This window comes from Equus caballus, chromosome 26, assembly GCF_041296265.1.
Source record: "Equus caballus isolate H_3958 breed thoroughbred chromosome 26, TB-T2T, whole genome shotgun sequence".
NCBI lineage: Eukaryota > Metazoa > Chordata > Mammalia > Perissodactyla > Equidae > Equus > Equus caballus.
In genome coordinates, this window is record NC_091709.1 from 33335333 (window position 1) to 33479511 (window position 144179).

Sequence of the window (144179 nt, forward strand, 5' to 3'; positions counted from 1 at the left end):
ATTAAAACGGTAATGGTTTATTTACTCTCCCCAAGTGTGGTTGGGAAATATGCTAGATTAAAACTCAGGCAGCTGAGTTTCTGTTTCTGATCTGCCAACTGTTAGGGTAAGCTGGTCTCTCCATGTGCTCATCCTGGCAAGCAGCTCCTCAGGCTTTTTACTGGAGAAACAGGAAGCAATGATGACAGAGCCGGGCAAGCCCAGACCCCACATGAGCCTTCTCTGTAATTGTGGATAGTTCTGGAAACTGGACCATCAGCCTTAATTACCTATGTCGGGAATCCTGTGCACACTAGGCCACATTTCTCAACAGCTTGCCCGAGCCATGCCCCTAAAAACAGCTCAGACCTGCTCCACAGGGGCATTAATTCTGGCAGCGGAAGGGGGTGAACTCATTTTAGGCATACGTTTCGGTAAACAACTGAAACATCCACTGTTATAAGCATAGACCTGACGCAACTATGTTGTGGCTGCGAATTGTCTCACTTTTGCAACTCCAGAGCAGTTACACACTCTCACCTTAGAGCAGATCTCGGTCAGATAAATTTCAGTGAACTTCTAGTGCTCTGCCCCATCTCTACAAACTCAACCACCGAAACCACAACCACCTCCACTACTATCACAACAAAATGAACTTCATTCATTTGATGTCATTCCTAAGCTGTTTCTCAGAGCCATCAAGCTAACTGGAACAAAGGAACCAAGCTTCTTGTGCCATCAGCACCCATATTTGAGGTGTTAAGCGGGGGTTGTATGTATTTTTTCCACTCTCCACATACCAAACTGTGAGGACCATTATAAAAGGATGGCCATTTTACAGATAAGAAACCCAAGGTTAAAACTAATTGCGCAAAGTGGCTGGCCCCGTGGCCAAATGGCTAAGTTTGCGCACTCTGCTGCAGGCGGCCCAGTGTTTCGTTGGTTCGAATCCTGGGCGTGGACATGGCACTGCTCATCAAACCACGCTGAGGCAGCGTCCCACATGCCACAACTATGAAGGACCCACAACGAAGAATATACAGCTATGTACCAGGGAGCTTTGGGGAGAAAAAGGAAAGAATAAAATCTTTAAAAATAAAACTAATTTCCCAAAGTTACAGCTTACAGGGACAGAGCTGGCCCATGAATCCTTTAGTCTTTCAGTCCACACAGTATCCATCAAACGTTAACAACAGGCACAAAAATATATTTCTACAAATGTTTTATTTTCAACCTAGGATTTTGAGCTTTTTTTGTAGATATTAACTTACTTAAGTTTTATGGTAAGACTATAATGAAATGTTGTATTATATTACTACCTCTGAGTAATTGTGTGCTATAAAGATATAAGGATGTTGTGACTTGTAAATCATTTTGAGAAATGCTCCATGAATATGCCTAAAATTTGTTATTTTTACTTCATTCAAGTGTTATATTCATGATAAATGGTTTAGGAAAGAGAAAATGTACCGCACGTTTTTATTTGACACTTTTCAATAATTATGAAGAAAAAAACCAGTCATCATGTTATACATTACATCCTGGTACCTGTCTTCACTTGAACCTGGATTTGTTAGAATAAGTATTTATGGAACGACGTCCAGTGGGAATCATGGGATGTGATGGCCATCTGGGATCTGTCAGTTTTACAAAGGAAGCAACTGAGGCCAAGTGAAGTTGTGTCTTGCTCAAAGCTTCTGAGAGTGAGCAGAGTCTGAAATCCAAGTTTTCTGATTTCAAGCCATTTGCTCTTCTAAAGGAAAAGATTCCCTCACTTGGCAGCTTCGCAGAATTTATGCAGGGATATTAATTTGAGGCTGACCACTCTCAAGGCTATGCTTCTGCAGAAAAGGACTTGAATGTACTTCTGCAGAATATTTGTCCTATCGAGAAGTGACACTGGACGCCTCAGCAAAGAAGATATACAGATGGCAAATAAGCACATGAAAAGATGTTCAAGATCATATGTCATGAGGGAAATGCAAATTAAAACAACAATGAGATATTACTACACATCTATTAGAATGGTGAAAATCCAGAACACTGACAACAGCAAATGCTAGCAAGGATGTGGAACAAAAGGAACTCTCATTCATGGCTGGTGGGAATGCAAAATGCTACAGCCATTTTGGAAGAGAATTTGATGGTTTCTTATAAAACTAAACATACTCTTACAATATAATCCAGCCATTGCGCTCTTTCATATTCACCCAAAGGAGCTGAAAACGTATGTCCACACAAAAACCTGCACATGGACGTTTACAGCAGCTTGATTCATTACCGTCAAAACCTGGAAGCAACCAAGATGTCCTTCAGTAGGTGAATGGATAAATAAACTGTGGTCCATCCAGACAATGGAATATTATACAGCACTAAAAAGAAATGAGCTATCAATCCATGAAAAGACATAGAGGAACCTTAAATGTATATTACTGAGTGGAAAAAACCAATCTGAAAATGCTGCATGCTGTATGACTCCAACTATTTGATATTCTGGAAAAGGCAAAATGATGGAGACAGTAAAAGAATCGGTGGTTGCCAGGACCTGGGGGGGGGGAGGCAGGGATGAATAGGGAAACACAGAGGATTTTTAAGGCAGTGAAACTATTCTATATGATACTACCATGGTAGATACATGTTATTGTACATTTGCTAGACCCATAGAACATGCAACACGAGAGTGAGCCCTAATGTAAACTAACGACTCTTGGTGATGATGTGTTAATGTAGGTTCATCAGTTGTGATACAGGTATATTCTTGGGAGGGATCTTGATAATGGGGGGAGGGTACACATAAGTGGGGGCAGGGGATACATGGAAAATCTCTACACCTTCCGACCAATTTTGGTGTAAGCCTAAAACTGCCCTAAAAATAAAATCTACTAAAAAGACTTTTAAAAAAGCAATATCCCTGGAAATTAGAGTCATGTTCACATTTAACATTTAAAATTCACATTTTAAATTGATTGTACAAGGTGAAAAGTGGGACACATTTCTTCATCTGTTTTAAGAATGTACACATGAAGATTTCTCATACTTCAAAATCCTTATGAAAAAGAAAGTGAGGAAATGCAGGTAATGAGCTTTGCTTTGGCCTCTGGTAAGAATGTGGGTTTACCATTTCCCAATGGAAAAACTTTGGTTTATGCCTCACATCTCAATTCCATATAATTCTACACTTGATTTAATTAAAAATAAAAATTGTCAATGTTATTTCATGCAGCCCCCAATTAGCTATTTCCCCTTTACTGTATAATGCTTCTTGTTCACATAAAGAAAACAATCAACAAAAAGTAGAATACTTATTATTGAATGACTCCTTTTTTCCAATAGAATTTTTGTCTTCTGATCATGTGAACTTCTAATAGGGGTAGTCAGCAAATTTTATGTAACTTATCTTTCTTCTTATATTTCTTATACTAACAGTCATTAAACTCACTATTAAATATTTTCTATTTTCAGTTTATTCTCTATCAGGTACAGTAACACTGAATCTTTATCCACAAGAGGAAGGGCTTAGTTCCCCATTTTTATCATAGTTTCCAAGGTGGTTTTTTTGGATGATTTCATTTCTTCCAAGGAGAAAATTGGCTAACATTCCCTTAAAAGTTGTATCGTACAGCAAGTGTTCAATGTTTTGTTTAGTCACAAATGAGATAGAACTTTTACAACATGGCTTTCTTTCTGTGTGGAGAGCTGTGTGGGTGGGAGTCAGCGTCACTAAAGAAAAAGACAAATACTCCTTTGTCCTTCTCCTGTTGCAGATTCTAAAAATCTGGGGTTCCAGCCAAGCTCTTGAAATCATATAATTTGTATTCATCTCTCCACTCCTGATAAGAAGGCTACAGGTAGAGATTTTTAGAACTAAACTCCCTATGCAGCTTTAGCTAGGACTAAAATTTCTATTTATTTTTAGGTTTAAAGTTAACATTTCTAGCTTTCAAATTTTTCCTATAATTTGATTCTTTGTTCGATGAAGAAAAAACTCGGAAATCAGAACTTGTTCTAAAAAGAGTACTAATAATGTGTATACATATATTTTTAAATGTTCAGTCACGACTGATAACAATATCCACTTTTCTGTAGTTCTAATGTAATGAGATTGAAGACATTCTAATATCTTATTATATTTAGTGTTCCCAACTATTTTTAACTTTAAACATTCAAAATCCATGCAGAAAATATTTAAATGTCTTCTTTATGATTGGAGTTCTGCATAAGAATTTATTTGAAAATAATTTCCACTTCTTTAAAAATGTAAAACCACCACTTTAGAATACTTCCTTTTTCCATTATAAAAGTACCATATTCTCATTAAAAATACTTAGGGAATGCAAAAGAGTTAAAACATCAATAATCCCAGCTACACACAGCCACTGTTAATGTCTGGTGTTTTCTTTTTTTAAAGTTTTCCCCCATATATATTTTCGAATACATTTTTATAATCACATTGTATATGCAATTGTGCCATGTCTTAATATTATATCATATGTATTTTTCAAAGTTGTATTATTTCTCTGGTTAAGAATATTAAAAACAGTTTTTGCTAAAGTAACCTTTTAAGTTACTTTTGTTTTGTTATTATGAGAATATAAAATGAAAATAGGAAGTATCCTATAGTCTGTTCCTCCCAACAAGCTCTCCTCCTGTCACTCCCTGGTGAAAACCACTTTTAAGAGTCTCAGGTATCCTTCCAGAAATTTCCAGGCATATAAAAGTGTATTCTTATATAATGTAACATTTCCTACATTATATTTTATCTACATATGTGTATATATATATACAGTGAGAGAATCATTCATACTTTAACTTAATAAAATGTTTTAGGGGTTTCCCTTTCACACTAGTCCACATACATTTTCTTTATTTGTTTTAAAAAAAGCTCAATAGTCTTCTGTTGTATCATGTACATTAATTCAGTGTGTGGTCCTCTACTGACGGACATTTACATTATTTCTGTTTTCTTGCAATTATAAAGTGTGGACACTAAGGTAGCTGCCAACTCCATGATGCCTTTGTATGGATTAGAAAATGATGCTCTTCTATGAAGGATGTCTTCCATGGGCCTGTCTAGTTCCACGCTCCACCATTCTCCACCTTGCTCTGTTCCCTGCAATGCTGATCTCCATACAGACAGCATCGATGTACTTCCTCTGGTTTAGCTTTTGGTTGGGTTCAGCCAATGGGGAGCAGCTGCAGGAAACTGGAAGGAGGAAGTAAGGAGAGGTTGGGGTATTTATTCCCAGCTCTCTTCCTGCGCTTGCTGAAGGCTGGCTTCCTCTCTCAAACTTTCTCTCTCTGTCACTACCTCCCTCCTCTAGTATCTGCTCCCTTTCTTGCCCTTCTAGTCCTAGGATATTTCACTTTCCTTTCTAGTTTCTCTGCACTGTGCTTGACCTTTGTAAAAAGCCTATTTATTAAACTCTGCTCAAATTATCCAATTTGCGTGCACCATCGATTTTCTGCTAGGACGCTAACTAATATACTTTTATCTTGACAAATACAGCCCCACACTGGAATGTTTGGTTTGTTGATTGGAGCGGGTGATTACTACCACCCTCACACTCTCCCTGCAACCTTGTCAGGGTGTCCAGTGCAGGCTACAACTTAGACAACACATGACAGCCTTGGTTGCAACCAAAATGGTATGTGTGTGAGTGTGTGTGCATGACATTTCTGTGTGCTTTTATGAATTCCATAGGACAAGTGATTAGCAGTGGAGTTGTTGGGTGAAAGGTTATACACACTTAAATTTTGAAAGAATTTGCCAAATGGCTATCCAAAAAGACTGAATTTACATTCTCTCTGCACTTTTTGCCAACTGTAGGTTGTAAAACTTTAAATTTTTTTTTGCCATTTTTAGAGGTAAAAGTGGTATCTCATTTTTCTCTTTGTCATTATGTTTCTTTAATTATGAGTTCAGTTGGGCATCTTTTCATATATATCTTGGATATTTACATATTCTTGGTCAATTTTTCTATTGGGTTTTTTCCTTAATTATTTAAAAGTACTATTTTTTTTTAAAGATTTTTATGTTTTCCTTTTTCTCCCCAAAGCCCCCCCGGTACATAGTTGTATATTTTTTGTGGTGGGTCCTTCTAGTTGTGGTATGTGGGATGCTGCCTCAGCGTGGTTTGATGAGCAGTGCCATGTCCGCGCCCAGGATTTGAACCGACGAAACACTGGGCCGCCTGCAGCGGAGCGCACGAACTTAACCATTCGGCCACGGGGCCAGCTCCCCCCCCCCCCCCAAAGTACTATTTTTATATTAAGGAAACCAGCTCTTTGTCATATGTGTAGCAAATATTTTCCAATTTTTCATTTCATATGGATGTTTAAAAGTTTTTATATAGGCAAATGATAGCAAATATTTTTTCATGGCTTTTGGACTTTGCATCAGGTTAAGAAATGCTTTTCTTACTCCAAGATAATAATTGTTAAAAATCCTATATCTACCTCTAGTATCTGTTATTCTTTTTACGTGTACAATTTCGATCCATCAGAAACTAATTTTTGTATGGAAGACGTAGGTGTCCAGATGGCTAGCTGCTTATTTGGAGATATGATTTGGAGATGGTTTGATTTGGTAATGATGTGATCATCAATAGAGCTTTTCATCATTAATATGGGATGCCATTCTTACTATATACTAAGTTCTCAAAGGAATTGGGGTGTACTTTTATACTCTTTATGTTCATCCATTGGTTTATCTCTCTAGCTGTGGTAGGAGGATTTGTGAGATGGCCCCCATTGATCCTGGATTCACACCCTTGTGTAATCCCCTCCCCTTGAGTGTGGGCTGGGCCTATGACTTGCTTCTAATGAATAGAATACTGCAGAAGTGAGGGGATGTCACATCAGCAATTAGATTACAAAAACGATGTCTACATCTTACTAGTACCCATTCTCTCTCTCTCATTTGCTTGCTTTGATGAAGCCACCTGCCATGTTGTGAGTTGTCCTATGGAGAGGCCACGTGAACAAGGAATGAGGGAGATCTCCAGCTAACAGTCTGTGAGGAGCTGAATCCTTTCAACAACCAAACGAGTGAGCCTGGAAATTGGTCCTTCTCTAGTTGAGCCTTGAGATGACTGTAGCCATAGTCAATACTTTGATTGTAGCCTTGTGAGACACCCAGAGTCAGAAAACCCAGCTAAACCACGCCCAGCTTCCTGACTCACAAAAACAATGAGATACAAAGCCTGTACTGTGTAAGTTGATACATTTGGGGGAAATTTATTATGCAACAATAGGTAACTAATACACTAGTCCTGCCACAAAGTTTTGTAGTTCCTGCAGTTTTATGTTTTAATATTTGATAAAACAAGTCCTTTCTCATTTTATTTTCTTCAATTTTTTTTCTCTGGCTATTCTGATATATTTAATCTTTTGGATGAATTTAACATAGCTTTGTCAAATACCTGCCAAAGACTTGTTCCTTTTCAATTGATTTTTTTGAAGGTTGAATTGATAATTTTACCGTTTTGAGTCTTTCTATATAGGAACATTTACTCAGCTCTCCTTGGATGTCTCCTCAGTAAAGTTGTAATATTTTCTTCATGTTTGTCCTGCACATTCACTGTTAAGATGATTCCTAATTATTTGCTTTTGTTTTGCTATTATGAGATATTGTTTCATTTTTTCTCTCATTATGCTTTGTATGTAGGAAAACTACTCATTTTTATAAATGACATTTTTTACGCAATTTATTTAATCTTTTTGTGCAATCATATAATCTGCAAATAATGACACTTATGCATCTTCCTTTTCAATATGTAGACTCCTTTATTTTTCTTATTTGATTGCACTGAATTTTGCTTCCAGAACAATGAATTCCAGTAGTGTGATAGCACCTTTGTTTTGTTTGTAAAATTTAAGTGGAAAATTGAACGTTTTACCATTAAATTTGATGCTGGCTTTTGATGTGATTAAATATAGGAATTGACCTATTTTGCTTTGTATCAGGAATAGATGTTGAATTTTACATCATTTCTTTTCTGCATTTACTGAGATGTTGACCTGATTTTTCTCATGTGAACTGTTAATACTACAAGTTATACTAATAGATTCTCTCACATTCAACAATGCAGTTAATGAGTACATACTATTCCATCAAGTGAAAGCATTGCAGCTTCCACTTCTATGCAAGCCAGTTTTCACTTTTTTAAACTCCTCTTTAACAAACATCCTTACATATACAACTTTGTTCTTTGTTAACAATAATAATGGCGAACATATAGAAATTTCTGTCTCTCAGGCATTCTAACATCTTCATATTTATTAACTCATTTTCTAACAATTACAACAATCCTGTGAAATGGGTATTATTATGATGCCCATTTTACAGGTAAGGGATGTGAGGCACTGAAAACGTAAATAACTTCCCTAAGTAAGTGACAGACCAAGATACAAACCAGGCAGACTGGGCTTAGTCACAAACTAGACAATGGTCACCACCACAGTCAAGATATGGAACAGTTCCATCACACCAAAAAGTGTTTTCCTGCCTCTGTGCAATCAATCCCCTATCTGCATGGCCCCAGGCAACCACTTATAGTCTCTGATCACTGCAGATTAGTTTTCCTGTCCTAGAATTTCATATACATAGAATCATATAGTACATATTTTTTTATGTCCAGCTTCTTTTGCTCAGCATAGTGTTTTTCAGATTCATTCATGCTGTCACTATATCTCTAGTTTGTTTCATTATTAAATAGTATCCTATTGTATGGAGTTACCACAATTTGTTTATCCATTCACCTCTTTATGGAAATTTGGGTGGCTTCCTATTTTTGGCTCGTATGAATAAAGCTGCTATGAACATTAGTATACATGTATTTTGTGGATATGTTTTAATTTTTCTTGAGTAAATAAGAAAACATAAAATATGCCTTTCCCTACATCAATATGTCTTTCCTTACATATTTCCTCAAAATATGTCTTTCCTTACAAGACTACACTGTCTTGATTAAGTTACAGTAGAAGCTTGATGTTATTGAGATGTATATCTAAAGTGATTTATTAATTTCTACATTCATCAAAACACTATTCTATTGTTTGTCTTATAAAAACACATAAGGTATTACTGAAATTTTTAAGTAACTCCTTTAGACTCTGTCACCTTAGTGTTCTCACCTATTGCTTTCATTAGAAATTTCATATAAATTGAATCACATACTATGTAGTCATTTGTGTTTAACTTCTTTCACTTAGTATATTTTTGAGGTTTGTTCATTTTTTTAATGTATCAGTAGTTCATTTCTTTTATTGCCAAGTAGTAGTCCATTGTGTGAATGTACCAAATTTTGTTTATCCATTTACCACTTGAAGGACACTTAGGTTCCTTCCAGTTTTTGGCTATTATGAGTAATTCTGCTATGAACATTCACATAGAAGAATTCATTTCTCTTGGGTATGTACTTAGAGTAGAATCATTGGTCCGATGGTTAATTGTAGGTTTAACATTTTAAGAACTGCAAAACTGTTTTCCAAAGTGACTGAATCATTTTACATTCCCACCAGCATGTGTGAGGTTCCATTTTGCCCACATCCTCCAGAAGTCTTTTAAGTTATGGGTGGTGGTGTCCCATGAGCAATGATTTCTCTTCCTCCTCCTTTCTGCCACCCTGGCTCCATCCCACTGTGTGCACACAACACACTGGGTATAGTTTCAGTTGTCCACTTTATCCCTCACTGGGGTTTTGATGTTTGAGGGGAATTCATGTCTCCTTGCATATGCGTTACAGTTCTTCCCACACACTTGGCTGAAATTAGTGTGGCCTATTATCCCTTTGATTCAGTGTTTTCTCATGTTCCTAATTCCCTCCTTTCTTGTAGCACACAGTTTTCTGCTACCACCATACTTGAAAATCTTATGATCTCATTTGCAATGTCTGCCCATCTGAAAGAAAGCTTCACTGTTTGCTTTCTAGATAGTAGACAGTTATGAAAACTGCTGTGATTTTTGACATTTGGCTTGGCTACCGTTTTCCAATATGTGTAAACTCCTTTAAGGAAAGTCCAAAAAGAGTCGGCTTTCTTTAAATACAAATATAACATGCTATCATGACTTGGCTATCACGTGGATAATCTGCTGGTCCTTGAATTAGCAGCTGTGACTTATTTAAGATGGTGACTACTACTCACCTGTGGTCGAAAGGAAAGAGGTGTTTTGCTGCCAAGAAGCCTGTCTGCTCAGAGTGTCTGTAGACTGTTTTCAAAGCAGGAGCTGGTATGATTCACAGTCATTATCTCTCTAGGAAAAAGAGTGCAGCAGATTGGAGTAGCAGCTGTAGGGAAGGGCATGCAATCACTTACTTCCCCTGTCTATTCTATTTGTGAAGGGCTGTTCCAAATGATTTTTAACAAGATACATTATTTCAGGAAGTATCCATTGCTCTCAAAGAAGCATCTGCCTTAGGAGCCTTGTGCCATCTGCTAAAATAGGAGGCTCGCATACGTTCATTTTGTGATCTTGAGTGAGATACTTATTTTCCTAAATCTTACCTTTTAAAATGCACGAAATGGGGTAAATTATGCTCATGCATCACAGTATATTTGTCAGGAATGTGTACCAAGATTTATAATGAGATTCATAAATGAAAATTCTTACTAGTTATATATTCCTTCCATTTTAACTTCAAAAAGATACCCAATTCAGAACTATGTTAAGTGAAATAAGCCAGATAGAGAAAGACAATCTCTGTATGACTACATTCATATGTGGAAGTTAAACACGTAGACAAAGAGAACAGATTAGTGGTTACCAGGGGAAAGGGGGGGTGGGGGGTGGGCACAAAGGGTGAAGTGGTGTGCCTACAACATGACTGACAATAATGTACAACTGAAATTTCACAAGGTTGTAAACTATCATAATCTCAATAAAAAGTTAAAAAAAAAGATACTCAATTCAAAGCAGTCTTACCCATTAAATGTTTCAACAGAAACCGAGTCTTAAGCAGAGAGGCAAGCATGTGGCAACAGGCCATTTTTAAATTATAGATTTCTTGGTTTTGGTTTTCACATAAGTGTACAGACTCTGTTTTTTTCTTGCATATGGTAAATTGTTGTATGGTTTATTAAGGATTCTCAATGTGATATGGCATAAACATAAAATTGTTACAATAACTTCTTTGTCCCCAGCTGCACTATATTAACTATCTCGTTTCCTGCTGGGTATCTTGTCTCTTCCCAACATATTGGCGAGATTCTCTAACTTCCTGTCTCTCTAAGTATTAGGTCAGACCTATTTAGGTATTTCCAAATTCTCTGAGACTCTCCTACCATTGAGAGGTCTAGTTTTCGTTTCCTCTACTCGCATCTGGGTGAACTTGGAACTGCTTTGATCATCAGAGAATCACAGAATTGCTATGTGTCTTCTGAGGTGAGGTCATAAAATACAGGTGAAATTTGTCCTTGGAGTCCTGGACTATGTCATCAGTTTGACTAGCTGGGAGCTGCTGTGCTGTGAGGAAGCTCAGGTAACAGGGAGAGGCCATATTGAAGGACTCTGGTCAAAAGCTGAGCCATTAAATTGTCCCTGGCTAGGTATCAGATATGTCAGTGAAAATAGTCTCCAGAGGCTTCCAGTCTCCACCATTCCAGTCTTTCCAACTGAGGCCCCAGACATTGTGGAGCAGAGAATCACCTCTTGACTCCTAGAGGCTAGCATAATAAAATGGTGGTTATTTTATGCCACTAAATTTTGGAATTATGTGTTAGTAGTAGATAATCAGAGTTGTATATAAAACTGAAGTCTTCACTTTAAAATTTCAAATTCTACAAGAAGCTTATCCTTTCTCTTTTGCTCTGGCTGAAACTGTCTGTTTCTCTATGGCTTGGAGGAAGAAATGGACACAGATTCTTCTCTCCACGTATGTCCCCATTCCTGCTACCCTGTTCTTCCCTCTGGTGTGGGCAGGTGAAGAGGAAGAGTGCCGGCGGGTCTCCCTGCAGGAGGCAGGGGTAGGCTGAACATCTCTCTGGCTGATTTCCACAGCACCTCTGGCCAACACTGACCAATCAGCGATGCCCCCATGTGACAAGTATCCACTGCTGCCTTCCCTGTGATGTGCCAAAGCTGTTAGGAGGGCTGGGCAGAGCCTTCACTCTTCCCCGCTCCCTTTACCATTTATCACCACTAGCATTTGAGCTCAGAGGGCCTCTGCTTTGCAGATGAGGATCACGTGGGGAGCTTTTCAAGCTTGCAGGGCTCAGGACTCACGTAAGACCAATTAAATCCAAATTTCTTAGGGGTACACCCAGGTGTCGGTATCTTTTAAAACCACAGGCCCGGACTACCACTTTTTAAACTTGGCTGTCCATTTGAATCATCCACAGTTTGAAAAATAATGATTCAACTTATGCCTGTAATTTAAGAACACCTATAATATGCTGGGCACTATGCTGACCTTTTTACCTTTATTATTTAATCTTTACAACAAACATATAAAGAAATTCTATTACCTATATCTTTCTTAGCAGGACACTGATGGTCTGGGAGGTTAACTTGCCCAAAGCTATGTGGTTCATAATTTGCAAAGTTAGGATTGAGGATTCTTTTCTGACTGTGGTTTCTCTATACCACTGCCTCTGTTCAAGAATATCAACATTCTTGCATATGGATTATATATTTTTTAACACCTTAATGAACCCTTAATGAAATAATTTTTTTAGAAAAACAGCTTGTTACTTAAATTACAACGTGGACAAAAATCAGAGTTTCTTGGATTTTCCAAAGGAAGTGACCTTCATAAAGTATTTCCTATTCTGCCATTTTTCTTGGAGTTAATTTCTTTTTAAATTTCTCTTTAATCCTCATGATGTCCTGTAAAGTATGAAGAAAGAAAATACCATTTTTCCTCCCAAGGACTTTAGAATGTGATGCGGTAGAAAGAGTGTAGACTTTGGAATCAGATTGAGGCTCTAAACCTGTCTTTGATGCTAAAGATCTTAGTACTTTTGGGAAAGTTCCTAAACAGTGCCCTGAACTATAAAATGGAGATAACCCCACCTCCTTCATTGGATAGGACAATTAAAACAATAAGATAACATATGAGAAGTGTCTGTCTTGGAGTCTAGTGTGCAGGAGGTACTCACTAAATGGAAGTCCTTTCACTTCTCTTCCTTTTGGATCCATAATTATTTCACTAACACCAAGACATTCAATTGAGACTGTGTATGGACCACATAGAAAAGATGCTAGGAGCTAGTCCTGTTTTGGGTAATCTTACTGTTTAGACTTAAAGAGACACTGTACAGCGGTATTGACAAACATAGGACACCCCAAACCAATGGGATTTAGTTGGTATTTAAAATACAATTCCAGAAGTTGAGGAGAGAAGGGGGCATGAAGAGACATGGATGACAGAGGATGGGATGCTAGGACTCGTGCAGGAATCCTGTTTTCTGCTCCAGTGAGCCAAGGGAAGGTGGAAGAAAATTCATGTAACAGGAGACGCTGGAATTTGGGAGCAGCCTCCTGGCATGCCTTTGTCCTGTACTTCCAATTTCTGGAGGCTACGTGATTTTGTCTGTTGCATATCTTGAATCCGTCATCCCTCTTTTTTTAATTGCAGCAAATTGTGCAATCTTTTCTTGTTTGTTTTTGTTAGGATTTCCTTCATTTTATCACTGGCAGGAAAAACTTATCCCTTGAGATTTCCTCTGGGACACGATTATTTACTGTAACTACAATTTAATGAATTCTTGAGTATTTCTTCCTGATTTATCCTCTATGTTTTTCATTCTTAAATATAGTTCCTTTGTTTCTGGCTGTTTTTCTCTTGAATGCTTTTGAATAATTTTTAAAAAAATATCTGCAGCATTTTTATATGTGTGTGTGTTATATGTACTGTTCACCACACACATTGTATATGTGCTTCATTATTTTTGTGCATCCTAGCTTTATATCATAAGATGATAATCTGCCACTTCTTGCTACCTCTGCCACTGTCAGCTTGGGTCAAACTGTTAAAATCTCTTGCTCCAATGACCAGATCAGCTTCCTGTCTAGTCCCCTTGGCCCTCATTTTCCACTCTTCTAACACACTGAAGACACAGCAATCTTTTTCTGAAGAGAAAATCTGATCCTATCTGCTTAGTGTCTTTCAAGGGCATCCTCAGAGTCGGGCAGCATGATCTGGCCCCTGCCTGTCCCTCCAGCCCCTCTCATAAACTCTTAGCCTACTCTATCTTCCCATCACAATGCCAACTTAAGTCCCTTTTTCTCTTCCCCTCTCCTCCTGCCCTCTGCACCTGTTATTCTCTTCGCCTTGGGAAGCTCATGCTCACCGCACAGCTTCTTTTGCCTACTTAATCCCCACTAGTTGTTTAGGTTCCAACTTAGACATCACTTCTCACTGGGGGCCTTCTCTAACACCCTTCAGACTGGGTGAGGTATTCTTTTATAGCTTCTATTTGTTGTCCTATCATGATACCAAACTCTCGTCAAATTATTTGACTGCTCCATCAGGGCACGGGCCCTGCCTTACGAGGTAAGCATTCAGTAAATATTCGTGAAATGAATGAGTGAATGAATGAAGGCACTGTCCTGAGGCAGTGTGGCCCAGTGGGTCAGGAATCTTGAGTCAGATGGCCTGGGTCTGGATCCTGGCTTTACCCCTAACTAGATGTGTGTGAATTCTGGCAAGTTACTTCACCTCAGTTTCTTAATTGGTAAAATGGAGATAGCAATAGTAAACATCTGGTCAGGTTATTGTGACAATTAAAGGTTAACAGGTATAAAGTTAGATAACTACACTTGACACAGTTTCACTTCATGTTAGCTTTTATTATTATTACTATTGCTTAAACTTTCATCTGACAACTTAGTAGCCAAGGTAGAAGGCACAGCATCTGGCATGGTCTATTAGGAATTGTCTACTCAGCTCTATAAGTGAATTCACAAGAATTGGCTTATAAAATGCTGGATTTCTACAATAACGCTGAAAATGATTTTGTCTGTAACATATGGTATAGGTATCCTAAATTATAATTTAATATTATAATTATGGAGAAAATATCTCATATCTTTGCTTAAGTTTTAACATGTACTGGTTAAATATGTTCTAAGGAGTTAGGATCTATTGTAGACTGAATTTTCAGTAACAGTCTTGATGACAGAAAGGAATCTATGTTAGAGGTCTTTCTTTAAAAACTATATTTGAGATACTGATCAGAAATTGGCTACAGGAAGGTATGAAAATTTTTAAATAAAAAACACTCATGAAGACAGAAGAAAGCTGGCAGGGAGCTCATAAATTGAAGAAAGATCATGTTTCGCTCAAGTCAACAGTGATGGTGTGAGTAAGATTTCTCATTTTACAGGGTCCAGAAATTAGAGATGAATCAGAGAGAGAGGGAGAAAGAGAGAGGGAGGGAGAGAGAAAAAGAGAGGGAGAGAGACAGAGAAACTTGGATGGAATATTTTCCATCACTCATTGTAAAGTCTAGCTATAAATCACATTTTTTAAGGAGATCAAAGGTTGGTTGAAAGTGCTTGCAGGGTCTTTGGACACAAAGATGCTGAGAAGCCAGATAAGCTCTGGAAATCTAAATCTCCGAATTAAGAGATTCAACACAAATTTGAGTTACCTAAACCAGAGGAAAACCCAGGATTAGATCAAGCAGTGATTTAAAAATGTTAGAGGTTAGTAACTGAGATAACTATACTTAGGTAATAATATAGATAATATTGGATTTGAGTGTAATCTTCTTTAAAATTTATATTTTTGTTATTTTGGGGAAAACTAAATGAAAATCCTACTCTAGTATATATACTCTGGGATTTAGTTACTTCCATCTATAGGAAACAGTATTTTGGATGGGAAGGCACAGCAGTTACATGAACGAACAAATAAGAGATCATACCCTTGCCTCAAGGTAGTGTGGTAGAGTGGCTAAGACTGGAGTCAGACGACCTGGGTCTGTGTCCTACCGCAAGCCAATAATTTAAAGGACACTTCTAACTTCCCTCATGCTATATTTATAAAGCTAAGCCCATAAACATACTCAATTTCATACATATCATAATTTGTGACACATCTCTTCACATTTAATGGAAGTTTAAAGCACATGTAGCTATGTAGGCATGGGGCTTAATTTAAAATTGTGTGATATGTTACACAATCACACAATACAAATTGTTAAACTTAGACAATATAAGTGTTGTGGAGTTTCACACCAGGCAGGAAGGTGGACCCCTGACCTTGCCATGTCAAGGAGCCTGAAATAAGCTTTACTTCACTTTATAATCCCGTTCTTCTTCCCCTCTCCTCCTAAGGGACTAAGTCCTACAAGAGGGACTAAGACGTACAAAGAGCACATAGCCCAGAGCTTGGCACACAGAAAATGATGACTGGACATCATTTGCTCTTACTGTTGTCATTAGTGGTTGTGGTATTTGTTTTTGCAATAGATTGGATGCTTTGCTAGGTTATTTATAAATATTATCACATCTACACCTCAAAAGAGCCGTGAGAAATAGGGGGCATCATATCTAGATGAAGAAATTAGCTGAGAAAAGTTCAGGAATTTCTACTAGAGAGTAGAGGGCAGAGCCAGCATTTAAGCCAGGTTAGTCCAATGTGGAGCCTTTTCCTCCACACCTCCACGGCCACTCTCCTGCTGATGTCCATACTCCCAAAGGAGGCCAAGCCGAGTTTAATATGAAGCGGTCATAGAAAAACACCCCTCTGTTCATCTTCCAGTTTCCAGGTTTTGTATTTGAGTAAGCTGATTAATAAGCTGGCATTCACATCGTATATATTTATATAAATGCATATATTTATGTATTTATTTATTTATATCTTTTTCCCAACTAAAGGCAAGTATATATTATTAAAGCAAATTCCCATCTATCAAATTATACATTTCTGGGAATTTCATTATAAAATTGGAAATCTATTCATTAGATATTCTGACCACGAGATTTAACAAACATCACATTCAAAGAACAAAACTGCAAACAACTATTTAACAGGGAAATTTAACAAATTTTGACTAACGTGTTAAGAGCTCCTTAATGTAAATCTTAGACGTTCTGATTTGAAACAAAGCTTAAAGGTCTAAAGCAGTTTTCAAACCTGAGTGCACGTTAGAATTGCCTGGGGCAGCTTTGAGACAACAACAACAGTAACTAACACCACCCCAGGCCTGGGACTCCCCTCCAAAGACTGTGTCTCAACTGGTCGGAGAACTCGTGTTGTTGGAAAGCTCCCCAGGTGATTCTAATGGGCTGTCAGGGCTGGAGTCACTGGTCTAAAGGAAAGGCAAGAGGGTCTAATTGAAGAGGACAATAAACTCCTGCTGAAACAAATTAAGTCCACAGGGCTAAAAAAAAATCCATGCCTGCATCTGTCCAGCATCCGTGAAAGAATCTTCCGTTGATCCTCAACCCTCCTCAGAGGCTCTCTCCTTCCCTCAGAGCTACTTATCTCCGAAGAGTTGAGGCTGCCCATCTTTCCAGTTCTTCACTTCTCAACCCACGTCAAGTCAGCAGTCCCAATCCCCACCCCCTTGAAAAGGACCTTACTAAGCCTCGACCAGTAATTCATTTTATATTAATATATAACATATAATCAACACATTATATATAATGTAATCTAATCATAACATAACAATATATGATAATATTAATATATCTTGAAGACCTATCTGAAGACTGCTGTGGGTCATAAGCAGTGCTATTTAATGCCTTATTTTTTGAAAGTTGATAAGATTATAGAGCTGCATAAAGGTGGGGAGATTATCTTGTCCTGTGGTTCTCAAATTAGCTTTTTTAAAAAAGCAATACATTCCTTGATTTGGGGAGCTTATCTGAAATGTCAGTATGTGATAAAAAAGAAAAAGGAGCTACTTTGCTTGAGTGATGGTGGTGATGGGGGGCAGAATCCTGATTGCTGGGTTCTGTCCATCTTCCCCTCAGAGATAGCCCTTGCAGATTTACATAGATCCCCCGCCTCTGAGAAGCACAGTTTGAAAACCACTCATCTAGTCTTGATCCCTGCCAGGTAGAACACAGGATATGCCTGCTGCTTTCAGGAAGCTTCTAGGTTTTCTAAATAAAAATACCTAAATAGTGGTAAATAAATAGTGGTAAAGCATTATAGCTCATGAGCTTGTATCTGCATTACGTTTATTATGCACCAGGCACCTTTCTAAGTATGTCACATGTAGTGACTTATTTAGTCCCCCGGACAGTCCTGTAAGTATGGATATTATTACTCTCATTTCATGGATAAGGACATAGAAGCAGGAGACATTACATCATGTGCTGGTGTCACACAGCTAGAGAGTGTACTAACAAGCTATGCTCTTAACCACCCATACCCTGCTAATATATCGTGGTGTGTATCCAGTAACCAACACCACATACGTACTGTCTTTGTGCAAATACACTATTTAACCAATAGATCTTTAGAAATAATCACTCATCATGTTGTAGACGGTGGAGGTACAGGAGTGAATAAGACAGAAAAGATGGCTGCCCTCATGGACCCTGGTAGAGAGACAGACAACATATCTGTAAACAAATAAGGAAATAAGACAATTCAGACAGGAAATGATGTTATTAAGAACGTTTACAGGGTAGGGCCATCGGAGTGATGGGGAAGGGTGCCTTCTTCATATAAGACTTAGTAGAACTCGTTGCTCAACAGGCGGTCAGCAGCCTGGGAGCATCAGTGTCACTTGAGAGTTTGTTACAAAGGCAGAATCTCGGGGACCACTCCACACCTACCCAAAAATCAGAACCTGCACTTTCACAAGCTCCCCAGGTGATTCATGTGCACATAAAATTTTAAGGGCACTGAACAACAGAGAGCAAGTTCCTGTTGCTAGTGGCCAGGATTCATTTTTTCTCTGCCCCTCCCATTCTCACACACACACATAGACACACACACAGACACATACACACACACACACATGCTAAGTACATTTATATAAGTGGAAAATAAAGACTTCGCATTTTGAAATACCATATTATAATATAAGAACATTCCTACTTCTATTTGCAGTGTATTCTAAGAAACTTCATCATTTGGAAACAGTACTTTGTCATAGGACTAATGATATAATTGTGGGTTATCTTGCTGATTCAACGCGAAATGATTCATAGCTCTGACTAAAAACATCATAAAAGAAAAGCTGTAACTAAAATTTCTATATCCTCTTTTAAAATATGAAATTTAATGCTTCAACTCCAATAAAATGAATAAAAATATATTGTGAAGTTTATTATACAAAGAACAATTTGCTACAAAAATATAGTGTATAAAAATATGACTTCAACATAAATTTGCTCTGAATTAGTATGCCAATTATACGCATTATTCAAACATTTAAATAAATGCTTATATTTGTATTTTGAAGAGAAGATTCATGATTGTCTAGATCACTTTTAAAAACCATTTAATTTTATTTAAGCTTATATAATCTTTTTCTCTGAGGAAAGTTCCCTATAACAAGAAACACTCAGAATCATCCCAATTACCTTAGGGTTTTAAGAAATTACTACTCAGAATACTGAGGTATTATTTCAGGAAAGGTTTGTGGCATGTTTCTTACTAAAATCAATTATAAAAGTAAAAACTACCTAACATTCCTCTACTTTGCTCTGTCCATCTTCTTCAGTTTCCTCAGAGCTCAGAAAAGGTCAAACAGAAGCCACTGGCAAAAAGAAGAACCGAAGGACTCCAGTCCTTTGAAAGCCAGCTGAACGGTCATCGGTAAGTGCGACACCTCACTCCCGTTGGCCCAGGACTTTCCCTGGTTTAGCACTGAAAGTCCCAAATGCCAAGAACCCTCTTAGTCTCTGGAAAACTGGAATGGCTGGTCTCTCAGGGACACTCAAGATTAATTAAAAAAAAAAAAATAAGTTTCAACATAACTATTGCAGGATTGTGAGCACAGTATTGCACTTTATTTTGCTACTTTCAGTGAAAACCCCCAAAGATAGTTAAAATTTAACAATATAAAAAAGTATCAAATGTTATTTCAATTGTATCAAATGAACAGATGAGGTATTTGGTGAAAAGAAAAATAGAAATTGCCATACCCTTCTTCCCTTTCTCAATATTGTGAGAATACCTTTTTGGAGAGAAAGAGAAGGAAAAAAAGCAGAAAAATAGACTTTACCTTCATTATTAACTGGACTCCATTGAGCTCCAAAATGGAGGTAAATGAAGAAAATATTAGATGTATTTTTATTTATTTAATCTTCCTAAAACTGAAAAATACATACTAATGTGTAATACACAGATTAACACTAAGGTCTTCAATGGGTCAGTAAGTCAGAGAATGTATGCTCTCCAGAAGAAAGAGGGGTTGACAGTGGTTCCTTCAGCCATTGGTTTATTTTTTGAGAATTTTGGGACACAATATCAGTTACATGCTACAGGAAGTCATCTTTATGCTAATTTATAAAATAAGAACTTTGAATATAGAATGTATAATACTTTGCTCTTGAGATGGAGTGTATTAATCAGCTTTTCTTGTGTAACAAACCACTTCAAAACTTAGCGGCTTGAGGTTGGCCTGGTGGCGTGGTGGTTGAGTTCGCGAGCTCTGCTTCGGCAGCCCAGGGTTCACAGGTTCGGATTCCAGGCATGGACCTGTGCACCACTCATCAGGCCATGCTGTGGTGGTGTCCCAAATGCGAAGTGGAGGAAGACTGGCACAGATGTTAGTTCAGGAACAATCTTCCTCACCAAAAAAAAAAAAGAAAGAAAGAAAACAGAAAAAAGCAAACAAACCCCAAACAACTTAGTGGCTTAAAACAGTGACCTTTATTCTTTCTCATGACTCGGTGGGTAGGCTGAGTGGTTCTTCTGATATGAGCTGAGTCGTTTGGGGTTGGATGGTCTAGGATGCCTCCACTCATAAGCTGGCAGGCTGGGGGGTGAAGGAGCTCAGCTGGGATAACCCATCTCAGCTCCACAGGGTGTCTCATCCTCTAACCAGCAAGTCTAGGTTTCTACACTTGGTGATTAGTGAAGAGCAAAGAGCAGAATGAGAAAGGAAGCTCAATGCCACAAGCTTTCTCCAAGTCTTTGCTTGCATCATCTTTGCTAATGTCCCACTGGCCAAAGCAAGTCACGTGGCCAAGCCCAGACTCAAAGCTTAGAGAAAAATACTTCATTTCTTCATGAGAAGGTCTGTAAAATCACATTGCAGGAATGGGCAGAATTTATGGCTACTTTGCAAGCAATCACAGAGGTGGAACTATTAAACTATTAAAATATTTTGTAACACAGAAGTTCCTGCCTTAATTTCCACCAGAGTAAAAAAATGGTATGCATGACAGAAACGATACAAATCTGCCGACTTTTTCTGTAAAGACAAATGGCAGTTAGAATTATGTAGCATGTAGTTTTGACAAATAAACACACTTAATCTGTCCCTTCAAAGTAAATATGACATTTCAACAATAAGAAAGTATTTGTTTTTCAAAAGAAACTTGTGGTATGTAAAATGCCTTTTGAAAAAGTTGTTTGAAAATATTTCCAATGTGAGATTACTTTATTCCGAAAATGGATATTGAGATTGTATAAGAAAATCCAAGACATCCCCATCACTTATAACTGGGCTTCTTCAGTTGAGGTATATGTACTTGTGAATATGCGAGGAAGAAGGGATTAACACCACATAAATATGTCACACAACTTTGGGTTATCAATTGTACTCAAAGATTAGTGATAAAAATATTATTTTGCATTGAAACAAAATGGTTGTATTTTGGAGTAATGGGCAATTTTTTAAAAATTTAAAATGAGATGTGAAACTTCAAATGAATTTTGAAGTTTGTACCATGTCCCCAGCCTTGATGAGGAGGGGTGAAAAGGAGGCATGAGGGTGACAGACTACGTGTTTATGTTCCTGTAGCATCACAGGAACATTCACAGAAAAGTTTGTTTGATGTTTACTTTCACGCTATTGGGAACTATCATAATACTTACATAGTATCTTGGAATTGCTGCCTACTTCTTTCAGATATGATGGTTCTTCTCATTTACATTGTAGTCTCCTCCTAGACAGGGTTATAGTTTTTATTCACTTTTTTGGGGTACCACTAAAATTAAAATAGTCTTCAACTTAAAGAGAAAAAAGGAGAAGTCTTGAAAATCTGTTGAATGTTTTTTGTGTTGCTAATGGGAGGGTAAATAGGTGCAATCACTGTGGAAAACAGATTGGCATTATCTCTTAAAGCTGAATATTCATCTACCGGGTGACCCGGCAGTTCTACTCTTAGGAATACATCCAAGAGAAACTCTTCCCATGTATGATGGGCAATGTAAGAATGCCAGTGTAAAAAGTTCACAGCAGTACTGTTCACAATAGCAAACACCTAGAAAGAACCTGGACGTCCATCAGTGGGAGTGGGGATTAAAGAACTGTTGTGCAATCACACAATGGAATATTACACAGCATTCTTAACTAATAAAGTACGACAACACTCACAACTGGATAAATCTTACAAATACAGTAGCAAGCAAAAAGTATCAAGTGCCAAGAGATTAGCTACAGCATGCTACCTTTTTTTTATTATAAAGATAAAAACAAACAAATAAAAGTATATGTTTTAGAAATACATACAGGTAAAAATTAAAAAAAATGCTTGTTGAGCTGAATTTAACATGATTTTCTAAACTGACAATTTCCTTATGTAGTACTTTATAAGCATTAGATTTCAAGTAAGGTTCATGGTAGCCTGCCTCCAAGATGGACCCTAATGATCCTCAACTCCTCGTATTCATGCTCTTTTGTAGTCCCCTCCAACTTTTATTAGGATGGAGTTGTGTAACCCACAGGATATTGTGAAACAACCATGTGTGACTTCTGAGGCTAAATCATAAAAACAATGTGGCTTCCTGCTTGCTCTCTTCGATGCCTGACTTTTAGGGAAAGCATGCCACTACGCCATGAGAATACTCAAGCAGCCCATGGAGAAGCCTAGAGGGGATCATGTGAAGCCTTTTGTCAACAAATAGCAGTAGGTGAGTGAGTCATCTTGGAAAAGATCCTAAGCCCCATGCAAGCCTTTAGGTGACTGTGGCCCTGGACGACCTCTGGACTATAACCTCATGAGAGACCCTGAGACAGAATCACCCAGCTAACTGCTCCCAAGTTCCTGGCCTATGGAGACTGGGAAGTCATACATGTTTATCGTTACTTTGACCTGCTATGATTACAGTAATTTGTTGTACAGCAATAGATACCTAAGACAAAGTCAACCGGTTATTGTTCTTTCAAAGCCATGCTTCCAGTGGTTATTTTTTTCATACTAAGCACTTTGATGTTCACATATTAATAAGTTGTTTCAAAATAACTTGCTCTGTCATGGTCCTCTGTTTACACGATATAAACATTGTTGAAACATCTCACTATGACAATGAGTTTGCAGTTTCAGTATGCCAGATAACGGAAATGAAAGTGTTTAGGTTAAATATCTAACTGTAACACAAGTAGCTTTCCTTTAGGCATATTAAAACTTTTATTAAAAAGATACAAAAGATTTAAACATTGTTGAGTTAGAATGACTACAGCAAATTATTGAAGTTATATTTTTAGTAAATACTCCTAAAGATTTTTCTAATTCTCATTTTTTCAAATTGATTAAGCTAAAACCTTTAAATTATCCATGGCTCTGCCTTACCAGAAGCCTTGATTTCTATAAATTATTTGTATAATGAACAATAGTTGCCATTTTTCGAGCACATACCAGGGGTGAAGATTGTTCTAAGCTCTTTATATACACTCTCTCATTCAATTAGAATTAGAAGAGCTAGACCTACAAAACGAAGGCAATCACCAGTAAGAGGTGTTATCCAGAGACTAGAACTGAAAAAAGGAGAAATATAAAATGACATTATTTATATTTTCCTTATTTTTGATGGTTCTTTGAGAGCATTCATACTGCTTCATAGATATCTTTTAAAAATTTTATATTTCATTTTTCTTAATTGTTACACTTGAAAACATTTTGTTATTTAGCTGTAAGTCCATTAAATTTAAGACACATTTCACTTTAATAAGTAATTTGTCATTACAATTTAAAAAATTATCTTTACAATGTTAATAAGTTTCAATATACAGTGAAAGCTTAAGTTTTGTTTTTTTTTAGCATAGTAGATAGTATATCTGGAGTTTGGTAATTAATGCTAGGCTAGTGAGTGAAAAACTTCATTATGAAAATAAAAGAATCATAAAAGATGAATCTACCTCCTAAAATTTAAAGTACTATTTTATCTCTCCTATCTATTTATATTTTTCTCAATTGAATGCTTCTATTTTTTAAAGATATAACTCTATGTTGAATGTTATAATTTGGTAACAGTTTTTAAGTAACTTCTAAAGCCTGAGATTGTTAACATAACTTCAATAAAAATCAGGAATGAAAATTCAAATTTAAAAAACAGTTTCCAGCTATCTCTTACTCCTTTAACACTTTCCTTTGGGTCGTGTTAAATTTTCACTATTCTCTTCAATTCTTCCTTAATGCGTTTAAAGTGTGGACAAATAACAAATTTTAAATGTGACAACTATAAGCATATATTAAGTTTTCCCTACTGACTGTCCCGCAACTTTTTCAAAATTTTATTTTTCATGTTGGACATTCCCAGAAGCATGTAGCACAGAGCCATTCATTTTTCCCGGGAAGGTGGGGAAAGTTCCAACTAGGAGATGATTTTTGAGCTGAGTCTTGATAGTAAGCAATCAGCAAAGAAGAGGTAAAAGATGGCTTTGGGTGTGATGCCACTGAGGGTGAGAGAATAGCAGGTGAAAAAGCACGGAGGTAATTTCTCTATACTAGCAAGAGACAATAGGAAAGTAAAATTTAAAAACAATACCATTTATAAAACCATCAATTATCACATTATACTAAGAATAAATTTAACAAAATGTGTACAAGACAATTGATTTTTGTCTATTAACCTTGTGTTCTGTGACCTCACTAAATTCATTTATTAATTCCAGTAAGTTTAAAATTTTTTTCTTACAATTTTCTGCATAAAAAACAGATCAACTGTTGATATAAAATTTTACTTTTATCCATCTTTTATCCCTTTTATTTATTTTTCTTGGCTTATTGAACTGGTTATTACTTCCAGTACATTGTAAACTATAAAAGCATTGCAGAGAAAAAGTGAAATACATCTAAATAAATATGAAATATATCATGTTCATGCATTGGAAGATTCAAGACTGTTAGCATATTAATTCTCCCCCCAAATGATTTATAGACTTAACACTATTCAGAATAAAATCTCAACAAGCTTTTTAAAAAAATTGTAGATTCTAAAATTTTTATGAACTGCAAAGGACCCAGAATAGCCCAAACATTCTGAAAAAGAAGAAAAATATTGGAAAATTTACACACCTGATTTCAAGATATACTTTAAAGCTACTGTAATTGAGACAGTATATCAGTGTAAGGATAGAACAATAGGTCCAAAGAAAAGAATAACCCAGAAATTGTTCCATAGTTTCATGATAATCAATTTTTTGAGAAAACAGCAAACTAAATCAATGAGGAAAAAACAATTTCAACAAATGGTGTGAAACATCTGAATATCTATATGGAGGAGAAGTTAATCTTGACCTCTACCTCATGCCATCACAAGAAAGTAGGATTCTTTGGAAAAGACAATAATGCTGGGGAAAGCAGAAGGCAGCAGGAAAAGAGAAAGACCAAACATGAGATGGATTGAATCCGTAAAGGAAGCCACAGGCATGAGTCTCTACAAGCTGAGTAAGGCTGCTGAGGACAGGACATCGTGGACATCACTCATTTATAGGACTGCCAGCAGTCAGAGTCAACTTGACAGCACTTAACAACCAAAAGAACTCAACAACCATTTTGGAAAATTGTTGGGCAGTATCTACTCATGCTGAGCATCTGCATACCCTTTGAGCTGGCAATCTCACTTCTAGTTTTATATCCAATACAAATGTGTACATAAGTTCACCAGAAAACATTTACAAGTATGTTCATGGTAACCTCATTCATAGTAGCCCCAAACTGGAAATAACCCACATGTCTACTAACAGTAAAATGGATATATACATTGTGGTACATTCATATACAGCAATGAAATGTGCATATGACTGCTACTCCTAAAAAGAGGGATGAATTTTACAAAAATAATGTAGAGCTAAAGAAGCCAGACACAAGACTGTATACTGGATAATTCCACTACATGAAGTTCAAAAAACAGGCAAAACTAATTTATAGCGTTAGGTTTCAGAATAGTGGGTATCTTTTGGGGAAGCAAGTAATTATTGGGAGGCGATACCAGGGAGTCATCTGGGGTAATGGAAAAATTCTATATATTGATTTAAATGATGATTAAACAGATATATTCACTTTGTTAAAATTTTTAAGTCGTACACTTACAATTTGTGCATTTTTCCGTATGAATGCTTTCTTTCAATAAAAGGTTTATAGTAAATTAAAATAAATGATGAAGGCCTGAAGCGGTGGGAATAGGGAAAAAGGGAGAAAAGTACTTGATATTAAGGATATTTCAGAGGTAAAATCCACAAGATTTGGTAATTGGTTTTGAGGAAGCCAAAGGAATCATAGCTGAGAACAGGATAGCCTGGGAGAAGGCAGTTGATACCATTAATGGAGACTGAAAAACAAACAATGAAGGAGTTTGAGGTGAGGAGGGAGATGGGGTGATGTGGGTAGTAAGATAATAAGACGGAAGTACTGAGAAGAAACAGGCCAGGGATAGAGATATTGTTATCATTATCATATGAGGTAGTTTTGCCATCACCATCATATGAGGTATTTAGGTCATCCTTCTTAGTGGATTTCAGCTTGACTTTATTCTACACTTTGGTATGATGTGTAAACTTTATCTCTTTGACTCTTCCAGTTGCTCCTTCCTTATCTATAACCTTATCTGTTTTTGAATCGATTGGATGGAGGTTTCCTACTTTACCCAACTTCCTGTGTAAAAGCTCTTCATTGCTTGCTCTCAATACGGTTTTAAGTATTCTCTCCTTATCTTGGCAACTTTTATGGTTGGGCAATCAGTCCATTCTAAATTTGTTTGCGTTGCGTAGTAAGATGCCTCTTCTGTGCTTGAGATTTGTTGAGTTTCTTGGAAGTATATGTTTATGGTTTTCATCAAATTTGGAAAAATTTTCAGCCATTATATCTTTAAATATTTTTTCTGTCCCTTTCCTTCTTTCTGGAACTCCAATTACATGTGTGTTAGGCTGCTGAGGTTATCCCACAGATAACTGACATTCTGTTCATTTTTTTTCCTGAGTTGTTTATTCTATCTCATTTTGGACAGTTTCTATTGCTATGTCTTCAAATTAACTAATCCTTTCTTCTGCAGAGTCCAATCTGATGTTAATCCCAACCAATTGACAGAATTTTCCTTTAAGACATTGTATTTTTTCCCCTAGAAGTTGGATTTGGGTCTTTATAATATATCCTATATCTCTACTTCCAATATTTAATCTTTCCTCTACCTTCTTAGACATATGGAATATAGTTACAATAACAGTTTTAATGTCCTTGTCTACTAATTCCATCACTTGTATACCTATCATTTCTTGATTTGTCTCTGTTGATTGGTTTTCTCTTTATTATGGATTGTCACATTTTCCTGCTTCTTTGTATACCTGGTAATATTTGATTGGATGCCATTCATTGTGAATTTTGCCATGTTGGGGTGCCAGATATTTTTGTATTCTCATAAATATTCTTGAATTTTATTGGGATGCACTTATGAAAACAATCTGATTCTTTCAAGGCTTGCTTTTAAGCTTTGTTAAGTGAGACTGGAGCAGGCTTCATTTAAGACTAATTTTGCCCTACTACTGAGGCAATAACTTTATGAGTATTCTACCCAATGCTCCATGAATTAAAAAGGTTTTCCACTCTGTCTTGGAGAAACCTGAATTATTCTCAGTCTTGCATGAGCTCCAGTATTTGCTCCTTCTGCTCCTCATGGTTGGTACTTTCCCCACCTGCCAGCATTTTCCTCATAGCCAGGCACTGAACTGAGAACTGAGAACTTAAGAATGAGGGGGACTCTCTGCAGATTGCTGGAGTTCTCTCTCCGTGTGGCTCCCTTTCTCCAGCATTTTGCTCCATGAATTCCAGCTGCCTTGGTTTCTCTAGACTACCAGCTCCAGCTCCAACTTCTCAACTCAGGTTGGCCACCAGGCTCCACCTAGGTTCCCCCTCTCCAGGCAGTAGTCTGGGGCACTCATAGGACTAATCTTGTGTTTCCCCTCCCTCAGGGAGCACAGTCCTATGTTGTCAGAAACCAATGTCTGAAAGCTATTCTTTCATATTGTTTTCTGATTCTTTTGTTTGTTTCTGGTGAGAGGATAAATCTTGTCCCTGTTACTCCACCATGGTCATAAGTGGAAGTCCAGATGTCTTCCTCCACAAGACTTTTTTTCCTGCTTTCTTTTAAAAGAGTGTAGTGAGTAACTTATGTCATCCTTTTCCAATTGGCAGTATCATAAATCTTACATACTTCCATTTATGAATAAGCAGTAAACAGGCCACACCTGTATGACTGTCTTCCCTGGGGAGCCAAAGGAAGCATACCTTATGTTTCTAGTATCTCCTATCACTGAATTTTATCTGTGTGACTGACACTATTTCTTGAAAGAACGTTTAGTTCTAGCCCTCTTTTTTCTTTTTCAATGTCTTTTCAGCTGCCCCCAATCCTATCTGATTGAAATACTGAGTTAACACGGATGGCTGTTCAGCATCGTGGCCAAGAGTCCAGATATTGGCATCAATCAGAGCTGAATCTGAGTCCTGGCTCAACGACCAAATAACAAGAATGTTCCTTGAGCTCTTACTCCCTAGCTAGGCACTGCATTTAGGGCTTTTACATGGACTAGTTCACTTAATTCTCACAATGACCCTATCTAATACCAAAGTTGGTATTACTGTTATAAGTTACAATATGGCGATCAGCGTCAGGAGTTGCAATGCCTGAGTTGAATCCTGGCATTCTCTCTCACTAACTTTGTATTATTGGAGTAGTTCTTTAGCCTCTCCAAGCCTTGGATTCTTCATCTGTGAAGTAGGAATAATACTATCTCCTTCACAGGTCTGCTGTGAGGACTATAAGAGAAAAAATATATGAGGTGTTTAGCATGTAATTGCTGTCCAAGTGCTCAATAAAAGGTGACTAGTTGCATTCTTTTTCTGGGAAATACTGAGAATATAAAGGGATGTTACTTTATAACATTCAGAGAGTTTTGAGGAACTTGACAAAGTGGCTATAAGGATGCACCTCCCAGACCTTTGATTACAGGGTATAACTGTAATTGACAGAGGGCCACAGCTGCTACACTTTGAGACCCAACAGTACCTTCATTCAATGCCATGCCTCCCATGGGCTTCTCCCTGCCAGTGATGGAGCGTAGTCGGGGATATTAAGGCAGACTGGTTCATGGAGCAACAGGATTCCTACCAGCATTGGCTTAGTCTCAAGGACTTCCTCATGGCTTTGCTGAACCTTCATTAGACTGCACTCCATTTCTAGGACACTTCTACGCAAGCTTCTCACCCTCTCTTCTTTGCTTGAGGTCAGACTTGCATTGTAGTCTTATGGTTCTGCCAGTCTTTCCTGGCTCCTTCCCTACTTCCTTTCACATAGGCGTTCCTCCTAATCAAATGTTTAATCCTGTCTTGGTGTCTGCTTTTTGGAGGACCTGGACTAATACACATGAGTTTTTGTTTGGTTTACCCTGGTAATTACGCTAATCATAACTTGCAGAGAGTTCTTCTGCCCCAATCTCAGGAAAATGATGATTCTCTAACTGTTCTCCTTAAAAGTCTCTCTCCATTCCTCCAGTGGTTTCTTCTGACTTCATTCATTTTCCCACCATATTTTCACATTGAGAGTCTCTCCACCCGTCCCTAATTTTCCTTTCTACCACTTATATCTAGTACCATTCTTCATCTGCCCCCTTTTCTCTCTCTCCTGTTGGAAACCTTGAGTTGCCATCCCTCAGCAGCATGTTCAGTGGGGTCTGCTTCATCTATCTTTGCACTTTCTCAGCTTTCGACTGCAGTCTGCTGTTGAAATTTGGATGCGGATGTCCTTTATACAAGTAAGTTATGCATAATGGAGTTTTCCCTTTTTTGTGATTCCTTCTTACAATTCTAGATTCTGTATCAGCTTCCTTGAATTTAAATACTCATTCAGTGTAATATTGGACAAATAACTTCTCTGGCTTCAAATTCCTCATCATGAAACAGGGATACGCATACAGGCCCTTTTCGGTTGTTGTGAAGATTAAATGTAGTGACATGTCAACAGAATCAAGCCCTGTGCCCAGCATTCATCAAATGTTGGTTTGTTCCTCTACCAAGGCAAATCAAATCTAAGATCATTCTTGGTTGTATTAAGAAGAAATGATATACTCCTTAAACTGAAAACATTCACAGATGGGAAGGAGGCACATAGAAGCTGGCACAGCTAAGTGGCAAGACAAGATTTGAACTCTGATCTTTGGCCCCAGAGCTTGCCCTATTTACCAAGCATTTATTATAAAATAAGGCAAAACATATCTTCACCTCTGTCTTAGGTCAGGTTCCCCAGAAGCAGACCTTGAGACAAGGATTCCTAAGCAAACGATTTTTAAATTTTTATTATTTCCTCTCAGGGGAAATCAGAGGGACATGAAGGAAGAAGGATAGAGAAGGGGAGATAGCCAAATAAGGTACACTACCAGGCAAAAGTCCTGTAAAAGGTGGGCTCAGCTTGATCCCACAGGGCAACCTGAGAATAAGTTAGACTGTGGAGTTGTACCGACCTCAGGCAAGGGAGCTTGGCCTCCATACTTCTGTGCCCAGCAGCTAACCACCACCCAGGGAAGCTAAATTGACAGGCATTTCTGGATCGGCATATGTGGTGGAGATGTGGGAAGTAGCTTTCATAGACTGAGGGAAGTCTTCTAAAGAAGGGCCACAGGTGCTGGCCACTGGGAAGAAAAGCATGTTGGGGGCGGGCCCAGTGGCGCAGTGGTTAAGTGCGCACCTTCCGCTTAGGTGGCCTGGGGTTCACCGGTTCAGATCCCGGGTGCGGACATGGCACTGCTTGGCAAGCCATGCTGTGGTAGGCATCCCATATATAAAAAAGTAGAGGAAGATGGGCACGGCTGTTAGCTCAGGGCCAGGATTCCTCAGCAAAAAGAGGAAGATTGGCAGCAGTTAGCTCAGGGGTAATCTTCCTCAAAAATAAAATAAAATAAAATAAAAAGTATGTGGAAGCAGAGAGGTGCACGAAAATGGTAAAAGGGGTCCTAAGGGCCTGGGCAGATCACTGACATTGTCCACTATAACCCCAACCTACAACCTGTGAAGTTTCCATGGTTCTGTTTTCACTTTAGAAGACGCATATCTTACAGCATACATACATTCTCTATTCTGAAAACTAGCATCAAACTAGTTAATAACTGAGATATAAATTTAAATTAAGGTAAAGAGCTCTTGGACAGTTTCACACTGATAAATGATTAGTATTCCCATTACATTAACTGCAAAACTGCAAAATCCTCAGGGCCATTATCTCCTTACTTCTTCAGATTATCTATTCCCTTCACAGAATCAGTAAATTGGGGTTGGGCAAGACCTGATTTCTGCTTTTTCCACTGCTTTTAATTTGGCTACATGTCTAAAATATTCTTGGCTTCCCTAAGAATAAAGCTAATACTTACATAATTAGTACTATGTGCTATGCTAAGTGTTCTCTGTATATTAACTCATGTAATATTCACAACAACTATGTCAACAATGAGAACTAGCAGAACCACCATCGATGGTTGAAGAAATGAGCACAAATGGTTAAGTAATAAAACTGGGATTCAAACAATCTGGCTCTAGAGTCAGTCCATGCTTGTCACTATGCTCCAGTGCCTCTCTGTGAGGACAAAATTCCCTCCCAAAGGAGCCTACATTGATTTGAGTTCCATCCACTTTCTCATCAATGACATCCTGTCAACTTGAATTGGACTAATAATTACTCAAGACCAATAAATACTTAGTTCCTGAACTTGGTGATTCAGACAGCAGAAAGCCCAACTGAGCACTCTCCCCGTTTCTATCCTAGGCCATCCCTGGCTTGCTCCATACTCCTTCCCAGCAGGACTCCACAGAGGCCAAGATTTTGCCATTTTTGACCATTATAGGTAAAACTGATTTAAAAAAAGAATCCCCCACAAATCATATTGTAATAGCGAGTTGATAGACAATTTTAATAGAAACTTGTGATTAAGTATCACAAATTATACTTAATAGAAAATAAAGGATATAAGTGCATATTGTACAATATAAAGCTTTGCAACACACGTATAATTCAATGTAAGAGAACAATATTGAAATCTATGGATTCAGGTTTACTTTTATGGGATCCCCAGGGAAATGGTTTCAGGAGAGGAAAGGGCTCTTGGGCAAGAGCCTTTCTTGGCTTCTGTCCTGAAAACTCAGCTTCCTCATTTTTAAAACCTCTGTTTTATCTAGCTTAAGAGAGTAGTGTATCAAATGAAACAAATCTATGAAAATGGCTTGTAAATTATCAAATATTAAATACGCATGCACATTTAATATATTGACTGATGGATAAATGTATCTGAATCTTTTCTGCTTCTTACACTTTTATGACATTTGCTGTCCTTTATTTTTCTACTACTCCAGATGAGTTTATAATTTCTTAGGATCTTATTTTCAATATCATACTTAGAGATGGATTTTTAATAAAAATATTACTGAATAGATAACACTTGTTTCCAAAAGCTGTGCCAGCTCTTGGCAATAATTCTGAATTTGTCTCTGTCAGTATCTTACTATTTAGGATTCATTCAATGCCCTTCTACTACCCTTCCTAGCCACATCATAATTCTCTAAGTGGCATGGCTTGCAGGTATAGCTTCCTATTCTAGAGACTTCCTTCTGTTTTCCTATCAAAATGCATTTGATCCCCATTCGCCATGAGTATTTTTATAAGCTTATTCTCACTAGAGTGATTGTGATTGTCCTTGAATGTGGCTTAATGTATTTGCCCTTTGAAACAATTTTAAACCAGAGATCTTCTGAACATGCAAAACTTTCATCCTCAAAAATAAATCTTCAAGGGACTTCAGGCACCAAGTAGAGATGTAAGAAAGGCAAAGCCTGATCTGAATCTGATAACAGAAATATGGATTTTTGTCTATTAAAAAATGATAGAAATGTCTATGAGTATTTTTTCTTCTTTCCTATGGCACATCATCCGGTGCTTGCAAATGATTTTATGCTTGACTTCTTACTGCTAAGGATAAAGAGCCAAATTACGTTAGAGCTTGTTTTTGGAAACCCAAGGGCACATGTAGTTAACTAGAGAAATGCCCTTGGTTTCCTTTCCTTGTTTATCCCAAGGGATATAAAAAATCTTCCCAATAGTATTTCTTCTGGAAATCTTATTTGGCCAGGAAGCAATTTTCCAGTGTCCTAATCAATTTAATTTTATGTTTTTAGAACTCTAAGCTTAATATTAATTCTAAAGCCTCCTTTTACTTAGGTAAAATTCTCAAATTATTAGTATAAAAGGATATTTCCTTTTACTAAATGGAATGCAACATCTCCTCATTCCTATAGCTTTATCGCATAGATGTGGATTTCTTTATTTTGGCTGCCTTAAGTGGACCTGCCTCTTTCAATTCACGTCCTCTATTAATTATGATGCAGACTTTTGATTAGTTATCCAGTTATAAAATGCATAGTAAAAGAGGAAAAGTTTAAATTATCAGAATAATTCTATACCATTTCTTAGCTCTCTCTGTTTTTGCAGAGCTTGAATCCATGAAATTGTTTTGAAAGACTTCAGTTTCCTTTCTCCCCCCCCTTTGGCAGCTGTTCCACATTTCAAAAGAGCCATTTCCTGGAATTTTACCATAGTAATTTTACTAGCTTATCTGCCTCTCTGTTTTCTTATTTGTGATCTAGTTATATCTAGGAGGAGATGGCAATCCTCAAGTCAATAATAATATTCTTCATAATTTCCTACTAAGATCTATTTATTGCCCTTTTACCACTCAACACCATTATACTGCTATTCACTGCTATTCATTTGCCATCTTCCAGGGTCATATGTGTAGGTTGCGTATGTTTATACAACCCATTTACTTCCACGTAATCTAGGATGCATGTCTTCAGGGTTCTCAGCACGCGCATCCTCAAAGCCTTGAGATTAAGAAGAGGTATCAGTCAAGACTGTATCTGGCTTCATGTAATAAAAACTCAACTCTAGAAATTGAACTGAATAGCGTTTTCTTTCTCTATTGTATGATAAGAAGAGGGACCCCTGCAACCAGCGCTGGTCAGCTGCTCAAGGAAGCCATCCAGGATCTGAGGTTCTTTCCAGCTTCCTGCTCTGCTATCCTTGGAGTGTGGTTTTCATCCTTATGGTTGAAAGAAAAGAGCTCTACCTCCAGTCACTCCAGGCAGGGAGGGCAGAGGGCAAGGGTGCATACCCGCTGACTTGGTCTTTTGTTATCGGGAAAGTAAGAGCTTTCCTGGAAGTTCCATCAAGTGCATATTTGCTTATATCTGGTTGACCAGAACTAGGTCACATGGCTAAGGGAGGTGGGGAAGTGTCTTTAAGCACATTCAATCGGGATTATGTTAGAGAGGCAGAAGGAGGAATGGATATTGGGTAGGCAGCTGCAGTGTCTGCCAACAAGGGATTTAAGAGAAGTGAATGAGGAATAAAGTGTCCCTGATTTAAAGGTCAGTCCTAAGGCTACTAATGATGAATACAAGGAGTGTTTGTGTGAAGTAGGTACCTCCTGGACCAAGGCGGTCCTCAGGCCTTACCTTGTCAAAATCACCATAATTCTGAACTTGCAGATGCAGAAATCTGAACTGGGGACACATTAGCGGTGATCTGTGTTTCACATACACATTCACCCAAGGCTGCAGAGGCAGGAGGAAAACTGGAAAGACAATTTATTAGCTTACAATGAGAATATTGCCAGCAAATATACCCAATGTTGATGCTGCTAACCAAATAATCTCTCCCTGCAGGCAAATGTACATGCGAAGCCAAAGCATTAGAAAGAAATCAAAGAGGGATGTGAAGGGGGTGACTGTGATCGCTAATCTAATGGAAATAAGCCATAGCAGCCTGTGGCTTCCATCCTCCCCACGTCCTGCAGGTAACAGTACCCAGGAATAAAACACTGTGTCCTTGGCCAATGCACCCTCACCCCTAGGCTGTGCAAAGGATGTGTTGCCTGCATTTGCACCTCTGGCTCTTCTTTCCTTGGCTTTAGATTTTGATGAACTCGTCTTTCGGACAATCATATTCTTTCTTATATATTTCAATATAGTCATTCTGGTTATCCTCAAGTCTTGACCTGATGAATCAGTCAGGGAACTGGTAAAATCATATGGGACCACTTACAAGGGTGAAGGCAGTTAACCCACCAAGAGACAGTGACGCACCCTGTGGCTAACCAAGATGGGGAAGTATCAGCTCCCCTAGAATGACACTGGTTTGTCTGTAGCTCTAGGTGAATGTTGCATGGCAGGTGCTGGGGCCTTTGATAGATGAATATAGTCACAGCCAACCCTTGGCCTGGCAGAGAGACAGCTATGTTGATGCTGATGCCTCCCATTATCAAATACAATCAGAAGTGAGGGGGCAGGGGGACCCATGGATGTTGTGCCTAGAGGCCTGCCTCCTGCAGCAGAGTAGGGTGGAGAAGGCAGGAGAGGGAATCTGGAGTGGCCAATGGTGAAAATCCAGCACCCCCAAGTGATGGCTCTATCTCTTTACGGTAATGAGTCTCTCTCCTCTGACCCAGTAGGTCTTATTTTACAACTTTTAAATCTCAGAGCTCAATCATTCTACTCCATTTCCAAAGCACTTCCTACATAAGGCACCCTAGTCCAGGGAATGGGCTGTTGTGATGGGAGTGACAGCCTGTGTCCATTTTCTCTTCTCTAAGAGGTTAGTACTTCTTCCTCTTGCTGTGGTTGCTCCAGCTCAACCTCCAGTTAGCTCATCATTGACTTACCAGGTTTCCCTTTTTTACCTGGCTGCTAGGAAGCTACAGATAACTCTGTAGCTATCTTTGTCAAGGATATATGTTTTGTGATATGTATTTTTAACTTTTTTCCTTGAGTCCATTGTATTTTCTTTCCACTTATTTCCTTTATTCCTTCTTTTAATTTATATACACATTTTTCATATTGGAGCATGAGTATATCTAGGTCAAGATTTCTCAAGCTTGGCATGTTTGCACTTTGGGCCGGAGAATTCTTTGTTGTGAATGGGGAATAAGGTGTCTTTTTTCACAAAGTATTTTATCCATGGGGACTGCCCTGTGCATTGTAGGATGTTTAGCAGCATCTCTGGCCTCTACCCACTAGTCATCAGTAGCTCCCCAACCCCGTATTGATTCATATCAATATGAATATCTCCTGGGGGCCAAATTCGCCTCTGTTGAGAACCACTGTTCAGGTGAATGAAGTGTTATATGCCAGAGGTGAAGGAAAACTGAGAGTTAAAATATGGCACCACTACTGGTTCTGTCAGTTTTACTACAAAACAAAAATTATTTTGAGAAGACTTTCATTAAAACAAATATATTATGGAGCAGAATTTAATAGCTGCATGAATTTTAAAGATAAGAGATCAGGTGCTGCAGGCTATAATCCTTGGTGTAAACGTCAACAAATACGTGTAACAAAGCTATCAGGCTGGATTTTTCTCTGTCTTTGCAGGCATGTGACTGGTGGAAGGCTCTGTACGTGCTGCTTGTGACCAGCACCAAGCACAAACATCACTGGTTCCACAGGTAGGCACGTGCACCAAGCATCAGTAACTCACCACGGGCGTGAGGGATGGGTTACACCAAGCTTTGGGCAGTCTTCTGTCATCTTTCTGGCTCCAACTCTACTCTCTTCTCCTCTCTCACCTCCACAAGTGGGTGCAGAGCAGTCAGGCCACACTCAGTATTCTGAGGGTCTCACTTTCTAGCCGCAAGCACTTATACATATGTATATGTGTATATACGTCTATACACACTCACACATATATATATATATATACACACACATATGTATATACATATATATTATATATTTATGGATACATATATTTTAAGTTCAATATCCAGCATTAGCTTCTGAGAGGATAACCATTTCGTATATAACTACTTCGTTATATAAATATATACAGCAGAGTGAGGGAAATTTGGGGTACCAATAATCTGCAATTGAGGAAAATCTCAAGTGTCATCTCAGATCAAGGAGCTTGACACAGCTTTAAAATTAAACAGTCTCTTCTACATATTTTCTGTTTTATTTATCTGAACTTTCCTCTAAGCCCTGATCACTGGGGCTGTGGTTCTGCTTACAAATTTAACTACATTTTCATGCTCTATTCCATCATTGGATATTTTCTTTTACAAACCATTCCAAAACTGAAGGGCTTAAAACAACAATCATTGTGTTCTAATTCTACGAGTTAACTGGGCTCAGCTGGGAGGTTCTTTTTTTTAGGAAGATTGGTCCTGAGCTAACATCTGTGCCAGTCTTCCTCTATTTTACGTGGGATGCTGCCACAGCATGGCTTGATGAGTGGTGCTAGGTCCACCCCTGGGATCTGAACCCGCAAAGCCCAGGCTGCTGAAGCAGAACATTCAGACTTAAACACTATGCCACCGGGCTGGCCCCTGGGAGGTTCTTTTGGTTGGGGCTGGAGACATGTATAAACTTGACTAGATCAGAACATCTAAGATGGTTCACTCACACGACACACTTGATGTTGACTATTGGCTGGTTGCTCTGTGGGGCTGTTGACTGGAGAGGCTACACATGTCCCATGCTGGGCTTCCCACAGCATGGTGTCATGTTTCCGAAAGGGAGTGTCCCAAGAGATATGTTTCAAGAAAGAGGAAGTAGAAGATGCTAATCTTCTTAAAGACTAGACCCATAACTGACACAGCGTCACTTCTGTGGTGTTCTCTTGGCTATGCAGTTACAGGGCCAGTCCAGATTCAAGGGGATGGAAAATAAACTCCCCTTCTCGAGGGGAGAGTAACAAAAATTTTGTGGTCATTTTTAGTCCACCACAGCCTGCAATTCGTTTCTGGAGGCCCAAGAATTTTTCCCTACTTGGACCCTACATTGAGCCACTTTGGTTGTTGTTAAATCTGGTCTCTGAGCAGCACCTTTTTCACCAAGCCAGAGGCTACACTCCCTTCACCTTACCTTTCCTTTCCAATATCAGGTAAACACTAGGGTGTGTTTGCCCATCCTGCTCCAGGAAGTCCTCCATGTCTTCTAATAAAATATGTTCATTTTCCACAAAAATCTTCCAACCTTGGAGTAAGGGTGCTACGGTTTCAACCCATAGTCACTTCTGAGGGAAGAAGGGTCAATGGGCAGTTTTTCAAGTTGGTGAGAACCTATGCTTACTTTATCTTGGTAATCCCCCACAGTTTAAAGCCTATTTTTTTGACCCCCAAATTTTGTTGATTGAATTAGTGAATGAATATTTAAAGACAAAAGCAGCTAAGGCAAGGGAATTGGAGTGAATGAAGTTCTCTAGAACTAGCATCTAAAAACAACCACATGACATAACAATCTCTACCCACTCCCTTCAGCCCACAGGGTAAAGTCCAAACTCCAGGGGCAGTGCAGGAGGCCCTTTGCAGACTGACTTGTCCTGATTTCATTCCCTATTTTCACTTTTCGCTCTGCCCATACTGCACACCGTAAGCTCTAACTCAGGACTTCTCAAGTGTGGTTTGACGACCACCTGAATCACTGTTAAAAATGCAGATCCCCGGGTCCCACTCAGACCTATAAAATCAGAGTCTTGGAGAGCAGGGCCCGGGAATCGGCATTTGAACCAATGCCCCTGAGAGTCCTCGGCAGGCTAAAGTTCGAGAGTTACTCTGAACTGCCTTGACATTCTCAATACCTCGATATACCTTTGTAAGACTTTTCAAATGATGAAACATCTTAGAGCATATGCTGTAATTTTCAGGCTAGAAAATATCACCACCGTTATCTAAAGAAGGAAGAGTTCCTCCCAAAGAGGAGGGTCTGTTCTTCCTCTAGAAGAAACAGCAAAGGTGTGGGAGGAAGGAAGAATATAACCTCAGTGGCTTAGGGTGAAAAGGGAGTGAAGCCTCCCAAAGTCTCACATGTGTATAAGAACCCCAGTCCTTTCATGGTCTATGCCCAACTGCCCTTTCCTCCTCTCTCACTGAATATTTGTACCCCACCACGAGCTCAAAAAGCCTGGAATGTCATCTGCCTCTTACCTCTGTATTTTTGCATACGCTTGTCCCTCCCTGGACTGCTGGGCCCCACTCTTCCCAGTTAAGACCCAGTGCAAATACTAACTCCTGCCTTGATTCTAGGTCATAGTGGATCACTTCACCCCTTGCACTCCCATCCAATTTCACTTAGGTCATTTTCTCACTTTTTTTGGACGTAACTCAAATGTCCCTAAGTGTCCCTGTGAGTACAAATGCAGTCATGTTAGTGATCATACCTGACTCTATTATTTTGGTAGCCTTTTTTGCCCTGATACCTCCCGGGATGTCCTCCTGTGTTCACGAAAGCGTCCACACACCCAGGTGCTGCTGCTCCCATCAGGCTGGCTGGCAGGTCCCAGCGTGTTTGCGTTTCCCTCCAGATTGATAGGCAGAGGCTTTGCCACGTGTGTATTTCTCTTCGCAGACAGTGCTTTGACCTCCAGAGGTGCTAAATGGCTTGGAAACATAATTTGAAAACTGACAATTGGATAAACACCAGAATAAACACCAGAGGACTGAAGCCCGACCAGGGCTTGAGATCAGCCGGCTGACACCACTGGGCGCTGAACCTCACTCCAAGTTTCCTGGCAGCCACAGCGTAAAGGGAACACCTGTCAGCCGGCGCTGCTGTTTTCTTTGTCAGACAGAAGTAGGGCTGCCAGATGCTTTCTACAAAATCCTGGATGCACTTCATACTTTCCTACCAGCTAGCTCAAATACCTTGCGATCCTGGGCGCCCGGCCACCTACAAAGGAAGGCAGACGAAGAGCTCTGCCGAGGGGCTTCCAGAAGCGACCCCTGAGGGGGGCTGGGGAGGGACGTGGGTCAGCGCTCGCCCTCCCTCCCGTCTCTGCTCGATTCCGGTGTCCTGCTAACACCTGGGGTGAGGAGGCCTGCAGCCTTTTCCTTTCTGCTCTCAGAGGGAAGGAGGAGGTGGTCCTCGGGGGTCTTTTCCGGTCAGGCAGCAGGCTGGGTTCCCAAAGGAGCGCCGTGCACCGACCCTGCTTCCACCTCCCCGAGGGCTGCCCCTCCCCAGGCCCGCGCGGCCCCTCCCCACCACCGCCCGCGTGGGCTTCCGGCCGCGCGGAGACCGCCACCGGGATCCAGCGCGGCTACCGCTCGGGGACTGAGGCCTCGCGGGCGGCGAGGCGGGGCGGGGCTTCTAGTGAGGGCGGGGTTTAAGTGCGAGGGGCGGGCCTACTGGGCGGGGCCTCGAGAGGCGGGCCTATGGGGCGGGGCTTCCAGTAGGTGGGGCGGGGTTTCGGCGTCGGGAGGCTGTGGCTGCGGCCGCTGCAGAGGGGAGGGAGGGGGCGGAGGGGAGGGGAGGGGAGGGGGCGGCCGGCCGCGGGCAGAGCGTGAGTCACCTGACCGCTGCCCGCGCCGCCCGCCAGGCTCGCTCGCTGCCGTCAGTCGGGCCGCGCCGCGCCTCGGCTCTGGTGAGTGGCTTGGCAGTCCCGCCCGCCCTTCCCTGGGAGGGTCGGCGTGGCTGCGCGCGGTCGGGGCCGCGGGCCTGTGAGGGGCGGCCCGCGGGCAGGTCCGGGGAGGGCAGCTAGGGGGCCCGGGCGGCCGCTTCCCGGGCGGGGGGCGCTTCGTGGGCCCCGCGGGGGGCGGCTGCGGCCCCCGTTCCTGGAAGTGGCCGCGTCCGCCGGAAGGGCGCCGGGTGGCCCTGTGCGCGGCCAGCGCCGTTGCTGACGGGCCCACGCTGTACTTTACCCCCGGGCGGCTGGCAGGGCGGAGGGCGGGGGCCGCGGGGCCAGGCGCCCGCTCCCATCCCCGTCTCTCCGCCTCCCGGGTCCGAGCCCGGCCCTCCCAGGCGATCCCTGCCCGGGCTGTGACACATCAGCACCGCCCGCGCGCCGGGGCCTGGCTCCGTATTGTCCTCCCGCCCCTCCCACCGGCCTCCGCAGCCGACGCGGCCAGCGGGTGTGTGCCGCCCGTCTTCCTAGCCTGGGTGTGCGTCGCGCGTGTAATCACGTAGGAAAGGCCGAGTGTGTGGCTGGATCAGTAAATGCCACCTTGCGGGGCTGGGTTCAGCGAAGATCGGTCTAGGGACCCGGAGATCCCAGGGCTTCCTTTGTTGGAGTTTTGTCCACGCGTTGTAATGCAGACTCCCACAGTCCGGTGCGAGTGGGTGTTGACTAGAGACACTCCAGCTTTGTGTTCGTCTGGTGTCACACGAGTGCCATTGCTTTCTTCTTGCACGGCAGTTTCACGTTGAGTAGCATTGTGCTTGGAATGCTGCTGTGAGCCTTCTGCGTTAAACTTGGGCCCATTCAAGGTCTAGTGTAGTAGTAATCGTGAAAGAACGTGTGTGGGGAAAACGAGCCATACTGTGCTTGACGGAACAAAGACTGTTTTGTAGGGATGCTTATCTTTTTGGAGAATTGTATCAGGGTTGGGACTGTTCCCATGGGGAATGCCGCTCCTAGGTCTTTGCTTGTATCTTTTAATACTCCTTATTACGTCCCGGAGGGTTTGTGTTTAAGGCGGTTCAGAAGGATAATGGGTGGAAACACTGGACTAGTTAGTGACAGCATTTGAGCGCTTCACATGGTCACGCAGAGAAATGGGAAGAGGTTGGCTTGCGTCTTCCTGGTCTTGGGTAGTGGTGCAAGGGCTGGACTGGGCTTGAAGGCACTTGCCACTTCTGCCTTTGGATTAGAGGAGCCTCGGGAAAGGAAGACTCTTGGTGAGTCAGCTTGGGGTAGGATGGCCTTGGTTTAATAATTGCATCGTATCGTCTGTTATTGTTGTTTAACCGATAACTGTGTCAAGTGGTTTACCGTTGTTCATTCAGTGCTGCCTTGGTTGGATAACAAGGTAGGATGACTCCTTAAAAGAGTTGGGTTGCTGAGTCATTCACCCCAGCCTGAGAGGTAATTAGGAACAGCTGGTGCAGATACTCCCATCACATGCCTCCACTATAAAAGGCCAAGGAGCGCTCAAGAGGGGTTGCTTCAGAAGGCTGAAGGGGGCACAGCTGGGGTTGTCTGTTTTGAGACAGGTAATCAGTGGGTGAAGTGGAAGAGCGTTCTTAGGAAGTGGCCAAGTGGAGCTGAGGTAGTATTTAAACACAGAGCAGCCACGTGACCTCCTGCCTGAGAATAAATTTGTGCTGGAGAGAGCTAAAACTGGGGAAGAAATTTGCAGCCAGAAGTAGCCTAATAACAGTACCGGAACAATATTTACCGCTCTGACAGTACCTAGTGTTTTGTTTGCTTTTTGTGGTTTTGTTGTGTAGTTTACACATTTGAAAAAGTGAACTGAATTTCTTCTTCATAAGATTTCTTTATGAGAAGACAGAAGGAGACTTCCTCTGGGTTTTCATGGTCCATGGCTTTTCATGCGTACACTAGTAGTTTCTGGTGGCAGAGGCGAGGGTAAGGAGAATATGGGTGGAGTTAACAGGTCTCATTGGGTCAGGTCTAGAAAGAGCTGTCTAGTGAAAGCCAAATGATGTGTATCTGTCTCATTCTCCTAATTATGGTGCTGGTGTCTTTACATCTTGGATCATTACTTCTTGCTTTAAAGATGAGCGCACAACCCAAGCAGATTAGTACCTAATGCCAGCGAAGTTTGGGAATGGGAAATGTGGAGTGGGCGAATCTGCCCTTACCTGTGGTCAAAAGGACTAACTCTTATTGTTGGTAGTTCATTTAAAACATTTGTAATGGAAAAAAGTAGTTAATTTTGTTGCTTTAAGTTTGGGACTAGAGGAGGTTAGAAATCATTAATTTTTTAGGGATTAGGGTTTCTAACGTGGGGTGCAAGATGATTCATTTGGAAGAAAATATTAAAACTTCACTTTTACATAAAATAAGAAACATTAAGCAGCAAAGTACAGATTAACAATAGTATATGCATATTATATAATGTGGATGACCCTCTTTTGCTGTTGGGGGACATAAAGGGTTTGTTAATCCCTGCCAGTAACATTCTTTCAACAACTGGAGTACTTTTTTTTTAAACTTCTGATTTCCTCTTCAGAGCTAACATTTTTTTCAAAATGTTCTTAATATTCATTTAATTTTTATTTCGTATCTAGTGCTATTCTTTTTCCACTGTGCTTTAAAGAGTAGAGCCTTGAGTGTAAATTTCTTATTACATTGTTGATGTCAGGAATGGAAATAGAAAAAATGTGGAGTTTCCCCATTACATGGTACCATGTATTTTTAATTAGGTGACAATCCAGGAGGTTGGTTTGTTTAATGTATATGCTCTGAAGTGTAGTAATATGTAGAAGGATGCAATGAGAGCACCTGAAGATAATCTACATGTTGGAGTATGATTTGTATATAACACATTCTTTTAAAAATTGCTCTGTACTGTTACTCCTTGAAGTCTGCATTTTTGGGGACCAAGTTTACACCCCCTTTAGCAAGATTAGTAAGACTGCATATTCAGCAAATCACTTAGGAAGTGGCATTTCCCTCCTTAGGAAAATGTGATTTATTCAGAAACTTTCTGGGCATGCTGGGGAATGGTTAGTGTTTACCCTTCAATTAAATCTCTTAGGCCATATGCCTTTTACACTCCTGTACTGTGAGAAATGATGCTCAGAATAAGGATTGCAAAGCCCTTTAAAATGACCAATTGTCAGAGATTCTCTTCACAATGCTGATCTGTCCAAGACTTACGTTTTAGGAGTCATTACCTCCTTCCAATTTTCTGACTAATGTTCTGTTAGTAAGAGAATTGCTTTCATCCTAAAACTCACATTTCCTGACGGTTCTACGAAATGGAAGCTGTATTTTGTGTGGTGGAATGGTTGATTTATGAAACTATTTTGATTTGAAAAAAGATGCCAAATAAAGTGATCTAAGGAAGCCCAAGGTATGGGTAATTTGAGAGCTATTTGCCAGAATCCAGGCCCCTCAGAGAGAGTAAAGATTTCAGGAGCACAGATAAAATATGGACTTACACCACAATGAAACCTGGGCTTCTGGCTGACTCAGCGCACAGCATTAACAGAACTGAAGTTGTGGGTTTGATCACTGTACAGTTGACCAAGAAGCAGTAAGCAAAGTGGTTCAGAGTGGGAGATCTGGAGCCAGACTGCTGCAGGTCAAGTTCTGACTCTGTTATTTACCTGCTTTGAAGCCTTGGGCAGGTTACTTCACTTAGTTGTGCCTCCCTTTTTCATCTGTAAAATGATGATAATAGAATCTGTATCCTAGAGATTGTTTGCAATTAAATGCATTAATATGTCTTAAGCGGTTAGAACAGTGCCGGTTCTGTATTAAACATCAATCCACGTTAGGTGTTTTTGTCTGTTGAAAATCTGGGAAGCGCTTGGTTACACAGCCTCATTTTGCAGCCTCCTTGAGCTGAATTGCAGCCATTGATCACAAGGGCGATTGAGGAGAGAGCCTGTGGGTGTGCAGTTGGTCGCTGCTACTGGAAAAACAGCTCAAGTGAACGTTCTGATGATAAATCAGTAGCAGCATCTCAGACACACACACAACTTCTGAGGGCAAGGAGCACAGGACACAGCTTTTTACTAAAGGAATCTAGCAGTCTTAGCAAAGTGCTCTGGAGGCAGTCATTAGCAGTTGATTGGAATTGGCTTTTGAAGAAATAAAACACTTGCTATTCTGCATCTAGTCTATTTTCCGTATTACAGTTGAGGACTTGTGGTCCAGCAGATTTAGTAACTTGTCCGCTCCCTCCCTGCTTAGTAACATCATAACAGCGCTCATTTTTCCATTCTCATTCCTGGACAGTTTGTTGGGAATATTTGGAATGTAAATTTACCTGCCAATTACTTTTAAGTATTGTGTTTTCTTTAAATGACATGCATATGCTAATATAGAAGAAAGATCCGTGGTAAACAGTAGATGTTTATCATGTGTGTTCTTGCGCCTGTTAGTAATTCAGAAAGGTGGTGTCAAACATTTTGACCATCCTTTCCACTAGAGTGTAAGTTTCTTCATCATGATAATTGTCTTCTGTTTTATCTCCCGTGTAACATTGAGTGTGCCTTGGCTATGTTTGTTCAGTAAACTTTCGGTTGAAGCACTGGTGGTATAATATGGATTCATTTTAGTTCTGTGGTTTTGAAACTTGGGAATTTTTAAGAGAGTGAACCAAAGAACACTGTGTGTTCTTAAGTACCCTCTTAAGTTATGTTAAATGTGTCCTGAGTTGAAACTCTTGATCTTTTAGAATTCTGCTTTCTGTTTTCATCATTGGTCTGAGTATTGAGGAAGCAGCTGGATTTAAATCGTTCTTTTAGTTCATCTCTTTTGGAGCTAGAAAGAAAATTTGTCTTGTGACTTCTTTTTACCTGTAATTGACTTAGAATTGAATTGAGCAAAACATAATTTGGGTTGTCTAGATGTTAAACCTCTTATACAGCTAATACTTATCCTTTAATATCATCATTCCGTTAGAACAGATCCTTTGTTTTGTTTAGGATCAGGGATAGTTTAGAGAATATTAATAGGATAATAAAAATTGCCCCAAAGCAAACGTAAGGAACAAAGAAATAGTGCTTGCCAGGATCTTGGTTGTTAATGACTGTTGTAGGAACACAGTGGGCACGTGGTGAATTTGGTGGGTAGCTGGTTCCTTTCTCAGTACTGGCACAGTTTAGAAAAGGTTACCTTAATGCAGCTGAAGCTGTGTGCAAATCGTTGTTTGAAAAATAAGTTTAGGGCCTGCCCGGTTAAGTGTGCCTGTTCTGCGGTTCAGATCCCGGGTGTGGACATGGTACCACTTGGAAAGCCATGTTGTGGCAGGCGGCCCACGTATAAAGTAGAGGAAGATGGGCACGGATGTTAGCTCAGGGCCAGTCTTCCTCAGCAAAAAAAAAGAGGATGATTGGCAGCACATTTTAGCTCAGGACTAATCTTCCTCAAAAAAAAAAAGTTTAAATCACTTTCTTAATACCTTAGGAAACTCATTATTCAAAAGAATATTTTTGTAGTAAAATAATTACTCCCAGCTTCTATCTGGTGAAGTTATTTTCACTTTTTATTTGTCTTTTCTTAGATTGGATCAGTCATAGTGGACAGTTGCACTCCACTTCCCCATCTCCCATTAAAGTTAGACTAAAAAGTGTTTTATATAGCAGGGTTGTGTTTAACTCCTTCTTAACCTGGACAGTGGCAATATCCCACCTCCAAGGTTATAGGTTAAATAGTATAGGAAGGGAACTGTCTTGTCTCCCTTCCCTGCCTTTTCTGCATTGATCTCTTCTTTTTACTGACTTGTCTGCCTTTAGGATTCCCGGGGGAGATGATTCCCTAGGCCTCTGTTGAAGAAGTGGGGAGCCCCATGCACTCAGCATCCTGTTTCCTGGTATCTTCATGTCCTTCATGCCTTATTCCTCCTCTAAAGTGTGCCAGCATCTTTTGGAAGTGAGCTCCATCAGTGAAGAGAGTTATTCATCAGAGAGTTTGCTGTAAAATATGTGACTATAAAACATTTATTAGTCTTTTAGTAAATGTATTAGGTTGTAATTATTAGGTTGTCATTTTGGAGTAAGCGATTTTTGGTAAGGTCAGTAATTTCAGTAATGTGTGTTTTGCACTTAAATATTATTTTAAAAAAGTGGTTATCAAATGTTGGCCGAAAACACTTTTCATTTTCAAAGTACATAACGTGTCTTTATTTGCTCCTTTTTCCTGAGGACTATTCCCAGCATGACTCAGGGTTCTCCTCTAGGTAGGATTTATCACTTAAATTAGATGGAGAAGTAAGAAAAAAAGCCACTGTCCCTTTTAATCCTTTTTTCCACGTTAGTAAAAGACTTTTGAAGTAGAAAAGCATTTTGCCCAGCTGAACAGGGTTCTTTGCTTACATGCTTTTATTCCCAGCTGTTATCCAGAGAAATCAAAGGCAATGGCAGTTAGGGATGAGTCTGTCTGCTGTCAACTTTGCCTGCTTAATTGTCTCTTTCTGGTAAAGGACTGTCACAAGTACTATTCAAGCTCTAGATGTATTTCTTTGTGTTTTTAAAAAATGTGTTTTGGGGGCTGGCCCGGTGGCACAGCAGTTAAGTTCACATGTTCCGCTTCTCATCAGCCTGGAGTTCGCTAGTTCACATCCCAGGTGCAGACATGGCACTGCTTGGCAAAAGCCATGCTGTGGTAGGCGTCCCACGTATAAAGTAGAGGAAGATGGGCATAGATGTTAGCTCAGGGCCAGTCTTCCTCAGCAAAAAAGAGGAGGATTGGCAGTAGTTAGCTCAGGGCTAATCTTCCTCAGAAAAAAAGAAAAGTGTTTTGCCTTTGAGGGAATGCCTCTTGTCATTGGCCTGGTTTATTGTGTGTTCCTGACCCCAGGAGGGACACCTTTTCCTGTCTGGGGCAGAGGAGCTCAGATACCGGCATGCCTTCCTGCCCTTGTTTCTCAGACCCCAGTGTGGAAGTGCCCTCCCCTCTTCTATCCAGTTAACTTTGAGCAGCTCTCTAATCCCTGGAGAGTAAAGAATAATTGTGTTTTTACATTTAAAGGCAGTTTGGTCTCTTACCTTCCTGTGAATTCCAGCCCTCTCCCTAAACTTATGAACACACACATTCAGCTTTTGGTAAGTGTAGATAGTAGGGTTGCTACATTAATTTCAACATTCGTGGTATGCTTATGTGTTAGCTACTGGTTTTGCATTTGACTTAGGAAACAAATATGTATGCCTTTATATGCAAGGAACTTTTTAGAAGTTACAGTCTGTAAGGCAAGCCAACCATTACAGTAGCATGTGTTAATTGCTAGAATAGCAACATGTAAAGTGTGCCTTAGAACCATAGACTATGAGAAAGCTAAGTTTTGGGAAATCAGGAAAGTCTTAGGAATATCAATGATGAATGCATAGTTTAGTGGAGGAAACAGCTTGTTTTGATAACTTCTTGAGAAGCTTAGCAGTAAAGAGTAGAGAGATTTCAGTAGGGGTAGGTAGGGTTAGGAAGGTTGTATATTTGTATGTGTGTATTTAAGAATAAGGTCAGTGGGAAAAGGTTGAAGATGCAGGCTCGTCTTTATTTTATCCTTGGTTAGTTCCTATTATGGTTGCAAGATGGCTGCCACAAGTTCAAGTGTCACAAGTAGATATGACTGTGTTTCTTGGAAGAAGAGAGACTTATTTTTTCCTGGGATGTCTCTTTATCAGTGAGAAAAACCTTTCCCAAAAGACTCAGTAGATGCCACGCCGTCCCTCTCCTTTCTTTTCATGGGCCAACATTGAACACAAGCCCATGCCTAAATCAGTCAATGTCAAGGGAACTGGACCCCTGTGATTGGCTTAAGTGGACTGTAATTCATCTTGGGTTGGGACTGGGGTGTGCTTCCCCAGAGACACGTGGCCTTACACAGAGAATAGATTTGTGAGCACAGTCTGGGTTTGATTAGAAAATGAGGGGATGAATGATACTGGGGAGTCAGCAGTGTCATTCTTGCCTACTACTTTTACCACCGCTACGCAAAAACACATACTTGTGAGTAGAAAAAGAAAATGTAGTCGTCTCTGGATTTGGAATTTTAGGTGACATGTTTTCCTTTTGTTTCATCTTAGTTCCTACTATGATCAAGTATTACTTTTACAAACAGATCAAATAAATGTTTTGTTTAAAAATTATTTAAAAATTGAAAATGCCCATTCTACCAAAAAATTACATGTCAAAGGAATATATTTCTTTTAGTACTCAAAAGTTCTAAAGTTCTCTGTCATTCTATTAATACTTGCAGGGAAAGAAGAATATATAGTTATATCTTGTGGCTTTTGATCGTATCTGTACCAGGAGGACCTCTCCCTCTTAATCTGCACACCTGTGATATCTGGGGCTCTCACTGAGTGGTGAGCCCACCCTGGCTTGAGTAAGAATGGTTGATTCATTGACTGGGTGGGCCAGGATTCTTTGGAACCAAACTCTTCAATCAGGGATACAAACAGGAATGTTGCTCCCTCTGTCTCCACTCATTCCCCTCCTAGGAGGGAAAGCTGTCTTGTGGTTAGCTTATTTGCCATTCTGTTCAGACTTTAAGTTTGTACAGCATTCTTGTAGCACTCAAACTTTTTAGAGCACTTTGATGTGGTCAAAGGACTTTTATATTTTATTCTTGTTCCTTTTCAATCCCAGGTTTTGGTACTTTGTATATTATGTGAAAGGCAAACAAATAATGTAAATACATAAACACTGAGTGTTGTAAATTCACAAAACAGAAATTAATTGCTAATAGTTTTTTCTATTTGAGGATAACTAGTAGGCTGTGATAAATGGTTAGGGTAGGCTTCTGAAATGATACTACTTTTTTGGGTAGAATTTAGAAAGACTTATAATACTGCCAAAATAATTTTTGTCCCAGATGAAAAGCAATAGTATTTACCTACTCAGGTATTCTTCAAATAATATTTGAACTGAGAAATATTTTGGTTTTTTTACAGGCCTGAAATGATTACTTATTTGACTAAATCTCGTGATTAGAATGTGTTAGAGAAAGTATCTATTGAGGGCTCAGGTGAAACATCTACAGGTTGGAAATCCCCATTTTAGAGAGAGTAATTTTGACTCCCAAGATAACATAAATAACAAGAAATGGATTTAAACATCTAGTTTTCGCTGTGTATATTGAGATACCACGGCACTGTGGTGGCTGTCAGGGATTAGTGGATTAGTTTATTTTGAAATAAAGCATTTCAATGTACTACCTCTACTTAAATTAAAAAGTTTCAAATCTGATTCATACAGTTTCTCCACTGCAACTCCTGCCTTATTTAATTAAAATTGTTACTTAACTTTTTTTTTACTCTTAATCTTTTTTTTTGACTCATTTATTATGAATTGGAGTGAAATGGTGTTTAAGGAATGCTTGGGAATTTGAAGAGTACTTTTGTTCATGTTCTGTCTTGTTTTTTCAATTACTTTGGGTACTATGTGTCAACTCTTAGACCTACAAAAAGTCATTCTGACCTTGGTCTAGTTTTAGGGTTTCTCCTTTCTCTAGGCAATCTGAAATAAATAATTTGGATTACGGTTATAATCTTTACAGTTTGAAAACAAAATGACATTTGGGGACTCTTTATTTCATTATGAATGTACGTTGTGGACACTTAATACTCTGTATTGAAAGTAACTTTTAGTGAAATATCTCCAGCATTCTGTCCTTGAGTTTTCCATATGTAGTTGGATATAGCTATAGACTTTAATTTAAGTTCATCATAGTTTAGTGTCACATTCCTTTTAATATGAGATTGGTACTCAATCCAAGAAGTGTTAATCAGAAATTAGTTAACCAAATATTGAGTAATAAGGAAAAATGTGTTGTTCCTTAAGTGCCCTGTAAATCTGTTTGTCTAACATTATTCTCATCACACACACAGAATCCTAAGACATTTCCCTCTATTCCTGGTTCTTCCATCCGTCTTCTCACACACACACACACACACACACACACACACACACACACACGCTACACTTAGGTCATGTAACATGAATTTAAATGTAATATTTGGAGCTGGGAGTAGAAGACCTTTTCAACCCTTAAGTTACTGACGCTCTCCGGGCTTCAGTTATTCATCTGTAACAGAAGTGGGGAAATGGGTCATACTGGATGAATGTGCTCTTTTAATTAGAAATGCTTTAGTTCTGTGAAGTTAGCAATTACCTTGAACAGACTTGTAAAGTTTTAATATTTTCTTTTTACCTTGTTGAGGTCTTTATTAGGCTTATTGAATTTTTATCCTTAAAGGTTTGGGTATCTGCATTTTGTAGCTTAATTCTTGAGTTTGTAGAATCTTTTAGAATGCAGTTTTCTTTTGGTCACTTGCATAATAATGGCAGATATAATAATAATAATGATAAAACATTAATGATCTTGTGCCAAGCCCTGTGCTATTAAATGCACCAAACCATTCAATCCTTGGAGGAAGTTCCTTATGGGGAAGCTGAAGCATGAAGTCACGTATCTTATAGAAGATCACATAGTTGGTAATATCAGCAAAGCCTTAAGTATATTCTAGTACTCCTGTTCTTTCCAGTATTATTCTGATGGTAGTGTAAAAATAACCTAAAATTGATTCCTTTTGCATTTCTTAATTCTGTGTATTTGCTCAGCACTTTATCCTTTTCAAACAGCTTTGTGAGAACAGTAGGGCAGGAACGACCTACTTAAGTCTTAATGGATGCACTTTTGCCTTTGTTTGACTGGCTAGACCTGCCTGGATGGGTCTTTCCCCCTTGTTTTCCTGTAACAAGGTTTTCTTTTTCCACATCAGATCATCATTTTATTTTAGGTTTCTATTCGATTTAATTTATCTTTTCATTTTGCTGTGAAATATCAGTGGAGGCTATGTTTTAGAGTTGCCTATGAATTTTCCACATAGTGACAAACCAATACCTGCTGATGACTGGAGGAAGTATTCCTTATGGAGGGGGGGGAGTAATTGACATTCCTTGCAAGGCTTCAAGACAATCAAAATAAACATGAACTGCTTTTTTAATGAAGGCACGCTTTTTTGTTTATAGTTGTCTGTTTTAACATTTTTCTGATTATAAAGTAATATGTGTTTATGGTTAAGACTTTGAATGCAGAAACAAAAATTACCTAGATATAACCATTGTTAATATTTTGATTTATATCCTAACTAGAGGTAGGGGAACCAAGCTTTCTGGACATGTTAAATGTGAGGCGGCTGTTAGACATACAAGTAGTAATTTGAGTGTGCAGTTGGATACATGAGTATAAAGTTCAGGAGAGTAGTTGAGATTAGACCAAATACAACGATGAGCGTACAGCAAGTCCATGAGTGATCCTGCTCTCACTATGAGTCTTGATGAGTTCACCTCCAGAATGTGTGCAAAGAAGAGAGATCTGAGGACTAAGCCCCGGGCTCTCCAGCATTTAGATATTTGGAAGAGGGGATCCACCGAAGAAAATTCGCAAGTGGCTGCCAGTAAGGTGGAAAATCAGAGGATTGTGGTATCCTGGAAGCCAAGTGAAGAAAGGGTTTCAGGGAACGAGTGATCAGCCTGTTGAAAGTTGCTGAGATGCTGTGTAAACAGACTGAAATTTTGACATTTGGCAATATGGAGGCCATTGATCCTCAAGAAGTGATTTCCATGGAGTGGAGGGGAAAAGGCCTGATTTTAGAGGGCTCAAAATGAAATTGAGAGGAGAGGAAAGTGGAGGTGGTGTCAATTTAAATGGCTCTTTTTGGGAGTTATACTGTAAAAGGGAGCAGAGAATTTTACTGTAGACAGAAGAGCATGAGGAGGATCAAGAAATTTTAAGAGAAGAGCCATTATAATATGTTTTGTATGATAAAAGGAATACTGTATATTCATTTTTTTCTCATTTTTCTTGGAGAGACTTTACAGAAGTTTATCAGTTTTACTGGTCTTCTCAAAGAATTAGCTCGTGGTTTAGTTCATCACTTCTGCTAAAAGTGAGTGCAAAATTTTATTTGGTGAGTGGTTTTCTTGGTGAAAGTACAATAGATTTCCTCAGATTTTGTAAGTCAGAGAACCAGTACTCTAGTGGTTTGACGGTTCAGCGGTTCGTTTCTCTAGAAGATACCCCTAACTTTTTAAAGAATCTGTTTGAATTGGTATCACTGTCAATATAAAATATTAAACAGTATATAGAGCGTTGTTCTGAAACAGTAGAAATTTTACTATACTTATTCTACCCTCTTCATCTCCAAGTTTTGTCAAAATCCCCATGTCCAAGTTTTGTCAGAATAATTGAAGAGTTTAGTTAATGGTTGATCTTTCTCTTCATCAAGTTCGTTTTCTATTTGAAGAATCTTTAGAAAGTTGTCTTAAGACTCACAACCAAGTCATCAACAATTTAGACTTAACTGAATTTTGCTATATTTTCGTTTGCTATCTGTTTAAACTTCTTTTAAGTTTACATTTTTAGTCGAAGTAATACATGTTGGTTTTAAAGAAAGCAGAGATTTATCATAGAGCAACCTCATCTGTTGCGCCCCACCCACCCCCTAATTCTGCTTCATAGATAATGAATATTATCTTTACCTATTTCTACTATTTAATTTCATTGGTGGTTACCTCTGTGTCTCTAAGATGTTTATCCCTCAGTTTAACCTAGGATGTTATCTGTTGACTTCCTGTTACCATGGATGTTGATTTTGTTTGCTTCTACAATCCCCTCACGTATATTTATAATTATATTCTTCCATTTCTGTTCTTGATCACCTCTAAAACTGCAAATTTTTTTTTTTTTTTAACATTTGGTCTCATTAAGGCAGTATATTTAGACTCTGCACATTGTAAGTCATATGGAAATCCTTTTTCTTTCACTTCTGATTTCATCTCCTAGCCTGGCAGTTTTACTTCTGTTTTGTCAAGGTTAATAATATTTACGTTCTGTTCTAAAACCATAATTAAATCTCCTATTATTTGTCTATTCTGAAAGTTGAAAACCAATTAACAGTGCTCATGTTATACCTCTGTCAATATTGGGCCTGGAAAGCTAAGTGTGTACTATTGCACCTCTTTTGCTAGTTTCAGTGTCACCCTGTGCCCCTCAAAAAACATGTCTAGCATCAAATTCAAATAATGGCTAACCATTTTTGGTCCTTATTAGGTACCAGGCACTGTCCTAAGAACATTATGTATATTATTTCATTTGATCCACACAAAGTACTACTTTTGTCTCTACTTTACAAAAAAAAAAGGGGGGGAAATTGTTAAAAAATTGTTCAACTGGCGGGGTTGTCATCAAGCTATAAAACACGATTCTGTACTCTCCACCCCTAGTGCTCTCTAGAGCAGCCAGCTGCTATGTTTGTGAGGTTCTGAGAGTCTTTTAGTCGTAGGTGTGCTCCCTGATCACCACTCTCTCTGTCCTTCTCATCTCCACCCCTGACTGTGGGATCTTAGGGATGTCTGGGGTGAATACTTAGAAAGTGGTGTAGGAATGAGAGTACCCTTGAAGAAGGCTGAGTGAGTTTGAGAATTTCACTCTGAGGGAATTTTCACTCTGCATTTTTTTTTCCCTCTGAGTTTCTTATGGGAGCCCTAAGTTAACTGGGATAATAACTACTGCACTTCCCTTTCTGCCCATCGGTTGCTCATCTTAGAAAACCTACACTTAACATCATATTTAAAGGTGAAATATTGACCATTTTCCTTATAAGGGAAAAAGATAAGGATGCTCTCTCTCACCACTCTCACTATTCAGTTGTTGCAATAAGGGAAGAAAGAAATAAGCATAAAGGTGGGAAAGAGTAAAACTGTCTCTATTTGCAGATGACATGATTGTGTACATAGAAAATCCTAAGGAATCTAAAAAGCAACCATCAGAACTAGTAAGTGAATTAAGTAAGATTGTAGAATTCAAGGTAGCTATTAACAAAATCAATTTTGTGTTTACAGGGTAGCAGCAGAAAACCAGAAAATGAAGTTTAACAAGCCCATTTGTAGCAACTACAAAAAAATACTTAGACATAAATTTAAAAAAAGATATTTAAGACCTCTTTACTAAAAACTTGAGAATAATGCAGAGAGAAATTAAAGAAGACCTAAGTAAACAGGGAGATATGCCATGTTCATGCATCAGAACACTCAATTTGTTAGATGTTGATTCTCCCCAAATTGGTATATTCATTGTAATCCTAATCAAAATTCTACTGGCTCTTAGACGTCAATAATAAGAAAGCAGTCCAGTTAAAAATGGGCAGAAGAATTGAACAGACATGTATAAAAGAAGATATACAAGTGGCCAATAAGCACATATAAAGATGTTCAACATCATTAGCCATCAGGAAATGCAAATTAAAACCACAGTGAGATCCCACTGTACATTTATTAGGGTAGCTCAGATTAAAAAGACTGACAGTAATCCCAAGGGTTGGTGAGAGTGGAGCACCTGGAATTGTCATACCCTGCTGGTAGCAGTGTAAAATGATACAATTGCTTTGGAAAACTGTAGCAATTTCTAAGAAGTTGCACATAAACCTATCGGATCACTCAGCTCTTCCACTCGTAGGTATTTGTTTACCCAAGAGAAATGAAGTATATATCCACACAGATGTTCACTGAAACTTTATTACAATAATCCCAAACTGGAAACAATGCATTGCCCATCTTTCTTAACAATAGTCCATCAACAATTAAATGGATAGACAGATGGTGATTCCATATAATGGAATATTATTCAGCAACTAAAAAACCAAACATCTGATGTACGCACTATGATTGTCATTAAGCTGAGTGAAAGAAACCTGAAGCTAGATAGAGTACATAATGTGTCATTCCACTTATATGAAAATTAAAGAAAATGCACGCTAATCTACGTTAACATAAAGCAAATCTTTGGTTACCTGGAGCCAGGGGAACAGGGAAGGAAGGAGAGACCTCAAAGGGGCATGTGGAATTTTGAGCAGTGATGGAAATTTCCTTATGTTGATTGTGGTAGGGGGTTCATGCTCATTTACAAGTGTCAAAACTCATTGAATTGTGCACTTGACATAGTGCAGTTTGTTCTACGTAAATCATACCTCACAGTTGATAAATAAAATAGTGACCGACAAGTGCATGATCAAAAATGCATGTAGTAAATTATTTTTATTGGCATGGGTCAATCCTAGTTGCTGGTTCATATTTTCATAATGTAGTCAGATATTCCATTGAGATAAAACGATCCTATTAAGGATCAAGTAGCTGCCAAATATGTTAAGCAAATAAAAGACTTCATTGTGTCTTAAATTCTTTGTAGTAAGAAGGTGTAACAGTTGAATCTGTTATTCTTATTTTGGTTCTGGAGCTTGGTTTTCCTATGTTCCTTCTCTTCTTTCTTCTTCTATTCCCTTCCAAGCTATTTTAAGCTTATTGCCCAGAATTGTCAAGTTGAATTTGTTGACTTGGGAAGTAAAAGACCTCTTGTTTCTGATCTCTTAGTAGGTGAATCTTGTAAACAAATTCTTCAAACTTCTCTCACCATTCCGACTTCTCCCCCTAAGTGTAACTTTAGCTTCATAATTTCAGGTATGTGATTAGACCAAGTAAATATAACAAAAGATCCATGATTTAAATATATAATTTTTAATATTAGGAGAAATAAATGGAAAAAAATCCAACTTTCCTTGTATGGAACCTTGCATAATGTTGTAATAATCATGAGCTGCAAAAATTGTAGTGATCACTTGCCCTCCTCCCCATTTTAAAAAAGCTATGGCATCTTTAGTTACGTAGTTTTAACATAAATTGCCGGGTCATTTTCCCGTATTTCATTATAAAAGTCCTTAAAAAACAGTGTCATCATTTTGGGTGGTGCTGTAAGCCCTTCTGCTCCTTACTTTAATTCAAACTTTTATTTTGTTTTCCATTTTCATTCACCTTTTTTTGGATATATTCATCCGTGTACCTTAACCAATCATACTTAAGGTTTTTACGTAAGACTGAGAGAAATGGATTTAGAAAATGTGATTATCAGATACAATGTTAAACAAGCATGTTTAGCACTTGCAAAATGTTAAAGAAAATAGCAAATCTTGGTCACTGAGCTGTTTGTCCTGGCAGGTGAGTCAGGTCTTAGAACATTGGGAAGAATGCTGACTTAAATTGTCATCTTTGATTTCAATTCCCACAGACTTGACATTAAGGTTCTTTCAAAATTGGGAATAGTAATAAGAAAAGCCATGTTTTTAAAAAGATTCTTTCCTGTGGGCATCTCTATTTTAAATTAAAAAAAATTTTTGTTTTTATGTGTGCTGTTAAAAGAAAGACAAACAACTAAAGGTATACAGACGTGATACTGTTGGGTCTTTGTCATACAGTTGAAAAATAGAAAATAAGGTTCATCTAAATTTACAACACTCAAACTCTGGGTATCTTGGGTATATTGTAATAGGAACTGGCTTAGGGGATTTTTATTTTTTTTTTAATTGAAATAGCATTGGTTTATAACATTATATAAATTTAAGGTGTACATCATTATATTTCAATTTCTGTGTAGACTACATCATGTTCACCACCCAAAGACTAATTACTATCCATCACCATACATGTGACCTGTCACCATTTTTGCCCGGCCCCCCACCCCCAACTGGTAACCACCCTTCTAATCTCTGTCTCTATGTGTTTGTTTGGTGGTCACATTTTTATCTTTTACTTATGAGTGAAATCATATGGTATTTGACTTTCTCTGTCTGACTCATATTGCTTAGCGTAATGCCCTCAAGGTCCATCCATGTTGTTACAAATGGCAAGATTTCATCTTTTTTTTTTTTTATAGCTGAGTAGTTTTCCAGTGTGTATATATACCATATCTTCTTTATCCATTTGTTCGCTGATGGGCACTTAGGTTGTTTCCAAGTCTTGGCTATTGTGAATAATACTGCAGTGAACATAGGGGTGCATGTATCTTTACACATTTGTGTGTTCATATTCTTTGGACAAATACCCAGCAGTGGAATAGCTGGATCATATGGTAGATCTATTCTTAAGTTTTTGAGGAATCTCCATATTGTTTTCCATAGTGCCTGCACCAGTTTACATTCCCACCAGCAGTGTATGAGAGTTCCCTTTTCTCCGCATTGTCTTCAACACTTATTTCTTCTCTTGTTTTTTTTCTTTTAAGATTGGCACCTGAGCTAACAACTGTTGCCAATCTTTTATTTTTTCTGATTTTCTCCCCAAACCCTCCCAGTACATAGTTGTATATTTTAGTTGTGGGTCCCTCTAGTTGTGGCATGTGGGACACCACCTCAGCGTGGCCTGACGAGCAGTGCCATGTCTGCCCCCAGGATCCAAACCAGCGAAACCCTGGGCCGCTGAAACGGAGTATGCGAACTTAACCACTCGGCCACGGGGCCGGCCCCTCTTTTCTTATTAATTATAGCCGTTCTGAATGGCTTGAGGTGATATCTCATTGCAGTTTTGATTTACATTTTCCTAATAATTAATGAAGTTGAACAGCTTTTCATGTGCCTGTTGGCCATCTGTATATCTTCTTTGGAAAAATGTCTGTTCAGATCTTTTGCCCATTTTTTAAGCTGAGGGGGGAGCCACGAAGGATGGCGTGGTAAGAGGAATTTGCCTGTCTTCTGAGCCGTTGAAGACCCTGCCCTGAAATTGAGTGAGGCAAAAGTAATTGGCAGGGCAATGGAGGGGTGGTAGGCAGAAGCAGTAAGGAGGAAAAGGTGAAAATTCCAAATGACCACTAGAAAGAAGGGGAAGGCAGGTTCTAAGGAATTCGACCGGCTTGCACATCAAGGGCACTGCTTTTATATAAAGGCCAAGACAGTTGCCTCTTGCACCATTTCTGATGCCCAAGGTCACTAATCACTTATGCCCAGCTACACACAAACCCTTGGCCAGCAGGACTATTTTGGAAATAAATGTTCTCACTAATTGCATATTATGGTTAGATGAGAATTGACCAGAAAGTAGTTGTTTGAAGACTTACTGCAAATAAATAGCTTTAGAAATGTCCACAGTCTTGTGTAAATTGGTTATAATGATCATTGTCATCTCTTTGACCCTAAGGCATCATTGTCATTTTGAACATATCTAGGTTATGTTCTTCTTGAATGTAGGGACTGTCTTTTGTGTTTTCATGACACCTAGTCTATTGTATGGCACAGTTGAGCACTTGTAGAAAGAATATACATCATTGCTCCATGAAGAAAAAGAATGTTTGAATGATAGTCTTTTTCTTTTATATGAATCGTTGATGTTAGATTATTTTGTATGCCCTTCTACATTGAGAATTAAAAAACAACAAAGTCCTATGAGATTTGAGGTAAATAAAATTCCAGCTCTTTTTCACACGTGGAACTTCATCCTCGTACACAGTTATCTTCTGAATTTCTGTCAGGAAGCATTGTAGCCCTGGCTCCATGATCAGATATTCACCTTAGGTTTTTAAAAGTGAATTATCCTTAAAGTTATTAAAATGTCATAAAGCCACAGCATCTTGTTTTATTTTATCATGTTGAAAGCAAAAAACATCAAGTGGTAACTTTATTAAATCTTAAATTGTGTATATTGAGCAGAGAGCAGAAGTTATTTCCAAATTGAGGTGGGTGCAGGAAGCTTCAAAAATGCCTGTTCATCCTTTATCAGCATTACTGAATGAATCAGCAATTTGCTAAGGTCAGCAGACTTTATTTTGAATTATAACAATAGTATATATTTCCAAGAATATAGAGAAATTCAGGTATAACATAGGAATCTATCTTTGGTGTTAATAAATTAACAGAATTTTAGGTCTGAAAAGTTCCTTGAGGGTGTTATATCTTACTTTTTAGGTTTGAGAAGTGTTAGAAGGTGACTGACATATTAGAATGATGTGTGCTATTCTTAATCTGGTAGTTATTACTTAGTTACCTTATTGGGTAAAAATGGATTACTGACCGTTTAGATGGTTTTCAGAATTAGGAAAATTGATTTTCAGGATAACCTTCTGTACTGCTCCATGCTAATGAGGCCACGGTTGAGGTGTCCTCATTCGTACAAGTCCATTGTGTTGGCTGTGTTTATGGTTGCCAGTTGTCTTGCAGATATGTTTCTAGTTCTCAGAGCTGGGGCTCCCTTTCGTTCCTCCTGACTCTGGAAAAGCTATCCAAGGACTTTTTTGTAAGTGCTTGGCTCAGTGGCATTGTTCCCGTATATACATAGTTGAATAGCTGACCGTGCTGTGTTTGGAAAAAGATGTAGATAATCTGGGTTTTGGATTTGGTTTTTATTAAAAATGCCAAGTCATTCATTCAGAAGCAAGTGCCTTCATTGGGCTGGGTACTCTGTTATATGCTTGAGTTATGGCAGGAAACAAGTCAGACAAGGTTTGACATTTAAGCTGAGACCTAAAAGGTGAGGAGTTAGTCAGCTAAAGCGTAGGAGCAGTCCAGGGAGTGGGCACAGCTTGTGCAAGGACCCTAAGGTCAGAAGGAGCTTGGTGCCTGTGGGGCGGGAGAGAAGGATGGTGAGGCTGGAGAATAGCAAGGGAGGGAGACAAAGGCTTGAGATAGGTTGAATTAATAGATAGAAAACTCCCAACCACACAGGTCTGGATGACGTGTTTAGGATTTAGAAGTGATCATTAGAAATTTGGAAGACATCGTAGGGTTTTCAGCAGGGGAGAAAGACATCACTGATGTGGGAGAATAAACTGGAGGAGATCAAGGGACTGGAAAGGGATGAGGCTTTTGTTATTAAAGTCATTAATAGCAACTAGTATTTATTATTTGTTTGCTGTGGGCCAGACACTATGCTAAACCCTTTACCCGAGTCTCATGTAAACCTCAGGACAACCCAGTGAGGGGCTATTGTTATCCCTCTTTTACAGGTGAGGAAACCAAGACCCAGTGAAGTTAGGCAGCTTGCCCAAGGTCATGTAGCTAATAAGTGGCAGAGCTGGGGTTTGAACCCAGACAGTGTATGGTTCTAGACTCTGTACTGTTAGCCACTGGGCTTGTGTTTTCCGTGTGTAACATAATGATCCATTAGTGGTTTTTGAAATTGAGTGGATCACAACTGGATTTTTTTTTAATAGAACAGAGCAGAAATTAGAGTACTTTGCACTAATAAGGATAAAATGTTGATATGTGAAACTTTGTTGCATTTTTATTTTATATAACTGTATTTGTATGGTAGTCTAGTGGTTCAGATTTGGTGCTCTCACTGCCACAGCCTGGGTTTGCTTCCTGGTGAGGGAACCACAGCACCGTCTGTCAGTTGTCATACTGTGGTGGCTGCACGTTGCTGTGATGCTGAAAGCTGTGCCACTGGTATTTCAAATACCAGCAGGGTCACCGATGGTGGACAGGTTCAGCAGAGCTTCCAGGCTAAGACAGACTAGGAAGAAGGACCTGGCCGCGCACTGCTGAAAAATTGGCCATGAAAACCGTAGGAGTAGCAGTGCAGCATTATCTGATACAGTGCTGGAAAGTGAAAGGATGGTGCAAAAAGACAAGGCAGGGTCCTGCTCTGCTGTCCATAGGGTTGCTGGGAGTCAGAATCAACTCAACGCTAACAACGAAAATATTTCTACTTGTGTGAGCTTGTAAGCCATTGCAAAAGGCTGAACAGCATTTGTCTAGACAAGAGCCAGTGGTGGCCCAGACTAGAATTGTGTGCAGATGGCAAGAAGTGGGCTCAGTGTTAAGAGGCAGAGGTACCAGGTTTCGGTAAGAGATTGGATACAGGGGCTGAATGTGGGAGATGTCAAGGATGAGTCCCAAGTTTCTAGTGGGAGCAAGATCAGTCATGGTGCGTGTGTGCTCAGTCCACTATAAGGGAGACTGACCCTTCTAGAGGGGTCCTCGGGTGCCTGTTTGATTTGCTTCCTGATTCTCTAGCTTCTCTCAGTTGTAGCTGATGGGACTCGGGGTTGACATATCACCCAAATCTGTGTCTTATATTTTATAGCAAATCTGTAAGCTGACTGTGAACCTATGAGGTGATCTGTCATTCAAAACTAGTTAAACAGAGAGGTTGTGCCAAGAACAAACCTCTCTCTGGAATCTGAGGTGAGTAGTGAGCCAGCTGGTGGCAGCAGGCCACATGGGCGAGTATGTGGGCTAACGGCAGCTCTAGAGTGAAGGTTTCAGAATTGTTTTTTTGTTTTTGTTTTTTTAAAGATTTTATTTTTTCTTTTTCTCCCGAAGCCCCCTACATAGTTGTGTATTTTGTGTATTTTTAGTTGTGGGTCCTTCTAGTTGTGGCACGTGGGATGCTGCCTCAGCGTGGCTCAATGTGCGGTGCCATGTCCATGCCCAGGATTGGAACCAGCGAAACCCGGGCTGCCGAAGCAGAGCGTGCGAACTTAACCACTCGGCCACGGAGCGGCCCCTGGGAATTGTTTTTCCTGTAGGCCCCTTGGGATCCGCAGAGCCTTTAGGTTCGAGTGTTGAAGAGTCCAGAGTCCTCTTTCTGATGTTGAGGTTCAGTTCATTTGTTCTTGGCCTTCTGTGAGGCCCATTTCCTTATTCTTGTGCGTAACCTTTTAGTAATACCTGGTCCCACGTTACTGCAGTGAGTCTCCATTCTGTGCATTCACCAAATACAGACTGGGGACAGAATAAGGGGTAGATAAATGCTTGGTATGCATCCCCCTTCTCTGTCTTATTGGTCTTTTGAACTTGGCTGAGGTATTTCTTACTGTGCCTCAGTTCCCTCATCTGTAGAGTTGGAATGATCTAAGAGCATTCATGTCATAGGATCACTGTGAGGAGTAAGTGAGATGAGCTGTGTGTGTACTCAGCTCAATGCCTGGGGCAGAGTTAGAGCTTAGTGAGGGTTTGCTGTTAATAGTTAGTATCTTTAGGACAGTTTCTGGAGAGACTTAAACATTTATGAGCAAAGCCTATGGGAAGAAGCCAGCATATAGAGAACGATTGGACAGAAGTGAGAGGGTGTTAAGAGAAGGTGCTACATTGCAGAGATGCAAGGATGGGATAAGATCAGGAGCAGATATTAATGGATTGGTTTCAACAGGAGAGGGAACCTTTGGAGGTGGTGGGAGGGGCATACTTTCTGCGATTGGATCCCAGTTATGGTGGTCTACTGGGAGAGACGCTGACTGAGGAGAAAAGTGGTGACTTGGAAGGCTGTTGTGGAGGACGAGATACAAGGCCATACAACATAATTGATAAATGGTGCTGAGACCCTGAGACTGCACACCATTAATTTATAGTCATGCCAGTCTGCATGCTTTTACAGTTTGTCCTCGCTGTGCTGTGTTTAGCAGAATGAGGAGATGTAAAAGTAAGATGAGTATCGTTTTAAGGGTTTACAGGGCAGAGGGCCAGGAAAGAATAAGGAGGCTGGGGTCTTGGGTGCAGGGACATAGTAAGGCAGGTGGTCAGCTGTTTAGTCCAGTGTGACTTGGGAGGGTGTACAGTGTTAGAGAAAGTGGAGGGCAGTGGTCTGTGTGGTACCACACGTGCAAGGTACATACTGTTGTCCCTCAGTATGTGTGGGGGATTGGTTCCAGGATCCCCGTGGATACCAAAATCCTCGGATGCTCAAGTTCCCTATATAAAATGGTGTAGTATTTGCATATAACCTAGCACATCCTATTGTATGCTTTAAATCATTTCTAGATTACTTATAATACCTAGTACAATGTAAATGCTGCGTAAATAGTTGTTACACTGTATTGTTTAGAGAACAATGACCAAAAAAAGTCTGTGTTGTTCAGTACGGTAGTAGGCCTGACTACATAGTATGTGTCAGCAACAACAGTTAGTGATTGTTTTCCTTTATTGACCTGAAAGATAAATACAGAGAATAAAACACAGAATGTTTAAAATAAAAGTACATATAGAAAATATAATTCTAAATAGTATAAATTCTCTCTCTCTCTCACTCTCTCTCACACTCACACTCACACACACACACTCTCACACTCTCACACTGTGTTGACACTCACCAAAACCTTGGTTCTTTCTCTTGAAAACCCTCGTATGGTGATGATGATTGCTGTCCGGTTCTTACAGTGCAAACGTGATGGGGCAACGAGATGTGGCACTGTAGGTAAGTGGTGAGATGTCAGGCTAACTTGAACCTTCTGTCAGGATGTCAGACAGACCATCTACGTCGGAAGAGCCAGGTTCTGATTGCAGACATTGACGCTTTGGAGGAGGCGCAATAATACTAACATCAGGATCTGTGGAGGTTGAGGTCAGAGGGTCTTCAACCATTGAAGGTCAAGGCTTCACAACTGCAGATGCTTTAGTTAGAGACATTGTCATGGGAAGCTGTTTCTTTTTCTTTGCATCATCAAACAAATCTTGCAGTGGTTGTAGGTGTGTTGTTATCCCTCGGTGACAGGGAGGCTTCATGCCGTCAAAGGATCATGCTCGAGGATTGTATCCTTTAACACTTGAGCCAACTGAAAAACTGCTCCAAACTTTTCAAGTCTCCATATTGATGGCTCTGCTTCCTCTAAATCTTCCGCATCGTCGTCATCATCTGTAGAGGATTTCAGCAGATCTTTGAGTTCCTTGTTGGTAAGAGTTTCTCTGTGCTCTTCTGGCGTTCCTCAGTGTCATCCTTGATTATGTCAGAGAGGCCTTCCCGACCAGCTTCCCTTGCGACATTCAAGATGTTCTCAACTTCTGCATCAATAGTGGGGAAGCCCCTGAAGTCATTGACTACCTCACTCCTTAACGGCTTCCGACATGCATTGGCTGTCTGAGGCTTTAGGGCATCTGCAGCCTGTGTAATAAGCACAATTGCATCTGCAGCCGTGGAGCTCTTCCATAAATCCATGATGCTGCAGTCAGAGCTGGCATCAAGCGCAGCATGAATCCTCCTGAAGGTGAGGCGAGTGTAAGTCGTCTTAATGCCCTTGATGGTGCCTTGATCAAGTGGCTGCAGCAGTGACGTAGTGTTAGGAGGCAGGAACATCACTTCCTTGTTCTCCTCGGACGAGCAGAGAGATAGGGGATGGCCGAGAGTGTTGTCAGTTCAGAGGAGAACCTTGAATGGCAGCCTGTTCGCTTCATGTATTCCTTCCCTTCAGGGATGAAACACTGGTGGGACCATTACGAGAACAGGATGGCCATTACCCAAGCCCTCATGTCGTGTTGCTGGAACACGGGCAGGCAATTTTTGTTCCCGAGGGCCCGGAGACTGTTCAGTAAACGAGGCCTTTCTCTTCTATGAGTTTCTCGAGCTCTTCTGGGAACGCTGATGCTGCTTCTCCCGTGGTCTTTAAGTTCTTGAGGCGGTGGCGCCTTACACCGCTGGACAGCCGTCCCTGACTAGCCTTACACTCCTTTCTCCTGCTCTGTGCAGCCCCCTCACAGTAGTGCTCATGGAGGCTAAGTGCTTTTCACTCATAATTTTGCCATCAGCAGGGGCATGCTTCTGTGACGTGGCCTCTAGCCGCACACTGAATGCTTTCTCAGTCTTTTCAAGCCCTCCGTCACAAAGCAGAGAGACCATTTTCGCTATTGTAGCAGCAGCACTAAGCTTCCACAAATTTCAGCCTCTTTCTGCTTTATTATGTGAATGCTTGATTCGTTCTTCCCGACATTATGGCCCGCTTTGGCAAGCGAGATGCCTTTTTTCAAAAGGTTTAAGATTTTTATTTCTTAGTCAAGAGATAGCGTTTTATGCCTCCTCTTAGCCTTTGAGGGATTGCTTTGACCACCTCATTGCTTTTTAGGAGCCAATTTTTCACAGAAACAAAGAGCGTACACAACACATGTAGTGAATGAACGAGACGAGGTGAACAGTGCTCAAATAGTGAGTGCTGGAGAGAGACAGGGTCAGCGAAATGGCAGGAGGCTGCGGCAGGGTGTGCCTGCGCGTCACTTCATTCGCGTGGGGTCAGCGTAGTGCTCAACACGTGGCAAATTCAAGTTTTGCTTTTTGGAACTTTCTGGAATTTTTTTTTCCTGAATATTTTCATTCCGAGATTGGTTGAATTTGTGGGTGTGGAACCACAGATAATGGAGGGCTGACTTTAATTTCTTTGAATGATGGTTCCTTCCTACTATTCCTAATACTAATTTCCTGTGTTGATAACTGAAATATGAAGACCTCTTGCTAAAGGGCATTTACTCCTGTCTCATATGGGCACAACCCAAAGGTCGAGTTGGTTCCAGTGCATAGTTGGAAGTTGCTGGGATTTCATGTGGTGGGCTGAGTCAGTAAATGAGAGCTCGGGAGCTTTAACCTTGGGTAGAGTTGAACCACGTAATGGGAGATTTCCTTTCCATTGACTCCTCCGGAGGAACTTAACATTTCGGCTATATTGAGGACTTTAAAAATAAACACCTAAGTAGAATTGAGTTTGTAGGTGCATTTCAGGTGTTTGTGACTGAAACAGTCTCTCTTTAAGGTGGAATTCACCCATGGGCTGGGCCTGGGCTGTCTGAACTTTAGTAGTCCTCATTCTTTCATTTTTGTTTGAAGGATAGTGAATCTGAAAACATAACACTCATTCAGTCAGTGAACATTTGGAACCTTCGTGTTTCAGGCAGTGAGTACGGTGTCAGAAGAACAAACGTGAAAGACACAGGGATGACACCTCGGGGAGCACCTCGGCCTCTGTCAGCGTGATGGCCACGCTATAGTTGGGTATGCCACTCAGCTTGGGGGTGCTTGCCATGGGCTCCTGGGCTCCAGAGAAAATATTAGAGCTTCTCTTTTAACCTTTTACTTTCAGCCTGTGTGTTTTATAACATGTAGTATATGAGAATAGTAGTACCTGTCTGAGATAAATGGACAAACACAGATGTATGTGATCAAAAAATGTTTGGAGGCTACTCTGCGTTACTATGTCTTTTTAAAAATATGCGTTTTTAAATCTTTCTCTTATGTTTTAACCTTTTGAGAAAACCAAGAATTTCTATGTGTGGTAAACCATGTTGTTAATGATGAAATGGGTGCACTTGTTGCCTACATTTTGTAGTGTAAAGTAAGACTTGTTATATAAAAAGACTCATTGCTAAGATCTGGCCTGACAAATTCGAGTCTTTGTCTCAAAGAAGTCATTTCCATCTTTACGTTGGAGGAACTTTACAATTTGTAGAATGTGTCTCTTGTTAGGAAGCACCAAACCCTCCTGCCAGGTCTCAGATGTTGGGGAATGGGGCATGGAGAATGGTGGGAAGCCGTATGCCTGTTCTACTCTTCACTCCCCTCCCAAAGTGTGACCTCTAGTGAGCTACACACACACAAACACAGACACGCGCATGCGCACACACACTACACGCACGCCCTTTAAGGTCTTAGAGCAACAGGATTGGGATGCCACCCAGAAATTTCCTGGCCCCCTCTATTTGCTCATTGTAAGTGTATTTTTCTCAGTATGAAATGTCTCACTTTCAGAGAGCCATGAAGTCCTTGGTTCAAAAAATTCTTCCCTCCTTCCCCTCGAGAACCTTGTTCCTAAAATTAGTTAGAAAAACTGCTATCAAGAACCTGTTTTAAATGAGGTAAATTGAATAAATGTTCTAGGTTCTCTAGAAGCTTTTGTTTTCATTTTTGTGTTAGTGATGAGTATTTAATTTACATTTGACACTGTCGTTTTTCAAACATTTTTAACAAGACTTTATGTAAGTAAGATCTTGCCTGTGTCCTTGCAGGTTTGACAACGATTAGAAGCATGCTTTCACTGAACATCCCCACACCATCTGTTATGCAGGATGTCTCTGAGTGAGAACGCGGGTTTTGCCTATGAATCTTCAGTGCACAGCACCAACGTCTTGCTCAGCCTCAACGATCAGCGGAAGAAGGACGTGCTGTGTGATGTCACTGTCCTCGTGGAGGGCCAGCGGTTCCGAGCCCACCGATCTGTGCTGGCGGCATGCAGCAGTTACTTCCACTCGAGAATCGTGGGCCAGGCAGATGCAGAGCTTAACATTACTCTACCAGAAGAGGTGAGAGAGAGGTCCATGTGTCTGGAAGCCACCCTGATTTTAATCTAATTTAACTTAATTAAATAACTTAATTAACAATGTTTATTGAGCACTTGAATAATTTGACCCACTGTTATGTTATTTTTCATAAAATGACCAAAGCAGGGCATAGCCAGCGGATTATAGACATTTGGAGAGGTCATGCTGGGAGAGGCTACACTATGTGCCATTCTCTCCCTTTAGACCTTTTCCTGGGGTGGGAAACCGACTGGGTGTAGGGTTCTGTAAAGCATCCATTTTCCTAAGACATGCCCTCATGTTCCATAAATGTTCTTTCTCTCCCTTTTCTTCTCTCTTGAGATTTTGTCTATGCATTGGTAGGAAAAAGATGATTTTCTGTCACATTTATAGAGCTGGTTTTTACACATCTTTTTCCTACCAGCCTGTTGTGAAACTCAAGCACCTAATGTTTGGGTTCTTGTTAACATCCTGCCTCCAAGAGACCTCTGTCTGGGCCTGGGAGTGCTGGTTACTCTGACTCTTATTAGAACAGCTTGCTTTATTCAGTTAGTAATTACAGGTAGAAGAGCCGTTGAGCCTTGTGGCATTGGGGCACAAATTAGAAGTTAAGAGGAATTTGGAGAAAGTGTGTAGAACTTTTTGTGTCTGATAGGTCTGTGTGAGCTGCTCTGTAATGGGTACAAAGTCTACAGTTTAGCTTATTGCTGGCCATGCATTCTTCCATGAAATTGTGTCCACAGTTTGAAGAATCAACAGGTTGTCATTTCTATGGCAGAGGCTAGAGCAAATAATGCAATAGCAAGAAAATGACAAGAAAGGCCCACTATATGCTAGTCATTGTTTTTAAAAAGTAGCAATGCCTATCATAATGGAGACATACTTAGTAAGGTTCGTATTTTCAAATTACTTAGTAAGACTTTCCAAGTAGAGTGGAGTTGGATTCATGGGTGTGGGAGGAAAGGTGTATGAATGCATGCGTGCATATGTGTGTATTCATTCATTCATGCTAATTTGAGTGTAAATCATACGTTTTCAAATATTTTGAAGTGTTTCATAATAGTGATAGATTGAAAATATCTTTTATATAAGTCACTGTCTTAAAAACCTTTTGTGGTTATTTTAAAAAATCTTTAAGGGAATTTTTATTGAGATAATTGTAAATTCACATGGATTTGTAAGAAGTAGTGCAGAGAAGTCTGTTGTACACTTTGCCCAGTTTCCTCCAGTGGTAACGTTTTGCAAAAGTATAGGATAATATCACAACCAGGATGTTGACATTGATACACTCCACTCATTTTACTCAGATTTCCCTGGTTTTACTTGTAGTGACTTGTGTGTATGAAGTACTGTGCAGTTTCATCCCCTGTGTAGGTCCATGTATCCCCCACCACAGCCAAGATACTGAGCAGTTCCAACACCCAAGGATCCCTTGTGTTGCCCCTTTATAATTACACCCACTTCCTTCCCACCCTCTCTCCTCTCTCCCTTACCCCCTCCTTCCATCCCTAACGCCTGGCAACCACTAATGTGTCTTCATTTTCTAAAGTTTACCATTTCAAAAATGTTATATAAATGGAATCACACAGTATGTGACCTTTTGGGACTGGCTTTTTTCCGCTTACCATAATTCCCTTGAGGTTCATCAAAGTTCTGTGTATTGATAGTTTGTTCCTTTTTATTGCTGAGTAGTATTCCATAGTACGGATGTACCAGTTTTTATTCAACTATTCACCTACTGAAGGAAGTCAGGCTAATTCCAGTTTTTGGCTGTTACAAATAAAGTTGCTGTGAACATTTGTGTATAGGTTTTTGTATGAATGTAGGTTTTCATTTCTCTGGGATAAAAGAACAGGAGTGCAGTTGCTGGGACATATGGTAGCTGCCTGTTTAGTTTTATAAGAAACTACCAGCTGTTTCATTTTTCATTCCCACCAGCAGTGTATGAGTGATTCAGTTTCTCCGCATCCTCACCATTATTTGGTGGTGGTGCTGTTTTTTATTTTAGCCATTCAAAAGTTAACTACTCATAGGTTAGCAGGTTTTTAAGAAGATCACTAAAAATTATGGTATCTTGATCACTGTTTTAGAAATTTAGTGTTTTAAAATTAATTTGGTGCTTTTAATCCAGAATGGGGCCCTCTCTGCACTTAGTAGGTTCCATTTGCCCCTCACTTTGCAGAGGCAGGTTCAATGTAAAAGCACAAGTTTCTGCTTAAGGGTTTTATTACCCAGAGTCGGTGGGTCTTTGCTGAAACGGTTCTAGGCATGATTTTTAGAACTTCGCTTAGATCACTTTTTAAATCTGAATCTGTAAAATTTTGTTAGAAATTTTTGGCATGAGCTAAAGATAAGTTACCATTTACTGTGCATTTAGCATGGATCAGGACTACCTTAAGTGCTTTAGATATATTGTTTTTTATCCTTCAAAATTTTGCTTTGTAGTTTATAGCAGTTGCAGTCGTTTGGAATATAATGACTGCATGGAGCTGGGCTGGCAATAGACACCTGGCACTTGACTATATATGTGTTCCCAGTTGTGTCCATCCTGCTTTATTTTGTAGATGATTTATTTCAGCTAATGTAGAAAAATTGGGGTAATGCTTGTGTCTTTACCTCATGTGAGTAAACCATAATTCATGTGTCGTTAAGAGCGGAATCTATAAAGTAGAAGGTGTGGTCCCAATAAATGGGGTATGATAAATAAGCATGCTTTTCCAGACTCCCTTAGCTTCACGTTTCCTAGAAGAATAGTGTTTCTTACCAAATTAAAATACCTATTTTATAATTATCACAAATTCATCTCTCTATTCCCCTTCTACTTTCTTGTATTTGTCTACTAGGCAGCTTTTAAGAAATGCGTTTGTTTTTATTTTGTTTTTTATTTTGTATATTAACAGGTGACAGTTAAAGGATTTGAACCTTTAATTCAGTTTGCCTACACTGCTAAACTGATTCTAAGTAAGGACAATGTGGATGAAGTGTGCAAGTGTGTGGAATTTTTAGGTGTCCATGATATTGAGGAATCCTGCTTTCAGTTTCTCAAATTTAAGTTTTCGGACTCCACTGCAGACCAGCAAGAATGCCCAAGAAAAAAATGCTTCCCGTCACACTGTCAGAAAACAGACCTTAAATTTTCTCTTTTGGACCAGAGGGATTTAGAAATTGATGAAGTGGAGGAATTGGAAAATAAAAATGTTCACACTCCTCAATTTAAACTCTGTAGGTATCAAGGAAATGCAAAAGTATCACCTCCTCTACAAGACAGTGCCAGTCAAACATGGGAATCCATGTGCTTAGAAAAAGATGCTGCTCTGGCCTTGCCATCGTTATGCCCCAAATACAGGAAGTTCCAAAAAGCATTTGGAACTGACAGAGTCCGTACTGTGGAAACCAGCATCAAAGACGTTCACACTTCTTCTGTGCAGCCAAATGAGACGTCTGAAAATGAATGTTTAGGGGGAATCCAGGACTGTGCAGATTTGCAGGTCATTTTAAAATGTGAAGAAAGTAAATTAGCAGTGGAACATGAAGAACCCAAGAAGAAAGATCCGGCTTCTCAGTGTCCATCAGACAAAACAGAGGTGACTCCTTTCCCCCACACTGCTTCGACAGACCCTCCTGGGCTCTATTCTCTGTCTCTTTTACAAACATATGACCAATATGGTGACTTGAATTTTGCTGGTGTGCAAAACACAACAGTGTTAACAGAAAAGCCCTTGTCAGGTACAGATGTTCAAGAAGAGAAAACGTTTGGGGAAAGTCAAGATTTACAATTGAAATCTGACTCTGGCCCCAGGGAAGATAGTAGCCTTGCCTCTAGCGATCGGAGTAGTGTGGAACGGGAAGTGGCAGAACACCTAGCCAAAGGCTTCTGGAGTGACGTTTGCAGCACGGACTCTCCTTGCCAAATGCAGTTATCCCCTGCCATGGCCAAAGATGGTTCAGAACAGATCTACTCGCAGAAGAGGTCTGAGTGTCCCTGGTTGGGTATCAGGATTAGCGAGAGCCCGGAACCGGGTCAGAGGACTTTCACAACGTTAAGTTCTGTCAACTGCCCTTTCATAAGTACTCTGAGTACCGAAGGCTGTTCAAGCAATTTGGAAATTGGAAACGATGATTATGTTTCAGAACCCCCGCAGGAACCTTGTCCGTATGCTTGTGTGATTAGCTTGGGAGACGACTCTGAGACAGATACTGAAGGAGACAGTGAACCCTGTTCAGCCAGAGAACAAGAATGTGAGGTGAGGGGAAAATGGATGTGTGGTGAAGTTACTGTTTTACCCCCGTTAATTGGGATTTACTCTGTGTCAGCTCCTGTTGCCCCGCTAGGGATATGAGCAGACTCAGGGAGGGAGAAGGAAACCCATACACAGTTAGTTATAAGACATGACCAATACCAAGAGTGTGATGAATTTTGAAGGGCTTCTGTGTTCATATATTTCAAGCCAGGTGTATTTATGTTAACTCTGGAGTGCAGTCACACATTGCTCTTTAACTGTTTAAGTCAAATGCTGTGTCCCAAAAGGAAAAAGAATAATGATTCTGTGATTATTACATGGGAACTCCTGGAAAAACACAACATACATTCACTCTTAGTCATTGCCACAAGGATTTCTAGATCTGGGACTGATCACTTAGCGATGACTTAGCAGTGACTAGTTGGAGGAATGTGGCTTCTGATGCAGTTTTCTTTACGTTAGTTGTTCATAGCCATTAATTTTCTCATTATTTTCCAGTAGCTATTAATTTAATGAATGTCTTAATTTAGTATGAGTTACATGTAGCTGGTATAGTATTAATTATACAAAGCTTAATCTGTGTACAGACATTTATAGCTGCTTTTAAAAAAATATTACTATAATTCCAGGGCTTATTAGTTCTTTATCATGTTCTTTGGTTCTATAGCTCTTGGATAACATAGGTTTGAAAGAGTGAAAGAGGGCTTTTTTTCCCTTTGGCTTTGGAAGGAGGTGCTTGGTGATCTAATTTAAGAAGTAATATATATGCATGAGTTATATATATATAGATTTTTGTATGACATTATAAATCCAGTGTTTGGAACTATGAAAAGAATGTTAAAAATAAAACATTTAAGAAGTTTTAAAACATTTTGTATAACTAATTTCTGTAAGCTTGAAAAACAAACTAGGTAGATTGCCAGAGAAACTGACCAGTGTTTCATTTACATTTTTGAAAGTTTATATAATTAAACTGTCTCACAATTTTATTTTTAAAAAAGTTATCTTCTTTTTCTAAATTTAGTATGTCAAAAATGACTTTAAAATATTCATAAGATTTTTCTAACCATTTCTACACTGGCAAGTGAAATTTGTAGCTTTTAAAATGAGTTACACAAAACTACCTTTTTCCTCATAGAAAAATAAATTTTCTGAAATGCTTTAGAAATTACTAGTGTAATTATACCAGTATTGAATCAGTGCTACACAATATTATAAATCAAAGAATAAAATAGATTTTTTTTTTTTTGGTTTGGTAAAATCACATTAAAAATACTTTGGAAAGAGGCTTAAGGATATCTGTGGGGTATTAACATACCCTAGTAAAATCACAAATTCTTTTTTCATTTAAAATACATTAATATTTGAGTTAATATGTTTGATTTGCTGAGAAAAATCTGCTTTTCAATTTATTTGTCTTCTGAACCCTCTGTGAAATAGACTAGGAATAGCAATTAAATTATCAGTCTTTATTATAAGGGATTATATAGAAATTGGGAATGGAGGTCTTTTTTTAAGTCTAAATGAAGTTCTCTGGAAAACATAGATGTATATCATCCTTTTCCTAGATTTAAGTATAACTACAAAATACGGCAACAATTTGTAATGTTTATTTCACATTCTAGGTAAAGCTGCCATTTAATGCACAACGAATAATTTCACTCTCTCGAAACGATTTTCAATCCTTGTTGAAAATGCACAAGCTGACTCCAGAACAACTGGATTGTATCCACGATATTCGAAGAAGAAGTAAAAACAGAATTGCTGCACAGCGCTGTCGCAAGAGGAAACTGGACTGCATACAGAATCTTGAGTCAGAAATTGAGAAGCTGGTGAGGACACAAGTTTCTTGTTATTTAGATTCCACCATCTTTATTCATTCTTTTTTGTAGAGGAAATAGCTATTTCAATTCCTAAGTCAGACATTAATGCTCAGTTAAACGTTAATTTTAAAATTTACCAATTATCATTTTAAGAATAAATTATATGACATTTTCAGAAAGCTTAAGCGATAAAAAAATTAGGGTTTTTATATAGACTATTTTACTTATATAAATATTCTACATATTAGTATGATATGCAATAATATGTAAGTTGAGAACTATTTCTGAGTCCTTTTTTTTTTAATGATTTACAAATTAAAGGTAATTTTACTATCTACCTAATTCTTAGTGGTTGAGTAAAGATTAAAGAAGTTATAAAGCACCTAATCTGTTTGTGCTGTGTTTGGTGTCTATAAACGCTAATGTTCCAGTTGTTAGTTTAATTTAGCTGTAGACCTGAATAACTTGTTTTGGTTGATACCAAAACACACCAACTTGGATCTTTCATCTAAGAAAAAAATTCATATGATGATATGAACAGGAATTTTAAGGTCTAATGAGACCCTAAGCTAGAATAATGCTTACTTTACTGAATCTTATTTTCTATTCCAGCATCAAAACACAAATTGACTGAAAAATGGATTAATTTGCACCCCTGTGTCTCTGTTCCCCTAGTGGTTGGTGGAAGGAAACATTGTATGAAAAAAGACAGCTGGGATAGTGCAGGCCAGCTACAGCTAAAAATATAGTTAGAGACAGCAGAGAAACAGTGCCTAGAAGCAGTAAAAGCATTCCTTGAATGTTCGGTTTGTGTCTTTGTTAATTATTGGCCAAAGTTTAATATTGTGATTGTAGCAAGTCTTCAGGCATAACCGTTCTAGCTTTGAATGCCAATTAAACAGCAGTAATTTAGAAGAAAAAACTGTACCTTTATATGCCTTCAAAAAAGTAGAAAAATAAAAATTCATTGTATATTGTGCATATACCTTAATTATGCAAAAAAGATAAAGTATAACTCTGAAAAGATGAAAGAGAAATCAGATGTTTTATAAATGGAGGCATGAGAGATATTAAAAACCTATGTGATACTGCTGAATGATTAAAGTTGTCAAGACGAAAGAAGAAAAATGACAAATTCAGTAATATTTACGCAGTGCTTTTGGGATATGTATTAATCCATACTTATAAGCACTAGTATTCTTTCCTATTGTCCAACTTTGAATTGAACACAGCTGCCTTTAGACAGGGTATATAGCGTTTTAACTTTAGTTATTATTCTCTACTGTAATACAGAGATGCTTTGTGGACTGTTGGGTTGTATAGAGCTATTTGAAATCTACATAAACTTATACTATGAGAGTTCTTAGATCTGCTTCTCATTGTTCTGTCTTCCCCCTCAGCTAGTGATAATTTATAACTGTCAATAGAATTTGTCTACTTTTTTCCTCTCCCAAAAACAAACAAAAGTGAAAACAAAACAAAACAAACCTTTTAGATTGATGAAGTTTGTTTCATCGGTAACTTTATTTTGTACGTGAATTCTAAGCAAATGTTTTGGAAACTGTCTATTACTCTTTAGAACTATTCTGTTTCCTGGCTCATGGTCTTATTTATATTTTTTGGTTGAAATCAGACATTAGATTGCTGAACAATTGATGTTTTCACTAGATTTCAGATGCCTAGGATGAAGAGGGCTGCTACATTCTTTGCGCTTTCTGCCACCTCTGCCTTTGCTTCAGCAGAGAGAGGTGGGAAGCACACTGGTAAAAGTACGGAATTCTGAATCAGACTCCCATCTGTGGCACTTTGCATAATTTCTTTGTCCCTCAGGTTTCTCGTCTGTAAAATGGGATGTTACTAGTGTTTACTTTATAGTGTAGGTACTCATTTATGAAGTTTAAAAGAGTTAATAAATCTAAAGAACTTAGGAAAGTGCCTGTTGCATAGTAAGCACTCAATAAATATTACCTTTTTCTTCTTATGATTATTGCTATACTATTACTTGTCGATTTTCAGTTTTCTCTCCCTTAATTGCTTCCTTCCTAATGTCTCTGCCTAAACTGTAAACTCTGGGTTTGGACCTCACCCTTCTATTGCCTCTCTCCTTATATTAAGGTTCTTTTCATATGGTCAGTGGATTACTATTGGTTAATTTCCAATACAAAGGAATATTTGGTTGCCCAGCAGTTTTTATGAAATAAAAAATGAGAGTGGTCACTACCCTGTTTACCTATTGTATTAAGTTGGATGCTTGGGTGCAAGAAACAGAAACCATCTGAAGCATGAATGAGTGAATTTATTGTGAGGATATAGGCATGTCTCATTTAGAAGCCAAAGAATGGAGCCAGACCTCATAAATAGCATGGAACAAAGAAGTGGAAAACTGCCAAGAACTCAGAGAATCTTCTCTCTCAGCTCATCTCTGTGCATCTGTGCCCCCTCCATACTGCAGGATGGCTTTGTGTGCTAAGTGCGTCTGGGAAGAGTGGCTGCGGCACAGCTCCTGAAGAGTAGCACTCTCCTCCAGGGACTGGTCAGACAGAGACTACAGTTTTAGTCAGTTCTAACTTCCCAAGGAGGAGAGCATCTAATTGGCCTACTTCGATCAGGTTTCCTCTTCTGTGACTAGAGAGTAGGGACAAACAGCAGAAACATGGCTGCCAAGAGCCCACCTCTCTGAGCAGGCAGAGCAGACAGCCCAACGGGTCTGCTCACCCAGATTGCGCCAGTGAGCTCAGCACAGTCTCTTTCCTCTTCCAAAATATCCCCAGAGAAGACATGTTAGAGTTTTTGTATCAGAGCCACTCACCTTGTGTTTCAGCTTCCTTGAACTCTCTCCTCAGTTCTTCACACTACTCTCAGTTGTAGTGATTTATACAGACAAACTCTAGTTGCAGAGTACAAGGGGCACATTATAAATTTCAGCTCTACCACAGATGTCTCTGTCTCATGAAAAAAAGCAGAAAGTGTGCTACTTGTTAGCTTATAAGAATAAGAAAGCTGGTCCTTTTCCTAGAAGTAAAAGAATTTGATGCTTAAGATATTTATTACATTAAGAAGTTTACTTAGAACTTAGACCCTGGTTATTGGGTGATGTTTTGGATCTTGTCTTTGTCAAGAGAGAAAAACCGACAGTAATTACAGCCACTTCTATCCCAGGTTTGTATTTAGTGGTATGGAGAGTTGAGAATACAAAAGAGTGTGCCAGATGTTCTTTTTTTTAATTGAGATGTCGCTTTTGGAAGCATGGCCGGTAGACAAGCGGTGTTTCCCAGTCTTTATAGTCTGGGATTTTAGCAAACCTATTTAGGGGAAATTATTTGTTTCATAATTTAACACCCATTTTTATATAGCCAATGACTGATTGGATTAACATGTAAATAAATTCACAATATATATTGTCCTGGTCTGGTAATATTCAGGCAGTGGACCCCATATTTTAGTAAGCTTTGGTCTTTGGCTATTGGCTGTAAACTTTTGTAATTGGTCCTAAGAATGATAGCATAAGAGACTGTGGATGGATCAGCACATGAAAAAAAGTGTTTTGATTATAAGAATAATTACTCTAAAATGTCTTCCAGGTGGGTGGGTAGGATAATTATTGTGTGTAAAGGGCACTTTTATAGTTGTACTGTGCTGGGAAAGCCAAAGGAAGATGTTAGTTTGAATTAAAAAAATTAATGAATTGTACTTCTCAACAAGATGTTCTGTTAAAGTCTAAATAGAACCTTTGAAGAAAAGGAATGGTATGTATTTATTTGGTGGATAAATTGATGGTAATGACTTTTAACATTTATTTCGAATTTGGTAGTATGTCAGAGGGTAGGCACTAATTCAGCATTGCTGTTACTGTAAGGATTGAATATGCGTAATCTATAAACGAATAACAGGACTTTTTTACCAATAAATCTACAGTCTTGAACAAAGTTCAAGAATCGTTGAGCTTCTGTTATGTGTTTGGCTTACAAAAGCTCTTGTCTTTATAGGATTCTTTACAAGGTCTGTGTTTATTCTTTTCTGGAAGATTAATTCAGAAGTTAGAAAATATATATGTCTCTAATACCATTTTGGCCTCAAACCAAGGTAACCCTGAAATGAAGGGAACTTTGCTTTTAAAAAAAAAAAATTAAATTACCAAAATGTATTTTTCTTAGAAGGTATCAGATATTAATTGATATCAACTTGTACCTGATTAGAAATCAGAATATTCACAAAGCACTTGAACCTCAAGGTCAAGGTGTCCAGACATCATTTTGTTTCATTGCTCTAATCTATTGTGATGGTATAGGAGTAAAACTACCTCATCTGTCCTTAGTGTTTTGCATTTCCTGGTGAAAGGTGTATTATTTTATTAACGATAAATCTGTTCTAGTCACATTCTACTGGGTGCTGTACCCACGTGCACACTACCTTCTCCAAACACACCTTGATGGGCCCTTATGGAATCTTCCCTCTGCCACTCTGTGATGCCCTTGAACAGCACATCTTGAAGTGTGGTCTGTGGGCCATTGGCATCTGAGTTATCTGGGAGTGCCCCTTCAAAATGAATATTCCTTAGTCCCATCCCAGACCTGTGGGAGGGGCCCAGGAACATGCATTTTATAAAAGTTTCCAGGGTAAATTCTTGATTCTACGCATTGAACTTGAGAACCTGCTTCAGTAGAACATGGAGGTCGGATGGAGGCTTTGGAGTCAAATGCCTGGAAGTCTTGCCTGGCCCCTTGTTAGCTTTGTGGCCTGGGGGAATTATTTCACCTCCAATGCCCACATTCTCTCGTGGATAATATGGGGAGAGAAGAACAGTATCCCTTCAGGATTGGTGCAAGCATCAGATGCCATCAGGGAGGGAAAGTTCTTTGTACTGCTCAGCACATGTTCATGCTCAATGAGTATTAGTGGTTCTGTTTGAAATAAAAGTGGTTCTCTGTTCCTTCAGTAAGCATCTGCTAGTCACTACGTAGTAAATTTCTACTGGGTACCAGGAAATCAAGGATGAAAGAGACATAGTCCTTGCCAATAAAATGCTTATGGTCTCATGGGGAGCCAGGTTTATGTGTTTTCATTTTTTCTTGCAATTCATCTTCCTCCTCCCTTTCTAAAAATTACAAGCTTTCAGGAAAGTTAAATGAATAATACAGTAAACTACCCATGTAGTACATTTACTCCCCATGTAGGTTCAACAGTTCTGGGCATTTTGCCACATTTGCTTTGTCTCTCGTTCTGTCCGTCTTTGTGTCTGTCTCTGTCTGGCCTGCTCTGGAAGGTTGGTCTGTCAGTCTTGTCTCTCTCTGTCCCTGTCGGTCAGTCTTGGTCTCTTTCTAACCATTTGATTGATCTTGGTCTCTCTGTCTTTTCTCTGTTTCTGTTGCTCTCCTTTTATATTCTAAATCATTTGAAAGCTGCCACATTATGACATTTTACCCCTAAATGCTTAAACATGCGTCTCCTAAAAACATTCTTAGATATCTTTATCACATATCTTTACCAATATGTTTATCATACCTGAGAAAATTAATAAATCTTTCATATTATATATAGTCTCTCTTCAAATTACCCTAATTGTTCCCAAAATATATTTCACATGTATGCTTTCTTGTTTTCAGACTCAGATCCAATCATCACATAATGCATTTGGTTATGACTTTCTAATCTTTCAATCTAGAACAAGTCCTCCCTCTTTTATTTTTTCAGTGACAACTTTTTGAAGAGTCCAGGTCAGATTTCTCATAAAATGTCCCACTTTTAGTATTTGTCTTTTTCCCCTTGGTTTTATTTAACTCATTGATCCATTCCTTGTATTTCATGTAAACTGCAAAAGTTCGAGTTGTCTAGATTGAGATTAAGTATTCATTGGTGGTGTGTCCTTCCTATTGCATCACTTGGGGAGGCACAAAGTGTCAGAATGTCCCACTTGAGTAGAAGAGAACTGCCAGATCATTTTCAATTTTTTTTTTGCCTTTGTAGTTGTTCAGTAATCTGTGGAGTGTTACTTAGGCACTTTGTGAATGTCCTGTTCCCCATGACTGCCTCCTTTGGTTTTTAGCATATCTTGATGGCCTTTACAATGGGGATTGCAAAATAGGGATTTTGCAATGCCAACACTTATTGACATTACTCTTTAAAAAGAACTTTCCTTCCCTCCTCTTTTCCCTCTTTCGCACCACACTCCTTTAGTATCACTATGGACTCATGGATTAATTTTTTCCTAACTTAATTTCTTAGAATCTGTAATAGACATTATCTTTTTGATGTTGACACTTTTTCAGGCTTGGCTAGGGGAGCCCCATCAAGCCAGCTGCTGTGTTCTTTTGACATGACCCATTAGGGCTTCTGTGCCATCTAGAGCAACATGTTGGAGGCTCACCTTGTACTTCTCTTGTCCCAAGATTTAGAATCACCCCCTTCTCTAAAAATCCCTGGTTTCCTTTTGCAGGTATTAGATTTTAGAGAGCATGCTTGCATCTGAAGTATTGCTCCTTCTGGGCCCTTTCAGTGGACAGAGCTGGGAAGTGTGTGTGTGTGTGTGTGTGTGTATGTATGTAAAATCATGAGTGCATTCAGTATGCATGTCATGCTTCAATAAATAAAAGTAAAAAGTATATTAGAAATCATGAGTTCATGTAGATATTTCCAATCAAAATTTGGCAGTGTGGAGCTTTTGTCTCTGCTTCTTTTGTATATTTATATTTTGTCTCTTGTCATTATAGAGAAAATCTTGGCTCCCTATTACATTAATATATTTACTATTTGAGATATACATCACAAAATTACAATATCAATGTTACTATTAACAATAAACAGATTGAGTGAAATTTCTTTGCCTTTGTCTCTAAATATATACCGTAGTACTGAAGTTTAAAATTTAAAAGTTATTTGAAGTAATGTTTTGTCTGTTAGCAATTTGATATACATTAAATTAATTTGTTTATATTTATTACTAGAATTTACTCTTCATATTTTTTATATAAGTTTGTTTTGAATATGTAAAACATTTATATGGTTCAAAAGTTAAAACTGTGTTTTAAGAAAGCTATACTCCAAAAGTCTTGATGCCATCCTCTCCCTATACCCTATTCATTATACCCTCTTCATGGCTGTTTCCTATAGGTAACCGTTTTCAAAACCATTCATTTTTTTTCCCTTATTTTTTCCCTAAAAACAGGGTTTTTTAAATGTGTATTCTTATTATCTTCACTACACAGAAGTATTCTGTATATACTCTTCTATATTTTACTCTTTTCACTTAAGAAGTGATTTCCAGGAACTATTTTTCCTTGTTCACAGAGGTTGCCGTTCTTTTTACAGCTCTGTAGTGACTGTAAAATCTCTATCATGGCTGTAGCACAGTTTCTCTAAACGGTTTTCTTATTGGTGGACATTTGGGATGCTGCAGTGGATAACTCTGTACATTGTTTTTCTAATGTTAAAGAAATGTATCTTTAGGATAGAGTCCCAGAAGTAGGATTTTTGTGACTATCTGCCCACAACCTCAGCAAAGAGTTTGTTGTCAGCGTTTGGATTTTTTCCTGTCTGATAGTGAGCGTTTGTATCTCATGGTAGCGTTTATTTTTCTCTCTCTTATGAGTGAAATTGAGCATTTTCATTCATACTTTCAAGGGCTGTTTGTATATTTCTATGAGCTGTCTATTCATGGGTTTTGCATCATAAGGAACTATCCGTCACCACCTTCCATCAGAGAGGACTTGTTAACCTCAAATAAATTGTCGTTGGATCTGGTGCTTTTGGTGCCAAATTCTCCCGTGCCTTATCTTTATTGGGTTAGTCATATTTAGAATCTTTCTTTTAAACTTGTTATGCTTGAATGAAGATTGTACTGTAACTGTTGAAAATGTGGACATGGATATAAATTTTTTTGTCATAAAATGCAGAATAGTATCAGAACACAAATTTCATTCGATTTTTTTTTCAGATCTATGATTAAAGCCTCAGCACTTCCAACTTAGGACTTACACAGTTGCATTATAAGAAAATTAAAATAGATTGTAGGAATAGGAAGCAGGCCACTAGTAGTGAGTATGTTTGGCGGATGTCTTTAATAATAATCATGAAGTGATTAAGTTGAGTTACTTTTATTTGCTTAATTATTTGTTGTTAACTTGAATGCTAGCGAAGTAAATTTGTGTTTTAGAATTAGAGCGGAATGGAAAAAACAGCTAACTACCTGGACACTTAGCCGCGCAGGAGTTAGCTCAAAGTACAGAGGAACAGACGGGAGCGTTTAATGTGTAGAAATACCCGTGGTGGAGTTCCAAGGTTGTCCCTGTTGGTTTTAGTTGATGTAAAGAAGCAAGCCATCTTGCAGGGGTCTCTCTTAGAGTGTAGTGATGGCTTCCTTTATTTAGTGGGGTAGGAGTAGTGAGAATATGTAAGATCATACTGATCTTTATCTAAAGATATAGAAGTTATAAAATATTTGTAATCTTCATAGTATCTGTAAGTTGAATAGTAGTTCTAATTTCTGGAAGGAAGCTCAAATATTCATTATTTTGCTTAACCATATTTAATTTAAAAGATCAATTAGCACTTGACATTTTGTCTCTTGCTGTTTAGAACAGAGATTCACCCCAACTTTGTTGAGTCCATGGCTGACTATTGTTGTGACTGAGGAAAAATCTTTCTAATTTTTTTCTGGAAGTTTTGTTTCCATCCTCATTTGGATTGGCTTCTGAGAGACCGTAAAAAGAAGTGGTTGCTGAGTGCGTTAAAAGTGTTCCTTGTCGGGGCAGGTGGGAGTAGGCACTGTTATTGCCCTCTAGGCCCCTGCAGACTCGTTGTATCAGAAGACTGCAACTGGTACACTTTCCGTAAGAAAAAGTGTACTTGCTGAACATTGGTCTTGATTTGATTCATTTATATAATAGTAAATATATTCATATATTCTTGACCTCTACCTATTTTTTCAAAACAGAACAATTGTATAAAAATCCAAACAAATTGGAGAGTACTTTGCAACATAAAAATTCAGTATTTTATATTCATTATACATTTTCTCAAAATATTAGATGACCTTGAAATATTTAAAACTATCAGTAATTGTATTCACGTGCAGTTTTGTAGAAAACTTTTTATATGAAACAGTAACAGTACTTTTTTATAAAGCAAATTTATTTTTACTATTTTTGTTCCAGAAAAGAATCTATAAAGGATGGCCATTATAGATTATCACTATGAAATAATCCATGTAAATGTTAACTGGCAACTGCAGCCCCCCAGAACCTGCCAACAAGCAGAAAGCCAAGAGTTGTCATAAATTTCACAAGAGAAATCTTTGACCTTCTATCAACATTTATTTACTCTTACCTTAATAAATAACTTGATTAATAGTGTCCTTGCTTGCAATAGATTAGCAGCAGTGCAGTGGTAGAATAAGATGGATGGCATGGGACAGTGATGGAGAGAGAGATTCTGTCAGCAGCAACGAGTGATGGTGGACAGAAAGGCAGGAACCAGGAAAGCTTTGGAAAGAATTCTGTGGTTGACTTTCCTGGAGGGATAAAAATTTAATAATAATAATAACAGCAACAAAAATAAATATTAACAAACACAAAATTCCCCCCCCACCCCAAATTCTTCACGCTTTAGTAACTCACCCACTAGCTTTCTGACTCGACATATTAAACTCCAAGTCCCATCTATAAAATGGGTTTCACAGTACCTAAATCAGCAGTCATTGTGTGGATACGTAGCTGAGATTTAGCACAAAGTCTGGCACAGAGTAAATGCTCCACAAATGTTAGTCATCATTAGAGTCTTGCAGTGATTGGAGTTGCAGCAGTTATGATCACTGTACTTGTACCTTTTTTGGTTTATTCCATCCAAAATGTCAAGTCCACACTTAGCTGCATTTCGCAAAATCAAAAAATTCTGAAAAGTGCATCACAACTGTTTTGGCCAGAAAACTGACACAAACTGATATCAGGCTGTGTAGAGTCTTTATCCTACTTTGTGCATTTATTTGATATTTTCATGTGTTTTATTTAGAAACGTAAAGATGTTTCATAGTGGGGGGCTGCCCCAGACCCTGCTAGAGGAAATATGTGTGCATCCATATTATCTTTCTAAAATCTGAAAAATTCTGAATCTCAAGATACATCTTGGCCTAAGAGTTTTAGATAAGGGATTAAGAGGGAGGATGGGTTTTGAATTGAAAGCCGTTGCTCAGTGATGGTGGATTTTGAATTGAATTGAAAGGAAAAATTCCATGCGATCTTATTTAATGAGAAGACACTGTAGATATGCATTTGATCACCTTAGAACTGTGGGTTGAACTAATAAACACAAGTCGTTGTATTCTCTTTCCCGCCTTCACAGCAAAATGAAAAGGAGAGCTTGTTGAAGGAAAGAGATCACATTTTGTCAACTCTGGGTGAGACAAAGCAGAACCTAACTGGACTCTGCCAGCAAGTCTGTAAAGAAGCAGCTCTCAGTCAAGAACAAATACAGATACTCGCCAAGTACTCAGCCTCAGATTGCCCACTGTCATTTTTAATTTCTGAAAAAGGAAAAAGTACTCCTGATGGTGAACCTCCGTTACCATCCATTTTGAGTCTACCTGAGGGGCCTGCAGCTGGGCCGCCTGCGGGAGAGCAAAGCCCTTGCTATCCCAGCACGAAGAGCAGCGAGGCGGGCCGTGCGCGGGGCCAGGAGTCCCGGCCGACTTCCAGCGCCGCCTCTGAGCAAGCTGGGCTCCTGGAACGGTGTCGGCAGAGCGGCGGCATCTCGGATTTCTGTCAGCAGATGACTGATAAGTGTACTACTGATGAGTAAACTTGCATTCACTTCCTTCGAACCATCTGATCTTCTACTGAAGATCTGACGTTGTCTTGCAAGCCTAATACAGCCATCTGTCTTTTAACAATATTGTTTTTCCCCCTCGTAGTTTGCTGTTAAGGCAGTTCCTCCAAAGACAGCCCTGACTTTTCCTTCATTTCCACAGGAGATGCAGAAATGATTTGCTTCCTGGATACTGAAAAATCACATGTGAAAATGTAGTAGGGCTTTAAAAGCTTGTGTTTTAGAGAATAATAACTATTAGTAATAACTCTTCCCAGTATTCAAAATAAATATGAAAATGAAAACTGCAGCATATCAAACAACAGTTTAACATCTTGTTAAACGTCTGCAGACAGTTCCTACTAAAGAAGTAGCCTGCAGGGGTTTAGGAATCTGACCTTTTTGTAATAGACTGGTTTAAAAGAACATTTCTCCCCAAGTAATGCTGATAGAGTTCAATCTACTCAGAAGCAGGGTGTCAGCTACTTGGGCGTCTTTGTGTAGAACTGCGGTGTGAGAAATAGTGGAACGGTCTTGCCCGAATCCTGGAGCTTTGCTCTTCAGCTCCTGCTGAAACCAAGGATGGACTGGCTGCACTGTGCCTCCTGAGCAGCGCTGGGAGTAGTTAGGAAACAAGGGCAGGCAGCTGGCCTAAGGCGGAGCTTCTGCTCCTCCTCCTTGAGCAATTCTGGCTGCATGAACAGTAGGTAAGTGTCATTTTCCCTCTCTTCTTTTTTCTCTTCAGTCTCTAACACATCTGGGTCCATCCTGATCTTTCTGTCTCTTGACATTCTTGTCCCTTTGGAAGAAGAAATAGGACTCAGGATACAGTGGCATGAGTGAACGCATTGGCAGCATAGGCTTAGCCACCCAGAATCCTGGCAAGCTTATCAAGACACAGGGCTGTTTGCCTTCCCACCATAGCTCACCCATGCCAGAAAAACAGATGTCACAGGCAAAGAAAATGCCCCACAGTTATCAGGAGTGCAGTTCATTTTTCATCCTATTTTTGAAGTCCCTTGGTTTAATTGTAAAAAGCATTATTGTAGATAAAAATGTATCTACAGCAACTGTGCAGGTTTGTGAAATAGGGTGAAACTTGATCTTGTTCCATTGTGGGTTTGAATTTGGAAACCAGACTTAATCTTACTTTCTTCTCCTGGTCTGGTGTATAAGGGTACACAAATCATTTTGATTTGGCTATTTTAAAATCAGTCTTCGTGTTTATTCAGTCCTGTTTTAAAGTAATAGTTTTTATAATCTGAGCACCTACCCCAGAACATTTTGCAGCCGTTCTGGTGTTACAGGCTTATTTGGGAGTCAGATGAAGGCTGTAGACTGTGGGTCTTCACGACAGGTGAAAAACTCCATATATTCACATTCACAGAAACATCTGCAGAACCTAGTTTTAAAGGGTACAAAGGAGTAATTTATAGTGTTAGGATTAGAAAGTGCTTCCTTTCACTAAGATCAGATACCTGAGAGAGAGACTTATATAGATTGCAGCCTGAGTCCAGTGAAGGCTCTGGGTGACTAACGTAGGAGACAACCATCCACCGTGTAGGAGTGAATCTGATGCAAGTAGACCTTTGCTGTAAGAGTATATGGGGACCAGACTTAATGTCGCAGAGTAATTTGTCAAATGTTACCCTTTTTGATGGGTGGGGTAGATATTGCTAGTATATTTTCAGTGGTTTGTATGTTGTTTCTCTTATTGACTTAGTTGTTGTAAGAGAAAATAATTGGACTTGTTTATTTCCTAGAAGCTTTTTATAAGAATTTGTCAGGGAGAATGATGATTCTGTGATAATGCATCCCAATACAAAAGAATTGTGTGTGTGTGTGTGTATGTATATATAATATATATCCCCATGTAGCTGTTTCTTTGATACTTGTAATTTTAAATGTTAACATCAAAATATAAAATAATATAAAAACTTTTCTGGTTTACAATATGTAAAATCTTACACAAGCCAATGGAATCCTTGATTTCCTACCTCACTGTACACTCAGCTGTTCATCATATCAGTTTGTGTATGTGCAAATGTCAAATAATCTTTTACTTTAATTGCTACTGTAAATAACTGCTTTGAAAGGTTGTGTACTATTTTATGATAAAACCTAGTTGTTTCCAGAGTTTAAATATGATTTTTATGGCACTTGGTCTAAATTTCTCTCTACATATAAATAGTTAGAGCATTAAGGGTTTATTTTAATGATATTCTGGTTATTTGCCAAGTGTAATATTTCCTGAACTATAGCATTACTTTTAATAGCCAGCATGTAATACAAGTAACTACACTACCTCATACCTACATGATTTTCAAGTTGTAATACAGAGCGACAGAGATAAAAAAATTTTATCTTTGTTTTTTGGCCATAAGGTGGGGAAATTTTCTATATACTGCATAGCATTGTACATTTATTTTAACATTAACTTCTAAAGAAGTTTTTTCTAAGAAAATTTCTTTTCAGTTGATTTTTTTTTTTTGAGACTGCCGAAGACAAATGACAGGATTATGTGTATACAGTGTATATCTTTTCCTTCATGCAGAATTTTGGAAAGGTTGTTTTCAGTTTGTATATTGCGTATTTACATGATCATTGTTCCTTATTTTGTGAATTGGCCTTCTCAATGCTTGATGATTTTTAAAAAGCTGTTGTGTCTATCTCAGTAAATAATATTACCTTAAAATTCTTTTAATTATTTGAATTCCACAGCTATAGCAAATAACTTGTTAAATTGTTATATTCAAAATAAATATGGATATAAATGTTGGTTCTTCATCTGTAAATTTTATAACATAATTTACTATAGCTTAATGTTTAACCAGTTTTAAATAAGGAATTAAATATATTTGATGCAGAAGACGATACAGGTTGCATGTGGACACTGAGCCACATCAACAACTTGGAAAAAAAATCAAACAAATGGCAATTTTATAATGAATTCTCAGGTGAACTTTTTTCAGTTATAAAACATCTATTTTGAATTTGTAAATATTTTAAGTGTTTTATTAAGGCATGTAATAAACTATTCTTTGAAACCTGTTGGGAAAAATGAAAATTTAAAGCCATAATAATAAAAGATGGCATACTGATTGTAAATAAACAGAAATAATAACATCTATTGATTTTTTTTGTATCTTTCATAATATAATTTTCTAACAATGCAATAAAACCACTAAATTTTTTATCCATATCCTATTAAGATCATGTTTCATTAAAAGTAAACTTTTGTAATATTTAATTTACATTTTCTTCCTTATGTGCTTATCCAACTGTAGCAAGCTATAAATGTTAGATGTTGGTGATAAATTGACAGTTGAATAAAATTCTCTAAAATTACTTCTAATTGATTTGAGTTGTACATTTCATTTCCGTTTTCTCACCTCTTATGTGAATTTACTAATTTTAGTCTTTTGATTGAGTAATCAGTATGACTCTAGCATTTGTAAGAGGGAATCTTTCATTATTTGGTTATTGTGCCTAAAAAAATTTCTGGCACTCAGGTGTTTAAGGAAGCACAGATTTTAGCATTGCTTCTGGTTTACTTAATTTCAGTCTTTGGATAGAGATATAGGGCTTTTGAAGGGGATACTATCTCTATCAGTACTTAAGTACTTAATTTTTTTTTTTTTCCGCTGAGGAAGATTTACTCTGAGCTAAAATTCATTGCCGACCTTCCTCTTTTTGCTTGAGGAAGATTCGCCCTGAGCTAACATCTGTGCCAGGCTTCTTCTATTTTGTATGTGGGTCGCTGCCACAGCATGGCGGCCAATGAGTGGTATAGGTCCGCACCTGGGAACCAGACCTGGGCCAGTGAAGCAGACTATGCCAAACTTAACCACTAGGCCAGGGGGCTGGCCTCACAGTCCTTAATTTTTAAAGACTTGTCTGCTGAGTCAATTCTACCATGTTACATTCAACTTCTAACCAGACCCTTGTCATCAAGCTTTGAGCAGCTGCTCAGAGCTATTGGTGATCCAAAGCATGGTCTTCTGGTCTAGTAACAGCAATTCTCAGCTAGGGGTGATATTGCATCCTAGGTATTTGGCAGTTCCCAGAGACACAAATAGTGGGGGCAGGATAAAGGATATAGTATCTAGTGGGCAGAGGCCAGGGATGCTACCAAACATCCTGCAATGCACAGGGCAGCCCTCACAACAGATTATCCACCCAAGATGTCAACTGTGCTGAGGTTGAGAAACCTTGACTAGGCCAACAGTGGAGTCAAGATGACATGTAAGAAAGTGCTCAGTCATGTGAGGCAGTTCAAGAGTTCAAAGCTACAGGAATTCAAAGGAGAGAAAGTAAGAAATATGTAATTTCACCAGGCTTTGAAAGATTTCAATCTAAGTCAGTATAAAGTTAGTCTCTGGGAAGAGAAGGCAACATGGCACCAGTAAGGCTGGTACGTCAATAGAATAAAGGGAGAAGGTGTCACAGTGGGGGTGGGGGCCCAACTTAGTCTGTAAGTTCCATAAAGGGGGATGCGGTGTCCCCAGCATTTTACATAGTGCCCTGCAATGTTTTGACCCTACCATTGAAGGCCTGAGATCAGACTTTATGAGCTTTAAGAACAACAGAAGTGTAAACAGTAAACGTAGAGGTTTCTGAGAGGGTCAATAAATGGCACCCTCTTCCCAGCCTCAGCTTTGGGGCATTTGAGAAGCAAAAAGGTGGTGGGTGACATCCACCTTGCTGATGGAGGCCAGGTCTGAGGACATGGCTTTATATCTGTTTAGCTGAGTGCATTTGCTAAAAGTGAACTCTGAAATTAGGCAGGCTTACCCAACCCGTCCCACCCAGTCATCCCAGCCCACCCCCAAAGGGGCAGAGTCCTTGGAAGAGCTGGAAAATGCTCTCTACAGGTGGGCAAATCCCAAATCACAAGGGGGTGGCTGAGCCAAGTGGGCTTAGGTTACTCTTTTACAATTTACTGATCAGAATCAACACCTCCCCAGGGCCAGTGAGAGAAAAGTGATGCAGAGGCCAGGAGGGTGTTTAGGGAAAATCCTTCCCCTGGAAACCAGGATTAGGGGAAGATGTTCTTCTTTTATATTCCTCAGCTTTAAGTTCTCTTGAAACATTGGGCTTAACCATTGCACCACTGCTCAACCAGGACTGTGGCTCATCTCTTGGAGGAGGAGAGCAGACCTGTTGTCATCGTTATGAGGCCACTCACCTTTATGAAGCCACCTCCCCAATACCAACCTATGCTTTTTGGGGTAACTTCCTGGGACTGTCAGTGGATGATAGCTCTTGGTCCTCCAGAAGGCTCTGAAATGGATCTAACAGTTTACTAAGAAGTAAATCGACTCAGAGCCTACTTGGTACCAAAGACTGAAAATTAACTTCCTATCCTGTTTCCTATCCTTAATTCCCTTCTTCCTCGTTGTCCAATATAGCATATCAGAGTTTCTGCAGTGAGATTAAATTCCAAGTAAAAAAGATTCCCATAAGAAAGTGCATGGAAGGTAGTCCAATCATAAAACACTAGCAACATATTAGCCCAAATTTGAATATAAATCCTCTCCCATTAGTAAACTTTTATGGGAAAGACAGTTCAAAGATTAAATCCCTTTGGAAATTAAAGTCTAAAGGATTTAACTAAATCAAATTATCTTGCCCTCAAGAGTTCGGAATATAAAAATGTTCAGAAAACTAAATCCAAAACCATCCTCCCAAGTTTTTCATTCAGATCAGTCTTCGGCAGAGGAGTTCTTGGTTCCTGGGTGGAGTTGTGGTTCTTACAGAAGCTGTAAGAATTGTCTGTCATGGGGTGATAGTTCCTGCAGGGCCCCAGAAGGACCTAGGTTCATGGCAGAGTCTGTGGCATGGTCACTTTTTAGAACCTAAAGAGTTTTCACAAAGTTATCACAGCCTGGGCCTCACACCCACGCTTGTTTTGAAATAAGCCAATTAGCAGGCACTAAAGCACTAGACCAGACTATGTTCCCAGAACTCGCTACCTAGTGCTGCCAAGGACTGTGGTAGAAACTTAGTGATATCTGAAAATAAGATGGAGAATGTCTTGGTTTCAGCTTCCCCAAGATGCCAGTGTTCTAGAACTCACAGCCTGTGATCTTAATCTCAATTGGAAGGACTTGCAGAAAGGGCTTAATTGTGGCCTTATGCATAGATTGTTTCTAGGGGAGAGGCTTCACCATTGCATAACACCTTCCTTTCCAGTATTTCTGGCACCCTGGACCGAAGAAGTGAGGCCTCCCTCCAGGGGCTTCGAGGCCACACTCTTGTGTACAGACATTTTCAGGCCTGAGCCAGTGGTGTTTAGGCCGCCCCTTGCAATGCAACGTTTAGGCCTAAGAAAGCTGCCTCCTAGGGATGGCATGGACTTACTTACATGGACTTAAGCAAGCCAGAGCCAACTTCAGACAAGCCACGTGGATCCAAGGTTAGTCCCTCCACCGTTCCCTCCTTGGACCTGAACACAGAATGGAATTGGGGGCTGTGGGTGTAGTGTTGGCGACACCGGCCTGGCACTATCGGTTAAAAGCTAGAACCTTACTAGCACTCTGTAGTGCATCGGAACCCAGCTGCCTTGCAGACGGTTGGAAAGCAGCACATATTATTCTTCCCAGTTCTGCCTAAAAGGCCTGTGAAGTCTCCTCTTCCCCTGGAGGCTGCAGCAGCGGTGCCTTGAGGCCCAGGCTGAGGGCCTGCTGCTGGTGTTGGAGAGGACACCCACAGGCCTGCCGCCTGAGATGCAATTTATGCCACATTGCACCCACCTTCAGGGCCTCTTGCAGTCCACAAGGAGGGTCTTTTGGGGATATTTCTGCCAATTGAGTTTAGAAAGTGGGCATTGACTGACAGGCATCAGGGAGAAACCGATAAAAGGATTCTCTCCATCTACTTTCCTTGCCTTGATACCACTGTGTACCACAGCCTTTTGGCACACTAGGTCGTATGTTTTGGGAATACAACTTTTCCTGGCGTAACTCTAATGGCTTCTTTTCAAAACGGGTGGCACAAATGCTGTGATAGTCTTGTGTGTCTCATTATTCACTCTGAGTCCCTTTAGACTCTTGGCATTGAGCCAACTCAACTTCCAAGTCCCTGAAGGAATGACAGCCACTGTTCCTGTGGAGCTGACCCACACCTCTGCTGAGGTCCTAGTGCCTTTTGCTTAAAGATGCATACTCAATCTTTCCAAAGGCCCTATGAACGCAGTTGGGACTCCACAGAAAGTCACATTCTGTGAGTAAAATACCACAAACTGCAAAGACCCTCCAGATTCACAAGCCTCACAGGCTGCTCTAAACCCTCTCACTGGGCCAACTGCACCACCGTGAGAACCCACTGGGCCTAATACAAGCCTCCGTGCACCACCAAAGTGAAATTCTTTGGCCCCCACTACACACGATGGCTCCAAAAGATTCCAGATCACATGCATATTTTAGTACACAAATTCTATTCTGACTTTGATTTCTCAGGGTCTCTCCAACACTGTCCGCCACAAAGGTTGGGTTTCCAGAGGAGCGCTTCATATCCCCTTCTTGAGTTAGGAACATTTAGAGAAATAAAATGAAGGAGTGGGGGCGTGGAAAACCAAGATAAAACCTCACTTGCTGAGAAAGAGTAGTTGAAGTATTAGCTTAGAGCAAGAGCCTGGTGTGAACTCCAGAATGAAGCAAGTTTACCTCACGAGTTTCTTAGAGGGAAGTAACTCCCTTGCTCCTGGTTTCCACGAAGAGAGATCGTCCTCTAAGCAGCACCTCACCCCCTATACTGCCTGTCCTTTCCTCAGCATCGGGTGGGGAGGGCAGAGCGCAACTGGTGCTATCTGGAGATAGACATATCCCAAGAGGAAGAATGGCTGTGCTGAACAGAGAACAACCAGCTATTCTTTCCAGCTTTATTGATCAGCTAGGTCACTCCGCCTCTCCAGGGATGGAGTGAGTAAAGAGGTCAAGGGAAGATCTTCCAGAAGCTGGAGCACAGAAGGTGAAGAGAAGAGTGTAAAGAAGAGTCATGGAGCCGGTGAGTCTGTGGGCTTTGAAAAGTTTGCAAGTAGACAAAGAGCAAGATATCCAAAAGAGAAGCAGGCCCCATGAAAATCAGGAACTCACCGCCCAGCTTCCCTCCCTCCCACTCCGCCCCGTGGGAACATAGGTTCAGGTTTAAAATCAAAGAGTTAGCTTGTGCTTAACCCCAAACACGTCTTTTCCTCTCCCCCACCTCTATTACCTACACTGTTCCTAAAGTATAAATGAAAAGATAATGGAAAAGATTCTAAAAACTGAGTACAGCACGTTCCTTTTTCATTTAAACATAGCCGTCTTTTCTACAGACACTGCTTTTCGTCTCCTCTCTTAGTTTACATTTAATCACTGTCCAGAAAGCCAGCTGTTTCCTAAACAGTTAATTCCCTTCTGTCAGGAGACCAGACCTAAATAATCTTCTAAATATCATCTTGATATGCAGGTTTCTGATGTGATATTAATCTCTTGCAAGGAGATCCTGTTAATAATACCCTGAGCACTATTAAATATGGAAATCTCCACTGTAATTTAATCTTTGTAAAGTAATACCTTTTTGGTCCACCTCAGAAACTTAGAGTCTTTTTGCTTTGGACTATTAATCTCAAAAATTTTTCCTTCACGAAATAGCTATACATATGTTTTGCTTGCTTTGATTTAAATGATAACCTTTAATGAACAGGACCACTGCTAGACTTCTAAAATAAATTTTCCTGAAGAAAGACTTTGCTTTTTTAAATGCCATATTGGCCTTGTCTGAGCTTTCTATCTGGTTTTTGGGAGACATCAACCACGATTCCCAGCATCTGACATTTGAGGGGTCTGCTGCAGCGAATTATGGAAAATTGAGTCTACCAAGAAGTCTTCCATACCGTTCCTGGAACTTTGGATATGTGCAAAGACAGCTGTTTTGGTTAAACAGCTAAATGAGGAGCGATTGCGAGGGAATCTTAATGTGGAATCCAGGATGGGGCTTGAAACCTACGAGAATGAGGAGTGGAGCGTATATAAATTAAGGAGCTCAAGCTGCTAAGATAAGGTAGGAGAATTGGCTGGTACAAGCACTTAATAGACTGGCCTTGTGTTCACTAGGGTCTGGGTGAGCAGATAGCTGGAAACATACTTTAAATAGGGTAACGACGAAGTATGCAATTACGGACTAAAGGAATTGCACAAATTCAGGCAATGACTCAGGCACAAATCCAGGCCCTTTCAGAAAGAGGACTGTGGGGATGAATAGAAAAAGCATGGACCGGCAGTTCAGACAGACCTAGTTTTGAAGCCTGATTTTGATGCTTAATAACTATATAACCTAGGAAATTACTTGTTTTCTCCCAGACATAGTTTCCTTATCTAGAGGTCTTCCATTTTGGGTCTTCTGGCCCTTGAGGTCAAAGTAAGATTGACTCAAACTTCCATTCACACTCTGTGACAATTCAAATCAACAATGCAACACATATTTATTGTATGCCCTCCTTAAACTGGGGAGGGGCTGGATTTCTGGAGTGTGAGTGTGGGTGTCAGTGGTAGGATGGGCTTAGAGTCTCATGGTCACCCGTCTTAGGCATTGGTTTTCATCAAATTTGTTTGGCTTATCCATTGTCTTGGGCTGTGTTTTACACAATTGTTGATGGAGCCATTAAACCCAACCACTTCCTTTAGTTCCACCAACATGAATAAATAAGTAAATAATTACTACACCTCCGGCTCTAGACTTTTATGAGTAGAGTTGACTTTATTGAAAATTTGGCAATTGTATTTATATCACAGCAATACAGACAGCTTCAAAGAGAGCACTATTAGCTCTGTCTTAAGAGCTTCCCCCACATTGGAGAATTTTCACAGGCTGCCCATCCTCATGTCACGTCTCAGCCTCACGCCATCCCCCTGGCTCCTCTCTCTCCCTTCTACTCCCTGACTGCCCTAGGGGCCCAGCATTCTTCTCTCTGGAGTACGTGGAGCAGTTCAGCTCGCCTCAGTCTTAGCCTCTGAGGATGACTTTAAACCATCTTCACCTACAAACCCACGAAAAGGGCTCAGCAGAACAGAGGGCATTCGTGGAGCAGAATCTGGCCTGTCTAGAAGGCAGCTCATTCATTCATTCAACAAAGATCTAGTCAGCCCCAGGAGGAACCACACGCTGTTCTGGGTTCCAGGGATCCATTAGAGAAAGAGAGAGACAAAAACCTCTGCCCTCACTAAGTTCGTGTTCTAGTCAGAGTAAATGGACAATAAACAGAATTATATTACATGGTGAAAAGGAGCATAACAAAAATAAGCATGGAAGAAGGATGGGGTGGCAGTTTTAAATAGGGTGGCAAGGGAAATTCATCTGAGATGACATTTGAATAAAAAACTGAAGAGGCGAAGCGAGTTTTAGTTGGTTACAAATTGCACATTATTTTTGACTTAAGTTTTAAGTAAAAATGTAGAAAATACCAATCGTGTGTGGTCGTAGTAAGGAATAAATGAAACAATCTATAGAAAAATTCCTATGAGAAGGCCCAGTTAGTACATAGCTAGCATGCAATAAGCTTCAGTCTTCTTATTATACAGAACGGTGCCATCCAATACAGTGCCTCTGAGCCATGAGAGGCTATTTTAACTTACATTAATTAACATTAAATATTAAGAATTCAACTTCTCATTCTCACAAGCCACATTTCAAATGCTCAATAGCCACATGTGGTTAGTGACTGCCGTTTTGTACATGCGGACATAGAACATTTCCATCATTGTAGAAAGTTCTATTGGATAGTGCTAAATAGAATATCTAACATTGGTAAATCAAGGAAAATATAGTTTTATATATAAGAGGAGCATAGTGGGACTTGGTTGTCTTGGAATTTCAGCTCAAGCTTCAAAGCTGAGGACAATGGGAGACAGGTGCTCCCACATATTAAAGAGAGATGTCAGCATTGACACCACCATGCCGAATCAGTCTTTTGACCAGACTATCTCTGGTCTTCAGCCTAGATAAGAGAAGGCTCAGGGTTCATTGAGAGACTAAATTCTTTCAAGTGAATTCATGAGTAGAGAGTGCTGTGGAGAGTGGAGGGGGAGCTTCTGTTCCTAAAGTCAAGGCAAGGGGCTGCCAGCAGAACCTCACGTAGAGATGGGGTTGTCTGGTAGAAGGGGAGGCTGACAGGGCCGGCCCGGTGACACAGCAGTTAAGTGTGCACATTCCACTTTGGTGGCCCGGGGTTCGCCAGTTCGGATCCCAGGTGCGGACATGGCACTGCTCAGAAGGCCATGCTGTGGTAGGCATCCCACATATAAAGTGGAGGAAGATGGGCACGGATGTTAGCTCAGGGCCAGTCTTCCTCAGCAAAAAGAGGAGGATTGGCAGCAGTTAGCTCAGGGCTAATCTTCCTCGGAAAAAAAAAAAAAAAAAAAGAAGGGGAGACTGACATCTCACTCCTGGCTGGACGCATCTGAGCTGAAGAAACTTGTATGTTCCCCCTCTGCTGCTCTCAGAGGAAAGTAAGAAAATGTTCTTCGGTGAACCTGATGTGTGTTCTTAAGAATCTGAGAAGGGGTCTGTGTGAAGGGAGAGGTGTCTGCTCCTTAAGAGAGAAGTGTAATGGTGGGGAGCTCCCTGTGAGAACAGGCTGAGGAGAGAGAGAGAACAGCAGGAAAACAGCCTTCCCTGTTCCTTGTGGCCTCCACAGAGGGGCCCACAGTGGTGGCAAGTGCATGCCATAGCAGGTAGGTAGGCCAAAGCCATGCATATATAAGGACCTGCCTTCATGACAAGGGGCAAAGTCTATGTTTGTACAGCTAAGGGCAAGTGTCTGGGTGGAGCAGTAGTTGTCAGATGGCAGTTGGAAGATGCCTCATCCATGTTCCTGTGGAGCAACTCTGAGGAGCTCAGAAATAGGCCTCCCAAGGGAGAGCTGACATTTGGTTGCCTGCCTTGACAAAAGGGATCAGCAGCAGAGAGAGAACTATAAACAGGGGTCCGTGAGAAGGAGGAGCCAGGGAGTGAATGAAAAGACCACATATCCATTCCCTGGCGCTAGTTCCAGAGCCAAGAGACCAAGCAGGTGGAGTTAATGCAATGCACAAAGCAGGACAATCAGGGCTTTGGGCCAGAGGCACTCCCTTGTCCTAAAGGGGCAGGGGCTCCTTGGCTCCTGCCATTTGTTGCAGGGCAGGTCTAGTGTTACCAGATCTTTGAGTTTTCAAAAGAAGCCAGACTCATGGATTTTTTTGTGTGAAACTATCCAATTTTCAAAAATAGTATATAGTTCAAACAGATTCTCTTCTGGGTTTTGAATACCTGAAAATAAAACTATTCTTATAGTCAAAAGAATGGTAAAGCTTTGAGATTTGCTCAAGCTACCACCAGAGGGTGGGGAAGAGACATCGACAGAGTATTAGAAATGGCTGAAAAAAACACAAACCATCTCTGGATTGGATCTTCAGGTGTGTATACAACTAAAAGGTTTAGTCTTTATTTCAAGCTCCAGCATATACTGTTGCACTGAGGCATTTGCTAGTAAAATATGTACATTTTCTTCTCTATTTCCCATTTATGATCTTATAATCTGACTTTTCTCTCCATCTCTTTCTCATGAAAATGGTTTCTAAAATTCACTTTACAATGACCTGCCCTTCCAGTCTCCACCACTGAGCAGGGAATCTGAGGATATCCTAGATATGGCTACAGATTCTTTGACTCTCCTCCCATTGAAAGGTGGGACCTGTGTCCCCTCTCCTTGAATCTGGGTGGACTTATGACTGCTTTGACCAACAGGATACAATACTCTAGAAGTGATTCTATGTGACTTCGGAGCCTAGGTCACAAAAGGCCAGTGCAGCTTCCAGTTTTTTCCCCAGAATACTTGTTCTTGGAACTCTGGGTCACCATGAACAAGCTCAACTGCTCTGACACCATCAGGCAATGAGAAAGCCCAAGTCACCGGGAAAGGGATGCATAGGCACTCCCATTGACAGTACCAGCTGAGGCCAGCCTTCAAGTCATTCCAGGCTCTGTGCCAGATATGTGAGTAAAGAAGCTTCCAGATGATTCTAACCCCCAGTCATTCAAGCCACGCCCAGCTGTTTGAGTCTCCTGAGCTGACGTCTCAGATATCATGGAACAGAGAAAAGCCATCCTTGTTCCTGACTCACAGAATCCATGAGCATAAAGAAAAATCATAGTTATGCCACTAAGTTTTGGGAGTGGTTAGTTACATAGTAATAGAAAACTGGAACACTAGAGCATCGGGACTCTGGACTTCAACTGCCTTCTTGATCTCTCCATTTGGTTGCCTAATAATCACCTCAAGCTTAATATGACCCAAACAGACTTTTGAATACTCCTTCTTGGGCTGAATCCTGCTCCCCTTCCAGTCATTTCCATCTCAGTAAATTACCCCATTGCTTGAGGGAAAATCTTTGGAATCCCCCATCCCTCATTTTTCCCTTTACTTCATTTCTCATGTCCAATCCACCAGCAATGCCTGTTGCTTCTACCACAAAACATAGCTTTAGTCCAATCGAGTGGTCTCCTTACCCGATGCCAACACTCTCCTCTGAGCCATTCCCATCTTTCCACTGAGCCACCAAGATGCCTTCTAACTGGTCTCCTGGTTTCCCTCTTGTCCCTTTACATTCCATTCTACACAAAGAAAAGGGAGTGGCTCTTATGACGTGAGCAGGGCATATCTCTCCTCTGCTCAAAACACTACAGTAGTTTCTCTTTTCTTTTAAAATAAAATATAAACTCCTTACCACGGCCTTCCATCATTTCTATCCCTCTGATTACATTTCCTATCACTCCCTCTTTTGTTATTGTCTTTCAGTTAGAAGTCCTCTCTCTGTTCCTTCAACTTGCAACGTCTTCCTCCCTCTTATGTGCAGCACTTGAAAAGGAGCTGGCCAAGAACCGGTTTTGAAATCCTTAGTTGACCACCAGCCTACAAAGGTGGTTGAGAAGACTGGGGGAGTTTGTTGGAGAAGATAGAGAGTTTCTTTAGAACAAGTTGTTATAGCGCTGGGACTCTAACCTCCTTAAGCTTAGGGAGAAGGGCTATGAGAGGCCCACTAGGTAAGCCTTGATGTGAGTCATCCAGAGTTTGGGGAACACAAAGGACTGGTATCTGACTCATGAAAAGAAAACCCAAACACAACCCTTAGGCGGAAGATAGATGGGACACCTGTGGCAGCAGAATAGAGAGCTGCATTTGGGAAGAAGTGGAATTTGCATCATTGTGGGTGAGAGTTGTAGTATTCCAGCCACTAGATGTGGAACCCAAGGGAGGGCTCTTTGTCTGAGTCATTTCCAAAGGGATCTTATACAAACAAGAGGGCTTCTGCCCGCAGGTGAGGCAGCTTTTCAAGAAGCTGAGATTTACCCTCAGGTATAGAAGCTGAGGAAGGATTGCAGGTAGCCAAGCTATGGAGATCTGAAAGATGAGCAGGAAGCTCAAGAGAGTTGGGGAAGAGTGCTCTGAGCCTAGGCAACTGCACATGCAAAAGCTGAGGGGGAAGAGAGGGTCTGATTTATTTGCAGAGCTGATAGGTGTTTAGCATGTTTGAATGCTCTGTGTGTGTGTGTGTGTGTGTGTGTGTGTGTTTGTGTGTGTGGTCAGGGTAATGGTGGCTCCAGGTTGGCAGAGTGGCATGTGATGAGACAGGAGAAGGGTGAGAAGATCCAGACCTTCTTATGTATATTGTGGAGTTTGGAATTTATCTTAAAGCCAATGGGAAACTTTTGAAAGATGTGACATGATCAGCCTTGTGTTTTAGGAAGCTTGCTTTGGCTGTAGCGAGGAGAGTGGATTGCAGAGTGAAAGAATGAAATTGGGGAGATCAGTAAGAGACTATGGCTGCAGTCAGACAAGAGATCATGGTGGGCTGGACTAGGGAAGTGCTAGTGGGAAAGGAAAACAGTGTCCAGACTTATGAAACATGTAGGAAAGAGGTGACTGATTCCTGATTTGAGGTGGGGAGAGGACTGGTAAAAAAAGATGGAAGAAGCATGGGCGATTCCCAGATTTCTTTCTTTCTTTCTTTTTCTTTTGGTGAGGAAGATTGGCCGTGAGCTATCATCTGTGTCAATCTTCCTTTATTTTGTATGTGAGACGCCTCCACAGCATAGACTGATAAGCAGTATATATGTCCCTGCCTGGGATCCGAACCCACGAACCCTGGGCCACCAAAGTGAAGTGCACAAACTTAACCACTACGCCACCAGGCTGGTCCTCCTGCCAAGATTTTTTTTTGTTAATTAATATTTTTATTGTGGTAAAATATACATAACAACATTTACCATTTTAACCATTTTCAGGTGTACAATTTAGTGACATTAAGTACATTTACAATGTTGTGCAACAATTATCTCTATCCATTTCCAGAACACTTTCATCATCCAAATGGAAACTCTCTAGCATTAAACACTAACTCCCCATTCTCCCCTCCTCCCGGGCCCTGGTAACCACTATTCTACTTTCTGTCTCTGAGAATTTCACTACTCTAGGTACCTCATGTAAGTGGAATCGTATAATCGTCCTTTTGTGTCTGGCTTATTTCACTTAGTGTAATGTTTTCAGGGTCCATCCACGTTGTAGCATGCCTCAGAACTTCATTCCTTTTTCAGGCTGAATAGTGTTCCATTGTATGTATATACCACATTTTGTTTATCCAGTCCTCTGTTTCAATGAGGTTTTTAAATAATGGTGGTTCTAGTGTTAATTACTTTAAAAACCAGAGGAGATTGTATTGACTGTGACAAGCATAGAGAACAAATAAAAATATCAGAATGTCTTTAATAGGCAATTATAAATACAAAGCTGAATTAATTTGGTTTTTAGGAGCTGGGAATGTGGGATCAGTAAATTTAACGAATAAATGAGGTGAGTTATTGAGTTAAAAAAAGGAGAAAAGTAGTTACGCGTGTTTCTCCTTGCCTTCTGTATTGCTATGTATCCACTAACTCCTGCATTCTTTCAGGAGATGAATCTGTTCCACTTTTAGGCACAATTGGTGCAAATCTAGACAAGTCTTTGTAGGAAGACTGCTGCACTGACGTGTTTCCCCATCTCCATGGAAATACCTCCCCATCATGAAATCATGACATTGGAAGGAAGATGACTGCTGAATGATTCCAGGCAATGACCACGATGTATATAGGATTGGACTTTCCATTCTGGGGGAATGAAGGAGGGTGGGTGTGTTTTTGGGGAGTTGATGGAGTGTCCACCAACTGCATCGTCACAGGAGAAAGCAACTGACATATGGAGTAGTTAGTCTGGAACAATAATTAGCTAAAATTTCTAGAAGCTTCCTTATGCAGGAGCTGAGTAAGTTGAATATTTGTGAGCCTGTTGTAGAAAAACCTGTTATTGCAGAAAAACTAGGTGGTGTGTGTGTATACCCTGATTTCCTTTTGAATTAAGATTCTGAATCTAACTTTTTGCATGGAACTCAAGATAACTAGAAATTTTGAAAATAAATGCTGCAGTTCTTTCCTTTGAAAGGGTTAACACGTTTAAGGCATGACCTATTTAAAATCTTTTATGAGGAAGGTGTGTCTTCTTTATGAGGCTCTATGAGAGAAATGGCTTTTCAGTGGTAGGGAAGACGTGAGAAGCAGGAAGAGCTAATAACAACTAACTATGGTAACTTTGATTATGTTTCCTCTTTTGCTTTTGTGTTGCTTGAAATACAGAAAGTTTGAGCCCCACTTCCAACTACATGGAAACTTATAGAACAATGTGTTTTTAACATAATTTCTATTAAATAAATTATTTATTTCCCAATAGGTCTTTAGCTTTTCCATGAATTTGTCACTTGCAATGTTTAGTAAAGTGGCTAGATACAAGCTATATAAAATGAGCAGCTTTTCTATTTATCAGCAATAATTAACTAGGCAATATCTTGACAAAAATGGTTTCCCATGTATAATGATAGAAACAAAATAGCCATTTCTGGAAATAATTCTGGTGAGAAATGGCTGGAACTTATTGGAAATAAATTGAAAAATTATTTTTGAGAGATATAAAGAAAATTTAAATAAATAGAGTACTCTACCACACTCTTGAATGGGAAAAAGGGTATATTGGTCTGTGTGGGCTTCTGTAACAAAAGACTGCAGACCAGGTGGCTTAACCAACAGAAATTAATTTTTTCAAAGTTCTGAAGGGTGGAAGATCAAGGTGCCAGCAGGGTTGGTTTCTGGGCAGGCCTCTCTCCTTGGCTTGTAGGTGGCCACCTTCTAGCTGTGTCCTCACATGCCCTTTCCTCTGGATGCTTGCAGAGAGAGAGAGATTTCTGGTGTCTCTTCCTCTTATAACGACTCTGATACCAGCCCTATGGGATTAGGGCCCCACTCTTATGACCTCCTTTAACTTTAATTTTCTTCCTCAAGGCCCTATCTCCAAATACAGTCCCATTGGGGGTTAAAGTTTCCACATATGAATTTTGAGGGGATGCAATTCAGTCCACAGCAAAAGGATACCAGGAAGATGTTGGTCTGGCCAAATTAATGAATTTCCAATTAAAATACTAATAGGACTTTTTTAGGGGTCGGCCCTGTGGCTGAGTGATTAAACTTCTGTGCACTCCACTTCAGCAGCCCTGGGTTCACAGGTAAGATCCTGGGTATGGACCTACTCCACTCATTGGCCATGCTGTGGAGGCGTCCCACATACAAAGGAGAGGAGGACTGGCACAGATGTTAGCTCACAGCTAATCTTCCTCAAGCAAAAAAAAAAACCCCAAGAAACACTAGTATGATTTTTTTGTGGATAGGTGATGGTGTCTTATAAAACTTGGAAAAAATGACTCTTCTTTTCATCTGAAAGGATAAATACTCCAACATAGTGAAGGATATTCTAAATAAAAAAGACTAATGGGGATAAGGTGAGGTTGGGAAGATTATTCACACCATGTTTTGAAAAACGTAAAGTTTGATGAATTAAAACTGTAGAAAGGTGCTGAGGTCAGACATCTCAGTAGAACAGAATAGCTATCCCAGAATATTCACTGTAAATAGATACATATTTAAATATGTTTGTGTATAAATTATACTACTATTTTATGTATGTAATATATTAATTATATTATTATATTATATATTTATAATATTTATATATTATATATTAAATACATAATATATACTTAAATTTATATATAAACATAAATAAATTTCATATTATATATAATATATTTGTTTATATATAATATATAAAATATATATTTCGCTGTTAACATAGGATAAAATATATACATAAATCTTCAGAAAAGAGGAAGTTTACATTTATTTTTTGTGTATGATAGATGATGCTAGAAGAAATAGCAATCAGGGAAAGATTTCTTACTTCACATCATAATAAAAACACTCCAGATATATTATAGTTAAATAATATATCAAATCATGGAAAGATAAAATATAAGTGAATCTTTATTAAACCTTAGAAGATGCTAGCCTTTGTAAACTTGGCAGTAATGGAGTAAAATTATATGGAAAATAGATTTTAGTAGATAAAAGTCAAACTTTCTGTATATTTAAAAAAGAGAAATCAAAGATGTCTTGGTGGCATGTGAGGAAACATCTTGATTTATATTCCAGTTTCCCTTTCCATGGGCCTGATGCCATGAAATTACTTCCTCTCTTTCTCCCTGCATTATGTAAAATGTATATGGATCCAAGAGTACGTGTGTGTATGTGTATAGTGGTGTCAGGTATGTCTGTGTGAGTGTGTGAGTGAGGAATTTGCTCTTGAAACAGTCTAGTCACATATATTATTTCCTCCTGAAAAACCGTTCTGAGGACCACCATGTCTTAGCTACATTGCAGAATGTCAGGCTAGAGATATCAGGACCTGCGGTGGGTGTGAGACCACTTTCCAGAGACCAAGTCTGTTCCCTCCTGTTAGATCCCTTGGAGTCAGTATAATCCTTCTCCTTCCCATCCTCTCACTTTCACAGCCTCCACAGCCCCTTTGAACTTCGTCCCCTCACTCCTGCTCTTCTCTTCACTTTTCTGCCGGAGTGACTGGTCCAGGGAGATGGGTGAAGCTCCATCCTGGGCCCAGGAGAGAGGGAGGATTCTCCCCACTGTGATCATGTCACTTCTGCCCTGTTCCTCATGGATGGGGGCGGAAGGGCATTTCAGGATGATTGCAATTAATGGTAAAAGTGAAAACTAATTTGGCACCAAGACTTCAAATAGTCACTCAACAGCTAAAGGGCTAGTATCTTTACTAGATTAACAATTGACCAAACTCAGTAAAAAGAACACCAGACTTCAAGGATGAGCAAGCAATAGACATCAACAGGCAGCATACAAAAGAGGAAACAGGAATACTCAGCGAGCATAAATTCAAGGACTTTGGAGCCAGGCTGCCTGGATTAAAATTCTACGTCCTCCGCTTGTTACCTGGGTATCTTTGGGAAGTTAGTTAATCTCTCTGTATGTCAATTTCCTCATCTGTAAGATGGGTATGATAATAACAGCACTATTAATAATGACAGTACCTACCTCACACGGTTGTTTCAAGTACCAAATGATTTTATAAATGTAAAGCTCTTAGACTGTCCCTGGCACATACAGTTGTCCCTCAGTATCCACTGGGGATTGGTTCCAGGACCCCTGCGGATACCAAAATCTGAGGATGCTCAAGTCCCTCATATAAAATGGTGTAGTATTTGCATATAACCTACACAATCCTCCTGTATACTTTAAATCATCTCTAAACTACTCATAATACCTAATACAATGTAAATGCTATGGAAATAGTTGTTATACTGTATTGCTTAGGGAATAACGACAAGAAAAAATTTCTGTACGTGTTCAGTACAGACAACCATTGTAAGGCCTTTTGATCTGAGGTTGGTTGACCCCGTGGTGGCAGAACCTGCAGATACGGAGGGCCTACTGTCCACTACAGTATTTAAGTGATAGCTGATGATGATCTTATTTGTAATATAAAAAATGCTGAGTGGAAAAACAAAGGGTAGAAATTTTTTGTTAAATTAGAAAATATAGAAACATGAGGAGTAGTAAAATTGGGACTCTCACACAGGGAGGGTAGGATTTAAAATAGGTTTCATGCTTTGGAAAAGCAGTTTATGACTTAAAACACCTTAAACTATCCATAACTTGTGACCCAGTAATGGTACTCCTAGGAATCCATCCCAAGAAATAATCCTAATAATTCCTTTATGTACCAAGATGTTCATCAAAGCATTATTTAGCATAATAAATATTTGACGGTAAACCTTTAGAAATATAAAAAAGTAAATCTTTATACATCAACTCAAAGCTAAGATTTATTGAGGGTTTAACCTGTGCCAGACACTATGCTCAGGTCTTTTCATGAATTTTTTCAGTTAATCCTCATAATAACCTCAAAAGGGAGATACTATTCTCATCCTCCTCTAGGAGATTTATTCAGCTAATAAACTGTGATAAACATGGGAAAACATGAAAAATGCTCTTGACAAATGCTAAATATAAAAGCAAGACACTTATGTATCCAATATTATTAGAATGAAGCATGTTAAAATTTCTTTGTGAATAAAAAAATATTGAAAAGAAGTCTGTCAAAGGTGAACACTTGTTCTTTATATATTTAAATTTGCTTTCATCAGCACATGTGACTCTTGAGATAATCACCACCACCAGAAAAACAAAACTATCCAACATGATTTTAGAAAACAAAAACCTGAAAGAGAAAAATTTAAGCGTGAGTCAGCCAGAAATCCAAAAGTAAGAGTTATATTTCACTCAGCTAAAAGCCAAAATCTTTTTTTTTCTTTTTCTGCTTTATTTCCCAACACCCCCCCCCCCCCACCCCCGCCCCCTGGGTATATAGTTGTATATCTTAGTTGCAGGTCCTTCTAGTTGTGGGATTAAAAGCCAAAATCTTGACAGTGGCCCCCAAGGCCCACCATGATGGGCTCTTTCCCCTTCTATCTGGCTTCACTCCCTAGACCTTGTCCTCTTTTGGGTCCCCAGCTCCACAGGGCTCTTCTTTCTTAGCATGCTGGGCACTCTTATTCCACAGGGCCCTGGCCCAAGTGGTCCCCCTGGAATGCTCTTCTTCAGATAGTCCTAACTTCCTCCTAGTGACATTTGCTTAATGTCACCTTCTCAATGAGGCTCCCCTAGTTAAGACTACATCCTACCTCCATCCTACCATCCTACCTCCAACCTTCATATCTTGCTCATTTTCTCTTTCCATAACACCTGCCACCTTCCAACATATTAGAGAACTGGCTTATTTCTTTTGCCTAGTGTTTACTGTTTGTCTCACTCCACTAGAATGTAAGCACCTCAAGGGCAGGAGCCTTGTGTGGTCCATGCTGCATCTCAAGTACCCAGGACAATGCCTGGAACATAGGAGGGCCTCTGAAGATGTATGTTGGGTGTTGCTGATGGTGGCATCCTAGAGTAGAGAAAAGGACTGAAGAGTGGAAAAAAATCCCAAGGTGAGTTGTGGACAATGCAGTCAGAGGCTTACTTGGAAAGTGATTATTGTAGATCTTATCCCATTTCACTTATCAGTATTGCCGATCTGAAGCCCCACCATGAGTGATTGGGTTAAGGCTTTGCAGCTGTGATATTCCATGGCTTGCTTTATCTAAGGTTTATTTTGCTTTCAAATAAGTCAATGTCTTACAATGATTTTAACACTGGGAAAGGTCCAAAGTAGCATACTTTGGAATATATTTTGTTCTAGCCTTTTTTCCCCCTCTCACAATAACTCTTTTCAGTGGTTGTGGCTTTGTCAGAACTTGCTGAACATTATCTTTTTTTCTTTCCAGCCATAGATGGCAGCACACCACTACCTACGATCAGATAAACAGGCTAAGTTTGCAAGTCAGAGCTGTTGGTTAGGAGGGAGCAGCTAATGAGTAATCAGTCCAAGCTGAATGGCAAATTAATGTCTTCATTAAATGAACTAACTGGCTTCCTTTATAAACAAGGTCAGAGTATTTATAACCCAGTGCATTTCATGAAGCAAAATCCGTTTACATTGATGTAACTTCACTATGGAACCCATGATTTATCTGCTTGAAGAATAGGCAAAATCTCACTTGGAAACCATCTTTAGTAAGGACTGGTACCATTCTGATGTAATCATTAATAAAAGTCACCCTTGCTATGTAGCCTCATTTTTCTCACACAGGGTAAATGAAAAAGTGATTACCTTAAACAGAAGCCACTTTTTCACGATGATATTGGGTGACCTGCTCCAAATTGAGTTCTTAGTAATAAAAATGCAGTGTGATCCTTATCAATCAAATTTGTCTGCCACTTAGGTTAGAGGAAAACTTATTTAATATTTAGAGTAGGTTGCACAGGTTTGACGTTTACCGTCTACCGTATGTCACATTTTAAGTGCATTGAATGCTTAATTTTGCTGTCATTTTCAGAGGACTATGTGAAAAGTTCAGAAACTCTTCTTGCAAAGAGATCAGGTGTCAGAGACCCAGTGAATTTCTGGTTCTGGATCAGTGCCCTCCAATAGAAATATAAAATAAGCCACAAATGTGAGTTGCATGTGAAATTTTAAATTTTCTAGAGGCCACATTGAAGAAAGTAAAAAGTAACAGATGAGATTAATCTTAATTCTGTATTACATTTTATTTAACATGCTATATCAAAAATTATTTTTAGTAGGTAATCAATATAAACATTATTGAGGGGTTGTACATTCTTTTTTCCACACTAAGTATTCGAAATCTGGTGTATATTTTATATTCACAGCTCATCTCAGTTCAGACTAGCCCCATTTCAAGTGCTCAATATCCATGTGTGGCCAGTGGTCACTGTAACGTCCAGCTGAGCTCCAAAGACTTCGTATGTGTTATGGGTTGAAATGTGTTTCCCGTGAATTCATATGCCAGAGTCCTAACCCCTCAGTACCTCAGACCCTATTTTGAGATAGAGTCTTTTGGAGGTAATCAAGTTAAAATGAGGTCATTAGGGTGCATCCTAATCCCGTATGACAGATGTCCTTATAAAATAGGGAAATTTAGATACAGACTTAACACACAGGGGGACACCACGTGACAATGAATGCAGAGATAGGGGTGATGGGTCTACAAGCCACGGAACACCAAAGATTGCCAGAAAACCACCAGAAGCTCAGGGAGAGGCGTGGAACAGATTCTCCTTCACAGCTTCAGAAGGAACCAACCCTGCTGATACCTTGATCTTGGACTTCCAGCCTCCAGAGCTACAAGACAATATATGTCTGTGGGTTAAGCCACCTACTTTGTGGAACTTTGTTGCAACAGCCCAAGGAAACAAATACAGTTCCTTTTGTTGGTAGTTGTCACTTTGTTCCATAACTTGGAGCTCTCCTTTTCTTGCCTTGAATCTTTTCTCCTCCTCTTCCAGCACTTTGTCCTCTGCTCTCTGGCACTCAGCGTCCCAGCACCCTCTCATGGAATCTCCCACCACACGCCTAGGCAGGGAGTTTCCACTGCAGCAAGCTGGAGATGGGCTCATCCTGAGTGGTGAGAAGGCTGACTTGCTTCACGTAACATTGCCCACTTAGCTGTGCACCTAGAGCTGCTGTTGTTTGGGGCAAGTGCGGACTGAGAAAGTGCTTTGAGAACCATAAGTAACCGCATAGATGAGAACGAGTATTTTGTGTACCTTACTCGCACACAGTAAGCACTCAAAGATGGGCTGAAGTGTTCCCCAGATTACTTTGATTTCCTCTGCCTGTAATTATCTGGGATCCCCACTTCACAGAAGGGAATGAATGAAAGGGGATAAGGCTGTGACAATTTCTTGCCATCTGGCAGCAGTGGGCTTCCATTGGTCACCTCTCCATGTAATGTACTTTCTCCAGCCAGCGCAGAGGCATCCCCTCCCACATTCACAAACCGTGTGTTATGGGTGATGTGGATCCCACCCTATCTCTAGAAACGGTCCCCAGTGTGTGTGTGTGTGTATGTACAGACGCACACACACATTCTGTTGGTCTGTTTCGCTGGAGAACTCTGACTAATACACCCATGCTTCTTACTAATTCATGGCCAGGGGAAACACTACTTTATAGTTGTCATACATGCTTAAAAAGATGTAAGGCAAGGGAGGAGACCTCTAACACTTAATCCAATTTCCTACCGCAAATATCAAAAGTTGGATCAACATATGCCCACAGTCACAAAGATGTAACGTAATCTTTAAAGTCTTTAGCAGCAGAATCCTAAAGGGCCCCCAAATTTCAGCCTTTGCTTTGCTCGGGTCTCATCCCAGCTGTTTCTACTAAGTACTCAATTATCTGCAGGCTGTTTTCAACTCATCCCGGGTCCAAGGTGAGACCACTGGGGCAGTATATCAATAGAACTGTCCTTGGAAATAATGAAATTTGGAAATAGTTTTTGGCTGCTTCATAACTGAAAACCATTGATCCTCAGAATGCCCTTCCTGGGGAGGCCAGGCTACCTCCCCAGCCTCCTTCTGCCTGGCTCTTTTAGATGCTTAGCTTTCAAATGCTATCGTGTCATTTTCCTAGACAGGAGGTGGCATCTCCCTTCCTCCTGCACACTTTGTTCTCATGGATTCTGTTTTTATTCTTTGTGCTTCGATTTTGGGTGGATTCCTTCAGAAGCAGCTGTTGATGTTCCAGGGTTCTCTGCACTGTTGTGTTCTGCCTTGCTCACTGAAGATTACCCCTGTGGTTGTCCCGAGACCCTGGGAACCAGAATGCACGTGAAACTCTCCCCTTGTACTCTCTCTGGCTGTGAATTTTGATCTCTGCTCCCAGCCTACTATTTCTTTCTCTTTTCCCTCACTTTTCTAGCTAGATTCCTTCTATATCTTCCTCCCACCTTAGGCCTCTGCGTTTGGCACCAGAGCAGATTATGCTAATCCCTTGCTAGGAGCTGATGCTTGTAGCCAGATGGCAAAGAGAAGATATTAAATGCAGCCTTTTTACCTGTGAATTGAGAGACAATATTCTTTACTTCCCTGGGAAAAACAGTTTCTATTTTTCTCAGTTGGGGTAAAATGATATTTTCAAAAATTTTATTTCTTTCTTACTTAGATTTTAAAATATGTTTATTATCAAATATACTTTTTAATTGTTTTTATCTAAGGAAATATTGCTCCTTCTTGGATTTTGGGCAAATATTGTGTTTTGCATCTTCTTCTTTTCCTTCTTCTTTTTCTATGCTCTCTGGCCATAATGAAGTTTTAATTACACATAGTTTTATTATTTACTGTATTAACTAATCTCAATTTTTATGTTAGTTTTAAATGATTGATGACTGGAATATTTTAAATTCGACACACAAAAAAATACAGGTGTATTACTGAGTAGAAAGTTCTCACTTTTGTGTGACAACCAGCACCGTTACCCTGTTCTTAAGATATCTGAGTGGCTGGTGACAGATTTGGGCCTTTGAAACAAGTGAGGTCAGATCACTCTTCCCTGGAACTTTTCAAACTAGAGCTGGGAGAGAGAAATTGCTTGTCTTGATTAGCTATTGCTGCATAACAAAGAACCAGAGAATCAAAGTGGCTTAAAACAGTGCGTATTATTTATCTCATACAACTGCAGGACGCCTGGGCAGGCTCTGCTGATCTCAGCTGGGCTTGGTCGTGTGTGGGCTGGTTGATTCAGGCTGCGGCAGCTAGAATGTCTCTAGTCCACACTGTGGGTTCGCACTTCTGTTGCCCTTTCCCTTCCAGCAGACTAGCTGGGGAATGTTCCATAACAGAGCAAGCCAAAACAGGCAAAGTCTCGTAGATCTAGGCTCAGAATTGGCATATTGCCACTTCCACTCATATGCCATTGGCTGAAGCAAATCACATGGACAAGTCCCAGGCCAGGGCAGAAGTATACACCATCCACAAGGAGGCCATGGCTAGCGTGTGGATACATAGAAGGGTGAAGAATTGGGACCAGTTCTCCAACATGTCGCAGCCCCTTTTCTCTTTGGGCATGAGCTTCATGCACAGACATCAATCTCCAGCAGAAGCCAAAGTCTAGACAGAAGCAGATGGGATAGGATGGAAGACAGTTCTGGTAATATACTCATCCTTAACAAGGTCTCTGGTGATGCTCAGATTGCTACTCTTCTGGGGTTTGGTTGATCAGCTTTTTTTTAATGAGATGGGCTACCCCACAGTTCTCCAAACTCCCCTTTCTTGCATAAATTAGTTTGAGTTTGGTTTCTATTACTTGGAACCAAAGGGTTATGACCCCTATATACTATTTTCCTATATCAGAGGGCCTTTATATAAAAAAAGCTTTCTCCATCCGAATGCAAAGTCTTTTAGGTTTCTTTTTAGGGGGATATAACCTTCTCATATTAGAAGTAAACTTTATTATCTGTATTTCACAGGAGGTTATTAGCTTATCAAAGTAAACTGGATCATTTAAGTTTCAAATACAAATGTTACCTAATATTGCAGTAAAAATGATATATGGTCAGTGTAAATTGAGAAAGACATTTTAAAAAAAGTTAGTACAAGGTAAAAATGTGCATACTTTTGACCCAGGAATTTTACCCCTAGAAATTTACCTCAATAAAATAATCTACCAGAAGTAAAGATTCATATGCATGAAGCAGTTTATGACAACCTTGTTCATAATACTAAATAAAGGGAATTATTTAAATTAAAAGAATGCTTTAACAAATTATGTCAGTTTAACAGGATGGAATATTATATAGTCTTTAACTATGTTAAGACAATTATATAAAATATCGAAATATTTTTGACATAAGTGAAAAAGCAGAATATGAAATATTATTTTGAATATTCAAACTACATATGTATCATCACCCCCAGACATACTCACTTTATACATATATACACACTAAAAATACAACACAACACACACATACTAATTTTGTGTGTGTGTGCAATGGAAACAAATTGAAGTTTGAATCTACCGGTAATTTTCTCTTGCTTATGCAGGAGACCCTTATCATCTTTGAGTAAACTTACTCTTCAATGAGCTCTTTGTTTATACAAAGTCAAAATCCTATCCTAGAATCAAGAAGCTTGAATTATACATACTAAACAACTCTGAATAAAATTATCAGAGGCTGAATTCATTGTGAGCAGAATTGAATCTCTGTGGGATTATGATGGTGTTGCCTGTGGGTGAGGATGTGGCGGATTATGTCCTTCTTTCAGTGGGGAAAAGGAGGGTTGGGAAGTGTATTCTGGGAACTGGGGGCTCATGGTAATAGGTGGGCTGGGAGAGGCCAAGAGGAAAGAAAGCCAGTGTAGGGCTATGGCTGATGGACTCAACTCAAGAGGCAGCGATAGTTCCTACCCAGTGCTATTGTTTTCTTTTTCTCCATTATAATTTCCTTGTTATTCTCAAGACTTCAGTAAATTGTCTTAGATGCTCATCCAGATGTTTTCTGTACTCTAGGGATTTAAGGGAGGGGCTAACAACTCTCAGATACAGCAAGAGCCTGGCTTGCATGACAAAGTGATAAGCAGGGCAGTGGTGATCTGAGGGAAGTCCCTGGAGCAGGGTTTAGAATGAGAGTTAATTGGTCTACCACATAAGAATTCCATTGGTATGGTAGACTGTGTTTCTGTTTGCCAACTATTTTATTTTTCCTCTATCTTTTGCTGTGAAAGGATTTTACTTTCCTACTCTGCTGAACTCAGGAGACGCCCTTTAACTTGCTGGGGCCAATGCAATGCGAGCAGGAGAGATGCGTATCTTTTCTGGGCAGAAGCATTAAGAATCAGTGCATATTTCTCCATGGCTCCCTTCCCTCAGCCCTGGGTCTGATACCATTCCAGCTTGTGCTGCTCCATCACCCTGAGTCCTGGAGTGAAAGTGAGGGTGGTCAAAGCCACAGCCAACTTTGATTTGACTTGTTGTGTGGGTATGATGGCAAATTTTACGTATCAATTTGAGTGGATCAGAGCATGCCCAGATATTTGGCTAAACATTACTTCTGGGTGTGTCTGTGAGAGTATTTCCAGATGAGATTAGCATTTGCACTGGGGGATTCAGTAAAGTAGATTGCCCTCCCCAGTGTCGGTGGGTATCATCCAACCCATTGTGGGCCTGAATAGGACAGAAGAAGAAGGAAGGAAGAATTCTCCCCTTTTCTCTGTCTCATTGCCCTTGAGATGGGACATCTCACCTCATCTTCTCCTATCCTTGGACTGGGATTTATATCATCAGCTCCCCTCGTCCATAGGCCTTCACACTCAGACTGAACCCCATCACCAATTTCCCTGGGTCTCCAGCTTGCAGATCATGGGACTTCGCAGACTCCATAATCACGAGAGCCAATTCCTCATTTCTCTCTCTCTCTCTGTCCACAATTCATTCTGTTTCTCTGGAGAAACCTGACTAATATAGTGGGGAAAAAAGTCAATGTTTGTAGCTATAAGCTACTGAGACTTTGGGGCTATTTGTTATACAGCACAACCTGCCCTATGCTGACTCATAGAATGGGAAGTTTCACAAACACAAAGGAAGTAGAATACGGGAGACTGAACCTCCTGTGGCCGTCCAGCAGAGGGAGTTGATCTGTAGTATTCTGTGTCTGCATATGGAAGACCTATGGGCCTTCTGGGTTACTCTCTCACTTAGACTTGGACTTTCATGTTCAGGCCAAGGAGTATGTTTACATTCCTCTGAAATGTCTTCTCCTCCACATAAATGCCATATTTGTTAACTCTCTCCCCAGCCCCAATCTCAGCTTCTGCCTCTAATTTTTTCCCCATTATATAATGTGCAAGGACACCAGTGATAGCTATCAAGTGAGCACTGTACTTAAACTAATTCAGAGAGAGTGTTTGATGAACTTTGGTGTGATTCATACAGAATTGTTAAAATTATATTTGAGAAAACAATTATACCCTTGACAAAACCTGAGAGTTTCTGTCAACTTTTCTCCGAATTTTATTTAGGAAGTCAATCTATTATTATGCTTTTAAATGAAATGATTTGATTTTAGGCTAAGTTCAAATGCATTACAAATCACCCATGTAGTTCCCAAGAGCAGGGACCCAGATCAATTAGAGAGGCCTCGTTAGTTCCAGCAGAGGGACAGTGGATAGGAATGTCCCACTGACAGCGGAGGAGTGACTACACTGGGAAGGGCAGCCTGAAGCTTTCCTCAAAGGTGGCCCCATCAATACTTTAATTGCTTGCTCTCCTACCCAGGTGTCTCTTGGTAAAGGCAGGTAGAGGAAGCAAAGCAATTACCCAGATAAGGAAGGGAAAACAAACCTGTGTGTGGCAGGTAACTCGGGGAGCTTCTTTGCCTCCCTGTTGTCAGCAGGAATGTGATCTGGCTCACAAGAGCTGTTTTAACAATCATAACGCTCTCAGTTGGTAAATATTGCTTCATGGGAACTCCCCTGCTCATCAATCTAGAGTTTGAAATAGCTCTGTGAGCTCTCAGGGCTGTGTTGTTCTCACTGATTCATGGCAAACCCCCAGTAACCGCTGTGAAAATGTTAGACTATTTGTGAAACTTTGGAGAGCAGCTTCTAGCAACTCTTACTTATTTTGTGATTCTGAGGTAAGATGAGAACTGTACCCTCCCAGGTTGGGCAAATGGGATTCCAGTGGTGATGGAGATCAAGGAAGAAGACTTCCTCTATGTCAGTGTCTGTATGAGGCATTTGCTGCATCCTGCCTCCAGCACCTTCCTAGAAGGCGGGTCCTACTGCCCTCACTTTAGAGATGAGAAAATGGAGTCTCAGTCAGGCACATAGCTGATGAGTGACAAAACTCGAATTTGAACCCAGATCCTTTTGATTCCAAAGTTCTTTCCACTCCCCCAGTGGCTCTGGGAGAATCCAGGGCACCTATATTTTTAAAAAGCTCCATGGTTGTTTCTAGTGCTAAGTGGGTTGGAAACTGTTTAGTTTAGGTGGTGGTTCTCAAAATTTAGCGTGTATTAGAACCATTGTAATTCTTGTTAATACACAGAAGTCTGGTACTACACCTAGAGAGCCTGACTGAGGTCTGAGTTGGGGCCCAGGAGTTTGCATTTCTAAGTAGTTCCCTAGTGATGCTGATGCTGAGACATGGAGACTGCACTGTGAGGACCACCACTGCATTCAGGTGAACTCGGAGAGCTGAGTTTGGCATAAAAATCAGCATTAACGGGGATGAAATCAGACATCTGAAAGTCGCCTTAGATTGAATGGTTGAGAACAAGTCCCAACTAATATTGAAACTAACACATCTACAGAGAATACGTCTATCATAGGTGGATGATCAGAATAGAAACATTGAATAATGGGGCAAAAAATGTATCCATCTGGAAGGAGAAGTGACGAAAGGGTCAGTTTCTCCCTTTCTCTGATTCCCTGGACACTAAGCACCATATGAACATGAATTTGATTGATTTATTTTGTTTCCTCAGGTGTCTGAAGGATGGTCTCAAACGTGACTAGTTTTTCAAGGATCACCACTTCGTGTAATCTCTGTGGATGCCATTCATATTGAATTCTATGTAAATGGCGCCCCCTGGAGGAGTGGAACAGACTGCCACCCATTCTAAATGAATGATCTAGCACTATGTGTACATGATTCCTGTGCCCCTGGAGACTCCTCCTCCCACACTAAACTAGCAATACTGAGGACCAGTCCCTGGGACCTATGAGACGGCTATCTCTGAGAGTCCAGCCCTTGAGACAGATTTTCCTAGAAAACACTCCAACTGACCCAAGACCTTCAATTCTTGAAACAAGTAGGGAGGAGAAGGTGGTAAAGAAATCCAAGTGCTATTGTGATGTGTGTCTTCCCTCTCTATTTTGGGATGAAATTATTTCAAGATTTGATTTACACAGTAGAAATCGTGACTGTAAGCTTTGGACAGGTATCTAGGCACTTACTAGTGTTCCCTCTTGTCTCGAGAATGAGACAGCCAGGAGTGCCAGATATTTCCCAGTCTTGCCTCCGCTCTCATATCTAGAAACAAGAGCCTCCCAAAGGTCTCTCATTCCTCAAGGTCCATGGGAAGCCCAGTGGCTCAATGGGAAAGCGTCAGTGACAAATATGTGTCTTTGTGAGAGAGCAAGAAGTCAGTCTCTTGGTTTGAACCATTTGGTCTAGAAGACTATCATTCTACCAGGAGCATAAATTATTATTCTATCAGGGGCATAAAACCCCAAAGAAGTTTTGCATAAGACACCAAACTCCATGTCTCATCACCCTCCTCCCCCATTGGAAGGTCACACTTACCCATGTGTCCATGCTTCTCTCTGACCTGCACGTCTTCCAAGAACACCTGTATTCAAAGCATTGGTCCACCACCTAACAACTATATGGCTTTACTTAACCTTTCTGGGCCTTTGTTTCCTGGTTTATGGGATGGTTATAGGGATTACAGATAGAGTGATACAGACAGAGAAAGCTGAGAGCAGTGACTGACACATCCTTGCATTATATAAATGTTACCTGTTATTTTTATTGTTCACACATGCTTGTTAAGAAGGCCCCGGGGATGATTTGTACACGTTGGATACTGGAAGGGCTTGGAAGGTATTTAGTTAGTGGAGACATTAACAATGGGTAAAGCTAAAGAGGCATTGAGGGTAGTTAGATGAGAGAACCAGTAGAAAGATATAAACTCCAGAGGAGAGAACTCACTTGGAGAGTAGGTTATCAGGAATATATGATTCTAGTCTGATGGTAAAGAAAGGGCTGTGGATGTGGGAGTCATATTTCAGAGAGAAGAAACAATGTTGTCCATGCCTTGCAACCCAAACGTTCCCTCTCTCCTAAGGGTCATCTCCATCTAATGAAAGTTGTTTATACTGCTGGTTATACACTAGTAGGGTCAGGAAATCAATTTATATGGGCTGTGACCAGCATTAGAAAAGCAAAACAGATCAGAAGACAAAATAGCAGTGTGGGCTGCACATAGTAAATACTGTTTTATAAAACTTTAATCGGTTACGCATGTACATGTGTATAGGTCATGATGTAAATGTCTTTTGTACTGTGGGTCTTGGTACAAGAGTTTGAAGTCACTGCTCTGGTCTATTCACTGGGGCAGGGAGCAGGGTGGGGAGTCCTCTTGCCTGCTTGTTCTCCAGGCTGCTTTTTCCACCCCAGGTTTTTCTGAACCAAAGCAGGTACCTGGTCGCTGCCCTTCTAGTGGGGCCCTGGGGCTCTGGCCACCCTCTGATGCAATGTTGCTGACAAATAGAAGTGGCAAGCAATAGGATATATTGGAGAATATGAGGAAGCCATTTGGTATAAACCTAATTCGGCCTGACTTTGTTTTTTCTAAAAGGGCCTGACATGGCCGTTGAGCATGCATTGTATATCTGCTTTAAACATTTACTATGGCAAGAACAAACGGCCTTAAGATAAAGGTGCAACTTCCCTCCGCATTGGCATTTCCTTAAAGATAAGCATCTTTCCCTAGGCTAGGAACTGATTGCTGCACTCACCTTTGACCACCCAGCTCACCTGTGACCACCCAGCTCGAGACAACAGACCTGCCACCATGCTGCGTCTGCCGAGAGAGCAGACCTCCCTGCTGTGTCCATCAATCGCTGTGCCGACAGAGCAGTCTTATGACTATTGTAAAAGGGACATTTCAATCCTGTGTGAAACATCCTCTTTGGGGGTATATGACCACGCTGCACACCCCACTTCTTCCGTGCCCTTTCTTCCTTCAGGAAAAAAGGCCCCGGGCCATGGTCTTCACATTTTAGCTCAGAATAAACTCACCCAAATTGTCATTTATAGATTGGTCGTGGATTATTTTCATCAACATTGCCACCTCTGCAAAGTCCTAGAGGTGATGATGAGTGTGGAGGGCATCTTCTCCCCCTTCTTTTTATTTTTATGTCCCAGTCCCTCACTTATTTCAAACTTGATATAAACCTGCACCAAGTTTTATGAAAGCGTTGGGGAAACTATGAGAGAAATAATTTAAACTTTGCTGCTTAATTTTACTTTTCCTGAAGTGCAAGGAAAGACTGTTCTGGAATTTAAATGCTGTGCAGGGGTCAACTTCCAGATGGTCCTGGTTTATCATCCTGATTCCCTGACCTCAGGCCACATCCCTCGCTGCAGGAGGGTTCTTCTTATGATTCTAAGCCTGCAAATATTTATTCGGTTTTTGGGGAAAATTCTATCTTGTACTCACAGAGTTCCATAACTTTTTATTTACTTCTGAATATTTAAAAGAGGCCAGTCAAGTTTAAAATTTCCATTTCAGATCCACTATAATCCCATCTACCTCCCCCCCTCCTCCTAGCAGTGGCCTTGCTTCTCCGTGGGGACTTAGAGTGGGGTGAAGGCGTGGCTTCACTCCTTACCTGCCTTTCCTGGGGCACCTTTCTCCCTGACTGGGGGAGTGGAGATAGAAAGGGATGAATCTGTCATTCCTGGTACACAAGGGCCATGTCTTGGCTGTTGCTTCTTAAATTGAGACAAACCAAGTGCAGACATCCATTGAGAGCGGGCATCCAAGGCTGCTTCCTTCATAGGGTTCACGTGTGCATTCTTCATGGGCCCTTCGGGATCAGGGAAGGGCTCCTCTCTGGGTTTCTGTCCAACTCCACAACATGGAGATCAGCTCCAGCTCAACCTCCTTGAGTCTGCCCCCAGATTTCACCGCCAGTAATACACCCTGCTGTTTCCCATTGCCGGGCACCACCCCCATCCTGCAGGTGGCCCTTGTTTGGCGCAGAACAAGACGGCTCAAGCACAGCTGTCTCTATGAGGTCCACCTGAGCCACAAGACACTCAGGTTTCCTTGAAACACCAAATGGCGAGGTCTGGTTCGCACTGCTGGCCGCTCTGTCTGTCCTCTCAGTTTTCCTTTTTGCTGCTCTGAGAAGCTCAGCGATTGGGAAGATCAACATGTCTGCTACCTAAGCTGATTTCCTCCTGTGGGTCAAGACGCCTGGCTCCTCTTGTTTCTGACACCCCCTGTATCTGCGAGTGCTCCTGTTCCTTCTTCCTCCGTGGAAAACACTGAAGCTCTCTACTCTCCACTGATGACTCACGACAAGCACTCTCTCCTCCCTCTCCTCTTCCTAATCTTCTGTTTGTTTGGGGTCGAGAGATTGAGAGGGGCCTGGGGATGGTGGGAGCAGAGAGCTGGTTAGTCCAGCCCATTAAATCATCCAGGAGGGGCACATGACCTCCAGCTGTTGGCAGTTCTCTTAAGAATGTGAGGTTCTTGATGTGGCTTTGACCTCTGCTCCAAGACTTGGTCACTGATTTTGAGACAACAGAAGCACTGTACATGAGACAAGAGATCCATATCATCTACCCTGTCCATACTTGAAGAGTAAAGTTGTAAGGCTCTGAAATTGAAGTTTTGAAATGCCCATAAACGTGCCTGAGCATATGGCCCAGAGAGTGTCTCAGGAAAAGCCGGTCTGACTGGACAAAGGCCTGTGGACTTGAGGGAGGACCTGGTCCATATTGCAGCTGCAACACTGGCCCCCAGTGGACATTTCTCAGAGTTAAAAGGGGAAACTAAAAATGCACAGAGAGAGGCGAGGAATTCTCTTTTTCCAGAATGAACAAAGATATCTTGCTTTAAAATGCTTTTCCATTAAAAAGAATTAACTAAAAAAAATTCATGTCACAATCACTCTCATTCGAGTTTTATTTTTAGAAACTCCAGAATATATAGGATTTCTAACATTGACCAGAAAAAAAAAGGTGTTTTAAAATTGCCTCTATATTATTTGGCCATTTTAGTAAATAATTTGCCATACTTGTGATGTGGCAAGTGCAAATTTTTGATTTTTTTTCAAGTAGCATCTGTTAATTTACCATCACAGAAATAGGCTTAGCTATTGTGAAAAATGCAAATGGTAAAAAAGGTAAACTAAATGCTCCTTTTTTTTTTAACCTGAATTAGATGTTGTCCTGGAAGGGCACAGTGGTGAGTTACCACATAAAGTGTCAAAGACGGTGTCTGCTCTTAGCACCCACCCAGAAATACCCATGGAACCACCATCACTGTGACCTCTTGGTCGAGTCATGGGGTAACGCTCACATTATCAGTGGGGATGACAGTTCTCTTGCTGAAGCTACCAGAATTGATGCCCTCCTTTATCCTCTCCATCCTCTGCTCTGTCCTGGGCTCCCATTCCTGAAGCTCCTGGAGTGGCTTCAATCGCTGCTTTCACACAATCCCTTCCATGGCTAAAGGCCCCAGTGATTCTTCTTCCAATGTGCCCAGGTGACATGGCTGTGTGATATCAAGATTCACAGCTTCCTTGTGGCATTCACTTATCAAGGGAAGAGTACTCTCTCTCACCAGTGGTACTTTTTTTGACTCTTTCTTTCAGGTTCTCATGTCTTCCCAACTCAGATAAAGCTTGACCCAGTTACCCAGCGCAGAGACTGGAAGGAAACAATGTACCTATACAACTACATCCCAAATCATTTATTCTTGGCAACCGCTAGTTGGGGGCACATCTCTGACTCTCTCATTCAGGAGTTGGGTAATATTCAAAATGCATATTTAATAACCAGTCATCTTGGGTACCATGATGGAATCAGGAACTGACCAATCGGTATGGCCAAACCAGTGCATTCTGGCTGAATATCAGATTGGGCAGGGGTCCCAAACAGGCAGGCCTCTGGGCCATGGTGCCAGTAGATTAGTTTTGTTCAGTATGCAGAGTGATTCTGAAATCTGAATCGAGCCTGAATCTTCAGGCTCGGCACCCACTCTCCCATTCCCAGTCTCTTTTTCTGTCTCTTGTTTAAGAACTTGCTGGCTTTGCTAATTTACGTTACCCTGAGTTCCTGAAAAGCATCTGCTTGTGCCAGACTGTTCTCAAAACTCGCTCTGTGGTCTGGTCTCTGTCCAGGGGCTATTAGCTCCAATTTATTTCCTAATATGTCCTCCTGAGCTGTCTCCACTTGGATAGGCCCTCCTTCCAGTGGAGCTATACAAAGCCTCCTCTGGTCGCTGAGCCTAAACTTCCACAGAGGTAGGTGCCCCCATTCTAGATTTGAATTATACTAATATTTCAGCTGCACACTAAATTGTAATTGATTTGGAAATGAGAGACCGAATATACAAACAGACAATGGCCAGATCAGGCATAAAAATAGAACTCTGACCCCCAGTCTACAGTAACCCGCCCAGTTCACCAACCTTCTTATCTACAATAAACAACCCAGGAAGCCACCTTACTGTAAGTCAGACTTGCAGGAAGGCAGGCTACTATCTCTAATAATAATGTAGGAAGCTAAAACAATGGCTTTTGAAACAATTGACCCAAAATGGCCAGGACTGACTTAATAACTGCTTCCCTAATTTTTGTCCCCACTTCCAACTTGGGACCAGTCATAGAAAGCCAAATATACATCCCTAACCAATCATATAAGATGCTTTGCTGCTAGTTAGCCCACCTACAGCTTCTGCAGGGTCCCATCAGGGCACACCCAAAGCTTTCCTTTTTCACACTATAAAGCTTTCCCACTTCTCAGCCTGCCTTTGAGTCTCTGCCAAAATGCACGTGACCATGACTGACTCACTTCTTACAGTAAGCTCTGAATAACTAGCCTTTGCTTGTTCTCATTTGGTTGGTCTTTATTTCCACAGAAATAAGTTCAATTCCAACTATTTAGATAATCAAAATAATCATCAAGGCCTTCAGTAAAATGGCAAAATATAGTAGAGAGGAAAAATAAGAATCTTTGGTATTCTGCAAAAGTTGCTTTTTGGGGGGGGGGTGTTCCCTTTAGGATGTTTCGAATCTTCTCCTGGGTCACTTTTCTGATTCTTCCTGTCACCACAGAAACTAAAAAAAAGATAGCGCACTTTAAGTTGTTGAACTTTGTTACCTTCAAACTGAGAACTTTTGAACTGAAGGCAGTTATTTCTCCAAAGGCGGCTTCTGGGTTTATTAGTTAAAAAGAACGCAGGGAATATTTGAAATATTATCACCTGGGTGACTTTAGTCTACGTTTATAAATATAGTCTCACCATAATTAAGATAAAATGAAAAGAGTTTGAAATATGACGATAGCTTAAAATGAGAAAATAATTCTTTTTAACATGAATAATTATCCTACCAGCTTTAGAATCTAATAATCAAAGTAAAAGAAAAACCCTGGGTATTTTAATTATGAGAAATCATATGTATTCTGGGAAATTAGAAACATTACCCACAGATTCGTACTTCAGAATCCTCATTCTAGAAATTCTTTCCCTGGAGATTTTCCAAAGAAGTGGATGCCATAGGCATGCTTCTCGACAGAACCTAGCAAATATAAAGGTCAATAAGAGGCATACGTGGTTTTGAATCCAAATTTGGCAACAATTCACATTTGAACTGAGATTCAGAGTAGACATTCATTGTCTTTGGACTTTGTTTCCCTTATATTTGTTCCTCTAGAAATATAGATTTTTCTTCTGTACTCGAGACAGAGAGAGGCAGAGGAGAGAATACCCTTGAAACTTTGTTGTGTTTTCTAGCTTTCCAGGAATCACGTTAGAGTTTACTATAGCACTACTTATACATAGACACATTGCTCAAATTATGATTTTAAAATCTTAAATCCTTCAAAGAATTCCCCAAATACTCTCTTTCTGGGTATCTCCATTGGTTGATGTATTTTGAAGAAATGGACATCAAAGGTGTTCCATTAACACTTGGTAAATCGATTCAAGGCAAACCAGTTGTGAATTAACCTCAATTTGGAAGATGTGCTGAAACGATGACAGTCATTTAACACCTGTTTTGTTCACGCTTGTTTTGTATTATCTGGCCTATCCTCCTATGTTTCCTATAATTAATCCACATCGACTACGCACTTTTGATTTTGTAGTTACAGTCATGCATTGCTCAACACTAGGGATCCATTCCTGAGAAATGTGTCATTAGGTGATTTTGTCATGGTGGAAACATTACAGAGTGCACTTACACAAACCTAGATGGTATAGCCTACCACACACCTAGGCTATATGGTACTAATCATATAGGGCCACTGTGGTGTATGTGGTCCCTCGTTGACTGAAACATCGTTATTTGGCCCATGCCTACATTCTCTTTTCCTCTTGTGTAAAATGAGAACGTCTTATACTCACCCAGCCTAGGTTTTTAGGGATTAGAAGGAGCTGCAGTGTTCCCCTGAAGCCACCCTTCCTTTGTAGGCATGACTCTTCTCTACTTTTCCCAAACTTGAGCATGCATCAGAATCACCTGGAGGACTTGTTAAAACTCGGAGTTCTAGGCCCCACCTCCTGAATTCCTGATTCTGTAGGTCTGGAGTGGGGCCCAAGACTTTGCGTCTATAAGTTTCCAGGTGATGCTGACGCTGCTGGTTTCAGGACCATCCATTGAGATCCACAACTAATGTACCACATGCAAGACATAGGAATTCCACAGTGTGCGTGTGTGTTGGCGGTGGTGGCAATGGTGGTGTGGCGGTAGTAGGGGTGGGGTTTGACCAGGGCAGGACTTAGACGTAGAAGAGCTCGCAGGGGCAGATCACTGAGGGAGAGTTGCAGAAGTTCTGAGTGAGCCTAGGTCCCAAACGTGTGAGTGAGAGGGAAAGGGAGAAAGAAACTCTGAGCGTTCCCGACAGCTGGATGCTTCTCCCATTTGGATTTCACTGAAATGAAACTCCTAGATGGTTTAAGCACCCTAGAGGGACTGCTAAATTGCCCCTATCTCAGACTCACGTGTAACATTGGTATCTGTGTTTTATGCTCTCAGACTGCATATTAAAACTCTGTGCAGCAGTGGAGCAAGCTAGATAAATATTTGTATATTTGACTGCACACAGCTACTACTTATGTTTCCTTCTTCTGTTCTTTCTCTAGGAATCTGTGAGTCAGTCAGTTGAATTGCTGGCTATGGGGTAATGGCTGTGAATTTTAATCCTATCATAGTCACTCACCTGCTTAAAGATTGGGGTAGGAAGGTACTTTACAGAATGTGGTAACCTGTTTCTTTTTCTGCCAAATGGTAAAGACAAGAAGCTCTTCACAGGTTGCTGGAGGCTCCACTTATTATAAATTCTTATAAAAACACTGCAAACAGGCCAATGTTGGTTCAACAGAATAATAACACACACTGACATTTGGATCATTCTTGCATAATATAAAATTGCAGGTGATTTCATGTCCTGAAGGGGCTTTATAAGCCTCAGGTCTCAAGACTCTTAGATTTTAATGGCCCATTGTCTTTTTCATTTCAAACTTTGCTTTAAATATTTTATTATGGAAAATTTCAAACATATCCAGAATTAGGATAGTATAATGAAGCTTGATGATACTATCATGAGCCCCAATAATTATCAATTATTTTGCCAATTGTGTTTAATCAGTCCCCACTCCCGGGCCACACTAATTTTCTTTGTAAATACTTCACTAGAAATTTCTAACAGATAAGGACTTTAAAACAAGATAACCACAATAGTATTATCACACCTAACAACATTATTATTTGAAATATTGTTCCAGTCCATGTTCAAATTTCTTTGATTGTCTCAAAAAATTTTCAACAGCCCCGTTGTTTTATTCAGGACCCAAAAAGGATCCTATATAGAATTTGGTAGATATCTCTCTTATGCCTCTTTTATCATTTAACAATTTGCCCCCCCTCTTTTTTCCAAGCCATTTATTTGTCGAAGAGTTGAGTCATTTTTCCTGCTGAATTTCCCCAATCCTGGACTCGTTGGGTTGTATCTTTGTGGAACTGTTTAACTTGTTTCTGTAGTCCTCATATTTCTTGTTAACTGATAGCTAAGTCTAAAAATATGGTTAAATTTAGTTTTAATTATTTTGGGGGGGCGAGAATATTTCATAGGCAGTGTTTGGTACTTACTATTCCATCACATCAAGAGGAATGTAATGTCTGTTTGTCTCACTTTTGGTGACGTTAAGATTGATCAGTGGGTTTTAGGTGTTGTCAACCTTTTGCCTAATGGTCTCAGCAGCCACTGATGATTATTGTGTAGATACACTATTTCACTGGGGGTTGCAAAATGACTTTTTTTGTGTGTGAGGAAGATTGGCCCTTGAGCTCACATCTGTTGCCAATCTTCCTCTTTTTACTTGAGAAGATTGTTGCTGAGCTAACACCTGTGCCAATCTTCCTCTATTTTATGTAGGATGTTGCCACAGCATGGCTTGACCAGCCGCGCTAGGTCTGTGCCCAGGATCCAAACCTGTGAATCCTGGGCTGCCAAAGTGGAGTGCAAGAACTTACCCACTATACGACCTGGCCAGCCTGCAAAATGACATTTTTTGCATTCAATCATTCTTTCTGAATTAGTTGGACTTCTATTTGGTTAACATGAAACAGTTAACTAAGGAGATAAGATAAATGCTTGATTCCATGACTTTGTCCAATTTCAGCACAATGAGGCGGCCAGCAACTTCCAAATTTGACAAATGAGCTTTTCATCTTTCAAAATGTTATGATGAACTTAAGGATTTTATGTATGTATATATTTTATAAATTAATGTGAATTAAAGCTTTATATACTTATATTTTATATATTTAAAATGTGTAATATATTTTATATATTTCAATCCTTTGCAATGAATTGCAATGGATGCTCAACTTGTTTCCATCTCAATTTTAAGAAGATTCCTCTTAAACTCGGTATATAACTTCTTTCATATCATTTTGGCTATTTTTATAACTATACTTAGAGCTAAAATATGCTTATTGTAGAAAATTTAGAGAATAAAGACTCACCTAAAGATGAAAATGAAAATTACCTATATTTTCCCCACTCAGAAATGTCCCCTTAAACATTTTGTTGAATTTCCTTCTATTCTTTTGCTCTTATGTGCATCATTGAATATTCCCTGGCCCATCATTACAATCACCCCCGCAATTACTCTCAACTCCTCCTCCCCTCACCTCATCACATGTGTCCAGCAAAACCTCAACCCTCCATCTTCTCTGCACCTGCGTCGAGCAGCTGAGTGTTACCAGAGAATATCTAGCTGATGTTTCCTCAATTTGATGATCTACAGCCTCAACTTGCACCCACTATGTCCCAGAAACCCACTTATGTTTCCCAAAATGATTTCATAAGTTGTCCTTAAACCACCCACGACCCCTCCCTCTTTTTCTCTCACTCAGCCACTGACCTTGCCTCATACCTAAGTGAAATAAAAGCCTTCAGATGATAACTCTAAAGTTCTTAATACAAACTTAACCAAGATGACCCTTTTCTGCAGCTATCTTTACCTTTTCCCTTCTGTCATGATGGAGGGTAGTTTCTTTATCCTAGCCAATTCCAGTCCTTTCCCTTGTCCTCTGGATCCACTGCTCTTTGACCTTTAAAAACGCTTCACTTTATCCTCTATCCTTTATCAACTTTTCCCATTCTTTACCAGATCATTTCTGTAACCAGATTCTAATTTATTCCATTTAAAAACAATACGAACAACAGACAATCACTTCTTTGGTTCCATAGCTCCCCGGAGATTTCTCCTAACCCATTTCTCCATTTCCTGCATAACCAAACTTCTTGAGAGTGGTTAACCATATTGTTTCCACTTCTTTAACTCTTCTCTTCTTTTGATCCATTCCAATATGGCTTCTACCCTGCCCCACCACTATACTGATATTTCTTGTCTCAGGATCACTGGCAATCCGCTCACAGCCATAGGCATTGTACACTTCTCTGTCCTTTACTTACCTTCCCTTTGAGTGTTTGGTGGAGTTGGCCATTCAATTCTTTAAACCCTGTCTTTTCTTGACTATCATCATACTATTGTTTCCCAGCTTCTCCTATCAGTCTCCTTTTCCAGCTGGCTCCTATTCTTCCTTGTAAGTGTTGGCATTCCTCTCGTTTAAGTCCTGGATCCACTTCTCTTCTCCTTTTACTCTTTCTCCATGGGTGATCCCATTAATTTCCAGCCTCTTAAAATCATGATGACTCAAGACTCCAGTTTATATTTCCAACCCAGACAGTTTTTCTGAGCATCATATCCAACTCTGCTTACCTGACAGCTCAAACTGGATTCTTTCCAGGCATCTCAGATTATACGTGTCCAAGATAGAACTTCTCATTTCCCCTCCACAAATGAATCCCTCCCTGTCTATTCTATCCCAATGAATGGCACTGTCATCTTCCATTTACTCAATCCAGAAACCTGAGTCAGTCCTGATTTTCCTTTCCCATACATTCTATATCCAAAGCATTATTATCTCCATTTGATTGTAGCTCAAAATATCTTGACTCTGTCAGCTTGTCTCCATCTCCATGGCTAACACCCTGGACAACTCTTTGATGGTCCCTCTGATTCTAGACTTACCCCTCTACAATCCATTTTCCACGTTATAAACACGAGTGATCATCTTCCAGAAGGTGATCTTCTAGAAGATGATAAATTCAACCTTTCTTAAAAACCTTGAGTGACTTTTGGTTATACTTGTAATAAATCCAAACTCCTTACAAGGAGTGGATGCCTCTACAGATCTACATGAACTATCTCCGATGATCTCCCCAACCTCAGGGTGTGCTACTTCCTCACTACACCAAAGTCACTCTTTTTCAAACACACCTAAATCTTTCCCATCCTAAGATACTCATACATGCTGTTCCCTCTACTCTTTTCTCTCAGAGCACTATTGCCACGTGTGACTTCTTATCTGTTGGAAATCAGCTTAAATATTGTCTGGCATGTTGATGCCTTTTCTGACCAGTCTAATTAAAGTAGGTAGCATTTCTATTCCATCCACCTGGGGTAAAGTGATCTGAATCTCTCTCAAAGGTCAATTGCTTATTTATTTATTTTTGTGAGGAAGATTGTCCCTGGGCTAACATCTATGCCAATCTTCCTCTGTTTTTGTATGTGGGATGCTGCCACAGCATGGCTTGATGAGAGATGTATAGGTCTGCACTGGATCCAAACCTATGAACGCTGGGCCACCAAAGCGGAGTGTGTGAACTTAACCCCTACACTACTGGGCTGGCCCCCCACTTGCTTATTTTTAATCTTGTATTCTCTGAAAACAGTTTCTTCCCCTATTAGTGATATAAATTGCAGTAATCTATTCTTGTAAAAGCCAATATAAACATTAAAATACTGACTTTGATCTGATAGTTTTGTGAGAATACACTTGGATTCAAATTTGAATTTTGACTTGATACTTTCTGAATCAGCTCTTTCCTCCTTTCTTTCTTGGTAGACAGACGATGAAACAAAATGAATGAGATAAAGGGGAGGTATAGTATAGTTACTGAACAATAGGACAACTTAATAGGACTTCTTGCATTTTGGGGCAGAGGAACCTTGAAGGAAAGAGGCAAGCATTCCTTAAATGCCTGCTCTGTGCTTGGCACTGTTCTCAATACTTAACTAGTTGGTCTGATTTTAGAGGACTGCTAGGCCAGAGCCAGGGGCTACTAACTCATAACATTTTAGAGTTGGGAAGAATCTCAAAGGTCGTTTGGTTAGTTGTGTGATAAACTCATCCATTATGTGATTCCTCCAGCAAAATGTTATCTGATGTCTTCCCAGTGTCCCCTTGAACTCCCTGCCTCTCACTACAGTTCATTCCATGGTTAATAATTCTAATTATCAGAACGTTTTAGCCTAATGCTATATAAATCTGTCTCCATGTAATTTCCACCCACTGTTACTGTTTCTATTCTCTGCAGCCAAACAGAGGGAGATGAATCTGTCCTCCCAGATAGTGGAATCTTCCAGGTAGTGGAAGACGGCCATCAAATGACTCCCAGAGCTCCTCCAGGCTAAATGTTATCAAGATGACTTTAGACTTACAGTTGGTGTGACTGATGCTGACTGGCTACAGCCAGGATTCCTGCAGACTTCCTCTCCACATTTTTCCCTGTGACTCTAGGCTAAGTGTGCATAGTTGAGACCCTTTCATAGCCCCTTCTCTCTAAGTAAAGACTTCTTTAGGTGTAAGGTTGCTCCGATTATTACTGTCCATAGAATAGCTACCATTTAAATGTCTGCAAAGTACTTGTGCTCTATGTATATTAACTTTAATCCCCCCAATGTCCTTGGATGGTAGGTATTAGTTTGAACCATATGTAGCTGTCATTTTTACAGATCAAAAAATGGTTGAATATGAGCAATTTCAAATGATTTAATTATTATGGATCTGATTTTATGGATGAGAAAAATAGACTTGGACATGTTACTACCTTGTTCAAGGCCATAAAGCCAGCAAGAGCAGACTGAGGGCTACACTTACGTCTATCTGTCTGTCTGGCTCTGATGGTGGTTCATTTGCTGCCCATGCTGCTTCCTCTTGCATCACCTTGCAGTTGCAGACTAAGGACTCAGGGTAAAGACAAAAAGGCCACAGTCTTTCATATGCAGCATGGCAGAGTAGAAAGGAAACAGGAATTTGAGGTTATTTGTATATTTGCTAAGTAAGTCTTTATTCTACCTTGACTATTTGTGTGACTTTGAGAAAGTTACTGAATCTCCCTGAAAACCAATTAGCTCATCTCTAAAATTGGGTTATTAATATTTAACTTGCAGTACTTGTGTTAGGATTAGTGGATTGACATTCTGTCAAGGTCCCACCAAAGGCTTTCCTATTGCCTGGCCTCTCATGCTGTATAGCCTCTTCAGTCCAGTCTCTCCTCCTACAATAAAAGTTGGCCAACTTTCTCCTAAAAGGCCAATAGTAAATATTGCAGGCTTTGTGAGCCAAGAGGGAATATCTTCAGCTCTTCAAGCATCTGTTCTCACTGAAAGACTATAGTCATTTTTACATTCTACTTTTAAAGATGTAAAAACCATTCTTAGATTGCAGACCATACAAAAACAAGTGGTCCAGCGGGTGGAGTTTGGCAGCCCTTGCACTAGCTGACTGTTAGGCAGTTTCTTCTCTCTTCTCAAGTCTCCATCAGCTTCTTGCTCATGCTCTCTGTCAATGATAACATTGCTTTTTCTCCCATTGAGAAAATAGAAGCAATCAAAAAAGACCTTGCACTAGCTCCCTCTGCCGCACTTCCCTTCCTAGTGCCCATGTTCTCTTCCTTGTCTCTGTTTACAGCTAAGGAGCTCTCTGGCTTCCGACGCAAACAGCTCCTCTACTTGTGCACTGCATCCCATCGCCTCCCACTTACTCAGGAACATTGCTCTAATAATTCTTCCCTATCTCTTTTAAAGCGTTAACATTTCTTCCTCCACTGGATCATTCCCATCACTGTGCAAACATGCTGTGATGTGTCCCATCTTTTTTTTTTTTTTAAAGATTTTATTTTGTCCTTTTTCTCCCCAAAGCCCCCTGGTACATAGTTGTATATTCTTCGTTGTGGGTTCTTCTAGTTGTGGTATGCGGGACGCTGCCTCAGCGTGGTTTGATGAGCAGTGCCATGTCCACGCCCAGGATTCGAACCAACAAACACTGGGCCGCCTGCAGTGGAGCGCGCGAACTTAACCACTCGGCCACGAGGCCAGCCCTGGATGTGTCCCATCTTAAAAAAAACTCTCCCTTGACCCTACTTTCTCTTCCTTGTACCACCTCCTCCCCTTCTCTTGCAGCAAAACTCTGTGAATGAGTTAACTATATAGGCTAACTCCAATTTCTCTCAGTTTTTCTTAACCATCACTCCATCAAGGTCAGTAACGACCTCCAGGTGGCTTACTCTAATGAGCAGCTCTCAGTCCTCGTCTTGTCTGATTTATCAGCAGTGTTTGGCACAGGACTATTCCTTTTTTCCTGAAATCCTTTCTTCAATGGCCTTCTTGGGTACCAGGCTCTACTGCTTTCCTCTTTAATCACTGCTGCCCCTTCTCAGATTCTTTCCTACCTCTTAGTATTGGAGAGTCAAGGGATCAGTCCTTGGATTTCTTGTATTTTCTATCAATTTTCACTCTCGTAATGATCTTACGCAGTCTCATGGCTTTATCTATGTGTTATGACTTCCAGATATATATCTCCAGACTGGCCCATTTCCTGACTTCTGACTGTCCACTTCACATCTCTACTTTGATTTCTAAGAGGCATCTCAAACTTAGCATGTCCTTAACTGAGCTCCTGATATTTCGCCATTATCAAAATTGACTTCTCTCAGAGTCTTTCTCATTTATGTAAAGTGAAACTCCATCCTTCCAGCCACTCAGGCTAAAAACTCTGGCTTCATCCTCTTTTTTTAAAAAAAAAAAATTAATCAAGTTTTTGAGAGATAATTTATGTTCAGTAAACTCTATCCATTTAAAGTGTATAATTCAAAGAGTTTTGACTGATTTATATACCCATGGCCACAATTAATACACAGAACATTTCTATCTCCCTTTGTCACTCATTCCTCTCTTCACCTCTGTCCCCTGGAGACCACTGATCTGCTTTTTGTTACTACAGGATTAATTTACATTTTCTAGAATTTTACATAAGTGGAATTAAATAGGACATACTTTTTTGTGCCATCATCTTTAACTTAGAATAAATATTTTGAGATTCATTCATGTTGTGTGTGATGATGGTTCACTTCTTTGTGTTGTGGTTAATATTCCATTATATGGATATACCACAATTTGTTTATCCCTTCACCAGGTGTGTCCAGTTTTTGGCTTTTATGAATAAAGCTGCTATGAACATTCAGCGGAGGTCTTTGTGCAGATGCTTGATTTCAGTTTTCTTGAGTGAATCACTTAGGAGTAGAATGTCCAGGTGGTGTCATGGGTGTATTGTGTAACTTTTAAAGAATCTTAAACAGTTTTCCAAGGTAGTTGTGCCATTTTACAGTCCTACCAGCAGTGCATTACAGTTCCAGTTCCTCCACATCCTTGCCTGGCTATATCTTCAATTGATCTCTTTTTCTCACGTTCGAAATCCCATCCCTCAGCAAATCCTGTTGCCCAAACCTTTAAGCTATACCTAGAATCCTATTCCTTCTCATCCTACTCCAGCCACTATTCTGGTCCAAGGCATTCTCATCTCTCATTGGGTTTTTGCAATAGCTTCTTGCTTATGCCCTTGTTCCCCTTCAGTGTATCCAAAACACAGCAGTTGAAACAAACTTGTTAAATACTACCATTTCTATTGCTCCACTGTTCAAAACCCTCAGTGGCTTCTCTCCTCAGATCAAATGCCAAAGGTCATTGCAGTGGCCCATCTGACCCTCCCTGACCTGGCCATCCTCCAACTCCTTACTTTTCCACCTTCCACTGCTTTTTCCTTCTCTCCATGCTATTCCTGGAACACACCAAGTTCGCTCCCATCTTAGAGCCTTTGCACAGGCCATTCTCTGGCCCCCTTCTTTCTCAGATACCTACATGACTCACTTCCTCACTTCTTTCAGATCTTTGCTCCAAGGACGCTTCCTCTATTCCTCTTTCCTTGACTCTCCCATTTAAAAGTGCACCACCTCTCACTCCTTATTCCAATTCCCTACCTTATTTTTTGCCATTATCACCATTTGGTAATCAATATATATTGTTGAACCTCAACTATGTGCCAATGACTGTTCTAGGCACTTGGAAGGCAGCATTAAATGAAACAGGCAAAAATATCCATCATTAGGGAGTTTAGACGTAGTTTACTAATTTATCTTGCTTTTCAGTCATCTCCCATCCGCTAGAATAAAATCTCTGTGATCGCAGAGATTTAGTCTGTTTTGTTCAACGCTGTATCACTAGTGCCCAGAAGAATGCTGGCAAATCGTATGATTTCAACAAATACCACCTGTTGTCTTTTTATTTTATTTTTCCAAATAAAAAAGCAGCCCCTAGTCCAAGCTTCATTAATGTGGGACTGATTCCTGCAGTGTGCTACTTTGGGCCTTGAGAGAATCTGCAGCCTGTCAATATTGAAGACACAATTGAATTGCTAATTAAAAATTGGAACCAGTTCAATTCTATGATCCCCTAAGAATGGGATTTAAACTGTGAAGTAGTATTAATCTAACTTTCCAGGGAACTTATCAAGAAAACTCCAATTCTCTGCAGACAGCCTCTTCTAAGAACTTTGGGCTGATAAGCAGCTGCCTGAGTGTTGAGCAGATGAGGCTGCCTATTCCACTGATTGCCCCTTCCTTAGGGATGTGTCTTTTAACATTACTGTCTAGATCAGTCTTTCCCCAAGTGTGGTCTTTGACCATCAGCATTAGCATTGATCAACTTGAACCACTGAATCAGAATCTCCAGGGGTTGAATTCTGAAATCTTCATTTTTTACAAATTCCTGAGGTGGCTAGTTATTTGAAGTTTGCAATTATTTGTTTAAAAATCTGTCTGAGTTAGGACAACTGGATGTAGGAGGATTGAATCACTGTAACTGAAGGCACTATGGCAAGAATCCTCAATAGACTGATGAGATGTCCAGGTGAGGGTTAGAAGCTTTGATTGAAGCCCAGGGCTTGACTTGCATCCCCACCCAAAACAAAGTCTCAACATCCAGGACCTCAGGAGGTGACCTGGTTTGAAAATAGAGTTGTTGCAGATGTCATTAGTTTAAGATGAGGTCATACTGGAGTAGGGTCTGTCCCTAATCCAACATGATTGATGTCCTTATAAGAACTCCATGTGAAGACAGAGACAGAGGAGAAGCCATGTGAAGATGAAGGATGAGAATGATGCATCTACAAGCCAAGGAGCACCACAGATTGCCGACAAACCACCAGAAGCTAGGGAAAGGCAAGAAAAGATTTGTCTCAGGTTTCAGAGGGAGCACAGCCCTGCCCACACCTTGATTTTGCACTTCCAGCTTCTACAACTGAGAGACAATACATTTCTGCTTGTTTAAGTTGCCCAGTTTGTGGTACTTTGCTATGGCAGCCCCAGGAACTGATAGAGCTCTTCTCCTGTTGTTGTTTATCAAGCAATTAAAATGATGTTGTCGAGGTGGGAATATAGATAAAAGAAGAAGAGGCAAGAGTGATAATTTAAGGGACTTCCAGGACCATGGGAATTTTAAATATAGGCTTGAAATTTCCCTGGAGGATGGATAAATAGACCAAAGGAAGAAAAAGTTACCTAGACAAATGTTCATACCTCCATGAAAGCTCATGTATGACAGAAATGGCATTGTTAGAAAGTGAGAAAGAGGTAGACTAGTTAATATATAGGAGTAGGAAATTTGGCTATCCATATACAAAATAAAATTAGACCCCTACTTCATATAGTAGTAGTAATAATAATAATAGTAGTAATCACTTCCATTGCATTTAGTAGGTGCTATTTAGGAGGTCTTTGCATATCCTAGTTGCAACTTCACACTGATCTGTCAGTAGGCAATATTATTTTTATACTCATTTTACAGATTAAGAAACTGGGACACATAGAGGTTAAGTGACTCGCTAAAAGTGATGGAGCTGAGATGTGAACCCAGACAGTCTGGCTCCAGACTCCACTCTCTTTATTGCTAAGCCAGACTACTTCACATTTCATAAAGAAATTAATTGAAGGGACATTAAAAACTTGACCATGAAAATAAAAAAGTAAAAAATCTGGGAAAAAACAAAGGAGAATATCTTCAAGACTTCAGGGCAGAGAATAAATAAAACAGGAAAAACACATACTATAAAAAAACATTGATGGCATATGCTACATTTTGAATAGATGTTCAACATCACTAATTATTAGGGAAATGCAAATCAAAACCACAATGAAATATCACCTCACATCCATCAGAATGGCTGTAACTAACAAGACAAGAAATAACAAGTGTTGGAGAGGATGTGGAGAGAAGAGAACCCTCATACATGGCTGGTGGACGTGCAAACCGGTACAGCTACTTTGGAAAAAGTATGGAGATTTCTCAAAAAATTAAGAATAGAACTACCATATGATCCAGCTATTCCACTGCTGGGTATTTATCCAAAGAACACGAAATCAATAATTAAGAAAGATTTATGCACCTCTATGTTCATCACAGCATTATTCACAGCTATTGTTATACCTAAGATGTGGAAACAACCCATGTGCCCATAGACTGATGAATGGATAAAGAAGATACGATATATATACAATGGAATACTATCCAGCCACAAAAAAACCAAAATTATGCCATTTACAACAACATGGATGGACCTTGAGGGTATTATGCTAATTGAAATAAGTCAGACAGAGAAACACAAATTCCATATGCTTTCACTCATATGTGGAAGATAAACAAATAAACACATAGATAAGAAGAACAGATTAGTGGTTACCAGAGGGGAAGAAGGTGGGAGGAAAACAAAAGGGGTAAAGGGGCACATATGTATGGTGATGGGTAAAAATTAGCCTATTGGTGGTAAACACAATGCAGCCTACACAGAAACAAAAATATAATAATGTACACCTGAAATTCACACAATATTATAAGCCAATATGACCTCAATAAAAGAATTTTAAAAAACTTTGTTCATTAAAAGACATCAGAATAAGAGTGAAAAAGATATTTGCAGCATCTATAATCAACAGAGGATTAATATGCAATGTATATAAGAAATTCTGCACATCAATAAGAAAAGGACAAACAACACAGTAAAAAAGTGACCCTCCCACCCTCTAAAAAATGGAACCTCACAGATGAGGAAACATAAATCACTAATAATCACTCAAAAAGATGACTACAATTTCACACCCATCATATTCACAAAAATTTAACAACACTAAATGATGACAAGGTTTTAAAGCAATAGCAATTCCTATACACGGCAGGGAGAATGCAAATTGGTGTAGCCACTTTGGAGGTGAATTTTATAATATTTAGTAAAGTTGAAGATTTGCCCGGTAAGTCAGCAATCCATAGGAATATACCCTGGGGCAACTTGCCCATGTAGCCAAGGAGACAGAGACGTGTTCAGAGCAAAATAGTTTGTAATAGCAAACTCTTAGAAACAACCTCAATGCCCATCTACAGAAAAGTGTATTAACTCATGGTGGTGTAGTCATATAATGGAATACTATGCAGCAGTGAAAATTAATAAACTAGAGCCAAATATATTAATAAAAGAAACTTATAAACATAATGTTCCTTGAGAAAAGCAAGTTGCAGAAGAATATATAAAAGTTAGAAAACATATAAACAAGCCTATATAAAGGTTTAAATATAAAAGAAGAATATATAAAGGTTAAAAACATAACACAATACAAAAATTGTTAAGGGCTACATATAGGCAGAATAAAAGTATAAAGAGATTATTGGAACAGGCAAAGCCTAAATTCAGGACAATGATTACCTTTGAGAGTGGAAGAGAGGATATAATTTGGAATGGGTAAACAGAGGGCATCAAATATAATGGATCAGTGCTACAGTCATGTACTTCTTAACAATGGGGACACATTCTGTGAAATGCGTCATTAGGTGATTTCATTGTTGTGTGAACATCCCAGAGTGTACTGACAGAAACCTAGACAGTATAGCCTACTACACATCTAGGCAATATGGTGTCAATCTTATGGCACCACTGTCATATGTGTAGTCCATCATCGATCGAAATGTCATTATGCGGTGCAAGACTTCCGTATTTCTTAATCTAGGTGGTGAGTGCATGGGTGCTTGTATTATTCTTTATTTCTTTTTCTATGTCTTAAATATTGCAAAAATAAACTTTTTTTAGAAAGAAAGAGAATGGCAGCTATTTAGAGCTCTAAGAAGCAAGGAAGCCCTCTGAATGTCAAGTGTTGTTGGGGCTACAGATCAGAAGAGGCAGGACGTGGCTTAAATCTTTGATTCCTCTGGCTTCCTTTCACTCACCTTCTCCTCTTCACAACAATGGTGGAAAAGAAGTGGTGCAAGCATCATTTTTCTTCCTCTTTCTGAGATCTGGGATGTTCAAGTTCTTGTCCTGGGATTCGCTTCCTCCTCGTTTGGATAGGGCACTGTTTGGGGAAGTTTCTTTTCAGCGTGAGTGTTCTTTTTGCTCAGTCACTGTGGTTTCTAGTCTTTTGTGTTTACAAGCTATTTTTGATTTAACATTTTCTAATGTGCCTTTTATTACGATGCTTGTAGTGAGCAAATTCTTTCACAAATAAAGTGTGACTGACATACAGCTAATATTCCCTCTTCATACAACCAAAGGGTCTTCTAGACAAGCAATAAATAAGAATCAAAGAGCTTAGTGTGTGGTGCCTCTGGAGTGGCTTATAGCATATCTCTAGGAATCTATTTGGTCTCAACCAAAAAGAACAATTGAAAAGAGGAGGGTGTTTCCAACCCAAGTTAATAAACAATCTTGCTTTTGCTCATGTTCTTCCATACGCCGATGTCAACAGAAAATATCATTTTGGTTGTGGATGTTGTCACTTAATACTTTCCTGCAGCGAGTTTTGCCCAAGTATTTTAGTACAGTGGATAGAACAAATCTCAGAGTGGGATATTACTCTTTTTGTGTTATTTCGATAATGCTGTCCTCTTAGCAACATCCTTCACAAAGGACCAAGGAGGAGAAAGGCAAAGCAGCTCCTTTGTTTATGTGAATTTAGAAGGATTTAACCTAGAAAACTCTTTCAAAAACTGAAAGCAAGCTTTCTTGCCCCTAAAAATCTGCATTTTATAACAATCATTATTTTGGTCACAGTGGCAGGAAAATATCTTCCTGAGAATTTAGTATTTTTCATTGTTGTGGGGATTTTTTGTTTGGTTTTGTCAATTGTTGGTCATTTAAATTTGGTTCCACTACTGAAATACAATTTGGAAGCTGAAGAATTGAAAGGTTTTAATAACATTCTTAAAATACACGGCTTTCTAAAGTGGTAATAGGAGGGAGGTGTGACCTGAATATAGTAGGATTTGGGTCAAGGGACAGGAGCAGTATGAATACTGTCCTTATTGTCGGCAGGGACATTCCTCTATAAAAGTTGTGATTAGGGTGGGGCATGGGTGGGGAGACTTGCCTCTGGAGTTCTATTAATTGGGCTTACAAAATGCCTCAGGCACCATTTAAAGTCTTTGTCTTTAAAATCTGGCAATGCTGGAATGATGAATTTTATCACCTGGTTATCAATCTTCTAACAGCATCTGAACATTTTACCAGACATATTAGTGAATTTCTTCAGTAAACAATCTGTACCTTGCAGTCGTTTGAAAGGGAAGAATTTTCTTTTAGTATTATTTAATCCTTAAAAGCATATTTATTTTCTTGAATCACTTGCATTCTCTTACTTAGCAAAGAAAAGTTGAAAAAGTCCTTTTTAGAGGCAGTCTGTTAAAACAGATGTGTCAGTCTTGTTCATGCTCTATATTAATATGTAAAACAAAGCCTGCTGTGTAATAGATACTCCTTAACCATTGAAGCAGAGAAAGAATGAATGAATGAATGGATGACAGGTTGAACATGAGACATTAATTGTTATGTTCTTCATATTCATTCTCTTAAAATTTCAGAGTGCCATTTTTCTATAACTTGGGCTACTGGGAGATATAAAGAGCAGTAGGAAGTGCCTGGGAAATAGAAAAAAAGGAAGCAGCTGGAAAGCACAGGTAGGTCAAAGGCTTCTAATCATCTTCTGTTTTATACACACAAGATTAAAGATTCCCTCTGAGTTTTGATTAAGGATGCACAGTTACAAGATTAAATATTGCGCAGTTAAATTAAAAAAGGTTTAACTCCAATCTGAGAATTCATCAAAGCTCCCCCTTCCACCCGCTTCTCCCATTAAGCCGTCTCTACAACATGGGATTAGAGCAAACCATCTAAGATGTCATATCCCCGGGCTCTCTGTTACCGTTTCTGTACAGCCGTCCTCATTAAGATCACAAACAATTCTCCTGTCAAGAATCAAAGCTCATCTCCTCTTGAAGCTTCTGTTTATACCCATGACTGAATTCATTCCAGTGCCTCTACACACACTTATTTATTTTGGCGACCTGCAGGGTCCTATATCAGATGCAACACGCACTCGTCTTATGCATTGTCACGAAATATATTAAAACTTAGTATACTTGTCTATTTTAGAAAACACCTCCTTAATCATTCCAGTAATTATGCAAACACTCCCACGGGGCTGGCTATAAACATGTTCTTTCCTTCGCAAGAAGCCTTCTGACTCTCTCTCCACGGAAGCCACACCAAAGGAGTGTGGGCAGAACCGGCAATTAATAACTCGACTGAGGAGAGGTTAATATGGTCATGAGGCATCTGAGAAATAAAACTGTCATTGCTTTATTAAAGGCTGTATTTCAGGCGCAAGCTTGCGTGGTAATAAAACAAGTTTAAATAAATAAATAAAAGGACCAGAAAGAGAAATGCGAATCTTAACTCTAGATATGATTCTAGATTCTGCAGATGCATTTTCTTGATCAATAATAACATCCATTGCCCTTTAAATGTGTCATTTGTTGCAAGAAGATGTAAAAGTTCAAGGAAACTCTACACTGACTTTTCTACTTCAGGCTCAAAACATGCCCAGTAGTTTCCTAAGCATATTGAATTCTTGGAGATCCATATTTGATGTGGTCCCATCTCTACAGGGGTGAGATAATCAAATTTAATCATTTAGGTTTTCCTTTCCCCACTGTGGGAGGGAACCATATGTTCGAGAAATTCAGGGTCCCTTAAGAAGGCCTGTATTATCTTCTTTTGTTGCCTCAGTACCAAAGAAGACTAAGAGAAATGTAAAAAGTTAGGCTTAAGATTCCTGCATAAGGGCCAAATATATGAAAGAGAATTCATGAGTTGGCCCTGATGTACAATCCCACAAAATGCGAAGTGTCGGATATGAAGATAGTGGAACTCCATTTAGTAGTAACTCAGACTCTTTAAGGGACCTGGGACAAGTGAGAGCCATAGAGTCCTGAAATGTGGCAGCCAGCACTGGCTGTTTATGGGGTCCCTGACCCGTCATTGAGATACAATGTTCATTTCAGAATGTCTCCGGGGCACAATGGGAGGGTCTCCAGGAAAGCAAGGAGGTAGCCCTTTCAACCTCTAGAATGTAGTTTTTTACAGGAAAGGGGAATCCTCAGACGTCTGGAGGTGAGGATTGGTGGGGAAGGCCTTTAGGGTCAAGTAGAAAACCCTGGGCTTTCCCCTTTAGACCACAGAGTCAATGGAGACTTCTGAACAGAGGAATAATGGGATAGAAGTGGTGTTTAAAGATGAATTTGGGTAAAAAATAACTTCAAGGATTTCGGGGAAGGAGGCCAGTGCAGAATACTTCTTTCAATAATCTGTGTCTGAGAACATGAAATACTATTGGTCTATTGACTTAGCTGCACTCAACAGGGACAGAAATAGGGAAACAATTTTATTTTTCTTCATCTACTGTTTTTAAACAAGCTCTGTCAATCCCCTTTCCTTATCCCTGTGTGAAATCTGGGGAAGATCTCATAGCTTTCTTATCCTTTCTGCTCATTGGACAAGTCCTGTTTTACCGTCAGGAATTAAACAGTCCGGTCCAGCCTAAACGAAAACTTTAGTCTCGTATCCAATTCCAAGCTTCCCTCCTCCTCTCAGCTCAGGTCTGATCTATCATCTAGGAATGGGGTGTGGTCTTTCCTTTTGCTATTCCTTTCTCTTTTGTTCCTCCACATACCTCCTGCTGTGGGCTCCTCCAGGGTTGGGGCATAGGAAAGAAGGGCTTAGAGTGAAAGAGGGAAAGACATTCTTACCTAGCTCATATTATTTATAGGCTTCTTCTGACTGTTGGTGGTTTGTGTGGTAGGCCTCCACGTTCCGGCTCATTTGGGGGTGCTGTGGGGTTTGTTGTATGCTCCACATGGTTTCGGTACGGCGTGGCAGGAGAGGCACTCAACATTTGGCTTCTTCCACTGTCCCTCTGTCGTCTCCTTCTCTGCATTATACTGCCTAGCCTCTCGCATTCCATCAAGATGGCTCGAGCCTGGCTTCCTTCCAGTGCTCACTGAACCTATGGGAAATGCATGGCTCCTTGCCATTCCAAACTCAGGCTGCTTCTGCTGTTCCTTTTCTCCCTCCCATCAGCATCCCCACTTCTATGATCTTCAGCGGGAAACCTGCATCAGACTCTATGTTCCCACATGCCCCTAAACTCTAGTTCATCCATGTCAGGCTCTCCAGAGAACAATTCCACCATATTCTTCTCCAGGGAACTTAGAATTTCTGCAGCTTAGCAAGCTTTCAGCTGGGGAGTGAGAACTTGTTATGGGCTAAATTTTGTCCCCCTAAAATTCAAATGTTGAAGTCTTAACCCCCAGTACCTCAGAATGGTCTATATTTGATAGAGTCTTTAATGAGGTAGTTAAGGTAAAATGAGGTCATTGGGGTGGGCTCTCATCCAATATGACTGATGTCCTCATAAAAAGAGATTAGGACACAGACACACATAGAGGGAAGACGGTGTGAAGACACATGGAGAAGATCGCCAAGGAGAGAGGCCTCAGAAAGAACCATTGCTGCTGACATCTTGATTGTGAGAACTCCACAACTGTGAGAAAGTGAATTTCCGTTGTTTGAACCACCCAGTCTGTGGTATTTGCTATGGCAGCCCTAGCAAACTGATATAAGTATGCATTTCCATTTTGTATAGGCACCCCACTTCCACTAGTTGGGAAGTGTCAGGCAGTTTCTTGGTTGTCTTTTTAGGATGCCTCTTGACCTAAACTTCAGAGCTTCACTTGAAGATCTGAGAGCCCAGGAGACATTCTATCCCATAGTTTCTTTTAGAAGGCCTGGATGAAGATGGTAGAGCAGACACTGTGATGTACTGTGCCATATGCCCTCAGTGCCCCTGATTTCAGAATAGCTGCCTCATGCACTGCTGCCCAGGTCCTTCACCAAGCTTGTGCCAGGGGTTCTTTCTGAATTGCTTTCTCCCAAAGCTGAAGAAGGCTGCGTAGCCTTGGCCAGGTGTGATCTAGAATCTCAGGGGCATTAGCACTTGAGGAGGCAATCTTCAACTAAGGTGGGTAATATCTCAGCTTGCTATATCCTGGTGTGACAACTCTGAAGAGCGTTCTACACAGTTGCCCAGAGTGTCCCCAGAGAGGTTGAGCCCGAGCTGCCCGCTTGTTATCCAGTTTACTAATGCATCATTTATTGACTTTTTTTCCTTCTTGTTTTACTTTTCCTATTCCCTTACTTCTGTTTTCGGGAATTAACTCCTGAACAAACTGTGTGCATCATCCTTGTTTCAGAACGTGTTTCTTGGAGAGCCTAAATTAAGACAAGTGGTGCTTTGGCTGCCGTAACTTTTGCTGTGAGGTTGTAGTAGTGTCACTTCTGAGTTTTTCTTAATTCTGTGTAGATTGTTGCTTATTGATTTTTCCCTTCCTTTCATCAAAAAACGTATGTGTATGTGATACAAAGCTAAGTAAGATGCTGCCCCTGTGCTCAGAGTTCACAAACTGAGAAGTTTATAATCCATAGAGGTTTATTGTCATATATATCACTGCAAGCTTCTTTGAGATTCGTCCATAACTCTTGAAATGTTAGGAAGAATGATGAGCACACCACGGGGTGTTTTGGGCAGTGAGATTGTATGTAATTAGACAGTAGCCATTTCCACTTCAGTTCTGATGCTGCAAATATGTAACTCCTTTCTGTTCCACTCTCTATGCTGTTTTCACCATATTCTGAATTTGACCAGCTATTCTAATAAACTATTTGCATTCCATCTAGGATCTCTGAGGCAATGTCCTACTGGTTACTACATTGGATAGAATGTTATGATTTCTTTGCTTTGAAAACAAGAATGTTTCATCTGCGTAAGAGCCATCTGAGGGATGGTACGAAACTGTTGCCTATTATGTGGAGGTGAAATACAATTAAGAGGGAATAGTTCAAATTCTGACCCTGCCACTCACTAGCTTTATGGTCATAGGCTGGTTACTTAACTGCTCTGACTTTCAATTTCCTCCTCTATAAAATGGAAAAAAATATTAATATCTGTTGATTAAAGTTGTTAGATGGATCAAATGAGGGAATACATTTAAAGTTCTTAGTAGAGTGTCCAGTACGTGAATAAAGGCCCAAGAAATAGTACTAACAGTGAGGATGATGATGATGCAAAGAAATTTAGCTTTTTCTGTGTGGTCCCAGAAGGTAAAGGCAGGAGTGGTATTTGGGGTGAGTAGACCTGCCTGAGGATGGAATATTTCCTGTGTGGTGAGCCCCAGCAGAGGCTAGATGATCGCTTACGTCTCTTTGCCAGGACATTAGAAGGGATTCAAGAAAGGAGTGGGAAGAGAAGACCCTTAAGATGACCACCATCCCCAGGGTCTATCACTTCACTCCAGGGATGGAGGGAGGCATCTGGGGAAGGCAAGGATATGAGTCAGGAGTTCTGAAAACTCCGCAACGTTCAGTTGAGCTCCGAAGGCAAGAGTGTAGCACTGGCCTGATTGGCACCAAGAGCTACGGCATCTCTGCACTAGGGCATGGTGAGGCTGATCGGAGGAGGTTGGCTGTAAACAGGGACCGTAACCTGAAATCCAGAGGTTTCCTGGTCTGGCCCCGAGCTTGATCATTGTTTAACTATGAGCATCCTGGGAGCAGGACTCCAGTCTGTGTTCGTCTGTCCTTTTTCTCTTCACCACGCTGCCTATATCTATGTGTATATTTGTTTCATTCTTTCAACTAAGATACTCACAATTGTGTCTGTTTCTATTTCCAATACAACAGCAGGCAGAATTTTCTTTTGAATGTCAGTTGGTTTAAGGAAATTTTTCTTTATTTGTATGTATGTATGTATTTTTCTCTTTCACATTCCTGTTATTCAAGTTAAAAAAAATAAGATGAAACTAAGCATTCATTTGAATTTCAACTCCATGCTGTATCCCTTTAGATAGTGAGACTATCTTGAAATTCCAATTTGGATGGCATTTGTTTCATGACTTAAAATAATTCACGATTCTTTTAGCTGAAAATGTGAAATCAATGCCTTTTTGATGAATAGACGTTTTACATCTGAATAATAAATAGGTTGTTCTTTGTTTTCATAAATAGCTGGGGAACATCATAAACCCCAGTTATCTCCTGTCATTAAACTCATCCTGGAGATGAGTTTGGAAATACTCACCAAAAGAATAAGCTCATAAATGTAGATTATTCAAAGAGAAAATATTAAGTTTTAAATATAGAGACTATGAATAATTTATTTATTCTGTAAGAGGACCAAAGAAGCTCACAAAGGAATTATGAAATGGAACGCAGCATCATAGTAATTACCGAATATAAGACACTTCAATCAAGATCTGAACATTTATGTTTATCCCAGGCTAATTTACCAGGTACCACATGGTCACTCTTCTTCTAGTGGCCATAATGGATGACTTATATTAAGTATAATGAGTAGCACATGCTTTCTGACTGTTACCTTGTTAAGGTAAATATGCCACAATGAAATCAACACCATTGCTTTAATAGGTGTGAAAGTATCTCTAGTAAAACAACAACAACAAACAAACACATGGACACAGAGAACAGATTGGTGGTTACTGAGGGAGGGGGGATGGAGGGAGGGTAAGAGGAATAAAGGGGCACGTTTGTATGGTGATGAATGGAAACTAGACTTTTGGTGGTGAACATGATGTAGTCCATACAGAAGTCGAAATATAATGATGTACAGCTGAAATTTATATGATGTCACAAACCAATGTTACCTCAATAAAAAAAATTAGTGTATCTGGTTTCAATGTTATAGACATGGTATTTGGTTATCTTATTAATTTGGGGTCTGTAGTAACTTAAAAATAATATCTCACGCAAACAGAGTCCTTATGGGATTCTGCTTGATTTTCAGTTGGGAAAGCTAGTTGATCCTCTTGAGGGAAGACTTATTTCTGGAATTTCCTTCCAGAAACAAGTTCTAGCACATTAATTTTAGCAGAGCATATATAACTTAACCATTCGTAAAGGACTGTCTTTCTGGTGGAGAGCAAGGAAATACAATTTTGGGGATTGATTATAAAATGAATGTGTTTAATGTAGAAACTATGCATAGTA

General features: G+C 39.9%; 2 protein-coding genes and 1 long non-coding RNA gene across 4 annotated transcripts; 1 reads left to right on the forward strand and 2 right to left on the reverse strand.

The window, feature by feature from the left end:
- Positions 1 to 20171: 20171 nt before the first annotated feature.
- On the reverse strand, positions 20172 to 40430 carry LOC102149344 (uncharacterized). Its single transcript, XR_011432769.1, has 6 exons — positions 40009 to 40430; positions 39525 to 39744; positions 38231 to 38381; positions 34826 to 34944; positions 21936 to 22006; positions 20172 to 20678 (listed from the first exon to the last, which is right to left on the reverse strand). It is a non-coding gene; the product is annotated as an uncharacterized lncRNA (long non-coding RNA).
- A 55-nt stretch (positions 40431 to 40485) lies between these two features.
- On the reverse strand, positions 40486 to 63895 carry LOC138920861 (proline-rich protein HaeIII subfamily 1-like). Its single transcript, XM_070252108.1, has 2 exons — positions 63754 to 63895; positions 40486 to 41117 (listed from the first exon to the last, which is right to left on the reverse strand). Exons 1-2 carry the CDS (start codon positions 63893 to 63895, stop codon positions 40486 to 40488), a joined length of 774 nt encoding a protein of 257 aa, XP_070108209.1.
- On the forward strand, positions 40591 to 87798 carry BACH1 (BTB domain and CNC homolog 1). Of its 2 annotated transcripts, XM_023629988.2 has the most exons (6): positions 40601 to 40724; positions 66184 to 66284; positions 67295 to 67588; positions 70486 to 71829; positions 73452 to 73658; positions 83982 to 87798. In XM_023629988.2, exons 3-6 carry the CDS (start codon positions 67355 to 67357, stop codon positions 84435 to 84437), a joined length of 2241 nt encoding a protein of 746 aa, XP_023485756.1. In that variant the 5' UTR covers positions 40601 to 40724; positions 66184 to 66284; positions 67295 to 67354; the 3' UTR covers positions 84438 to 87798. The 2 variants fall into 2 exon arrangements, with proteins under 2 accessions (XP_023485755.1, XP_023485756.1); XM_023629987.2 differs by lacking the exon at positions 66184 to 66284 and having other exon boundaries at positions 40591 to 40724.
- The last annotated feature ends 56381 nt before the right edge of the window (positions 87799 to 144179 follow it).

Coding starts and splice junctions, on each gene's coding strand:
- LOC138920861 (XM_070252108.1), bottom strand. CDS start 63,895: ATGGTTGAAGACCCTCTGACCTCAACCTCCACAGATCCTGATGTTAGT. Junction 41,118..63,753: donor CATCCTGACAGAAGGTTCAA/GTTAGCCTGACA, acceptor GATGTGTCACAG/CCCGGGCAGGGATCGCCTGG.
- BACH1 (XM_023629987.2), top strand. CDS start 67,355: ATGTCTCTGAGTGAGAACGCGGGTTTTGCCTATGAATCTTCAGTGCAC. Junction 71,830..73,451: donor CCAGAGAACAAGAATGTGAG/GTGAGGGGAAAA, acceptor TTCACATTCTAG/GTAAAGCTGCCATTTAATGC. Junction 73,659..83,981: donor AGTCAGAAATTGAGAAGCTG/GTGAGGACACAA, acceptor CCGCCTTCACAG/CAAAATGAAAAGGAGAGCTT.